The sequence below is a fragment of the Mus caroli genome, unplaced genomic scaffold, assembly GCF_978045245.1.
Source record: "Mus caroli unplaced genomic scaffold, Mus_caroli_1 scaffold_2, whole genome shotgun sequence".
Taxonomy (NCBI): Eukaryota; Metazoa; Chordata; class Mammalia; order Rodentia; family Muridae; genus Mus; species Mus caroli.
In genome coordinates this window covers 6129994-6244218 of record NW_028227257.1, presented here as the reverse complement: position 1 = coordinate 6244218, position 114225 = coordinate 6129994, and the positions used below count along the sequence as shown (strand labels likewise).

At 51.3% G+C, this 114225-nt stretch overlaps 1 protein-coding gene across 1 annotated transcript; it reads right to left on the bottom strand.

The window, feature by feature from the left end:
- Positions 1 to 564: 564 nt before the first annotated feature.
- On the bottom strand, positions 565 to 51975 carry Pmepa1 (prostate transmembrane protein, androgen induced 1). Its single transcript, XM_021154437.2, has 4 exons — positions 51566 to 51975; positions 10268 to 10422; positions 4712 to 4762; positions 565 to 4463 (listed from the first exon to the last, which is right to left on the bottom strand). The coding sequence occupies exons 1-4, from the start codon at positions 51660 to 51662 to the stop codon at positions 3942 to 3944; spliced, it is 825 nt and encodes a 274-aa protein (XP_021010096.1). The 5' UTR covers positions 51663 to 51975; the 3' UTR covers positions 565 to 3941.
- Between the last annotated feature and the right edge of the window lie 62250 nt (positions 51976 to 114225).

The window sequence follows — 114225 nt, the reverse complement described above, 5'->3', positions numbered from 1 at the left end:
TTATGTTGAAGCCTAGTGCCCAGGAGTAGGGCTCCTGTGTACCACTAGGGCTCCTCTCTGCTCCACCTTTGGGCACCGAGGACCAGGAGGGCTTGGTACATGGTACTCCTGGGTGTAACTTACCACAGAGACCTCACTGGTATTGATCTGAGGTTGGCCTTCACCTGCAAACAGCTTGCTTTCCCCCTCCTCTAGGGTCAGGGGGCAACATCAAACCTCCTGCACATAGCCCGTGTCTCGGGGTTGACTTCTGAAGGCCGCCTAAGCGTGTCTTTCTGAAGACCTTACCTGAACTTTGCTCAGGAAATGAGGGAAGTCAAGTGTTTGGGGAACTCCTTTAACCCCACCCTTCCTTTATTAGAGCCATTTGTGGGAGCAAGGGTTCCTTCTGACACCCACCCCCAGCACTAAGTGACCTCATAGAGATGTTGAACAAACTATCTAAGGGCCCCCAGTAGGTACTGTAGCCTCTGTCTTTACTCCATGTGTCCTGCGTTGTCGTGAAGGATGAGGGTAGGCAGGAAAGGAGAGCTACCCAGCTAAAAAAGGGAGAAAAATTCACTCTCCAAAGAACTGTAAAATTTATTGTGTATTGCGGCTTTTCAGAACGCCAACATTGGCACCAAAGATTATAGATACACAGAGAACAGCTCCTTCAGGCCTGGGTACAGTCTCCCACCGTGGGGTGCTCCAGGCACGGAGAAATCCCCAGTGCTGACCAGGAACAGAAGGTGGGGGGGGGACAGCTGCAAAGAAGGACACCCCAAAGCCGAGCAGCAGTGCAGCCGGACAGTGGGCTGAGGGAGGGGTGACAGATGACATAGGAGGTGTGGCATTTCGGGCTCTCAAGTCCAGAGCACAGATGAGAACACATCTCGCATCATTACAATATTCTGTGGTTCTGGAAGTTGAGGGACATGGGACATGGAAGTTGACCACGCGGGTCACAACAGTGACCAAGAACAGAGAGCGATTGAACAGAGAAGGTCTGGAATCTGCCTCACCCTGATTCCTGTTACATGTAGGGTACAGGGTCATGTTTTAACTTTTTGCTAAAACAACAGACTTCTTTCTCGCAGCAGGCAAAGTCATGCAGATCCCAGCTTTACAGAGCTGGCTCACAGTGTGGAGCTCTGCAGAGCCTTCCTGCCTTTACACAGCCTGGAGCTCTGCAGGGGCTGTGACCTCTCTGGAGCAAGCAGTGGAGATGGTAATGTGGGCAGAGAACTCTCCCTTTCTCAGAACCTAATGGAGCAATAGACTCCCCATCTCTGCCCCCCACTCCTCAAGCCTACCAGGTCGGTTCCTTTCCAACCAGCCACTTCCCAGGAGCAGCTTAATTTGCCATGGGAAGAGATAGTGTGGACCCAGCATGTAGAGTTTGGCCAGAGCTCAGGGTCCCACTACCAGCAGCTGCCTGCAGGGACTGACAGCCTGACATTCAGGACACGAGACACCCTGCCTTTAACAAGTCCTTCCCTTCAAGCTCCTACAACCCACATCCAAGGGACCCCAGTTTCTAGTCCAGGGTTGTTACCCAAAGGAGTAGGTGTGCCCTTAAGTCAAATGAGCCCAGCAAGCCCCTGCAACAACCCATTCAACAAAGCAAGGACAGCCATTTTGGCCCCAGAGGACAGTGGGCACATTCATTTGGCCTGGCTTTCAGCTGAAGCCACAGACACAAATAAGGTTTCCTTGTCTAGAGGAATGGGAGCCACATGCAGTATTCCATGAGGCTGCAGGGACAGCTGGGGGCCTCTGCAAGCAGGGTACATGCACGCTGAGGGAAGGGAAGGGAAAGGGTGTGCACAGTTGAACTTCAGCAGTAGCCCTTGATGGACTGGCCCCAAGAGTGAGACACTGTAGGGAGTGCCCCCACCCCGAGCCCAGAGGGAGAGCTCTTCCTCGGTAAGGCATCGGATATTATTCGCACAGGGAAACACGGGACATCTCAGTGACATCGTGATATTTTCAAGAATCCTCTTTGAGAGGTCAGGTCAACCACTCCTGGAGAAGTAGGTCTCCTGGGAATGTTCTGCCAAGATGGATCTGCAGGCCTCTAGGCTCAGGATCCAGCAGGGTAGCAGGGTAACCTATATTTTAAAAACTGTATGTGTATAAGCAGGCATGGTGGCCTGACCTCCAAAAGGTTTTCAAGTAATAAAAAGGTGCTGTGTACAGGTTACCATCTCTCATTTACATGATAACATTTTTGGCAGAAAATAGGAACACCCTGTGGATGGGGAGGGGTGGCGGGGTCACTCCAGGGACTCCAGCAGACTCACCTGAGGGATGCCTCTGCTCCTGCTGAACCCTAAGAGATCTCACTACACACTCACCCCCCTTTCACTTATATTCACAGAAGACACAACAGCAAGCCCTCTAGGGGTCCCAGCATCCTACATACTAATTACATGCTGGGAAATGACACCCCAGTCCCGCTAACATGTGATAATGATGATCAGATGACCACATCTAATACGACTCTTTCCGGGTCAGAGGGGAGAGTCTAGGAGGAGAAGGAAAGTTAACACTGGAGGTGGAGGGATGGGCTGTGGTACTGGCCGTCTTTCCTAACCCCTTTGGGCTTCCTGGGGGAACACTTGGGCTTGTCCCTTTCAATCTTGGGTTGACTCTTAATTGGCTTCTTGAAGTGAAAATCAATATTGAGGGAAACATATGGTCAGAGGTCAAGCAGCCATCACCCTGGGCCGTTCCTACATGTCAGCGTGGAACTGCGTAGATCCCAGCCTTGGGACACTGGAGTCTAACCCACTTCTGCACGAAGCCAGCTGCTGTATCCACCTGGCACCAAATTCGGGGACTGCTTTGGCTTTGGGGATGCACCTTGCCCCCAAACACTGAACCTTCATAGTTTTTGTGTTTTAAAGAGGAAGAAAAAAAAAAAAAAAACTAAGATTCCTTCGGTAACAGTTTATTTTCATATTGGGAAAGGCATCTGGAATTGGGTGCCTCTGTTGGGGAGGGGGTGGCGGGGGGAGACGGTCCTGACTCAGCTGTAACCCAGAGGGACGACACATCACGTCGTCACGGGTCCCCTTCGGCAGGGAATGTGTAACTGTTCACAGCCTGTCTGGACAGAAGCATCCATTGGCTTGCAGGCGGCATGCTGTGTGGCCCTGGGGGAGCCTGGCTTTCCTGCACAGTGGGGGCCCTCTGAGACCCAGGGGGCGGAGGAACACACCCCTGCTGCTCTGTTCAGACTGAAACTCAACATTTCTCCAAGTCTCAACACACTCTCTAGAAGTTTCCATCAAACAAGCACTGATATATTATATTAAAAAATAGTGCAAAATCGCAGCATTTATATAAATAGCTCTAAACCCCTGCTTTGTAGGATTTTTTTTTTTCTTTACAAGGTAATACACACTTTCGGAGTTGGCACTCAAAAAATTGCCATTTTTTTTTCTCTTCTAGTTCAGAAAACAACTTTTTTTTTTTTTGAATAGGCCTCTTCTCATACAAAAATACTCCTGCTCTCCCACATACAGAGTTCTCTTATTTTATATATATATTTATATATATAATATTGCAGATCTTAAACAAAGGTTTTGTGCAAATATGTCTTTAAAGTTAAGTAAAACCGTCATAAACAAAAGAAATTAAGCATTCACGCACAGAGCTCAACTAAGAACGATGAAGGAAAGACTGGTAGAGCATTTTCTCTTTTGCCTTCAAGACACGGCTCAACAAAGAAACATTTTCTTTTTTCTTTTTGCAAGCTTTTTGAGCTTTTGCATTCAGACCACACAGAACATGTAAATATTTATACACAGACAGGAGAACCAGCACACGGCCACTCGGCCTGTATGTCCCCTGACTTCCTCTCTCTTCTCTCTTAAGAAGTGCGGAGTGTTTTTTTTTTTTTCTCTTTTTTTTTTTTTTTGCGGTTTTGCCTACAGACGCCCCGGCCCCCACTCCTAGAGGGGGTGACCTTTCTGTTTCTCCTTCTCCTTGTTCTCCAGTGGGGCAATGTGCGAGTGATGGAGCCGGGTCCCCTCTAGCAGGGAGGATGGCCCGTTACTTTGCTGGTGCTGGAAGGAGGAGCCAGGGTAGTGGCCGATGACCTCGCTGTAGGTGGGGGGCGGCCCCTCCATGCGCCCACCGCTGCTGTAGCAGGTGGCGCTGATGCCCGAGTTACTGCTGGGGGGACAGGGGCCCCCCAGCATGGTGCTGTCTATAAGGTCACTGTCGAAGATGGTCCGGTTAGGGGGTGCGCGCACAGATTCCCGGTTCAGCTCCAGCTGTTGCTCAGGGTCCCGTAGCTGGAGGGTGCAGGGGCCCTGGTAGGGTGGGGGCTCCTCCCCATCAGACAGTGAGATGGTGGGTGGCAGGGCAATTTCGTGCTGCAGGTAGGGGTAGGTGGGCTGGAATCGGCTCCGCTGGACGAAGGGGGGCACAGCGAGGCGGTCAGTGGGCCGAGGCGGGGCATAGACCTGTGGCTGGAGGGAGGGGGGATAGAGCAGAGTTAGGGAGGGAGGCAGACTGAGGTTGGATTCCCCCAGATTCAGAGACTGAGTTGGGTGGGCTCAGGAAGGGTGGCCATAGGTGACTCCCCAGAAGCCCCTAGAAACAGGGCTGGCTGCAGATGTCACTACAGGGGGCCTCCTGGAGTCAGGGAGTTCCTGGACAAGGCCTGTCCAGTGAGTAGAGGGTGGGAGGGGGAGAGGGAGGCGCGACTTGGTCTTACCTCCGGCATTCCACCCGACACCGTACTCTCTGAGGGCCAGAGGCATCCTTCCTGTAGGATGGAAAAGGACACAGGGTCAGCAGTGAACAAAGCTGGTGACACAAGATGCCACCTATCCTAGATTTGAACTTGTCATCCTGGAGTGAAGTCTTGGGCGCATGCATTTCTCATCCTCCAACCTTATCACATCTGCATGGCCAGAGGCAAGGCCACACTGATGCTGTTGGCTCCTCCCTCAGCTCCTGTTGCTGTCTTGTCTGTAGGCTTTCCAAAGCACGTATCTGATCTGTGGGGCACCCCCCTCCCAAAGCCTGCAGACAGCTTACCTGGGCATTAGAGCTGAGTGTTACTTGGCTTTAAAGAAGCCCAGTATGGCCTGCCTACCTGCCTGCCTGCCTCCCGTCTCTACCATGACTGCTTGCCCCCGGCATGATCGTGCCCAAAATGCTGAACATTGACCTCACAGGTTCAGCATCTGAACATGTAGACACATATGTGTGGCTGGAGAAGTTAGTGAATTTAATGTTGAATGTCACAATCCAGATGACCCTCGGGGGGCATCAGAAAGTAACAGGTACCACATACCTCCCCCACCCCCGGCCACACACACGGAAGCCAGGTCTGACGTGCCTCAGCATGTTAAGCCTGTGTGCCTCAGGCCTTTGGACTGGTCACTCCTCGGTGGGACCGGTTCTTTGTTGATGTTCAGTGTGTGGGTCCCTACAGACTCTATAATTTAGAGTTTCTCACATCTTTATTATCAATAAACAGATATGGAATCATTTGTGTGATGGCTGTCACTCATGAGGCTCCCGTCCTCAGCAGTGGGAGTCCCAGGAAGGGCGCGAACTCTCCCATGAGAGAGAGTGTCCTTGCTAGGGTCAGTAGCTCTGAGCTGTCCTGAATGGTTCTAGTGTAACTGCTAGCCTGCAGAAAAGCTGCCTTAATTTTGGTTTTATTCCGTTGTACCTACAGAAATAAAATTCTCAAACACTTGGAGCCTAAAATGTGGTCAAGTAAACATCCCATCATCACAATCCAGATGAAAATACATCTTCCTACCACTCTAAACTACACCGGGCTCTGTGAGTTCAGACAAGTTCCTCCCTGAGCTGCAGAGGACTGCAGTTCACGCAGTGGCCACTAGGCGGTGCTGGGGCTTGCACCTGCAGGTGGAGATTCTTTGATACAGTGAATGGCCCTGGCTACCCTAAAAACATACAAGCCAGACACACAGGTGTCTCCTGGTGTCTGCATCCCACCAACTGGAGCCTCCCTCCCTCAGATCTCCCCCCATACACAGCCACTCAGTCTACCTTGCTTGGGCACCTCTGCCTGCTGTACGGTGAAGACCTAAGCTGCCCTTCACCCCTGCCTTGCAGACATGTCAGTCAAGTATACACTAAGGAAGGCATGGCTTCTGCAGGAGGAGCTGGTGGGGTCCACAAGGAGGCGCCAAGAGGCTTCATATGCTGCAACAGAGGGGCCTGCCTCTGCTCTGGCTTGCCCCTTACCACAGGGCCTACTCCTTCCTACCCACATCCTCTTCCAAATCTGCTTAGATTCTTTTGATGCTAGCTCCATCCACCCATTGCTAGCCCAGCAAACCTCACAGCTCTCATACTCCCTTCAGTGATGAACTGCGTGACCTGGAAGTGTAAGCTGAAATAACCCCTTCCTCAAACAAACTGCCTTTGGTCACCAGGTTTTAGCACAGCCACAGACGAGCAACGGAGAAGGCCAGCCCTTTTCCTTCCTACACACGGCCTCATTTCTGCTCATGATACCCTGTTTACATGGCTCACTCTGCCTGCGAAGCTGCAATATCCCCTGTGCCTATAGTCTAGTGTGGGTCACAGCATATGCTTAAGTTACAGCAATCGACTATCACATAACTGTCTCTTGATGTTCCCTAACCCTGGGACTTCAGGCAGCCGCTGAGGGGAGGTGAAAGGCAGGGTCCAGTTCCATAGCCAATGCTGCCAGCCCTAGTCAGCAGTGAGGACAGCCCCTCCCGTCCTTCTCCTAGAACTGTGTTGCTTGCCCTACGATGGCTTTGGGACTCCTTCTTGCTCCTTCCACACTGTCTGGGGTGCTGCTGGCTCCTGTTATGTGATCTCTTCTTAATTAGGATGCCTGAGTTCCACTTCTCCACGGCCTCTCCCTCTGGACCCCCCCCCCCCAAAGCAGGAGGAGTCTGCCAGCCATTTCTACAAAGGGTCAGAATAAAAGTTTTTGTATAACATGAACTATCAAAGAATAGCTAAAAACATTATACTGGGTGGGAGGAGTTTTTGTTAAATCCTAATAGCTCATAAACACTAACAGGCATGGTTGTGTGCCAATAAAACTTTATTTACAAACCCAGGCACACAGCCCTTGGGCCAGGTCACTCTGTTGAGGCCTGATGACTCCCTCCTGGCTGCAACTCTAGATTGAGAGCTACTACCTGCTTGGAAAGTCCCTTTGGTCAGCTTCCAGACATGGCTCTGACTGTCCCCTCAACTCCACAGTGACAATCATTCCCTTCCTGCGGACAAGTGGTCACCATCAAATTCTGTAAAGCAAACATCTGGCAGGTGGAGAGCTGAGGCCCTCCCTGCCCCAGGGTGAGAAAGGTCTGGACCCCTCTGAAGCTGCATATGGATGGATGCACGCCTGAGCTTCTGCTCTGGCTGACCCCTGCATCTGGTTTTACTGTAGTTTTTTGCCTTTAGCCTCAGAACGAGGACTCGCCGCAGGCAGTGCTTCCACGGGGAGCAGGAGACTTAGGCCAAGGGTTGATCAGAATATAAAACATGGATTCATCTCAGACCCTAGCTGAGCTCCTGGTCTGAGGTGACTCGTTGACAAACCACACTCCTCAGGGGCGATACAGGCTATGTGGAGGTAGGAACCGACTGTCTCAATGAACACTGGATTGGTGGATGCCAAGGAATGGGCTTGCGGGTCCTTCCCTGCACCTGACCCTCATGCCTATCACCCTTTTTACTGTTTATCATATGAAAAAAGCATCAGAGAGATGGAGAGATGGGGGCAGGGAGGAGGAGGACAGGACTTAGCCAGTGTGACACAGTAGGGCATGGTGAAGCTGAGACCTGGCTTCAACCAGACAGGTCCACCTGCTCCTCCTGTACTAGGTCTGAGGAGAGGTGATCTTCCAGTAAGGGAGGTGCATGGAGATGGATCTGTAGCCTACTCACATAAGTAGGAGGGGCCCCTCCTCCCCAATTGCCAGAGACAGCCAAGGGGCAAGGCGCCGGGTAGGCCGGCGAGCCTAGTGTGGCACACTGAGCCCAGGCAGACAACAGCTGTATCTAGGTCTCTCTGGGAGGACACAAGGCCTGGAGACACCTCAGATGCACTGTGTCGGAAAGAGAGGGGGTCCCAGGGGAACCGTCACCTTCTGTTCCAGGTCTCCCCTGGGTCTCCTGTTTATCCAGCCAGGTGGTACAGGAGAGACAGTGAAGGAGTGGCTCTCTTTGAGTGTCTGGGGAGTCGTCCTGGGTTCTGTCTGTTACAGCAGCAGCTAAGCTCAGGTGTACGTGTGGAATGAGCCGCACTCTCTGCCATCTGGACCCAGAGCCTCGGTTCTCACACCCCACGCTCTCGGCTAGCCACACCCCACAGTGGGCTACGGGATCTTCACTAGCACCGCCATGGCCTTGGGCGAGTGCCCCACCCACCTCTCTGAGCCCTAGTTACTCCTTTGTGAGGGAATGAGCCCCGGACGGACGTCACTCATGGCTGGTGCTGTGTGAAGAACACCGGCTAGGCAGCTGGCATTGCCTATTGCTAGGTAACGGAGATAACAAACGAGCCAGGTGAGCATAACAGGGCATAACAGGCAGGATTCCTATACAGCAGGTGTCGGCTTTGTCCTCAGGCTGTGTCCTGAGCCTCAGTCAGGAGTCCCAGTGTCTCTGTCACCGCTCCTGCCCTGATGAACTGGTGACGCACTGAAACTGGTCCTGACGCAAGCAGAGATGCCCCAACCTGCCAGGAACAGCCCTGCTTCTCAGGCCATAGCCAGTTCTGTCTTGGCTTAGTTTTTAGACTTAGGAGCCTCTGCCAGCCCGGGACACCCCTCCTCCCAAAACTGGGGCACTGCGCCCAGCATGGCTCTGCTCACCCCATCCTCCCTGCACCTGCTGAGCCATCCAGGAGACAGGGTTGTGTATGTGCTAGCTTCCTCCATCTCAGGCTAACGACTATGCCTCCCTTCACCCCACTGCTGCTGACTGTGAACACCTGAGGGCAGGACAGAGCTTCCCAAAGGGGCCTGATGTTGCAGTCAGGAGGGGCAAGTCCTACCCATAGGAGATGACTTCCCAGGCACTGACTCTGGAGTCCAGAGAGGACGCTGTTGGGTCCCAGGTAGTCCCTGATGCTCACAGCGCCAAAGCGTCCAAAACACACGCTTGTAATGTCAGCTAGGATGATCCCCTCTGGAGCAGTGATTGTCCCTCAGTGACAGAGGGTAGTTTTAGGATCCCCAGCTTGGCTTGGCATGTGTGTCCGTGAGTGTGCGTGTGCGTGTAAAACCCTTGCTTGTTTGCATAGAGACCAAGCAGTCCTCTGGGTACATTAAGTTACTCCAGGTGACTGAGTGTCCCTGGAAGGATGTAAGTAAACTGGGACTAGTTACACAGTCTCACTTAGGCTAACAAGAGGCCCAGCACACATGGGAATGCTTGCCTCTTGGGCTCTGAGGGTGGCTGAGCCCCAGGACGCTGAACTCTGATCCCAAGGCTGGCTATGTTTGGTCTTCCCTCTCTCTGAAGAGTGTCGGGGCTCTATAGAAAGCTAAAGGACGCTCTCCTGCACCTCTCATGCACAGCTTCCCCCAAAGCTGGGGAGTTTGGGCACACAGAGAGCACCCAGCAGAGAGCTGGTGGGGGAGGCGTCACACGGAGACAGCAAGCTCACTATGTCAAGCCTTCCCACCAGAGACTATGTCAAGCCTGGACTGCCCAGGAGGCGCCCTGTGCTGGCTCATCACACCTGAGGAGCCAGATGGTGGACACTCAGTTAAGCAGCAGCTGCCATCTCTTCACTCTGTCTCACTTGGCTTCTCAATGGCCTTAGGAGGCCTGACCTGTCGCCTAGCTGTCTCCCCTGAATTGTCTTCCACCTCCTTGCCCCCCCAAACCGGTACCCACTCAGCCCCTAGCTTTGGAGATTAGGCCAGCTCCCAGCTCCGCCTCACGTAGTGGGGTTCCTCTGGGGAGCCCACAGAATCATACCTGACACTTCCTGCTCCCTCTGGGAAGACAGCAGGAGCCACTTCTAGGGGCAGCTTTGCTAGGCCCTCAGGCTTGGGCACATCCTCATGTCTACCTCAAAGGTGCAAATTCCTAGCTTCCCTTCAGCCCAAATCTTCACGCACTCCTGGTCTCTCAAGAGTGTGAGTCTTATCCACCTCCAGTCCCTGCTTCACTGCCTAGAGGAAGCAGCAGCCTCTGAGCCCTCATCCCTGGTCCTGTGAGCACCCAGATGGAGGTAACGCGAGTGTTCCGTGCAGCAGTTGGGAACCTAGGCCGAGGCCCCACTCACCGAGGACAGTCCATCGTCTCTCCTCCTGGCCTGGCTGTGTCGGCTGATGAGGGAGCGGGCTGACAGCTTGTAGTGGCTTAGCAGACAGGTAATCATCACCACCATCACCATCATCACGACCACGATGACCACGATCTGCACGAACTCCAGCTCCGCTGTGGGCAGGGGGACACGTGAGACTTTAGGGTCAGCCTCCAAAGGCTCTCGTCTACGTAACGCTCAGGACTTGGGGGCACAGGGGAGAAGACAGCTCGGAGACCCCGTGCTCAGAACGTGGTCCAGTCCCAACCTTGAATACGGTCCATGAAGACTCGGTCCCACCCTCAGAGATGCCTGGCATGGCCTGGCTCTCAGAAAGGAACTTGTGTTTTGAATCCCGGTGGCTAGGGTCCTTTCACTTATGGGGCCGGGGAGAGGGACAGTGGGAAGAAGAGGGGCTCGTGTGGGCGCCGGTGAGGGATGTGGACAGAGGTAGAGGCAACACAGGGGCATGTGCATGTAAGACCGGCCCAGTGCAGGGCTCTCCAATATCCTAACACTCACATCCCAGCAATCAATGTTTCAACCTTCCCACCCTTAAAACAACAGCCCAGTGCTCTTACATACCCTGACCCTCCCCCACACCAGCCATACCCAACCCTCCCCTACACTAGCATCCCACCCTGACTGTATCTCCCCACAAAGAATATCCCACTACTCCTACACTGTCCAACTTCCCACCAGCACCCCAACCCTCCTACACACCCCCAAAACGGCCCAATAGTTCAGCACTCAACCCTTCACCTGCCAAATAGGCATGTTCCTATGTCAATACTCTCATAAACTAACTCCAAAAACTTCCTAAACACCCTAAAATAACAGTCCTGTACCCCAATGTTTTTCTTTACATTAACTTTCCAACCCTCTTACACGCTCCAAAACAACTGCTTAAGGTTTGTACATTCTCTACACCCCAACATGGCCAACACTCTTAAATCTCAGACACTCCAAAACCCTTCTACACTCCTCAAAAAACATCCCACCACCCCTACACACCTCAGCACCCTCACAGGCAGCCCCAAAACCATACCTCAGTATTCTTGACACCCATCCCAAAATATAGCCCAGTAAAAAAAAAAAAAAAAAAAAAATGGGCCAAACCTGTTACACACCTCAGAAAAACACAAGGCAGCGCGCACGCGCACACACACACACACACACACACACACACACACACACACACCCCTTAGCCACATAATAACATATAAGAACACATACCACACAGGCACACAGCGCAGTCATGGTCACAGGGCCCTCCTAGTGAAAGCCTCAGACTCATCCCAGATGCTGCCCTTGCTGGGATTCTCTTCTTTCAGAGGCCCCATCCCTGGGCCCCTTCCACACCCTCTTCTCCTGATTTCCAATTTAGTTGATTTCCCCTCTAGAAGGAGAAAAAGCCCCCGGTGCTGGGAAGGGAAAGGCTGTTTTGCTACTGCTTAAGCGGGTGGTTCTGCTGACTCCGAGGGGCCGAGGCTTAGCAGCTGGCTGCAGCTGGTGCCAGCAGAGCACCCCCAGCAACAGGCAGGATGCCAGGAGTCTTGCAGGACACTGGATTCAGTAGAAGGACAGACAGCAGGCATCCCAAAGGCCCTGCCAGAGGTGGAGGCACAGTGATGAGCCTCTTAGGGGAAGACCTGGGGGGTGGGGTGGGGGAGCACTCCTTGCTGTAAAAGAGGGAAGGGACGCCAAGGCCACAAGTTCACTTGCAAGGTGGTTGACTCTGTGCTTACCAGAGACAGGAACTGAGGAGGGGCTGAAAGCCACCATAGGCCCAAGCCTCAAACCTAAGCAGGGTTAACTCCCTCCTGCCACCACCATGGTTTCCTTGTTGCCTTGAGCAGGGTAACACACCCAGGATGGGCACCTTACTGTGTGTGAATGGGTTAGCAGCTCATAGAGCTGGCCCAGGCTATCCCTGTCCCAGACCATCCCTGTTCCAGGCTATGCCTGTCCCAGACCATCTCTGTCCCACGCTATCCTTGTCCCAGGCCATCCCTGTCCCAGGCTATCCCTGTCCCAAGCTATCCCTCAGCCCCAGCAGGAATATCATCTCCTCTTCCTGTTCCCCACAGGTCCATCACAGCACTGGACCACTGCGTGTGCTATGACCACATTTAGGCAGGGCCCACTATGCTACTGAGCATCTTAGCACCCAGAACACTCCTCCCACAACAGAATGACCCCTCTAAGTCCAGTGAAGCTTAGATGGTCCCTTCCCCTGATGTGAGTGCCTTCTCAAGCCTCACTGAAGAGCAGAACCTTCAGACACAGGACCGTGACGGAAGCATCTAAAGTCCAAGGGCCCACAAGTACTGACCTGGGCTACACGCAGAGCTTCTGAGCTGGCCCACCTCACCCTGGAGGAGCTACGTGGAGTAGGGTAGAGGTAGTGTGGAGGTGTTGAGCTACAAGAACTCTGCTGAGATTCACCCATGCCTCACATGGCTCCTTCTAGTGGACACTCCGGCACCCTTATGTACAGCCTGAGTGGGGCCACAGTGAGGTTCAAGACTGGGTCACTGCAGCTATGCTCCTGTCTCCCCAGAAGAGGCGGGACAAGGGCTGGATGGTTTGTTCTGAACGTACTGGGCTCTCAGGTCTGGCTGTCCTGACTGGGATAAAGCCATGCATTCAAGGGACACAGGGCCTGCTTTGTGCAACACCCCCACTCCTCCAAAGGGCCCGCAACTCCTCCCCCCAACTCTGTGAGTCCTCACCCTGGCCGAGACACCCCTCTGGCTTTCTCTGGGGCTTCTGCCCACATCAGGCCTGAAAGGAATGGGGAGATGCAGGCAGCCTTTGTTCCTGTCCTCTGGTGGCCTGAGGGACTGGACAGGCTGCTACACTCTTCCTAGGGTGGTCTGGAGCCATGGGAAGACTGGAGAGACAGGATCTGAGGCAGCAGGCCTGGCAGAAGCTGACAGGACATGGGGACAATGGGCACAGGCCCTGCAGGGTCTGGGGTTGACAAGTCTGGGTTCCTATGTCTAGAAAATAGATTGGCTCCCCAAAGTGAGGGGAGGACTCTGTACACACAAATCTGGTCACGGGGTTCCACCATTATCAACTTTGGCAAGACATAGAAAGTGCACAAGCCAGGAGGAGAAAATACAGATCCAAAATGAGCAACCAAGTCCATGGAAATGTCCAGCAAAGCTCGTGATGGAATGTGGCTGGCCATCGAGTAGGACAGGAAGTGCCCACAACATTGTTCCCACAGGGTCTGCAGAGTGCCCAGCAACCACTGAGGCAGAGTAGGGTGCTAGGTTAGGAACACACTACCAAAGAGTCCCTGTACCTCCAAAGCAGACACACAGACACACCTGGCGTAAGGACAGACAGCTTCCTCGGGATTTCACCCAGGTCAGGTACAGTTGGACCCATCTGTGGCAAGGCCGGGCAGACAGGCAGAGCCACGCCGTGTTGTCCAGACCATGTTGACTGCAGCGGAGCTGAGAACACACTCTCTGAATTAGGGCTCTTATGAGAAAATACTGGCTCTGAGGGAGGTGAAGCCGGGCTCATAGTTCATGTCTGCCTTACAAGTACCTGGGAGGGTGAGGCAGGAGGGCTGAGGCTGGGCCAAGAGCAGCCTGATCTACACAATGAGGCCAGTGTGCCCCATAGGGTGAGACCTTGCCAGTAAATAAGAAAAGGAAGCCAATGACATCCTAAAGCAGTCATCAAACATTTCGCCAGGAGTGGTGAGAAGGGAACCACCCTGTGTGGCAACAAGGGCCACAGCCACAGCCATGGCCATGGCTGGTCCTTAAGAGGGGATGGCTCTGGCTACATGAAAACCCATCTCAAAACAAACCGAGGCAGGCATAGTGTGGCACACACCTTAATCCCTGCAAGGGCCAGAACTTGACTCTGTGACAGGTGAGCCACAGGCACTTCAGTTCCAGCTGCTAAGGAGAAGGTGACATCCTTCTGTCCCCATCTTTGGCACCTGTTCTAGAAAAGGAACAGGGTTGGAATCCCAGTCTTCCGCTCCTTCCCAGTGCCGACTGGGACACAGGAGGAGCAGACAGGCTCCAACCACCTGGTATCAGGGTGGATGTACCGCCCTGCCCCCAGGCTTCCAGTTCCGAGGGCAGCACAGAGCGGGGCAGGAGAGCTGGGCAGATCCACCTGGCTCCCGCTAGCCTTGGTAGGGGTTTTCCACACCAGATGATCTCCCCAAGCCTGCCCCTGGGGCTGCCTCAGGGGAGGGCAGCCGCGTCCTTCCCCGTTAACAAGCAGCCTGCACCAGGCCCTGTCTGGCCTGCGGGCCGCACACGGAGGAATTAGGAATTGGCACTGTCTGAAATTTATGAAAATCTAATCTCGTTAGGTCTGCCTAGTGGAGACCCGGCGGGCGGCCTCATTGTCATTCTGAGGAGCCCTGGTCGCTGGGGTTCCGGCCACTCCATCAACAACCCTCCCCCACTGCCTCTTGTATTTGAATATGAACAGGCTCCCCCATGCCCTTGAATTCAAGTAAAATTAGACTAGATGTCAAAGGAATAACTTTTGTCATTTCTTGGGTGCAGTTGCAAACATCTCTGAGGTACATTTATTTCTTAATGGAAGAACTTTTTGTTTTTTTATTGCTTCCCCCACCCCTGCCCCCCAAGGACTGGAGAGCAGGCAGTAGCAGGTTCTGGTTTTCAGGACAGACTGCCAGGCTTTCAGAAAGCTGCCAGGTTCTGCTAGGATCAAGGTCACCTCTGGCCAGGTGACCTTGAGTGACCAGGTAACACTCCCCACACCCAGGCACCTCCAGTCACCACTGCCTTGAGAGCAAAGAAGAGTGGGTGTCAGGAAGTGTCCCCTGGGTGTCGTCAGGAAGGACCCTTCCATTCTTGGTAGCTTTGTTTGTTTGTTTGTTTTCCTTTCAAGACAGTCTCATTATGTAGCTCAGGCTGTCCTGGAACTCACTATATAAACCAGGCTAGCCTCCAAACTCAGAAATCCACCTGCCTCTGCTTCCCAAGTGCTGGATGGAGCAAAAGACCCATCACAACACCAAACCTGTTTTATTTTGAGACAGGTTTTTACGTAACCAAGGCTAGTCTTGATATATACTTGATATATACTCAAGGGTAGTTCTGAACTTCTGATAACCTGCCTCTCCCTCCCACGGAGATTACAGACACCAAGCCAGGCATAGGGAAGAGGCCCATACCCCAAGGCCAGCCATGACAGCCCACACCTACACTGTTCCCTGGGCTCATCAGCTGGCTAGCTTCTCATAGCCCCAAGGTCCCAGCCAGAAACCTCTGCCTCAAAAAACTCCTGAGAAACAATACCAGAGGCTGACCTCTATGTCTGAGTTTGCAAGCCAGTACACGCACACACACACAAGTATTGCATTAAAAATAAAGGTAGAACTTTTCTACACAAATCTCACTTTGAGGGGACACAGGAATCAGCAGGTCCATCTATCTCGCCCTCTTGTATATGACAGTTATGAACACATACAATTAAATTTATAGTACAGGACAGAGGTGGGCTCTAAGAAACAGGTCCATTTCTAAAGTAACAAGACACTCGGGTAGTCTCTCTGCTGAGATTGTCACCTCTGTGTGACAAGGATGGCAGGAGGAGCCGTGTCTGGGATTGAAGGTGGGAAGGGGGCACTGGGCATTCATTCCCCAGGCTCCACAGGGTGTGTGAGACAATGAGCTAATCATTAGGATTCCAGAGACAAAGGTGTTCTCTCTGGGCCTTCACATTCTGCGTAGCAATGGGGATGAGGAGGCTCTGAGACCATTCCTTCCCGATCATGTTTCATATGGGTGGTCAGGACCCAGATGGCCTCCTCATATCTCAGTACTGTTCTGTCTGTCCATCCATGCATCCATGCATCCATCCACTCTCATCCACCGAATTCCCCATTCATCCATGCTTACATCTGTCTGTCATTCGACCATCCATCTATCCAGGTTCTCATCCATTCTCCATCCATCTTTTTTTTTCCCTTGCTAGAATCATGACTGACACTTTGGGTCCTAAGAAGTTCTGTTCTCAGATCATGATACCTACACATCCTTGCACCTCCCACGAGGCCCAGTTCACGCCTCAAGTTCCCAGAACGACCCGGAAGCCCTGGACTAACCCTTCCCTGGGCAGGAATCTTAACACGGGGTCGGGCACAGATCAACTCTGGAGTCTCTTCAGCCAGGGCCTGTCCAGCAGGTCCAGCAGGGAGTGGACAGCAAAGGCTCCCTGGGGGTCTGGCCACTGAAGGAGGGACAAGCATGTAGGAGCCACAGAACAGAGGCCCGGTTTTACATGCTTCTCCTGGTTTGAGACCTTGAGCTGGCATGCAAAGGACTGTGAGGTAGAGATGGGCTGGCTTCTCCCTCAGGGGCAGAGGACCACAGACCTGTATCTCCACCTCCGAGCTTAGATGCTTTGTTGCAGGAGTGACCACACAGGAGGCCAGCACTGAGCATCTAGCACTGAGTGAGAACTCGTGTGCACGCTGAGCAGGCCCGGGTAACGAGCGGTCCCGGGAAGGAAGGTGGCAGGCAGGCCTGTCTAATCACTTGAGAGCTTCGTGATTAAATGCTGCTTCAGTGAGGGAGGGCAAAGACGCACCTTTTATCTTTCTTGCTATTACCCAAATGGAAAGAACTAATGGGCTTTTTTTTTCCTATTGTCACTGGCATCGAACATCTTTAAACACCCGCTGTCAGCACAGTGTCAATCCCGTTCGTGAGTTATTGGCAGGGCAGAGAGAATTCACAGTGAGAGAGCGCTTCCATCCACGTGACTGAGGCTGTACCCCCAAAGATTTCTAAAATAAGTCAGACAGACCCCGTTGATTGAGCAGAGGTAGTGGGAGGGTCCAGGACGGAAGCCCATCTGAGGGTGGCGGTGTGGATGGCCACTGCTGAGGAAGGCAGGGACCAAGCAGCGCGTAACCTTTCAACCCTGCAAAGCTAACCTGCAGCGTGGCATGTGACAGAATTAACACTACCATCCCCTGCTGATAGAATCCATGGGAACGAGGGGGGCCACACTGCATGAGGTATTTCTAGATGTCACCCAACAAACCCAGCAAACATTTTTATAGGATCCCATGTACTCGCCAAAAGATGATCTCTGTCTGAGGCCCTCTCTGCCTCAGGGTGAGAGTTGTCTGGGCTCCCAGAGTCCCCTCTGTTGGGGGCTGCTCTGTATATTTACAGCACTCCTGGGATTTGTCTCATCACCTCCTTGGTGACATCTACATGTGGGCAAAAGTCACTCCAGCTGAGAGCTGATGGCACACAGGTATGCCAAGGGGAGGAGACAGTCATGGTCGGACAGGAAAAAAGGGACACAGAACAGAGGCCCATTTTACAGAAAGAAAAAAAAAGGAATTAAGAATTTGACTTCTGGCCGGGCGTGGTGGCGCACGCCTTTAATAGCAGCACTCAGGAGGCAGAGGCAGGCGGATTTCTGAGTTCGAGGCCAGCCTGATCTACAAAGTGGGTTCCAGGACAGCCAGGGCTACACAGAGAAACCCTGTCTCGAAAAACAAAAACAACAACAAAAGAATGTTGACTTCTGAAAGAACAAGACTGCACTTTTATCTTTTGTATTACTCTGCTGTTTGCATTAGTGTGTGTGCATGCACAGGTGTGTTTGTACGTGTGTGTATGCACGCATGCATGCACATGCACACACGAGTGCAGGAAACCTTGGAATCTAGGTGCTGGGTTCCCCTGGAGCTGGAGTTGCAGGCACTTAGGAGAGAGCCACCTGACACAGGAGCTGGGGATCAACCTTGGGTCCTCAGAAAGACCAACACAGTACTTTAACTACTAAACTGTTTTCAAGCCTCATGCTCTGCTTTTTTCCTGTGGGCGACTGAACTCAGGCTCTCACGCTTGCCCACTGAACCATCCCTCAAGGCCCACTGTTTGCCCTTTTAAGAGAAGCATTCATAATTTGTTTATCTTTTGAGACAGGGTCTCGATATATAGATCAGGCTGGCCTCAAACTTACAGAGATCCGCTTGCCTCCCCAGTGCTGGGATTCAAGGCCACCATGCCGACTACAGTTACCATTTTAATTTACTACAGTCACCATTTTAATTTAAGGAATCTTAATGACATACTCAAAAGATCCCTTGTATGAGTCTGTTTATGGATATGAGTTTCTAAGTGTTGGCCAACAATGTAGCTCATGATGCCCTCCCACCCCAGGAGGTGCCTGTGTTCCCTGGAAACCAGCATGTATTTCCCTCAATTACTGATCTTCAAGGGCCTGGCATTCCCCCCACCCACCCCCGACATGAGTCGGGGGCTTCAGCACCCAGGAGAAGGGAAGTGAACCCAAGCTCTGTTTCCAAGGCTTTGGAACAAAAGGCTCAGCTCTAAAGCTGTGGCACAATGCAATGGGCATTGAGCCCCTTCTCAACCACTCTGTATTCAGTCCTAGGGGCCTCATTGACGCCTGCCGCGTGCTGAGGAGCCAAGGGTCAGCTGGGAGGAGTCTCAGTGATCACGGGGGGGGGGGGGGGGGGTGGCCCTGCCTTGGACAGAGGCGGGTGGTGAGAGGGGGTGATGAGGGGCAGCCTGTATCCCAACTCCAGATCTCTCCCAGCGGCCAAGTGCGTGGTGATACTGCACTGTGCGGACTCCTTTGCTGAGCCTCAGTTTCTGCTTGGGAAAAGCAGAGATTCCTGAACACCTTCTCCATAAGGCTGCAGAGCTGATAGAGTCAACAACCGTGGACAGTGCCATCTGGGGCTGAAGGACAGCTAGCTCCACCCTGACAGTTACAAATGCAGCTGCTCTTGCAGGGACCCGAGTTCCCTTCCGAGTTCCCACTTCAGGTGGCTCACAACTGCCTGTAATTCCAGCTTCAGGGGAACTTGACACCCTCTTTTGACCTCCTAGGATACGTATACACATATGCAGACACACACAGACACAGATACACACAGACACACACAGACACCCACACACACACAGACACCCACACATGCTCCCAGTGACAACCACTGGGAAGGCAGGCCTAACACACCTGCTCAGTGTCTGCCCCTCCCCCACACACACACACAATTTATCACCTGTGGCCTCCTGATGGCTTTGCCCCAGTCTTTGCAGCCTAGGCTACCCTCTCCCTCCTGACCTTTACTGCAGCTACCTCCAGCTTTCGTTCTCCTGGCAACTTTAAACTCTTCCACGAAGGGTTTACTTCTGCGAACACCACCTGTTCCATCTGCCAGGACTTCTAAGAAAACGGTTAAGTCAGGAGTGACAGGCACTTGGCCTGTCAGGTGGCCTCTGGTAGCGGTGCCAGTCTGTCAGCATGCAATCTAGTCCAGCAGGCACCCTTGACTGGCATGAGCCTGGCAAGCCAGAAACATGCTACCTAACTAACTGGACTTATCACCTCTCAAAGCCCAGCTTGAGAGCTGCCCATGAGCACTATGGTACAAAACCAGACCACTGTAAAGAGACTCTCAGGGTCCCCTGGGCAATCTCTCCTCAGTGTTGGGAGCTATAGCAGTGCTCAGACGGCGAGGAGAGCAGGAATCTATCCACACATGGCCAGTTAAGCAGCAAGGACCTGTCACTGGAGCATTGCAGGTGCTCTCAGGCTATGCCTAGCTCCTACCTCCATGATGTGTGGCCCCGAGTAACTGCCTTAGCTTCAAGAGCTTGTTTCCCCCAGTATAAACACTTTCTACCCTTGACCCCTTCTTAACAGGAAATTTTTTAAAATTTTATTTATTTAGTGGGCGTGGCACGGTGCACATGAGGTCAGAGGACAACTTGGGTTTTCTCCAGCACACGGATCTCAGGGATTGAATCTGGTTTGTGTCAGGCTGGGTAGCAAGTGCCTTTAACCTGCTGAGCCATCTCACTGAACCTGGCAATTTCCTTTGTACAAGAGAAGATATTAACCCCGGGGCATATAGGTATATAAAATAGTACACAAAATATTTATTGATAAGTCACAAAGAAATTTATTTAAAAGTAATTCTTTGGCATATGTATCATTTTGCTATTTATCAAGTCTGAGAGCAATCTGCATACTAATGAGGTAGGTGTGCCCATTTACTTCACAGAAAGAATTAAATCCTGGCTGCAGATGTGGTCCTGGAGGATGCCACGTCCTCCTCGATGCTTTCTAGAGTTGGCTGATATTCTGATGTTGTAATAGGGAACACGAGAAGGCACATTTGCCTGAATACTTAACTATAAAATGGTAGGCAGGCCATTTTTTTTAAATTATTAAAAATTCTCTGCTAATCCCAAACCAGAATTCATTTAGAGTGTTTTTTTTTTTTTACTCCCTTTTTAGAAAAGTTGGGGGCTGGAAAGTGGGAGCACTGCGGATCTTCCAGAGGACTTGGGCTCCGTTCCCAGCGTCCCTATCAGGTGACTCAAAAGGTCTATAACTCCAGTGCTAGGGATGTGACATGCTCTTCTGCTCTCCACACACACAGTGCATGCACACAGAGCAGTGTATACACACAGACAAAACACCCACACACGGAAAATAAAGATAAATGTTTTAAACTGTAACACGATCCAATCCAAAGATATACTAATTTGATATGTGCTGAGGAGTGGTAGTACGGGAAGATTACAAGCCTTTGTTTTCCATCATCGAGCTATCCTGTTTCAATCAGAGCAGAAGACGGCATGTTTAAGCATGGCGATCATAGTCTCAGATCTGAGCGGAGGCGTTCTCGGGCTGTGTCCGTCCACGGGTGGCGCAAGGCGTGACATCACGTCCAGTGCATAAGTGCACACGCTCTGCGTTCAGAGTTGAGGAAGCCGTGAGGCCGAGGGAGACCATGAGCAGCCCCCACGATCCGTAACAACTCGACTCCCAGTTTAAGTTTTGGTTTTGGCGCATTCAGAAACCTGTTCCTGCTGCCAGATTTTTTCGCAACCCCCAAATCCAGTTATGCGGCACCATATGGGGTGACGACCCACAGTTTACAAAGCTGGGGCTTCCCCACCTCCAGACCCCACGACCAAATGGTGCTACCCTTTTTCAGTAGGCGTGAGAATCCCAAAAAAACCGGATTGCATGCTGCCTGGCTCACAAGAAACCTACAAGACACAGCTTACGGTTGGCGAGACTGTGCATCACCATGAAACCCAGCGTCTCCTTAACATTTGTACACTGGTGTCCACCCCGGACCCCCCCCCCCCCTTGCAGTGAGCAACTGTATTTGGAGATTGGGCTACCAGTGGTCCTAAGATTGGGGCCTTGATCCAACAGGCCTAGTGCCTTCAGAAGATAGATGCCACAGAACGGCGAGGATGTGGCCACAGGACCAGCCAGAAAGCAGTTCTTGCCTAGACAGGACATGCCAGTGCCCTAGTTTTAAACAGCACTATTCCCAATACCTCAGGAAGATACTTGTCTGCTGCCTGAGTCACAAGTCCCCGGGGGGATGGCTTCAGTGGCCTGAGGTGACTGGTGAAGACATGCAGGAGCCTCTGCACTGGGTAGGCAGACTGACACAAGTGAGGGGTACCTCTTGGGAACAGGGGACATCAACAAGCCGCTTCAATCTGCATGCATGAATGCAGAGAACAATCTCACAGTGACAGGTCTGTCCTCAGGGCCCTGGCTGTGCCACACTCACCTGAGCACCACTGACCTGCCCAGGCCCCGGAACACAGGGACTCCAATTTCACACCCCAGCATCCCAGCTGGCCTTGCTTCGGTTAGACTCGTGTGGACATAGAGTCAGTGATCTAGAATCTTCCTACAGCTATTGACAACATTGAATGTAATGGGCGGGAGCGGGGGTCACTGTCGTTTCAGGATTGTCCCCGCAGCTCTCCAGGACAGGCCTTTCTTTGCCTTGTGAGAGTCTGAGACTTAGAGGGGCACTGTGATTTGTTCTGGGTCACACAGTTTAATGGTGAGGGATGAACGTTCCCTCCACAGGGGTCACAGGGGCCTGGCAATGCAGCCCTACATTCTACCAGTGGGTAAGGCAAGGCACATTGAGGATGGCAGGAAGCGGCCTCACTGGGGTCACTCTCAGGACAGCCTCTCCCGTCTTTCCCACCCTTGGTCTCTAGATGCAGCAGCGGGAAGGCAGTGGCCCCTGACTTACTGCACGGAAAGGCCAGGTCACGGTAACACATGTCCCCAGGATGACCTCACATGTCCTCAAGATGACCTGCTGACCCACATGGCACCTGTTCCATCCACTTACGTAGGACTCAGAACCTGAGGAAGAGCCTGGGGCACAGGCTAGCCCTTTCTGGCTGTTTGACAATTTGACAATTTGGTAATAAGGAGGGTACTCTGGGAGAAGTGTTGGCTATATATGGCTAACCATCAAGGGGACCTGGTGCCACCTACAGGTCGAGGTGTGGCTAGGCTGCTGGCCTCAGAGACTCACGAGGTAGAGCCACAAAGCACATGGGTGGGTTTCCGGAGTCTGTGGGTCCCTCCCTCCCAGAGGCTGCTCTGGTCTGTCTGCTTAGGTCCATTTGGGGCCTAAGCCCATGGGGCTCTCCCCACACCGCCAACTGTCTGTGTCTCTTCCTTTACATTCACCTTGCAAAGCCAGCCCCAGAAGCAAGTGCAGCCTCCCAGCTGCCAGCAACTAAGGCCTCCTTCACCTCTGGCCCCTGCTGCTGCTTCCCTTCCAGGGAACTCCCTAAGAGCGATTCTCCATCCCAGGTAGGGCAAGGCACTGATTAGGGTCTTCATGGAAAGGGTGGAGGCCACAGAGAAGTCTTTGTTCTGAGTTCTGAGATGAGGGTGGGGGGTTGGGCTGTGCGTGTGGTGATCAGGGCTGGCAGGTGGCCCTGCTCTAGGTTGGAATGCAGACACAGGTACCATCCACTCCAGGGACTGTGGGCAGCCATTCTGGTTGCAACCATTCTTGTGGTTGCTAGGACTCCTAGTGTGTCCCAACACCAGCTGATAAACAGTAGGTGCATAATAAATGGAGGCCAGCATTAGATAACAAAGCCAGCAGCTTCACTGACCCAGAGGGGACCTGTGTGACAACCACATGTTGTTAATGACCTGTGGTGGCTGGTACAGGACAGGCGAATTCAGCTTATAGAGCAGGGGCTGGCATGCAGAGTGAGGAAGAAATTGTGACAGAAAGCAAGAACACGGGACATCTCAGGACAGACCCACTGGGGCTCAGCAACGGCCACAGATGCTGAAGGGGCCCTTCATGAACTCAGGACTGAGCTGTGGTGCAATCACAAGGAGACTCCACGCCCCAGTTGTGGCTTAGGGACCTAGAGGGCAGAGGCAGGTGGTGGAGACCTGTTAAAATCAAAGGGTTTATCTACCCACCTTTGTCACCTCCTTTCTCTGTTGAGCCTCCCACCTCCTGTCCCTCCCCTACTGTTTTGACCCCAGCACAGCAAGGAGTTTTAATAACCATGGGACTGTAGATGGTTCCCCACAGCACATCAGACCTTGGGAGACTTCCCTCTCCCTCCTCTTCACTGCACTTCACAGACCCTGTATGGCTCACACCGGCTCACACCAGTAAACACAGGCTCAAGCCGGCTCGCACCTTCCAGTCCTGCTGGTCTGGTTATTAACCCCACCCTGGGACCTTTGTAAGTGGCTTTCCTGCTATGAGCACCTCATGGGCTCTCCCACCCCAGCTACACCCGTGTTAATCAGTGGGAGTCTGTTTTGCTTAGGAAGGACTTCACAAGGGCTATTCTGGAGTTTCTCTAGCTCTGACCTTCCTGCTTCCTGGTAGAGATAGCAGCTGCATCTCCTGTCTTGCAGGAGGCCTGCTAAATAGCCAGAGAGAGCAGCCAGTGCGATGGGAGCTTCAGGCAAAACAGCTCACCAGGAGACAGCCATGAGAACCACCATTATCCACTCTCCAGCCTGGTAGCTGGTGTTTGCATATTGCCAGTTGGGAAGCACTTGAGAGGGACCCTGTATACAGTGCCGGGCACTGAGGTCCCAAAGAGCATCACTTGACATTTGAATGGTTCCACCTCCAAGACCCAGAAGGGCAGGAATGGGTGAGGGCGCAGTGGGGGAGTTAATGAGAAGCTAAGGGTCTTGTAAAAGCTGAAACTCAGACTCCTGGGCATTGGTCCACCAAAGCAGTGGCTTCCATTCACCCCAAACCTTGGGCCCAGTATTCACAGAAGCTTTATCGGCAGCCAACACCCGGTCACAGGCTAAGTACCTTTCAACATGAAGGGTCAGATCAGATGAGCACCCTACAGTCACACCCTGGAATATTACTCAGCAATGAAAAGGAATTGGCTACAGCTCTGCCCGGTAACCTGGGCACATCTTCAGGGAATTACTTGGAGTGAGAGAAAAATAAAAAAGCAATCTCAGAAAGCTATACACCGTATGATCCCATTTATATAACATCCTTGAAATGACAAAATTATAGAGATGGAGAGCAGATTAGACGTTGTCAGGAGAGGAGGAGGCGTATGTGGCTATAAAGGGAAGGACGTGGAGTCTCTGGGATGGGACTGTTGTGGGGCTCTTTTGTGGCGGTTACACAAATCTACAGGAGATTAAAGGGCACAGCAGGGACAGCACAGCAGGAACCGGCACATGGGGAAGGTCAGCTGCTCAGTGGAGAGCTGGAATGGTGGTCCTCTGGCCTTAGTGTGATAGCCACAGAGGGTGCAGGAAGGTTAAAGCTATGGCTCTCAATTGCCATTTCCAATGAAGACTTTAGGGTTTTCCCCACTAAGTGAATGGTCTGGGAAGGCACTAGGACCACCCTGCAGAGGGTATCCCCAGCAATCATCCCTGAGGCACAACCCAGCCAACCTCCAGGATGGCAGGGAGCTACAGGGGAACAAATGGCTAACAGAAGCTCCACTCCCTCCACCCCAGCCTCTCCTCTCTGTCCCAGCCTCTCCCCATCTCCGGACTCTTCCTCCTCTGTACCCCAGCCTCCCCCTCTCTTTCCATCCCAGCCTCCCCCGCTCCCCTCCCAGCACCTGCCATCTGGCTGCTGTAGGCAACCACATGGAACCAGCCCTCAGCTGCCACCCTTCAACTTGAAGTCTGGCTCCCAGGGTTGAAGATTTAATTCTAAACACAACGTTTAAGATTCAGAAACGAGGAGAGGGAATTCCAAGTCACCTGAGGGTGGTGGCTCCTGTTGACTCTGCCATGAGAATAGAGTCTGGAACCTCATTCCTAAAGGCGAACAAGATGCTGGGAGAAGAGTGTGGGCTTCCCTAAGCCATGGTAGCCTGGCTGCAACCAAGCACTGGCCAAAGTTCAGCATCAATGTATCAGCGAGCACTGCCAAGGCTCAGCATCAATGTATCAGCATCAATGAATGTATCAGCCACGCAAAGGATTTCACATGTGTCCAGTGTCCAGGCCCTGTAAGCTGCAACAGTTATAGCACAGAAAAATGTGCAAAGTGGCTCTATAAACTGTTAGCATAACCCCTGCACAAGCAAAGCTGCCGAAGTGACTCAGAGCACACTTGTACTCCCCAGGGACAGATCCTCCACCAGTTTCCAAGGTATCGCCTCAGGGCAGGCTCCAATTGTGAGTGAGCACTGGGGAGAAAGACACCCGCACCAGGGGTAATCAGAGACAGCTCTGAGCTGGTGAAAAAGATGTGGGTGGATGGGGAAGAGAATAAACTCAAGACTGGAAGTGCAAATGTCCTGAGGCAGGAACAGTGGCCTCATGCACGGAAAAGAAAGCAGTTACTCCTGTCCCCAGGACAAGGAAACAGCTACTTAGGGGCTGGGCAGATAGAATTAGGGCTTGCTGGAAGGGAGGAGTGATCCTGTGTGCAGTTAAGGTACAGGCAGCACAGACAGTGGACCTGGAAAATGATTCAGGTAGGACCCTGCAAGGTGAGCTTGAGTCTAGCTTACAGATCAGCCCTGCCAGAAGTCCCATAGCCAAAGCCACTCCACTCAATTGCCTGCTGCAGCCTGGCTGGGCCCCACCAGGCTCCCCCTCCTACACCTCAAGTGTCAGAGGAAATGCTGTGACCAGCTGGCTTTAGGCAGCTCCAAAGTCCTTCAGTGACCCTGGGTAAAAACACACATCCTCTATGCCTGGGGTCTCTGGGGCCAGAGGCATCAAGAGAGGCCAGAGAAGGAGAGCCAGGAGCTCAGTGAACAGAGCTGGAGGCTGGCTAAGGGATGGCCTCGCTGGTACCCACGCTCAGGCTCGTCACAGAACCTTGCTCACGCCAGGGAACCCAGGAGGGCCTTCTGCTCATCTACATCACTACAAGACGCTGCATCTGGGGAGTATGTAGGCAGCTCCTCTTTACGACCTGTGCTGGGCAGACAGGGACCAGGTGGGCAGGTGTCAAACACTCCACCTGCACCTAGGGACTGCCCCAGACAAATGTGACGCTTGCGTGCTTTTTAAGATACTCCCTGAGCGTTTTATAAGGGAAGGACCTCTCTAGCCGACACCGGCTGTGTCTCGGAGACACATGGTCACAGCAAGAGTATTAAGAGACTCCCTTCCTTTTGGCTTCTCACTCTGTGGGAGACTCTCACTCCAGCTGCTACCCCCACACTGCCTCCTCACCCCTACCCACAACTACCTCATATGCCTTCCTTCTGCCTGTAGGTCTGGGCTTAGGGACAAGGCTCCTTCATCACTGGCCCAGCCCCAGCCCCTTCAGCAGCACAGAGCAGCTCATTTCTTTGACAGGCAAATGTGCAATGGCCCAGTCTCCCAACGCCACCCTCTTTCCTTCCCCTGGCTCTCGGACACGCATGGCCAGGCATGGCCAGGCTGAAGCAGGGGCTCCAGTGTTACACAGTGATTCTTGGCACGGAATCTGAATGGTCAGAGACAGGAGGCCAGCTCGGTCATCAGACCACCTTGGCACCTCAGGCAGGCCACCCTGGCTGTTCACACAGGAAGAAGTGCCAACCGGGTTCTGTTCCCAACCTCATCACAATGTCTCTGTGGCCTGGGGCAGTTCAGACCGGCATCCTTCTGGATGTTGGGGGCATGATGTTTGCCCCAAGGTCAGCTTCCAGTTGACACCACACATCCCAGAAAACTAAAGGACTGATAGTTGTGTCCCATGTTCTGAGGTGTTCCTGAAGCAGCTACCACACCCATCTAGAGTCCAGGACCCCACAACAGCAGAAAGCCACCCTTCTCAGAGGAAGGCAAGTTCAATGGAGCTATAAATACTTCTAAAGCTGCCAAGGAGTTGGTCTTTCTGCATGAGCAGGCTCCGCTGGAAAGGGAGGCGGCTCGCCAGATTTGTTCCGAATTATGAAAATAGATGTTGTCTCCCCGCCACATCTGTTTTGCCTGACACATGGGCAGCAATTCGCCTCCTAAATACAGCAGTGCCCAGAGCCAGCTCCTCAACTACAGAGAAGAAAACAGGGAGGGAAGGGGAGGGGGGGAAGCCCCGTCATCCCAGACTTTACCCAACTCCTCTCTATGGTGTCTGTGCTGTGTGTGGCCTTCAGCTCTCCTTGAGCAATGTGAGACTGAAGTTAGAGGGACAGGGGTCCCTTGCCACTTAAAAAGAGGTCACTAGACACGATTGCTATTAAAAAGTACATCACCACCACCACCATCACCATTACGACAGGTCCCTCCCAACTCCAACTGAAGGCACACTTTTTAAAAACATTTTATCATTTTATTGGGGGTGGGGTGTGGGGGAGTCGCCATGACAGGCATACAGGTGGAGGTCAAAGGACAACTGAAAACTAGTTCTATTCTTTCACCACGTGTGTCCTGAGACTCAAGCTTAGCGGTGGATGTCTCTACCTGCTGAACCATCTCACCTGCCTTAGGGTGAGTGTTTTTTTTTTTTTTTGACACGGTGAGCAAGGCCAATTTAGGGAGAGAACAGGCACGCTACCCCACGTTAGCTCAGTGACAGGTCACTGTCATTCACTCCACCAATCACTGCGGGGCAGACCTAATTATGGCACAGCTGTAGCTGTCAGTGGAGGACTCAGAACTCTGAGAGTGGCCCAGACTCTTAAGGCACATGCCCATGGGGGTCCTGAGGAGCAGGCAGGGAAGTTAGGGCAGGCAGTTGCTATCTGTCTGTCCTGCGTCACTCCTTAAGTCTCTTACCCTCAAATACCACCTTTTGGAATTTTTGCCTTAAGGAAAAGTTCAGTGACAACTCAGCTTTCATTATGGCAAAGCCATAACGAAGAGGAAGAGGAGGAGGAGGAAGGGCCTCAGCCTGGGAGCACTCTGGGGTGGCAAGAGGGCTGGAGCTGCTCACCCCAAGTCATGGTCACAGCTGCTTCCTCCTACCTGAGGTCCTGAGTGTTGGGGTGCATATATGTAGGGATCATACCCAGGGGAACCACCTCCTTTATGTGTCAGAAAGAAGACTCAGCCCAGGACCGCCTAGCCCCTGACTGTAAAAAACAGAGGGGAGACTCATGCTGAGAAGGGTGGGAGTTTATGTTTCCCTGCAGTGAGGACAGGTTGGGGAGGGGTGTGATAGTCTGGCTGGAGCTGGCCAGGACAAGGCAGGCCTCTATTCTCAGCCACTCTGAAAGAGGCCTGCAGGACCTGCTACAACCCCAGCTTTGCGACTAGACAGACAGACAGACAAACAGACAGACAGAAAGCTGGGCCTCAGTGACGGGAGGGGAAAGGTTGGCAGTTTTCCTCTTTACAAAGAGTTGGGGAAGATGAGGAGATGCCACTCTGGCTGTCGTGGCATCGAGGGACTTGACTGGTGCCTCAGTTCCTGTGGGAATAGGTGGCTGGGGCAGCCGGAGCCTCGCCAACAAAGCATTCACCCCCTTTCTATCCCTGGCAAAAATGACCCAGTGGCTACAGCAGTGAGGCTAATTAATGACTTTATTTGGCAAAACAAAGCCTCAGGCCTGTTTAAATAGTCCCAATATTTACTTCCTTAAGAAGGCACTTTCTGGTATCTATGCAAGGAGGAAAGGGGTGTGGAGGGCTGGGGGTTGGAGGGCCTGGGGGGTGGGGAGAACAGAAGGCAAAAAAAAAATGGCTTAACAAGTTACAGAAGGGAATGTGGGCCCTGCTCACCCTCAGAAAGGAGAACGCTGAGAATGTCCTAGCACGCACCCCCTCTCTGCCCCTGGTATAAAATTAGCACAGTCAAGTAAATGTGTTATAAACACAAAGACCCTGCCAGGAGGCAAAGTGCTTTAATTTAAGGGGGTAAGGAGAGAACATTCCGGGGAGGGGCAGGCGGTCCACCGGGAAGCGAAGCGAGGCGTCTGCAACCTTCCCACTTAGCACAGGCAGAGGGAAAAGCCATTTCCCCCGAGAACACGCATCTGCGGGACGTCTAGACAGTCATAAAGAGGACAATTACACAAGAAAGACGCTGTACAGCTCGGTCCCTTGGCCCTTCCCAGGGCCGTTGCACTCGTTGCTAACTGCCCATGCAGGCAGAAAAAAAAAAATCTGACAGAAACAAGAAAGGCTGGTGTGGGTTGGCGGAGACAGGGCCCACGATGCTTTATGAGCCCAGTGTTTTGAAATCCTACTTGAAATAAGCCGGTAAGTGAACCCAACCAGGTCTCTCTCCTCTCACACAGACCAAATATTCCGCTGGCGTGCAGTCTAGACACACAACAAAAGACTTTTTACAGCTTGCAGAGACGCGCTGACAAAGTAGCCATTTACAGACCCGGGTTGCTTTCTCTGGCTACAATTTGTCAGATGGACTTAAAAGAAAATGCTAAGTTATGGGTCTGGTTTGGGTCTGCTGGTGGGCAGGGAAGGGGGAGGGGACTGGAGAGAGATAGAGGGGGAAAAAATCACCTTACTGGGCTGCATTCGGGAGTGTCCTGGCAAGGCCCTGACTAATCCAGCTGTGCTGCTGGGCTCTCCCTCCTAGAACCCACAGCGCTGGAGGTGGTGATGTTCACGTAGAAATGGCTACTAGGCAAAGGGTTCCATTAGAATGCACAGGAGGGCGCTTATCTGACTGGAGGTGGGGTGGGGGTGTAGGGGTGAGAAGGAGCTTTGGTGTGCAGCTTCCACTTTGCAGATGGGGTCCTTGTTCTCTTGTCTACAGAGTCTCTAGAGAAAGAGTTGTCCTCAGTTCCCAAGAAAGGGGTGTCTCCTGTGGGTCCCCAGGGCAGACTTAGGGTGGCCTTACTCTCCTGCACTCTCTCATATTAGGTTCAGAAGGAGCTGAAAACATACCCTGGAGGAACTGGGCTCTAGCACGGGCCATGTACCACCACCTCCTGGGTACAAATCTGGCAGCCACCAGGGGCAGGGTCCCCAAATGGGGGCCTCTAATTTCTTCCCCTTGGGGCTATGGTACCCTGAGGAAGACTCATACCTAGAAGGTGCCTGAAGGGGGCCATTGCCTCCTGCTGCCTCTTCTACCTCCGTTGCCACGTGCCAGCCATGTGACAGTCTATAGGAAGTGGCCAATGGGCCTTGTCTGCCCTCCCTCTTCTCCTCCCTCACTCCTAGGCATTGGCATGCAGACATGGGAGCAGACACACAGATCAAAGCCCCATTCTGCCACTCACAGGCTGGGGTCCAAGTCCAGTCATCCCCAAGCCTCAGTTTCCCCAACTGTGAGACTCAGTTCCAACCATCACTAGACCTTAGTCACAACTATTGCCTTCCTATGGCGAGCCTCACAGAAAGCAACCTGTAAACCTCTTCTCAGAACCAGGCATACAGCCCCCGAACCTGGCTGGAGTCACGTGTAAGGTGACATGAAATACCAAGGGAGGGATATACAGGAACCAGGGCAACTCAGTGTGATGAGTATAATGCTGGTCATGGTGGTCAAAGTGTTGGGCATAGTGAATGTAGTGCTGGGCACAGTGAGTGTAGTGCTGGGCACAGTGAGTGTAGTGCTGGGCACAGTGAGTGTAGTGCTGAGCACAGTGAATGCTTCGAGATCTTCCCAGCCTCAGGTATAGGATTCCCCAGGAGAGGTTGAGTACACTAAGCCACTGGTGCAGGAGGCCATGCCAGTCTTGGGGAATCAGGAATCGCTTCTGTAGAGCCACAGCCTCGGTGTTCTAGGACTGAGCCTTGAGTGCTTTTCTAGGTTCTGTTTGGGTTTCTACACTATCATTTTTAATGGCATGTTCCTCAGCATGTTCCCCCTGCAATTACAACCTAGGCTCTGCACTCTGGTAAGGACTGGGTTTATCTAGACAGAAACGCAGCCCCCAGCGCATCTGCTGGGGAAGGGCACAGACCAGGCCCTGCCTGGAACAGGGTGTTCTTTTGTTCAGGGACTGAACGGGAGTGACTTCCTTCTTATCCAGGCTGGACTTGCCCCAGGCTCTCCAGGGATGGAGAAACCAGCTACCACAGCCTGTCTCTTAGCAGTTGGTCCCTAAAGCCAGAGCAAAAGAGACACCCCAGGCAGAAAGAGAAAGAACTCACTCACCTTTTGCACCTGGGAGTCCCCCATACATATACCCCGAATCACCCCATACGTTTGCCCCCCCCCCCCAGCCACAAGCGCAGACAAAACTAATCAATTACCACACCTTTCTCAAACAGCCCAGCCCTTGCCTCAGAAGCTTCCCCTCCCAATGCCCTGGAAAGCTCTTGGCCAATCAGGCAGACAAAACCTGTCTGGCAGGGTTGTCCTCCAACACAGGGTCTCTGGCCTGAGGGGGAATGATTAATTATTCAGGGAAAATAGACTTCCAAGGCAAATGAGGCAGTGGGTTCCAGGAGCCACCCACAATCCCAGCAGCACCCTTGTCAAGACGGGCCTTGTGTGAGCTCTCCCTCCACTTCGCTCTGTCTGGAGACCAACCTCTTACCTCATACCCACCCAGGCCCTGGGTCTCATCCATGAACCCTGGGTGGCTGGGTCTGGCTGCCTGTGGCCTCTACCTTCACCATCACCTCAACCTCTCCCTTCAACTAGCCCAGTCATCCATCACCAGTCTTGGAGCTGGCTGGATGATCCCTCTCTGCCTTCTGCTATCCAAACAGCAGCTGTTGAAGAGTGTGCCAACTGGCCTGCCACCCATCTTTGCTCTCAGCTCCACAAAACTCCCCAGTAACCAAGGCACCCCAAGGCCTCCTGAGATACTGCAGGGTCAGGCCCATCCTCAAAGTCTCACTCCTTCCAGTCCTCCATGGTCTTGAGAGCTCCGGAAGGCCAGGCAAATCCTATCCCAAGACTAGTGGCTCCCAAGACACTGGCTTGGTTGGTGACAAGCCCCTGTGACTCTCCAGCCCTGGGGACTTCTGAGCAAGGACAGGTGACCTGAGAAGACAGAGATGACTGGGGACATCACACAGCAGGTAGCCACAGCTCAGCTGAGCACCGCTAAGCTTCTCACGCGCCCTCCTTGTCCAGGTGGCCCCCTCACTTTGGGAGCTGCTGTGAGGGCAGCAGGCCACGGTGCTGTGGACCGTGCTGTGGGTGGCCTCAGATCCTACTTGAGGGTTGCTGGTCTTCCTCACGCAGGAGCTTCTTCACTTTCTAGTCCTGCTCAGACCAGTTTCCTGTCTCCCCTCTCTCTTAATTCCAACAGCATCACCACGCTGGGGATGAGGTCTCTGGGCTTGGGCTGCATTCAACCCCAATTCTTCAGATGACTGTCCTTAAGGAAAGAAAGACACTGTGTATGTATGTGGTGGCAGTGGCAGGGATGAGGTGTGGGTACGAGGGGATTATACTGTGCACTGCAGGCAATTCAGCCACACCCCAGGGTCTACCATCCAGTGCCGCTAACACCCTTCACACACTCCTACTTTTGACAATGAAGTCTGCAGGCATTGCCAAAGCGCCATGATCCCAGCAAGGTGACTGAGGCTCAAAGCAGTGGGGCCTCTGCTGCTGGAGGAGGAGAGCTGAGGGGGTGAGAGAGGGCGGGGGAGGGGGGCTGCCTCTCCCTGAGCAGCTGCTGCTCTCACATGGTACATGCCAGACCTTCTTGTCACCAATGGGCACAGTGACTCGGCACAGCTGAGGTTCCTGTCTCACTGGGGACTTTTTCCACTTGGTCCTCTCTTGCCAAGACTTCAGACATCCTGGCCTCCCCAGACTGGGCAGAGCAGGCACAGAGTGCCTGGAGTTCCTCTGGCACAGTCATGGCCCGACACTGCCTCTGGGCCTTTGTCTTCACTGGCAGCCTGCCCCAGACTTATTGGCACAGGCTGTAGGGTTTTATTTAGCCAGTGTCAGCTAAGCAGTGCTGGGCACGCAAACACTGTGGATGTCAGCTAGACTGGGCTACACGGGGGCATCTCTGTGGGGGGACAGCCTAGGTTTTAGTGGTGGTCTGGTCCCATGCTGGGCTACCTCCTTTGAAGCCACTACCCACCCCTTTCCTGTGTCAGCCTACTTGGGCTCTCCCCAAAATCCCTGACCCTTCAGAATTCAAGGGATTACTCCCCAGAGTGACATGTCTAGACTGGCAGTCTCAATGTGTGACTAAGCTTTGTGTGGTGGGGACAGGGCCTGGTCTCCCCAAGGAGAAATGTTGATTAGAGAACTTGGCATTATGGAAGACGACTGGACCACTTCTGGGATACCACACACAGTCTCTCCCTTCCTGGGGACAGACCTAACCCAGTACCAACCCAGCACAGGGATTTAGACCTGGGTCTCTGAACTTGGAAGCCTGGGACCTGCCTGCCACTGGTCAGTCCTCAGACCAGCACCCACACTCTCACAAATGGCTACTCTTATCCCTTCCAGACAAGTGCAGCCAGGCCAGGGGTCTTCCTGAACCTGACTAGAAAGAAGGCAAGAGTTAGGGAAGGGCCCACATGCTGTGATCTCTGGCCCCTACTGACCCTCCCTGGTCACTTAAACCCCAGGACAGCTCATTCATTCCCAGTGGCTATTCAAGGGGTAGCTCATTTCCCCACAGTCACCCATGTGACTGGTCACTCACTTCCCTGGCAGCTCATATGGAAGCCCATTTCCCTGTGGCTCAGGTGCTGCCTGCTCCCAATACCACCGACAGTCTGTTTCCCCATGGTCACCTACTCCTCTCCTGGCTATCCACTCCCAATGGCGACTCCAGGACAGTGCACGCCCTATGGTCGGTCCCTCACTCTCACAGCCACTCCCACAACTCCCAATGCCCACCTCCTGCCCTCCTCCAGCCCCTAGGCAGCCACATCTGAGAGTATCTCGCGCAGGATGGGCCCCAGGGACAGGGGCACTTTGCCTTTTGTCCTTATCGTTGGTCAAATTCTTTGAGTTTGGAGTTAAATAAGGAGCTCTCTGTTGTCTTTCCAGTCGTAAGAATCAGCCCATTGTCACTGCGGACCGAGAAACACACTAGCCAGCTCTGTCTGGAGTCTGTCCTTTGAACGGTCACTTGGACACACTGTGCTCATGACTACAGCACGATGCTTTGGGGTCTTTTTTTGGCCCCCACTAAGTGACTTACGACACACACGTCAGTAGAGAGAGGGGTTTGGGGTCGGTAGAGCACATGCTAACTAAGATCCAGGGTACCCAAGTTCTATTCCCCTGTACTCATGTAACCATGGTGAGTGCGGTGTGCAGCTCTGACCCACTATTCGGGGAAGGAGGGATGGATGATAAGGAGTCTACACTACACGGTCACCAACACAAATCTTCCAATCTTTCCCATCTGCACGGACGCCACAGGCCAACTGAGCACCAGGTTCCATGTGCACAGCTGGGGAGTCTCCGGCTCCGACCTACTGTGGGAGACCCGGGACGGGGGCAGCTCTGGCTTTGAGGCTCCTTAGTTGGTGAGACATCAGCGGACTCTGTGGAGTGGGCGTGAATCCCTGTGGCTCATTGTAGAACCTGTGACCTAAGAGCCGTTAAAGGTGAAGACATCAGAGTCCTTCCCGCTCATCTCACGGCCACATCTGAGCTAAGAGCCACTGTGCTCCCCAAACAGTGGCTCATCCCCAAGGTCTAGACTCCGGCTTACAACACTCTCGGGCAGCAGGGCGGGGCATCTACAGAGACACACTCCTAGAGCCCTGGCTTTCCCTGCAGGACTCTGAAGCTGAGGTACAAACTCACCAGTCTCTTGACTGTCAGTCACACTGTGTGTACTTATAGAACCTGAGGTCTGGCGCACAGTAGGTATTCAATAAGTAAAACACAATTCAAGCACAAAGTGGTACATACAGGAAGGGAGAGGACCTCTCCTCAGCAGGGGAGGAAGGGCTCCATCTCTTCAGACCTTCCTCAGCAAGTCCAGAGCGTTTCTTCCACAGCCGGGGCTGAGGTCCCAGGTGGGCTCCAGCAGCCAGGCCAGGGCCAAGGTCTGATGGGTCTCCTGTGCACCCCTCCCATGCTGATGCAAGCTCCTCCCTCTGGGGGATAGGGTAGGATTGGAGCTTTTACTCAAAGATGGTCTCTACCCTTTGTGAGAAACTGAACAGGTGTCTCCTGCTACTCTCCCCCCCCCTCCCCCCAGAGTGGAGAAAAAGACCTGCCCACCATCAGGTAGGCAGGGCTGGCCATGATACCTCCAGCTTTGCACTTGGTCCACTTGGAGCTTAATGCCATGGAGGCTCAGAAACACTCACCCCACAGCTTGTTGCCAGCATTGCCCCCAACCATAGCCGTCTTGCACAAATGGGAAGAAAGGATCCTTTGCAGCGCCTGCCTGCAAACTTACAGTGCCTGGACAACACCTTTGAGTCCCTTTTAGCATCTCCTTCAGGAGCCTAACTTTTCCCGCTTGAAGTCAGAGGCCCCTCAAACATTCTCCACTTGTCTTTCAGTCTAACCCACAGCTTACTAAAACAGACCTGTCCCTTGAGTTATAAGATGCCCACCCCAAGGCACACATTCTCACAGGACTCTGAGGAGAATCACCCCATTTTGAAGCGGGCTCTGAAGGCAGCTGTACCTGTGGACATTCTCTTTGGGTGGGGACAGAATCAGATCCTCTAGCTCCAACAGTGGGCCAATGGTACTTCTGTCCTGGGTCTCGATTCCACCCCAGGGGCTCAGCAGGAATGCCCTTGCCTGGCAAAGACTTTAGCCGGCATTGCCTGGCTGCTTAGAACAGCGGGTACGCTGGTGGAATACTGGAGCTGCAGAGCTTACTGGTGCCTGGAACCCCCATACCTGGCCTCACAGACAGCATGGGTGTTGCTTCAAAGGTACCAGACCACACAGGGCCTGTGGCAGGGGGATGGACTCTTGGAGGGAGTTCCCTCCTAAGAAGCAAAGAAAAGAAGTAGCCGTTCAGAACACTGGCTCAGCACCTCTGGCCTGCGGCAGGTTCTAGGAGGGAGTTGGTCTGGAACCTGTGTCTCTCTCTCCAGCCCTGCCACAGCACGCCTGTCCAGAGAGAAGTCACAAACCCTGTGTCTTCTCCGGGGTATCCTGAGTCACCATCTCCATCCAGACCAATACTGGCTGCTAAGGTCAATTCAACCAGGGACTGTGTACTGACCAAGCACGTAGCCCACTTCTGCAAAGATGAAGAGGGTGCTGGGGCTAACTGCGGGGACTCTGCCACCTACCAAGGCCTCACACAAGCACCTCCCAAGTATCACTGTCCACAGTGGTAGGAGGGAACCCCACATACACACAACACAGAGAACTATGAGAAATAGCTGGAGTCGGCACCCCTGAATATCTGGTGCTCTGCTGTGTCTCAAGAACTTGAGGGGTTGTGCTGGACTTCAAAGCTTATCACGGCTGGCTGTTCATCACAGCCCCCTAGATCGCTGTCTTCCTGGTAAGTGGTTAAGCCAAACTGAAATCAGAATTCGCCAGACAAAAATCAAAGCACAAAGAGGCGTCACAATCCCCAGACAAGCTCTGAGCCACACACCCAGGATGCCCCGACTGGGCTTGGGAGTAGGCCAGGGGCTCTTAGCCTCTACTCCGGCCCAGAGCCAGAATCTGCCTACCCAAAGTCGGCTCCATGCCTGCCAGATCCAGGCGTGCTGGCATTCCAGTCGGCCAGCCTCAGTGCCCCCGTGGGCTGCAATAAAAATTCCTAGACAGGTAGTCAGGTCGGAGGCCAGAGCAGGATGAGCAGGAAGGTGGGAAGGGCCGGAACTCCCTTCCAGACCCACCAGGGCTGGGGTGTCTGCTGCCTGCCTGGGTACTCATCTGGTTCTGGAATTTGGAGGCCTGGCTACGGAAAAGTCTACAGAACTTGAGTCTAGGCTGGTGGAAGCTGCCATGCTGTCCTCCCAGAGAAGGGAGATGGGGATCAAAGTAAGGGCCAGGAGTCCAGGGCCGCTCACTCCGCTCCGGAGGCTAGCCAGAAAGTCACACTTGCACACAATGAACAAAAGATTTGTTTTCTATACCAGAGGGAGGAATGCTCAGGACATTACAGCCAGCTTCTGGAGGCTGATACAGTGAGCCTACATGTTAGGGTGTGGTGAGAGTCTGCTGTGGCACCCTGAGATTAAAGTGACCCCAGCACCTATAGAAAGAGCCTACACACTGTCCCTCCGAGGAAAGCCCCACACCATCCACATCTGCACACCATCCACATCTGCACACCATCCACATCTGCACGGGTCTCCAGCCCCTTGTCTCAGGTAGGGCCTTGGCCACTTCCCTCCTCCCCTGCATCTAGACACAAACCACAACCGTCCCCCAGGGTCTGACCTGGTGACCTTGACACTAATGGCTGGGTGACCTCAGAAGGATAGTGAGGCCTCCTTTTTAAGAGGCTCTTCCCGGGAGCCATGGTTTTGCAAATGCAATGGTTTAAGACAGGGTTTATCTATGTAGCTCCAACTGGCCTTGAACCAGAGATGTGCCTGCCTCTGCTTCCCATGTGCTGAGCTTAATGTAGGGGAGGGGGTTAGCATCCTGGACATGGCTTCCAGATGTCACTCACAGCCTTCCCAACATTTCCTATTTCCAAATACTGTATGAAAGGGATTAAAATTGCTTAATATTTCCCAGCTGGATAAAACAATTCACAACTACTTGGTTGGTTGGCTGCTGCTGTTGTTTTGTTTTGAGACCTGGCCTCACATAGCCCAAGCTAGCCTCAAACTCCCTATGTAGTAGAGGATGACCCTCAACTCCCAATCAGTAGGGTATGAGGTGCACACCACTACACCACGCCCAGTTTATGCAGGGCCGGGGATGAAACCTGGGCCTTCGTATGTGCTAGCCGAGCGCTTGCTACTGAGCTACAGTCACTAACACAATTAGATCCGTTCTTTCAGTGCTGGGAACTGAACTCAGGACCGTACGTACACCGGGCAAGTGCTCTACCACTGTGCCTCACCTCCAGCTCTCCAACTCGCTTTTACCCTTTAGCCTTTCTTTCCTTAAACACCAAGCCTCGCAAAGTCAGTGCTGTGTGGGCCGTGTTTGACAAGCATCTCCCAGAGCACAGGTCTGTCAAACACTAGGCAATCCTCCTTGTACTGTGTAAAAGCTTTTCTAGGGACAGGGCTATCATGTCTCTGAAGGTCCCTGAGGGACTTTCTTGATAGGGTGGATACCTGAAAGCTTCTGGACCCAGTCCAGCCAATCAGTAGCCACCTGCCCTCCTCCCCGAGCCTCAGTCTCTCCATCTGTAAAATGGATTTAAGGGGCACTGTCGGGGTAGCATGTAACACTATGCCTTGCATACAGCAGGCACTGAGCACATCAAGGAAACAAGCAGCATCCTGTCTACACGGCCCTATGGATGTGGGGAGAGGGAGGAGGCAAATGGCCTATAATGTCCATTTCACAGATGGTGGGTTGAAGACTGAGGCCACGTGGACTCTGAGGCTACTGCTACTGTCATTTCTTCCTCAGAGAACAGTGGAGTAGAGAGGAGGAGGAGACTCACTCACTCCTGGGTCTTTGGACTCTCCACCTGGACAGCCATGCGGCAGCCCAACCCCCACAAGACAGGCAGCTCCAGCCTGTGGTCTAGGCTGTCTGGGAGCACAGCAGCTCTCTGAGTTCACCACCTCTGAGTAACCGCTTCCTCAAGACATGACTCACATCTGTCTGGGGTCACCCACACCCTCCTTCCCCGTGGAGGCAGGCAGGCCAGGTGAGGCGGGTACAGACAGAGGCGCCCTGGCCTGCCAGCAGTGGCTTTGGAGCCACAACACTCCCAGAAATGCCAAACCTACTGCGACTACAGGCCCTGTCCTGTGAGTCTCCCAGGCTGAGACCCAGCTGGAGGCCTTGGCCTGAGACATGAGGCTCAGATGCAGGTTGCAAAGTGCCTCTCATCTGGAATTCTACTGAGCCCATTCCCTGGGGGCCCAGCCTGGTCCAGGCAGCTCTTTTGCTGAACTGGCTGCTCCTTGGGTTACCCACATTCCAGTACTGCGGTCTCAAAGTCACCAGGCCGTGTCAAAGGGCTGACAAGCCAGGGGCTGTGTGTAGGACCACAGAACCCACAGCACATCGGCTTCTGGGGACAGGCGGGGGTTGAGGTGGGGGAGGGGGGAGGCTTGAGAGACACAAAATCTGGACAACTTAATGATTTAGGGCGGATGTCACAGCAGAGGCTCAGGCTGCAACCCTTGTTGTCCCTTACCTCACCCTGGAGGAGGTTAGTCTGCAAGAGAACCTTTCAAGTCCTCTGACAAAGAAGGAAACTAAGAAAAAGGGAGAGAAGAGGTGGCGGGGGGCAGCTAAAGCCTGGACTCGGGTCCTGCTTCTGCCACAGCTCCAGAATTTTTAGGATAGACTCTAGCACCTGTACCTGCCTGCCTGCTCCTTGGGGTGGTGATTCCCTCTTGGCTTTCTCCTAGCACCTGTGGGTCACAGTGACCCCTTTTCCTTCAGTTGCAACCCAACACCGGACAGTTTCTGTTCTCTCCTGCTCGGAGCCATGGGGATCACTGCCCGCTGGCCCGGTGACCCTTCTTGGAAGGGCGTGGCAGAGGGGAAGGCTTCCCAGCCGGCCAAAAAGGGACACACACACAGACCCAGCTGGAGAAGTCTGAGAGGGCAGAGGTGGAGAGAGGCCTCAAATCAGACACACCCCTGACACCATGACAGGTGGCTCTAAGGCTTGGCTCTGCCTGGGCAAGCTAAGCCCACACTCCAGGATCCCTCAGCCCAGGTTCAAATCTGCCTTGCAACTGTGTGCTGAGTGATCTTTGGCAAGTGCCTTGGCTCCGCCTCCTCGTGTGCACTGAGGTTGCCATGAGGATTAAGGAGGTGGGGCGTGCCAAGCGCGCTGTGAGCACCTGCCACTGCTAGGGTTTAAAAAGCCACCGCTTGCTGTGGGGGAGTGCCCAGAACAACCTCCAAGCAGACAGAGCTGTTAGGTGTCAGTCAGGACCAAGTCCCCCCTTTTTTGCTCTTATTTCTGAAGCATCTCTAAGTCTATTCCAGAGAAAAGCCCCCGTGTTTTCCTCTAGAGTATAAAGGTGCTGAGGCTACAACTCAAGACATCTGGGGAAGAAGCAGGCAAGATAAAACTGAAGCTTCTATCTGGACTGGGGTTCAGGATCCTGATTTTATAGAAAGACCAAGTGTCACTAGGGGACTGTTGCACTTTGTGTTTTAGTCCATGTCACCTTGGAACAGGTCTCTAATAAATATTGGCGGTCTGGAAGACCTGAGAACTGAGGGGAGGGCTGTGTCACCTGCAGCTTAGGGACTCGGCAAAGGACAGCCTGTGACCTGTTAAGCAGCCCAGGAGACTCTACATTGACAAGGAGAAGCCAGTCAGAGTGCCTGGTGCCTTCTAGTGGGAGCAACCCCTCTCCCTGTCAGTGCTCCGCAGCCTCTACAGCTCTACACCGCCCTGGAGTGCCACAAGTCAGTCAGTGCTCCAACCTACTCCGAGCACACCAGGAACACCACTTGAGTAAGGATCCGAGCCCAGCAAGAGGATGCTGCAATTGATTAGCAATGTCTGACATGAACAGCAAGTGGAGTACTTAATCGAATGGCGGGCATTATTAGACAGCCCCAATCTATAGTTTGAAAGTCACAAGGCAGGTCAATAAAGTCACCAGCAAGTCTTCAAGCGAACTTTCTTGTGCTCCAGGCCAGATACTGCCGACATGCTCCATGCCTGGCCTAGGAACTGGAGACTTGATAATATATACTGCAGAGTGGGCAACCCTACAGGGAGCTGTGCTGGAATCCTAAGAGGAGGTCAGCCAAGAGGGAAAAAAAAAAAAAAATCACACAGGTAGGGAAAAACTCAGGTAATTATCAACCCTTGGATCTGAACTCACTTTTGGAGCCTCGACTCAGGGCCACGGGAAGCTGGCTGTATATAATTACACCTCCGGGCCACGTGGCAAGCAGCTCTAATTGCTTCCAAGATGGCACCAAAGCGACCATTTTAATCTAGAGGCCCAAAGCAGCTAATAAAATTAGGCAGCAATAATACCGCATGCAAATTCATATGCCCAACAGCAGGGCAAGACCCCAGCGCAGGGTACGCCTGGTACTTATCGCCTGAGAGATGAGGCAGGCGCAGTAGGTTTCTTTCATAGAAGCCACACAGAGCTCCAGATTGACACTCTCGGGCATATTTAGTGGGTCTCCACCATCATAGCTAAGACGACTGCCATGTTCAAGGCCTGGTTGTGGTACACCCCTCTTCTTCTACTCCAATCCCATAAATAGATTAGAGAAATAGCTTCCTCCTATGGCTGTGACCCCGGGGCCACTGAGCTGGGACCCCGACATGAATCACTGGTGGCTCACGAGGACTGCATTCCCAAGTGACTGGACGATAAGGAGGCGGCGCAGACACCAATAAATGATTCACGCCTTCCGCAAGACCAAACCTTTGGCTTTTACAGACACCGCTTACAAAGTAAGAAAGGAAAGAACAAAGAAATTACTCAGGCTGTTTGCGCAAAGTTGATTCATACGTTCGCAGAATTATTACCAACTAAATTGTTTGTGGAAAGGCAATTAGAGCCATGACCAGATGAAGCTCACCAGCCAGGGAGCTGGGAACTTGCAAAACAGGGGTGCGTGTGCTCATTCCTGAGGGTTCCAGGTTTGGGGAGCCTCTTCCCCTTTCCCCTAAAATTCTGTAGGCGAGCAGGCAGCCACCTGGTGTGTAGAGGAAGTCAGAACTTCCATTCAGAGTCTTAGCAAGTCCAGACAGAGAGGCAGAACTCAGCCCTTCTTTGGTTGGAAGGCTAAGACACACCCACCAACCCCATCGGAGGCGGTTTAGATCAAAGCCTCATAGAAACGGGGTCTCCAACAAGTCACCCCACGGGATGAGGTTGGGAACTCATGAGAAAGCCTTTTTGCAGTCTGTTTACTGCAGCCCCTGAGTCGGGGGCAGCCCACCCTGGTAGGGAAGCCTGATTCAGGAGAATTGTGTCTTCCACCTGTCTCCTGCTCCCAGGCAGAGTCCCACTTAGCATCGACGCCCACACCCCCATGCCGTTCACCGAATGCTTGCTTCTCACTGAAGAGCTTCACGGATAGCTTCTCTAATAATCACTTCAGCACAGGAACTAGGAGGCTTTCAGAACAGCAAGAGCTACAGCAAGGCGGGCTGAGCTTATCAAAGATCCTGTGGTTTGAGTCTGCCAGAGCAAGATCCCTTAGGGACCTTTCTGTTTGGTGGGACACTGCTTGGTGGGACACTTTTTGGTGGGACACTGTTTGGTAGGACATGGTTTGGCGGTGCTCTGAGGGAGCTGAAACAAGTGGTACACAGTGCCTCTCTTGAAATCTAGTCTTGGTGGGTACTGGGTGATCAGTTAGCCATGACCACTGGGACTGGAAGACCTCTCAGGGGAAGGCCAGATGGTTTTACCCTTATTTTCTTAAAACTGAATTTGGCTTCCCACTGCCCTTGAGCCTAGAACAGCCTAGAAGCTGACTTCACCTGCCCAAATTTTAAGAAGCAGATGGAAGGGGTAGTGCCTGGTAGGAACCAAGCAAGGATTTCACAGACAGACATGGAGATATGTCATTATCACGTGGCTCAGCAGGTAAAGGCACTACTTGCCATCCAGCCTGAGTTCAATCCCCTAGGGCCAAGGGGAGGGATAAGGATAACAGACATCGAGCCGGGCGTGGTGGCGCACGCCTTTAATCCCAGCACTCGGGAGGCAGAGGCAGGCGGATTTCTGAGTTCGAGGCCAGCCTGGTCTACAAAGTGAGTGCCAGGACAGCCAGGGCAACACAGAGAAACCCTGTCTCGAAAAACCAAAAAAAAAAAAAAAAAAAAGGATAACAGACATCAAGTTGTGCTTGGCTTTTCACACAGGTACAGTGACGGGCACACTCATGCATACAAAAAACTTAAAATGCTTTAAGATGTGTATTTGTATAGCACTGAACCTGGGCACGCACACAAACTCATCTCTGGGTCCCACCACTTCTCCTGTACACGCTCAAAGCCATATCTCTCAGGGACAGACAGAACTCTTACAGCCTTGGCAAATGAAAAGCCATTGGTAGCAGGAAAGGTGACAGAGGTCACAGTCAGATAGACCCTAGATGGTCCCTTTGAGAACATTGCCCCCTGGCAGCCATGGATAAACCTGGTGACCAACACAAAACCACTCTCCCACCAGCTGCCTGTTACCCACATCTGTAATAGTACTGATCATGGGTCCTACCTGCTCAGCAGGGTTACATATCCTACTGTTACCCCAAAGATGTGTATTAACGACAGGCAATATATGGCAGTTTCTCTAAGCCTGAGCCATGTGACTCTCTAGATCTGGGCTGTGCCTGTCCATCCCTGGGGGAGCCCAGTGCTATCAGGAGGAAGATAATCTCCAGTGGACTAGAAAATTCTCTTGCCCTTGCCTCTGTGAGAAACAAGTTCCTACGAGAAAGCTGAACCCGACAGCACAGGACTACCCAGCTACTCAAAGGCTATGGCACAAAGACTGCAAGTTCCAAGCAAGCCTAGGCTAGGAGGCCACCCTAGACAACTCGGTGGGACCCTGTCTCGAAAACAAGAGGCTCAGTGGTAGTGTTCATGATCACCGCGTAGCTCCTTGAGGAAGTCACAGAGTCCCAAACTTTCTTCAAACTCATAGGGATCTATCTGCCTGCCTTTCCCTCCTGAGTGCTCAGATTAAAGGTATGAGCTGCCAGGCCCCAACTCCTCCCATTTTGCCTCAGTGGCTCTCCCAGTCCTTTCCTGGGGTCTCCATAATGCAATACTGTCTCCATACAGGAGACAGTATTGCATTTTTTGCTGTTCTGGCACCTTTGGTAGGACTGTGACAATGGCTGGTAAACCCCAAGTTAGGAGATATCTGGGCTGTGGTAAGAAAGAATGGGCACAGTGCAGATTTCAGCTCCTACACCTTGACTCAGCTTTGAAATCTCTGAGGCGGTGGGTAGGAGGACGGGGCACAGCTTCCTGCCCCCAAAGAGTTGGAACTTCTGAGCATTAGAAATAACTTGTACCAGGAAAGCTCGATCAGCTGCCTTCACAACCCCACAAGATGGGTGTCATGTCTCCCTCTTTCTTACAGAGGGGTAAGAAGCAGAGATGCAGGAAGGATTTCAGCTGGCCTCAAAACTGAAGGTCTTCAAAGCCTATACCCAGACCGCATCCTGATCTGCCTGGAATATTCAAACAGGCAGGAATGAACACCTCAGCTCCTAGAAACTTTGGGGGTCAACACAGCCTCTCTCATCCCTCATTAGTGGGATTTGGTGACAGACGACTGGCTGAGAGCAGTGGTGAAACCCCCAGCATCTGCCACTGTGCCTCACTCCTACCCTGCCTGCCTCCCTGGCTAACCAAGGTCTAGGAGGTGCCCACCAGGCTCGGGGGACATTACAACAAACACAGGCTCCAGACTCAGCCTCTCTGACACTGGTGACTAAAGGGAAAAAAGAACAGTCGCCAAGTGACGACTGCACAAAACATCTAGTGACCGTCAGGACAGGTGTGAAGGTTCAAGGACAGAGGACCGGAAGCCCAGTTGGGACTCTCCCATTGGAATGTTCAGCAGCTCTTAGAGTGTTCCCAGCTGTCAGTCACCTGAATGACACAAGGCGCTAGCGTGAGACAAATGCTAGAAGGCATTGTGATGTCCCCAATAATGTCTGGATTTGGTCCCTCTGGGGACGTCTGTCAGTGTCCCGTGTCAAACCCAGCTGTTGCACATGGTGTGCTGGTGTCCCCACAGAACCTAAGGGACAAACACATTTCCAGGGAATGTCCGGCCCTGGCTAAGTGGAATGGCCTGGCTCTGGGAGCTGACTGTTAGCCGCTGATGGGCTAAGCACACTTACCAACAAATCACACAACAGGAGCTTGCGATCTTAGTGCTACCAACCCCTGCCGTGGTAAATCTTGCAAAGAACGCTGGGTATGGTGCCCCTATGGAGGCAGAACGCACCTAAGCACGAGCGGGCATCAGATGCCGGCTGTGTGACCTCAGACAAGTGTCTTCCCCTCTCAGATCCCATTCTTCTATTTGAGGATCGGTAGTACCCCTTGCTTCTCTCACTGGGTTGGTTTTAAGACCGAGAGAAAAAAAAATGTACCAGGCACACAAAAACCTCTTCCAGATCCAACCAATAAAAGGGAAATAAGTCAACACCTCCCAGTCACCCTGGGAACAGAGGAGGAAAGCCATTCTGCAGCTCCCAGAAAGCTGACACCTCAAACTTTTGCAGGTTCCACAGTGCCAAAGCCATGCTATGAGCAAGCCACCCTGGGCTCTTCCCTGAGCCTGATGACGATGACAGTGGCTTCTGCCAGTGACTGACAAGGCCCTGGTGAGACCACCCCATCCCCACCCACGGTGTCAGGGTTTGGCTTTGTAGTGTCACTGGATGGGAACACGAGGCTTTGAGAAGGGTCACAGCCCACTTTGGGAACGAGGCCGGGCAGAACCAGAACAGGGGCCCTGTCTGTCGCATCCAGAGCTCCAGTGGCCTTTGTACTGGAAGCTAAGCAGGAACAGTGATTTCCCAAACCGTGGGTCTCTTATCTGCCCCTAGGGTGCCGGTCTTGTGAACTAGACCCAGTGGGGTATCTGGACATCACAGGGCGGTGTTGACTTCATGGCTCAAGTTAGTACCTCCTCACTGCCTCTGCCCCGGCATCTGTACCCCAAAGCTTCTGGGATTAAAAGACCCTGCTGGCAAGCCCTAAGACACTGTCTGGGCCTCCTGTGCCAGGGCAGGCATGCTGGGGTTTCCACCAGCTTGTCCGCGGTGGGCCTGGCAGAAGAGGATTATGACGCCAATATTCAATTACCTGCATTCAAGGTCAGCACCCCAGGTGAGCCTGTGGGCTCCAGCATTCCCAGCTGGTCTGCGCATGGGGAAACCTGCCTTTGGCAAAAGCTTTTTAAAGCAGCCAGGCTGTGACCGGCAGAGGACATGGCAAAATAGTTACATCTAAGCCCACTCCCATCCCCTATGCTGAGAAGAGACAATGACTGGGTGCTTTGACACCACCACGTTCAGACAGGTCACATGATAGGAGGTAAGGCAGCAACAACTTTGGGCTCCTACGTCCCTCTGAATTTTGGTCACTCTGCAGGATGGGTCACTCAATGGTGGATTGTGTCTGTGGGTGAGTTTTGTAGGTGTTCTTGGTGACAGAAAAAAAAGTAAAATAAAAGATGCTTGCATTTTGAACCCAGGAGCAACGGAGCCTGTGGTTTGGTGGTGGGGCCCTTGCCTGGCTCATAAGGCTGTGGGTTCCACCTTCAGCCCAGAAAATCAACTCATTAATCAATCTAGGGGCTTCACACCACTTCACCACCCAGGCACTCTGTAATTGAAAGGTCGGGTCCACGTGGACACGCACATGCGCTGCCGGTGGGCTGAGTGGAAGTGGGAAGCCTACCTGTTAATTAATTATGCACTTATTTTGTACTGCTAGAGATGGAACCCACAGCTTCACATAGCAGCCCAGTACTTAACCACTGAGCTATACTTCCAATCCATGGTGGCCTGAGGGACATGCTTCTCAGCTCCCTACCTGAGTACAACACAGGGTGACTGTGGTGACTGTGGTGGCTGTCAACTGTGCTACACTGGTGTCTGACAGCCCGTTTCCTGGGCAGGGGGTTGGGGGGGAACAAGGTACCTTCTTCGGGGTTCCCTAGGACGCACAGAAAGCAGACACTTAGCTCCACCTGTGTGTGGGTAGCGCCTGTGTTATGCTATAACTTCAGAAAGTGAGGGTCTCGGCCTCTCAAGCTCCACTGTAAGACTGCCAGGCCTGCCTGTGGGTGGTGTCACCGCAGAAGAGAAAGCCACACTGCGCAGCATTCTGCTTTATTCCCATCAGCAGCTGCCTACAGGACATTTCCTTACTTTTAAACAACTGGTGGCCTGGCCACCCACCCAAGCCAGGGCTCTGGGTTTGCCAGCCTCATCCCCTCCCTCCCCTGAAGCTCCTGCTTTCGACACCACCTTGCTTTCCTCTTTATAAGGACAGAAGGGAAAAAAAAATCCACCTTCCAGGCTGATGGGACCCTCCTCACTCTCTTCTTCAGAGGGAGGGCACGGTCGCTATGCTTGTGAGCTCACGCGCTCCCACGAGTGTGAGGTCATCCCCGAGTGTGCAAACAGTTCTTTTGTACCTTGACAAACACTAAACTGGCCTGTCTGGCCCAAGACCACAGTCACAACACACAACTAACTCCCTTGCTGCCTAATGACCTAAAACCCAGACAGCAGAAAACCTGTGGGTTAAAAGTCCCAGCGCAGAAGGAAGACAGGGATTGCTATCCAGTATGCGCCATTCACCCTGGACCTAGAAACACCCGTCTGCCCTGCAGCCAGAACCTTCACCAAACACACCCAGGCTGACACTATCTCCAGAAGACACCTCTTTCCTTCCCCTGTGGTACACAGCGGGCGCTCATTAAAGACTGAGCGGATGAGTGGTGGGTGCCAACTTCAAGGAAAAGCAGCTGGTTCGGACCGGTCGGACCCTCTAGCACCCAGGCGGCTCGGCTTAAGCAAGCAGTGGTTCCCAGCAGGGCACTTGCAGAAAGCCTGAGACAGTCTGCATGTCACAACTAGGAGAAAGGTACTGGCATCGGGTGGGTAGAGGCCACCTGCACGGGCCAGCTTTCCCCTCCCAACAACAGAGCTCCCTGGCCAGGTCTAGAGGCTAAGTCGCCCTGAATTCAAGCAGTATCAAACACAAATGGTGTGTGTCAAACAAACCAAGGGAGGTAAAACTGGATGTCCTCCAAGTGGCAAAGGGTTCAGAACAGTGTGTGGGTAGGGGGGTGAGCACATGTGGCTGAGCCTGTGAGCATACATGTAACTTTGGGGAGTTGGTTCTCCTTCCATCATGTGGGTCCCGAGGCTTGAACTCGGATCAACCGTCTTGGCAGCAATTGCCTTTACCTGCTGAGCCGTTTTGCAGACCCCTACTTTTTTTTTTTTTTTTTTTTTTTTTTTTTTTTTTTTTTTTTTTTTTTTTTTTGGAGACAGCTTATCTCTGTGGCCTGGACTATCAGGCTAGAATGGCTGGCCAGCAAACCCTCAGTCTCCACCTCCTCGGCGCGGCGCGAGGATTACAACTGCATGTCTGTCACCAACCTCAGGTGCGCTCTGGAAGCGCCTCACCCACTGAGCCCTGCAATAGTTTGAGTTAGGGCTGGGGAAGAAATTAGTGTGGCTCAAGGACCCTGGCAGACAGTGGTGTTAACAAACGGAGCTGCTTCTGCATCTCCTACCACCAAGGGCAACCCTCTAGGGCCCTGGTAAAGTGAAAACCAACTCGCCTCAGTCAGTCTGGAAGGTACTCTCAGCCACAGGTTACAGTGGGAATGGAGAGCCAGGGAGATGGAACAGATTGGGAAAGCGGTGGAAAGTACCAAGAAATGTGTTTATGAGGCAAGCTGTGGTTCCTCCACACAGCCATGCGAGACCCGGGCTGCGCACTCAGGTTCATCCCCAAAGAACTTTTTAGGTGCTAAGATCTGCCACCCCCAAGTTTCCAAACTCAGGGAACAGCACGTGCGGTCGGCCAAGCTTCCGACCTCCTTCTCCTTCATGTCTACCTGAAGCACAAGAGCTCCAAGCTCACTCAGCTCCTCCCGGCTCTAACACAAACACAGGACATCTGAGGAGTACACGGCAAGATGGAGCAGTGGGCCAGAGGGAAGCCACCAGCACTGCAGCCAAGGCTGGAGTACAGGGATGGAATCAGAAAGACCGCACTTAAGCCGAGGAAGGCTTTAAAGTCCCTTCTAGAAGAGTGCCCTGAGGAGAAGCTCCAGGGAGAGTGCCCCTGCGGGTACTAATATGAGTTCCTTTAGGTAAAACAGCCTGAGGTCTTTCTTCCCACCCCCCCTTCCTACATTTTGAAACAAAGAAATTCCAGGAAACACCAACCTAAGGCTTCCTCCACCCAGACTTTCAGGGAACTCTAGCAATAAACTGTTATATTATTAAAGAGAGCCCCTCCCTGTTTCACTCTCTCTTTTAGTAAGCAGACTGTGCATACACAATGTGGGGACAATCCTGGACTAACGGGTGGTGACAGGGTATTTCCAGGCACCAAGCCTGGGCAAGCCTCTTATTCCAATGTTGATGGGGGCAAATACCAGTTACCACCAAGAGCTTCAAGCCATCTTGGTTTCAACCAAGATATCATTAGGGCCAATTACCAGTCTGTTCTCTACTTCTCCGAGTGGGTTCCAGGGATGGAACTCAGGCTGTCAGGCTTGACAGCATCTTGCTGGTACTAGAGCTGATTCAAGGAAGGGACAAAAATTAAGATTGAAGTCTTTTGTTGTTTTTCAGAGAAAAGACAAGACCAGAATGTCCAACTGGTCTTTGTCATACGAAGTGAACCTCCATAGGAGGTTCCCTAGGGCATTTCCAGGAGAGAGACTGAGAGGAATCCACAGAGCAGGTCAGCCTCTCCCCAGACGCGTGCAGAAAACTAACATCCTCTAAATGGTAAATTCCCTGAACCTCTCTGATCGTCGCACAGGGGCTCCTGGGAAGCCTTAGGGTTTGGTGCCAAGGAAAGATCACAGACTGATGGCAGGTTTTCTTGACATTTCCTGTCTTGGGGCAGGCAGCAAGGCAGCTGGGGAGAAGTGGGATTCAGTGACACCAAGGCTTTCAATTTCAATTCCAGACTGGGAGACAGTGAGTCAAATTCGGCACAAGGGCCCCACCACCCAAACCTACTTCCCCTGCTTCCCCCTTCCCAGGTGGGGCTCGGTTGTGGGCTATTTTTACCCTTGATGCTTTACTGTACATGCGGGGTGCTGGGGCGGGGGTGCAAACTGTGGCAGCTGCCTGCGGAAAGCTGCTTATGAGTCACCTAGCGACTGCCCAGGTCTGTGGCAGTTGCCCCTGGGCTCCATAGAGGACCGCTGTCTGGGTTAGGGGGAGGCTGTGTATTACCCTTTTGCCCTAAGTGCTTTGGGGTAAGATAGAGAAACGAAACAGAAAGGCAAAAGGTACCCTCCTCCTCCCCCAAAAATGTGGGTTAGGGGAGGAGCGCAGATTAGAGGCAGATGGCAGGGAATGAGGTTTCAATTCTCCACCCAATCCAACAGCCACCTGGGTGGGCCACAGAAGGAAGTAGATGCTCGCTGATCTCAACTTCTGGAGGTGTAGGATGGGGTTCAAGCGGGGCACTCACCACCCTGAGTCTACCACCTCCAAGGAGGTCTCAACACAAACAGCCCCAAAACTTTGACTCATTTGTAACCACCGTCCCAGCCAGAGTGAGCCAAGCAGTCCAGACAGAGGCTATTTATAGGAGTCCGGGACAGACATTCACAATGACACACACAGGGGATCCGCGGTGGGCTAGACGCGCCAGCGCTGAGCCCTGGATTCAGACACCTGAACACAAACGGTCCAGATCATATCCCCAACCCCTGCCACGAGCACACAGCAAATCAGTCACACTGAGATGCAGGAACACTCGGACACACACTCGGCCGGCACAGACCGCGACTCTGATCCACAGACACCCAGAGACGCGCCGAGACTCAGACAGACATACTAGCGCACTCTACATACGCACGGAAACCCAGGACGCATCGCCATGGCCACTTCAGACACACGCCAGGAGCCCCAGACACCTCCTGGGCCAGACAGTGTCTCCCCCGCCCGCTCCCCCGCCCAAAGTTGATAAAGAGCCTAATTGCTCCATCGCCGCGGCCCCTAGGGAAAACGGAATGGAAACTTCCCCGACCCGGCTCGCCTGGCCCTCCCGAGAGGCGCGACGTCCCCGCCGAGCCCCGGGTCCGAGTCGGGCCGGGCGGGGCGCGCGCGGCGGGGACCGTGCCAGGCTCGCAGCGCCGCGGGACAAAGCCGGGCCGGCCGCCAGCTGCCGCGAGCCTCCGGGAGGGCGCGCCCCGGGCGCGGCGAGCGCAGCCTGGGAGCCTGGGCGAGGCAGGCGCGCGGCCCCCGAGTCCCCACGCGATCCCGATGTCCCGGGCCGGGGATCCCACGGGGCTGTCCCGGGGGGAACAGGGCACACTCACTGATCTCCATGCTGGGGAACAAAGAGCGCTGGCAGTTGCACGCGCAGGAGACATTGGGCTGCCCGGCGGCGGCGGCGGCGGTGCCGTTGACCCCCATCAAGCGGTCACGGGCGGCGCGGGGCGCGAGGCGCGGGGCGCGGGGGCGGCTCCGGCCGGCGCGCGGGGCTCGGGCCCCGCATACAGCGAGCGGCGCGGCGCGGGCTCGGGGCGCCGCCGAGGTCCCCGGGGCGAGCTGGGTCCCCCGGCCGCCGAGCGGGAGCCCCGGGGCGGCGGGCCGTGGCCGCGGGCGGCGTGCGGGGCACGGGCGGGCGGCCGGGGCACGGGGCCGCCGGGCTCAGCCTGCGCGCCGGCCGATCCGCAGCTGAGCGCCGCCGCCCGCTCCTCATTCAAGTCCAAGGAGATCGGGTTGCGCCGCGCGCCGGCGGTCGGAGGCAGGCAGACGGTCTGACGTCAGCGCTAGACGGGGCTGCCGGTTCCCACCGCGCGGGGGCCGCGGAGGGGGCGCGCGCTGCGCCAATCCCCGCCGACGGCCCCCGCACCCTCCTCGGCCCGGGGGGCGGGCCCGTCGCGCGCGGGGCGGGCTCTTAAAGGGCCCGAGCCTAGCGTCCATGTAGACCGGTCGCCAGCCCTGCGTAGACCCAGTGCCCTCGGGACTCCGCAGGCCGAGTCTGCCGGAGCCCCTGTGCCTGCGGCGGCCACAACACAGAACAAGAATCAAGAGGAAAAGTTAAGGTGTTCTCCTCTCCAACTCCTGCCCCTGGGGCCCTCCACCCAGGCTTTTGGGGGCACCCGAAGACTATAAGGTTTCTGGGGCGCCTTGGAAGAGTTTAATGCATGGAGGTCAGAGCATGGAGGGTCCAGAGTAAAGACCCATCCATGGCCGTATTTCTCAGGAGACTGAGAATTAGTCTGAGCCCCTCCGCACCCCCCAACCCCGCGCGGCTCTTTAACTGGGCCTTTTGGATAGACTGGGATTTCTGTAGGCACGCCCCGAGAAGTGCCCCCTGGTCCTTGCCTTGTAAATTAGTGCCCAGGACTGGGGATGAGAGTGTGTGTGTGTCACTATTATGGGACACCTAAGCAGTTACACACCCTCACCCTCTATCTGCCGCCCCAAGGGCCACCGACTGGGTTGTGTGGCTCAGAGTGTAAAAGGGGGTCAAGGGAGGGTGCTTTTTGTTCATTAAGTTTTAATTAATTACTGGAGAGCTATGGGAACCCGTGCTCTGGCTTCAAAGATATTAAACTGTTACATAAGAGGCCTCCCATCCCTAGCGCAAAGCCAGCCTCAAATATGAAGTACGCCTCCTTGACCCATTCCTAAACTTTCAGTCGCCTGGCGTGCCTACTGTGTGCCAGAAACACACCAATTAGTAATGTCTCCCATAGCAACTTGGGGAGACAAAATATTATTTGGCTTCATTTTACAGCCGGAGAAAGTGTTCAGCTAAGCACAGCGTTGAAGGCTCAGGAAGACGGAGCCTAAGTTCTGCACAGCCTGATGGAGTACCTGTCCCTGCCCACGAGGGATCCAAGGACTTTAAGGGGCTGTGTCCCTTGTCGTTAGAGAGGGGGAAAGCTTTCACAGGTTTTTGTTATTTATTTTTAATAGACTGGTGAATAGGTGAAGCTGAGAGAATAGTGTTCAGAGCAGCCCAGGAAGTGGGTTTCTCTTCCCAACCTTCGGTGACCTTCCTGGAGGAGCCACCGTGGAGCCCAGTGTCCTCCCAGAGGGAGGTTCCAAGGTGCTTAGTCCATTTGTTTGAAACAGCAGCTCAATCTTACTTTCTGTTTTTAATATTTATTTTTTTATATATGTATGAATGCTTTGCCTGTGCATGTCTATGCGACGTGTGTGTCCTTTATGCCAGAGGCCAGAAGGCCATTGCTCCATCCTCTGGGAATTGGAGTTACAGATGGTTGTGAGTCACCGTGAAGGTGCTGGAAACTGAACCCAGGTCTTCTGGAAGAACAGTTAAGTACTGTTAAGGGCTGAGCCATTGCTCCAGCTATAAGCTCAGTCTTAAAGCCAGGACAGGGCAGGGGATTCATTTGTTCTTGTTAACACAGGTGGCAACTGTGTCTCTCCCCCACCAGTGGGGGCCCCAGCCTCACAGTCTTTCAAGATTGGCTAGTTTTAAATGAATCTTGGCAAAGGAAAGGAAGCAGGTTCAGCTGCATCAGAACTGTTCAGTTCTGGGAAGGGGGTTGGCGGGATGCTTTGCAAAAACAAAAGGTGGGGGAGATTTACAAAAACATTTTGTAAGTTGGAGGAATTTAAAGGTTTGAATTCCTTTGCATAAAAGTTCCTACAAGGTGTGTGTGTGTGTGTGTGTGTGTGTGTGTGTGTGTGTGTGTGTGTGAAACTTGGGGCAAGAGTCTGAGCTACCTGCCTAATATTTCAAAGCATCCCCTGGTCCCTACCTGTTATAGGGTATGGCGGGCATACTCCTGCCCTCTACCCTGAACTCTCCAGCCCCTCCCCCGGAGGCTCTTCTCTATATAATGCATATACAGTTTAGTTACCCATCCTGTCCTCCTTTTGAACCTTTGACCTCCTGGCTGCTCTCCTTGGTTCCCCTCTCTCCCTTGCCCTCCTCCTCTCCCTAACAGTTCAAGGTCATGACCGTTCTAGACTCTCCCTAGTGTGTCTGCCTCCGGCTTGTGCTCTCCCACAAGTCTATAATAACTGGTCTCCTACCTAGGAACAGTCCTGTTCTTTCCTTTTTGTTTATTTTTCATCCAGGTCACATGTGCGTGCGTGCCAGTCAGAAAATGACTCGAAAGAGTTGATTCTCCTTCCAGCTGGGTCCCCAGCAATTGAACTGAGGTCCTCAGGCTTGGTGGACAGTCAGGTCCTTAACCTACTGAGCCATCTTGCTGGCCTTTTATGTGTAATGCTAAGTGTGTGTGGGGTACCTGGGGAGGCCAGTAGGGGGCATCAGATCTTCTGCAGCTGGAGTTGGAGGTGGATGTAATAAGCTGTGTGACGTGGGTGTTGGAAACCAAGCTTGGGTGTTCAGGAAGAGAAGTTCCTGCTCTGAACCACTGAGCCATCTCTCCAGCCCGAGAGGCAGCTTTTACACAGCAGAGGAGGTTAGATGGTAGCAGGTAGAACCAACCAATAAATTCAATGAGTTGGAAAACAACCAACCTTCCCATTGGCCTGACCTCCCACTGACCTGTCTGGGGTGACAGCTATGACCACCATTTACTGGGTGCTACAGTGTGACCTTACTCTGTTGACCCCATCACAGTAAAAATGAGATTGGATGGCTTCTGGGTGTCTGGGCCTACCTGCCGGGCATAGAGCTTAGTGAGCACGGCTGTGTGATCTCAGTTGAGTGTCTTCACCTCAGTTTGGTTTCCTCCTCTGCAAAATGGGACAGTGGATGAAGGCAAGGTCATAACGGGGCTTCAGGGAGGGAATTCAGGGCCTTGAGTGTGTGTGTGTGCGGGGAGGGGGAGGGGAATGGGAGGGGGCTGGCGGGTGGGGGGGAAACATAGCAATTCTTGCTCACTGAATCCTCAGGGCACCCCTGGGGAGGGAGGAGTCTGCGATCATTAATGTCCATTTTGCAGGCCAATAGACTGATGGCTTGCCTATGAAAAGGCCCTTGGCTAAAGCAGTCGGTAGGAGAGGGAAGAGTTCTGGAAAGATCATGGGCTACACAATTTTCACTCCCGGGGACTTACAGGTGTGGGGGCTGCTGAGAAAATCCGGGACACGTGATTAAATCTGAATTCCAGATACACCTTGTGCAGTACCAGTATCTACCTCACGGTATTTGGGTCACACCTATGCTAAAGTGTATGTCTGAGCTAAAGCTTTCAATGACCTGAATGAATGGCTGTTATTTGCTGGCCCAGGTACCTCTGATTGTGCTGAGAACTTGGCTGTGAGGCCAGAGCCCACTGTCGGGATGAGAGGGAGTGAAGCAGTGTCAAGATGGCGTTAATGAAGGTGGGGGACTCCTTCTGTCAGGAGTGGTGTGCTCCTTACCACCAGGCTAAGGGACACACGTCAGAGACAGAGTTCCCTCCCTCATTCCCTTTGTCAGGTACCCGGGGTTGACACCTGTCCTCACAATACCTGAGCCACATTCATAACCTTCCTTTTTAAAATAGGTCTATGTTGCCCTGGATGGCCTTGAGCTTGCAATCTTTCCGCCTCAGCCTCCCAAGAAATTGTGCCATCATGCCTGGCTAGGTTATTTGTTCATTAGACAACAAACTGTCCTCCTAGTCTAGGCTGGGCTCTGTGTGGCCCACTAGTGTAGGGGCTGAAAGCAAGACAAGCTGAGACCACAGACATGGCAGCTAAGCTAGAGTCAAGGCCCAAGGGGTACGTACATGGAGAGGTCCTCTCGCTCTGAAGGCCAGATGGGAGCCATCCTGTCCTGGTAGCGGCCCTCCTGGGGTGCATATTCTTGGAGGTGAGGCAGACCAGACTGTGCATGTATGAACACGAATCCGGTGATAACTCAGAGACAGATGCAATGGAAGATCAGACAGTAGACTGAGGCTAGGAAGCTGGGGCAGCCTTTCTGGGAAGACAGAGCCAGGTGAGAGTGACGCCACTGAGGCGGCAAATGCCAGGCAGGGTTAAAGCTGTGGGTGGTATTGGAGCTAAGGGCCCTCTTGGTCTCAGGAAGTCTGGAGTTGGGGAATCTATTTCCCAATCCAGCTATGGTCACAGAATTATGAAATGGTTTTGTGTCCCCAGGCAACTGGCGGGACAGGCCTTTCAGGGACTCCAGACAGCATGGCCCTGTGCCCTACCTCTGAGCTGGATCTGCTCCAGAGGAACATGCAGAGAGAAACGGGCTTGTCCTGGCCATGAGGGGGCTTTGCTTTCTTCGTGGCCAGTGTGAAGCCAGCTGCAGGGTAGGGCTCCTCCTCTGAGTCACACACTCACAGGACCCCAGGCTCACTCCAAAGGCCCGGGGCTCGGCTCCCTGATCCTCTGACCATGTTGTCACAAACTGAGTGATCATTAATACTTTTTGAGCAGAGGCCTTCAAAAGTCCTGTGGCCAGCCTTGTGCAGGTGCCAGATCCACACTGGCTGCCAGATGAGGGTGAGCAGGAGTCAGCATGGGGTTTGACTGGGCCTGATAGAGGCTGGCAATGTCTTTATGGTGCCCAGTGGCTGCCGGAGGCTGGGCACTCTGGAAAGTCATGGCTCAGTCAACAAAGGGCTAGCTGTGAGAGACCTCACTGGGGCCAGTCCTCCCTCCCCCACCCCCCAGCCCCCACCCCTTTCACAGGGACCGGGACCAAGCAGCCATTGGAGAAGCAGTCCCAGGCAGCCCTAGGTGGTTTCATGACTCACCATCCCAGATCTTCTCCTGGCTTATGACCTTTGAAAGTCCTTCCAGCTGAGGCATTTCCCCCAGGTCATTCCCAGCATGCCTTGAGCCAGGCTTAGTCTCTCTGGACTTTCTCCAGGCATGTTTTACTTAATGTTTATCGGGGCCTGCCTTCTTCCTTGTAATTCCATAAATCTGCCTGGGGTCCCACCGGGAATGAGTTCTTACGACACTGTACCACACAAATCCTGGAGTCCAAGCTATTATTGTTCTCATTTGACAACGGAGGGACACTGGGGTTTGAGGTAAGGGTGAGTTTAGGAAGAGATGCAGAAGCTGGATGCTTGGGTCTGAAACCACAGTGGGGCAGATGGCCCTCTGCATCCCTGCCCTGACCCCACCCTTCTGCCTCGGTGGTGCTAGACATCTCAGGCCCCTCCAGCCTTGTGAACTCCAAGATCTCCATTCACCTTTCTTCATTGTTCCACTTTTATACAAGCTTATCTAGGAGGCAGAATGGCTGTGTCTACAGCAAGGCCAGAGCAGCTGGTGAGGTGAGAGACAGACACTTCTGGATGCCTCCTGAGTGACCTGGCCCAGTGACCTCACCTCGCCGAACCAAGGTGGCGGTAGGACAGAATTTCACAATGAGGGTGAAAAATAGTAACTCCGCAGAAGCAGCCTATGCATGCTCATGAGGTCCTGATTGCTGGCACTTGCCTGGCCATGTCAGAAAGACAAGTCCGCATAGCTTCTTCCCTGTGGGTCCCCATGGCCTTTGAGCTCTGTGGCGCAGTAGAAGCTCCGTGGTTCTCTGAGGAGTAGGAGTCTAAGGATGGCCAGTCACATAAGCATGCAGCTCATACTGGAGGCAACTTCATTTCTTGATAACGGCTCTTTCTTCTCTGCCCACTGTGTACCAAGTACCTAGAAGCCTGTTCAGCACCTACCAAGAACAAGTACTTCCCTGGTTATAACAGAGAGCCATAGCGTGTCTATGTGCATGTGTGTGTATATGTGCATGTGTGATGAGCCTGTGGACACATGTTGCTCTCTTGTGCACGTGTGTGTACATGTGCATGTGTGGTGAGCTTGTGAATACATATTTTCATGTATATATGTGCACCTGCAGATTCATGCAGTGTGATCCCTGTGTGTCTAGCATAGCAAGTTTTTTTTGATTGTGTATTGCATGTTAAGTGTGAACACAGGAACTTAGCTGTAGGGCACACATGTCACCATGCTTTAAGGTCCCAACAGTAAGCCAAAGAGGCTTAGCTCAACAGCCATGACGTCCATGCCCAAGACAATGCCATCTGTCTGTCCCTGTCCTGCACATTGTCCCCACTCCAGAGGACAGCTGATTCCATGAAAGACAGGCTTTGGAACTGCAGCAGGAAGGCAGTAGGCAGGAAGGAGGGAGGGTGAGAAGGAAGGGATCCTTTCAGACAGTCCTGTCTGTTCATGAGTAAGCCGAGGCCTGGGCCAGACACCATAGCTTAGGTAAGGTATTTCTGAAAGCCAGAGCTGAGCCCAGGCTCCCTCCTGGCTCTAGACCGAAACCCTCAGGCTCCTTGTTGGTTTTCAGTAGCCTGGTGTCTACACCTTTATATGGCAGATTGAGCTTCAGACTGCCTGAAAGAGTCCGGATGTTCACCGTATGTCTAAACACTCTCCAAAGAACTATCTTTAAGTTGACTTAATGGGTCAGAAGTACTTGCAAAAACGTCTGCATCTGTTGTCAAGAATAATGCAGGTAACTGGTTAATACTGTAAAGTGGTTCTCACCTATGTGAACGGCTTCTTTCTCCCCTCTCTCCCTCCCCTCCCTCCCTCCCTTATTTGTTTGACGCAGGGTCTCCAGGATGGTTTCAAAGTCTTTTTTATTTTGTTTTGTTTTTTTGGTTTGGGGGTTTGTTTGTTTTGTTGTTGTTTTGTTTTGTTTTTGAGACAGGGTTTCTCTGTGTAGCCCTGGCTGTCCTGGAACTCGCTCTGTAGACCAGGCTGGCCTCGAACTCAGAAATCTGCCTGACTCTGCCTCTCAAGTGCTGCGTTTAAAGGTGTGTGCCACCACTGCCTGGCAGTTTCAAAGTCTTAATCCTGCCTCAGTCTCACCTATGCATTCAGGGTGCCAGGACCTGCCTGGCTGGGGCCTGGAATCTGTGGATGGGTGTTGAAGAAAGTTGGTATAAGAAAGGGCTCAAGTATGCAAAGGCAGCCAGCAACAAACCGTGAGGTGAGGCTCTGCACCAGGCTCAGGGGTCAGGGGACAGTATAGTGATTGTAGCTCTGTCTCTCAGGCTCTGCCTCTCCAGAGCTCACCCTTTGAGGGGCTCACACTTTCATGAGCTCCTTTCCCAGATGTAGATTCTGAGTTTCCAGGATTGTGAGGTTAGATAAGGATTTGTTACTACAACCAACAGTGTGGCCTTAATCGGAGATGTTGGGCCTCAGTTTCCTCTTTTCACACAAGCTCTAAAATGTGCCACTTATTGACAGGGCCGCTGTTAGGACCCAGTGGGGAGTGACACAGGATGGCCAGGCCTGGCTAGCAGATGCTTTGGAGAAGTCTCTCTGAGGCACATAGCCCCACAGAAGACACACGAAGCCCCAGGTCCCCTCTCGCCTTCATGGCATCTTTCCTGTGTTTGCTATGTGCTTTGCTCTGTGTCCTTAGCCCCAGCTGGCTGTCCCTGACTGTCCTTAGTATCTGTCACAGGAATAGCAGCTTAGATGTTCCCAAGGCCTCCGGAATACCAGAGGAATCAGGCACCACGGCGCCCCAACCGCCCCTTCTCCCTTCGAGGGTGGTGCCAGGTCAAGGGGCCAGGCACTGCAGCTGCAGCAGAGCTTCCCGCAAAGGGACGCTGCCCTCTGTCCCCACAGGGTTTGGGAGAGAATACCCAGGCTCTACTCTCTCAGAGAAACTGGTGCTGCTTTATAAAACAGAGGCATGTGGCTTCTGCTTTGCTCTCTGCTGCCCGTGTGGCTCCTCACAGTGCCTAGCACAAGGCAGGGCTCAGTAAAGAACAGCTTGATGAAGGAGGAGGGAAGCTCTGTGCTGTGGACAGGCCTGCCCTGACTCGCCAGCAATCCAAGCAGGAGGATTCTCGCAGGTCTGAGTTAAGCCTAGGTTGAGAGTTCTAGGCCAACTGGAGATACCAAGTGAATTCCTGTTTCAAACCGCCCCTCTCCTCCCGAAAAATGACGGAGACCCGGGTCCTCACTAAAGCTTCTTATCTTCCTCGAAGTCAAGAATGCTGATTCTATTCATTTGTAAAAGAAAAGAAAATGAAGATAAAGGGTGTGGGGTAGGCCTCAGTAGAATAGTTCAATAAACAAAGGCAAAGATAAAGCTGCTGGCTGGGTGTGGTGGTGCATGCCTGTCTTCAGGGGCTTGAGAGTGCAGAGGGAGGGTCAAGAGTTCAAGGTCAGCCTTTACTACACAGCAAGTTCCAGGCCAGCCAAGACCCTGTGTCAAGCAAAATAAAACAAAATTGGAAGAAATCATGTGACTAATGAGAAGTATTCCCTTAAATGTGTGTTTGTTCTGTTTTTTTATGACAAATGTTAACTTTAAAGGTGGTAAAGGGTAGGCAGGGTATGGTGGCCCCCATCTCTAATCCTAGTACTCTAGAGGCAGAGGCAGGAGGATCTCTGTGAGTTAGGCCAAGCTTAGTCTGAAAAATAAGTTCCAAGCCAGCCTGTTAAATAAATAAATAAGTAGGAGAGTGTTTGCTTACCATGTACAAAGGCCTGGGGTCTAGCTTGGTCTACATAGCAAGTTCCAGGCTAGGCAGGTATGGAGGAGAAATCATCATCACCATCATCATCAACAACTGTCTTTATAAATATTAATAAATAAACAAATGTGGTAGAGGGCTTGCAGCTCAGAGCCCTGGGTTGAATCCCCAGTCATGCATAAAATTGGCGTGGTAGTACATCCTGTAATTCTAATTCTGGGACGGTGGAGGGAGGATGACCAAGAATTCCAGGACACAGCAAAGAAAAACCTAAAGACAACTTAACTGTGCTAAAGCATAGCCTCTTCTCCCGGTGGCTCCTTTAACAAAGGTGAAGACACCTTAAGAAGAAGGCTGGGGTGCCAGACCCTGATGACATCACAGGGAAGGACCAATCCCAAGTTCGGATTCTGAGAGAGGCCAGTTCAATTGGATGTAATTGCTGGTCCTCTGTACCAATGGAGGAAACACACCAGGACTGATGGCAGGACAGCCCAAGGCACCTCCGGACTTTGCTCCTTCCTGTGGGTACCATCTCCCCCAGCATGGCTTAGGATCCCAGCCAGGTGACTCAGCATAGCTGAGCCTGTTTCTATCATCAAGGATTTCTGAGGACCCAGGAACGGCTTTTGGCCTTCACCAAGCCCTTCTTTTGAGTAGTTCCAGGAGCCTTGAACTTGTGATTCTCCAGAGTGCCAACATGACAAGCCTGTGCCCTTGATCTTAACCACGGTATTGCTTTACAATTTTAGAGCCTCAGGAAATGTCCTAATGATTCAGCTGGAGCTACGAAGACATGAGAAAGCAGCTGCTTGGAACTGCCAGGTTCTGCTGGGTGGTGATGGTCCGGGGGAATGTGAATCTGTCTGCCGCTGAGCCGCCTGCTCTCCCCAGATTCAGATCGTCCACAGGCCAGGCCTGTGCAGAGCTATTCTATGCTGGACACATGACCGGCACACAGCCTGTCCCTCCCGACCACGGGAGTGTCAGTTGGCAGTCACCAGCTGGTGGCTGGGGACAGTCTACACACATGCTTTGCATTTTGCCTGCATGGTTTTAGGAAAAAAAAAAAAAAAAAAAGGTTTTTCCATGCTGGGTATGGTAGTTGCATACCTTTAGTCCCAGAATTTAGGATGCAGAGGCAGGTGGATCTCCGTGAGTTTGAGGACAACCTGGTCTACATACTGAATTCCAGGCTAACCAGGGCTACTTTTTCCAATAAGCTACCACTGCCCAAACTTTCCTGTTATACCTATCCATCTCCACTCCTCCATCTTGAGTGCCTCTGGATAAGTTTGTCCCTTAGTGTACCTAAGAAAAAAGACTGCAGGTGGTACAGACATTTCTGCAGGGGCAGGCTGTGACTGTCTTCAGTTTGTCGCCTTGTCCTCTATCTGGACGGGGACTCTCAGAATGTCCACTGGGCCCTGGTGTCATATTGGTGGCAGCTGGAACATGTAAGAGCCGTAACTGGCTATAGAAACTGCATCCGTGCCTTGGGGCAACACCCTGTGGAACCCTGATTTTCCCTCTGCTAAGTAAAGTGTTTTGCTTTTGTCCTGGTTTATTGGGAGGAGAATGGGGGTGTGGCCCAGTGCCTGGCACACAGCAGACACTCCACAGTGGCTTCCTGTCTTTCTCCTGAAGGGTTTGAACAGAGCAGATGCTGAAAACCAACGTTTTTCTTACCTGGAGCGAGCTCAGCCTGTTTCGTAGCTTCTATAACTCTGAGCTCCTAGAGGCACAAGTGTGTCACTCTTCCCCAGAACAGTCTAGAAACTGGGGGTTCTCTGTACACTAAAAACAACCTGGGCTCTCTTCAGAAATCACAGGAAGAGTGCTCACCTAGCGTACACATGGTCACAGGTTCCATCCCCAGAACAATATAAACCGACATGGTGGCTCATACCACTAGTCCCAGTGCTCAGGAGCAGCAGGAGCACGAGGTCATTCTCCAATCCATAGTGAATTTGATGTCAGTCTGAGAGACATGAGACCCTGTCTGGAAAGGAAGGAAGCAAGGAAGGACTTTAAGTTGGTGACAGCAATGACCAAAGCCCTTCTGAGGACAGAGCCCTGTATGACAGAGTCCACACTGCCCCATGCATGGGCAACATCTTTAAGAAGATTAGCCAGGATGGGGCTCGGGCGAGGGCTGTCTCCCCGGGGCTCAGAGAGACCACCACAATGTTTGGTTACTGTGGCTGTAGGTTAGGTGGGAACTCTGATTCACAGGAGCACCCCCTAATGCCATCCCTGTCTGCTGTTGGTTCCCTGTGAACACCGTGAACAACTCTAGAGTGTGTGGTGCAATGCCACCTGAATCCAGTTCAAAGAACAGGACATGGGGGGCTGGAGAGGAGGTTAAGAGCACTGACTGCTCTTCCAAAGGTCCTGAGTTCAAATCCCAGCAACCACATGGTGGCTCACAACCATCCGTAATGACATCTGATGCCCTCTCCTGGTGTGTCTGAAGACAACTACAGTGTACTTACATATAATAAATAAATAAATAAATCCTAGAAAGAAAAAAAAAAGAGCAGGCTGTATTAAAAAAAAAAAGCCGGGCGTGGTGGCGCACGCCTTTAATCCCAGCACTCGGGAGGCAGAGGCAGGCGGATTTCTGAGTTCGAGGCCAGCCTGGTCTACAAAGTGAGTTCCAGGACAGCCAAGGCTACACAGAGAAACCCTGCCTCGAAAAACCAAAAAAAAAAAAAAAAAAAAAAAAAAAAAGAATAGGACATGTTCACTTGAACTTTCTAGAAAGTTCCAATGACTCCTGATGTTGAGGCGGTAGTGGTCAGGATTCTGAATTCTTCCCTGTGGGTATGTTCACAGGCAGGTAGGTCCCCGTAGGCATACATTTTTTGCAACCCACTTTTAATAAGTGTTCAACCTCTCCTTTAACCAACGCCCCAGCAGAGGCAGTGGAAGAGAAAAGCTGTTAGGATGGGAGAAGCGGACCTGTTGAGCATAACTCTTTGGGGGTGAGCTTGATCCTCCTCGGCAGCAGTTTGGTCCTGTAGCAAACACCAAATACCACCCAGCAGCTTCAGTCCAATCCTCTAGGCAGGCAGATGCCACACAGAACCAACAGCTTTAGTTCAATCCTGAAGAAACCACCAGGCTCACCAGCCTGCCTGAAGTGAGGAAGAGGAAGCAGCAAGCTGCTTCAGGAACCCCATGAGCAGTTCTTGAGTGAGTTTCTCTCAATGGCGGTGGTGTTACCACAAGAAGAGCTCAACAATGCTATGTAAGGCGAACCAAGACATGTGTGTCGTTAGTAAAGAATAGCGAGGTGGAGCAAACCAAACCAACGTTCAATGCTCGTCTCCCATGTCTATGGGATTGTATTTATACTCCTTCATCATGGATCCTTTCACGTGTTTGATTTTGCTATATCAAAACATGGTTTCAGCTGGGCGTGGTGGCACACGCCTTTAATCCCAGCACTTGGGAGGCAGAGGCAGGCGGATTTCTGAGTTTGAGGCCAGCCTGGTCTACAGAGTTAGTTCTAGGACAGCCAGGGCTACACAGAGAAATCCTGTCTCAAAAATAAAAAATAAAACCAAAAACAAAACAACAAAATAAACAAAACCAAACCATGGTTTCACCTGTATCTGCTTCAGGAAAACATTCTTTCGAGAGCACATGTATGCACACTGAGGAGTCCTTTCTGATTGGGGACACAAAGCCTCATAATTAGTTCATGGCTGTTTCTCTCCTAATCTGGGGATCCAGAGCCTGGATGTTGAACAACCAAAAATGTTCATTGAAGCAATCAGCCAAGAGCGTTAGCAGGAGATGGGAAGAACACAGGGGACTCCCCCCCCCCAACCCCGGCAGTGAAGAGGCCACACACACCATCATGCCGTACAACAACAAGACCCTCATGCGGGCCTTATAGGGGGTGAACCTGAGAGAACACACCAGGAACTAAAGTGGAAACTTCTAGATTCTTTGGAAAGTCAGTTATGTCACATGATATTTTGCTGGGGCAGACACACAAACACACACACACAAACGAGACACTCATATACATACACAAACACACATATGACCTTTGTCCTTCTGAGAACAGAACAGAAAACAGACAAAGTCAAAACTGCCTGCTCCTGACTCAATCAAAAACCCTGCCTCTCCTTCTTACCCCAAACATGACCAAGCAGCTAGCCACTCTGTACCTCTTGACTGTAAATGAGAAGGTCACCTTTCCCCTGCTGAGAAACAAATTAGGCTTGACTGACTTCTGGGAGACTGACCAGGCCTCCTTTCAGCAAAACACCTCCAGGCGACCCAGAGAGAGCCCCCAAGGTTTACATGATGTCCCCACCCCATGCCTGGGTCTCAGGGTGCCAGCCATCACCTGGACAATCTCCTCCTGTCTTCCCTCTTACATAAGGACAATCACTGCATGACGTTGAGTGTGGCCAGCTTCCTCCCAAGGCCTGGCTTCTGTTCTGGGGTGAGTGCCTGAAAAGTTCTCACTCAAGCAGCCTTTCAAGTGTGACTAGTTTAGGATCCCCTTGTCTTCCTTCTTCCTTGGAGTACAAGAAGAGCCTGTACTTGTTCACGAACCTGCTGTCTTCCCTCACCCGACTTAGCCCCTATGGAGACAAGAACCTGTCTGCTTCACTTGTCACCCCAACTTCCAGCCCAGCGCAGAGAAGGCTCAGTGGAGGTGCTGTGGGGGTCGCTCTGATGAGAGGGGCTGGCCTCTCCAGTAGCCAGTTCCATGTCTGGTCATCTCCCAGAGGGTAGGCCTTCACACCCCACGTTTACAGCACCATTTGCCTCTGCTCCTTTTGGTGAGGTCCCAGGTTCCAAAAGTGACCAGGGCAGCCTGTGTGGGGAAATGAGAGATAGCTGTCTGAGGTCAGCAGGGCTGCAAATGTCTCTGGTAGGAAACAGCCTCTTTCTTTAGAAGAGAGGACTTGAGTTTGGGCTGGTAGCACAGGCCTGTGGTTGCAGTTGCAATGGCAGAGAGGCAGGAGGATCAAAAGTTCAAGGTCCATGAGGGCCATTTAATGAGATCCTGCCTCAAATAAAAAGAGGGCTGGGGGTGTAGCTTGGTGTCTGAGCACTTGCCTCGGATGCGCACAGCCCTGGAAGTCACCAACATCAACGGGCAGTCAACAGCAGTGCTTTCTTGGTTCATTCTGGGGGGGGGGGGTGTTTTCTGAGCATTGCAGGGACGGATGGACAGATCTCCCTTTGTGGCATAAGGCATGCTGGGTTCTTTCTAGGAAGTTCTCTGTGTAGAAGAGCCATTGTGTCAGTACACACAGCCACACAACCTCTCCAAGTTCATGGCCAAGGACATCTGAGGCTCCTGACATCATTCAGTCCACACGCTTGCGAAGGAGACTGGAGAAAGCACAGTGGCTTCCACAGAGACTGACACTGGGCTGCACCACGTGTCTTTCTATGTCGGCAGCAACAATACAAAGCCAGTGGAGACCCAGCCTGTGTTCCTACTGTGCGTCATGTGCTGCCCTAATACCTTCCCCTGTACTTCCATCTAGACCTCCTCAGATCCCTGTGAAGTGGGTCTGACAACCCTAGGGGAATAAACTCAGGATTTGAACTCAAGCAGCTGATGTAACACATGGAAGGAGCCGGGGAGAGTGGCAGAGCTCTTGACTGACGTTTGTGGAGTCGTGGAGTAAGCACGGGAAGAATGACACACACACACACACCCACACACACCCACACCCACACACACATACACACACACACACACACACACACACACACACACACACACACGGAAACTTACATACAGTGGGTGTGGGCGCCCTGGTCTATTAGTAGAGAAGGTAGGTTTGGAACCAGAACACAGAATGCAATGACGGTAGCTGTGGTGGTTTGAATAGGCATGGCCGCTGTAGACTCCTATGTTTCAATGCTCAGCCATAGGGAGTGGCGCTGTTAGGAGGTGTGGCCTTGTTGGAGGAAGTGCATCACTGTAGGGGTGGGCTTTGAGATCTCATGCTCAGCTCTGTCCACCGTGACTCAGTCTCCTTCGGCTGGCTGAGGATCAAGATGTCGAACTATCAGCTCCTTCTCTGGTGCCATGAGCTGCCCCATCCTTCCAGGTCACAGTAGAAACCTTCACTACTCAAAGTCACCATGGACAGTATGTCAACAAATAGTCAGTGCCTGCAGCAGAAACTCACGTACAGAATGAGGCACAGCCGTCAAGAGTGGCCAATTGTTCCAGAATGTTCCTCACTGGACTCTTAGCTGATGGGCCCTACCAAGACAGGACAAACTAGATTTGTCCCTGAGCTGTGTTTTATGTCTCTACATTTAGAGTTTTCCCATCTCGACTAACCCATCTGGAAATTGTCTCATAAGTATGTCCTGGTTTTTGTCTCTGTAGTGTGCTGGCTAGTTTTTATGTCAAACTTGACACAAGCTAGAGTCATTTGAGAAGGGAAATCTCACTTGAGAAAATGCCCTCGTGAGACTGGTCTGTGGGGACGCCATGTCTGTGGGGAGCCTGTGTCTGTAGGGAGCCAGTGTCTGTCACTCCAACTTTAGCTTCTAGGTGCTGGAGGGGAACATTTTGATAAAGAAAGACACTTCAGCACACAGAATTTAAAATGATTTTATTCTCCGGCCTTTCAAAGAAAGCTTACCCCATTCCCAGGCTAGACCAATAAATAGGTCACATGTGGTTATCCACAGGAGTCACCACACATTGTGCCCGGGGGCTGATAACAGAAAGTCTTACTTGGTTGATTACGGGTGCAGCCTGCACCTGTCATGTAAAGAGCTTCCAGGAGACGCTAGTGGGCCTCTAGGGTGCGAGATGCTGCTTCGGAAGTTGCTGAAAGCTATGGCTCTTCTTTGCCATGGGTGCTGTAGAGTGCATGTAGGACACCAGTGTCACATTGAGCCCTGCACCAGGCTGACTGATGCCTGGGCTGTGGGGTTGCTGGAGGAACAGACACAGGTGTGTTGGGCAGGTGGGCAGGCACACAGGTGTGGTGGGCAGGCACACAGGTGTGGTGGGCAGGCACACAGGTGTGGTGGGCAGGCACACAGGTGTGGTGGGCAGGCACACAGGTGTGGTGGGCAGGCACACAGGTGTGGTGGGCAGGCACACAGGTGTGGTGGGCAGGTGGGAAGGCACACAGGTGTGGTGGGCAGGTGGGAAGGCACACAGGTGTGGTGGGCAGGCACACAGGTGTGGTGGGCAGGTGACAGGCACACAGGTGGGAAGGCACACAGGTGTGGTGGGCAGGTGGGCAGGCACACAGGTGGGAAGGCACACAGGTGTGGTGGGCAGGCACACAGGTGTGGTGGGCAGGCACAGGTTTTCTCAGACCTCACATCTCCTGAGCATGCTCAAAGCCACCATGAACATGGGCAGTTGACTTCATGAGGGCCTGCAGCTGCTATGTGTTGACCACCTAGGCCTGCAGCTTCTGTGCACTGATCAGGGGCCTACTTGCTGACCATGGTTAAAGTGGCTCCTGCGTCCTGGAAACTTGCTCTGTGCTCACCCCCAGTGTCCTTAGTCTGGGTGAGTTCCCCCTTTTACTAAGCACAGAAGGCCACTCTCTCAGACCTGAGGTGGCTCAGTGACTTGCTCCCTGCCACAGGGCCACCTCAGGCAGGGATCCCTGCCCAGGACTTTGGTAGCCCCAGGCTGGGTCATGCAGTCATGACTCTGTGCACCTAAGGGCTCCTGGTGCCTGCACTCGGTGCCCAGAGGAGAGACTAGACTGCTTTGCAGATGACAAATACTTCAGCAGTGGCCACAGCAACGTCCTGTGGCTTCTCTCACACAAATCTTTTATTTTTGGCCCAAGACAGCTAACGTGTGGCCAACATCTCCAAGGAAACCAGGACGCTCAGAGCAAGCTGTACCCAATCTCCATGCTAAACCCATCCCACAGCTAATTCTGGCCTTGCTGGTATTTATTTAATTGTTTTTAGACCCCGAGTGTCATTTTACACACTTTCCTGACAAATGCCACCACCAGACACACATGTACAGATCTGAAATCGTGTGCCTGTTTCTGCACATGTGGTGTGAGCTATGTATGTTTTATACGTATGTGAGTGTTATATGCTTTTGGATACAGACATGTAAGCTATGTATGTCCCTGATTGTCTGTGGTGTGTATGCTGTGTCTATCTCTGTGTGTTTTTATGTGGTTATGTGATATGTGGTGTGTTTTCATGTTGTATACTGTGTGTCTGTATATATTAGCATGCTTTTTGTAGGTTTATATGTCTTTGTATGTATACATGTTGTATGTGTATGTATTCTTGATATTGTGTATGTGTGGTACATATGGCATGTAATGGGAGTTCTGTATACACTGACTAGTGTGTCATATGTGTGGTATACAGGGTATTTATTGTATGTATGTGCTATGTATTGTTGGCATTGTGCATATATGTGTGTGTTATGTTGTGTGGTTTTGTATTGTGTGTTGTTCCATGTATGCTATCTGTTGTGTGTAATATATTGTGTGGGCTATGTTTGTGTGCTCTTTCTGTATATGTGTGTGTGTTATATGTGTATGTGTTACATGTCTGTATATTTATGTGCTATGTATGTTGTGCCTCTGAATGTGTCTGTTTTCATGTTTTATATGTGACATGCTTTGCACTGTGTGTATGGGCCAAGTGAATGTTTTGTGTATTGTGCCTGTATTTGTGTGTTTCTACATTGGGTGTATGTGAGCTTTTAGACTTTTATTACTTTTATGTATTGTGTGTGTGTGCTTGTCATTACATATGTGTGCAGGTCAAAGGACAACCTGTGGGAGCCATTTCTATTTCTATCATGTGGAGCCTGGGGATCCAGCTCCAGTTGTCAGGCTTGGAGGCACGTGTCCTTACTGTCTGAGCTAGCTGTGTGAGCTTTAGTGTGTTGTGTGTACTGTTGAATGGGCAGTGTGGCCAGTGCCCCACAGAAACACAAGTGGAGAGCTTGCATTTACTGTACAGAGTCCTAGTTCCTGGTCCTGTGCCCTGCACTGGGGGACAGTAGTGATTCGAAACACACCCAGGCCTTGACTCTGTGAGGTGATAGGTCTCCAGATAAACAGAGAAAGGAGAGCAGTAAATAAGTTCTGTGTTTAAAGACGTCCCTTGTGGTGGTTTAAATAAGAATGGCCCACATAGAGCCGGGCTTGGTGGTGCACACCTTTAATCCCAGCACTTGGGAGGCAGAGGCAGGCAGATTTCTGAGTTCAAGGCCAGCCTGGTCTACAAAGTGAGTTTCAGGACAGCCAGGGCTGTACAGAGAAACCCTGTCACAAACAAACAAACAACAACAAAACAAAACAAAACAAAACAAAGCATGGCCCCATAGGCTCATATATATGCTATGCTTAGTAATCATGGAGTGGTACCACTTGGGAAGGATTAGGAGGTGTGGCCCTGTTGGAGTAGGTGTGGCCTATTTGGAGGAAGTGTCTTTGCTGGGGACGGGATATGAGGTTTCAAGAGCTCAAGTCAGGCCCAGTGTCTCTCCCTTCCTGCTGCCTATGGATGCAGATATGGACCTCTGAGCTCTTTTTCTAGCACCATGTCTGCCCATGTGACACTCACCACCATGATGATGGGCTCTGAAATCAAGTCAGTCCCAATTAAGCACTTTCTTTTATGATAGTCTCCATGGTTATGTGTCTCTTCACAACATTCTGGCAGTGACTAAATCACCCCCTCTTCCTCTGTCCCTAAGTCCACAGATCTGGGATCCCCTTGGCACCTCCTTTCCCCTTGCTCCCACTCTGCCGCCTGTCTATATACCCTGGGTTCCACTTCTGTCTTAAACAGCGTTCCTGGGGCCCCATCCACCTCAACACTGTACAGTCTGGTAAGTTCTGATCTAGGCACACCACATGGACTCAACATTGCAAAATGACCCCACACACTGATGTAATAACCTCCAGAAGGTTCCTCACATCCTGATGGCCCTGCTCTCCTGTTACCTGACTCTCCCAGCAGCCACTGGTTTGCTCGTGTGACACTGTAGCTATAGCTGACATCGTGGGAACTGCACACATCCAGGATGGGAGATGAGCAGCCGCTTCCTGGAGAAAGCCATGGATACACTGATGCCCTCTTACTTGGGGGAGCACAGCAATGTGCTCAACGGCCCCATTCACATGGTTTTTAGACCTTGCTGGATCCCAAGGATCAGTAAAATGGCTATTACTGGACAATGTTCACTTAGAGAAGACAAAGTCTGGGCGCTGACCATCGTCATCGATTGGTGAGCCAGTGAGCGTGGATCCCAGAGGGCCAGAGCCTTTCAGCAAGACCCCAAAGTCACACAAGCACTGAAGACTCAAGCCCATAGGCTAGGCCTAGACACTTGCTGGGTGGGGGTGCTCCCAACGGTAACAAGGGGTCTTTGCTGCACCTATGCCCAACTTGCAGTTGCACAAGGTTTTAAGAACCAGAAAAATTCAGGGTGTGGTGTGCATGCCTTCAATCCCAACACTCTCAAGCAGGCAGATCTCTGTGAGTTTCCAGGCCAGCCAGGGCATCATGGGGCACTATGCGGAGGGAACAGAGACAGTGCTGATTGGGAGACACTGTGGGACTGTGGGCCAGGCAGGGTTGGGACTGTGAGTGTGAGGTGCAGATGTGAATTTGGGGTACAGAGAAGTTTAGGGGAGTCATCCATCCACAGACAAAGCCACTGGCACCACGTCTATTTTGCCTGTTTTTCTCAGGGGCTCCAACCACCACCATCAGTGCCCTCAGTCCCGGAGGTTGAGCTAGGTCTTGCCCACCATTCCAGCTTTGGGGATAGGGTGTGACTTACGCTTGGCCAATCAGAACACTCCCTTCCCACAGCTAGTGACTGGGTTAGTGACTGGGTCAGGAGTGGGTGTGTGAGTCAGTTCAGGCCAGTGCCTACCAGCCCTGACTCTGGGTCAGAAAATGGACAGGATATTTTCAGAGTCCCTCAGCCCACAAGGCACACACAGACCTTGTGCCCCGGGCTTCATTCCTGAGCAGTGGGGGTGGTTCCCGTGGGTGCTGGGCTATCCTTGCTCATGACACCTGTCTGTGGTAAGAAGCTGGCCTCGCCTTACAGGTGTTCATTCTGTGTCACCACAGTCTGTGTGTTCATGTCCTGCAGTCCAAGGACCATGGCCTCTCAGAACCATGGCCTTCTCAGTCTGTCATAGTTCACCCAGCTCATACTTGGTGAGAGTGTGAATGAGTGGTGAGGCTGGACTCTAACGTCAGAAGGTGGCAGCTGGGGTCCGCTCCTCCCCTGGGTTAAGTGACCTTGGGCGACCAAGCTGATGAGGTTGGTTTGCATCTGGACTGCAGAGCAATTCTAATACCGTGGGCAGTGTGCATGTGAAGTGACAGGTACCTTGGAACAGGGGTTGGGGACTGGAAGAGACAGAAGTATCACAGGGTGCTGGGCACATTTAAAATTATTTGGGTTCTGTTTTAAAATTATTTGTACTGTGTGTGTGTGTGTGTGTGTCTGTGTCTGTCCTCCTATGTACATATACTGCATTGTATGACAGTCAAGTCAGAGGACATCCATCTCGTAGGTCCTAGAGATCTAACTCAGGTCAGCAAGCTTAGCAGCGAGTACCTTTACTCACTTGACCTGTCCTGCTGGCCCAGTTATTTCTTTTGTAATTGTGTGTGTGTGTGTGTGTGTGTGTGTGTGTGTGTGTGTGCGTGTATGTGTGTGTTGCACGTGTGTATACCCATGGGGGCTGCACACCAATGCACGAGCATGCAGAGGCAGAGGATATCAAGCATCCTCTTTCCCTACTCTCCGTTCTCCTCCTTCTCTTTCTTTTCCTGTCATTCCTGCCTTCTGTTCTGTTCTTTCCTTCTCTCTATCCCTGTCCTTTACTGGGTCCTATGCCTGTCATGGGTAACTGTATCTTACTCACCCAGAGCTGGAGCTGCAGGCCTCTAGCAGCCATGTGGTCATGGCTGGCTTATTCCCAGAGCACAGAAGAGGGTTGGGTGGGCAGTGGCTTCAGTCCTCTGCTGGGAGTACTGGAGATCATCCTTGGAAGTACTTACAAGGCCACGTGGGCAGAAATAGCATATATTCAGCTTTCTAATCTGTTGGGCATCTTTATCAAGAGTCTAGTAAGGTAATTAAATACCAGACACTAAGTTACATTTGACTTTCAATTAAGCAATGAGTAATGCATTTGTATAAGTATGTGCCAAATATCATATGGGAAATGTTTACATTGAAAACAGTTCTCTGTTAACTGAAACCTATAACTAACTGGACATCACATGTTTGAATTGGCCAGCTCTGGTAGCCCTACCCAGCAGAGAGGAGTTGGGCAAATCTTTACGTTTTCATAAGCAATCTCCTGCTGTGTAACAAATTACCATGAACTTTGCAGCTTATAGAACATGATCTCGTGGTCTTTGAGCTCTTTAAGTGAAGGGTCAGGGTCAGGGGTCAAGATGATGAAGGTCCTTCTACCAGGTAGAGTAAGATGGTGCCTGGGTTGTGGGCTTCCCTGACATTGAACTGTAGGACAGGAAAGAATCGATCTCCAGCCTCCTGGGTTCTTGGTAAGATGTTGTCTCTGTGGCTGTTGGCTCATCCAAGGTCACTGAGGGAAGGGCTATAGTGGGAATGTGTGCAGCGGGCAGGATCTCACAGACACGCAGTGTATATTCACCTCTAGCATTGCTGTATTCAGCTGCTGAGTAGCAAGCCCCAGGTCACCTGACCACAGTGGAGAGGAGTCTGACCAGCAGGAGACAGGGCCTTAGTGTCTGTCCTGCCCAGAGCTGTACCCCATCTCCTCAGCTTTGTCACTTGGGACAGAAACATTGTTCTCCTTTTTCTCTAGGCAGAACCTGAAGCTCAGTTGCACACCCTGTACAGATGCTGAAAGAGTGAGGGCTTCTAAGTTGTGCTCCCTCTCTAACTCAGGAGACATCTCCGTCTGTCCCACCTGCTTGTCCACCCTTTCTCTGTCACCATTTCAGTGCCAGGAACTTCTGAGTCACAGGGTCTTGCTGGTGGTCACTTGCAGGAATAGTAGGCTTCAGGGGGCTATGCTGTCTTAGACCCTGCGACATCCGTGTTCACTGTCAACCTGACTGGATTTGGAGCTACCTAGGAGACACAGCTCTGGGGGTCTCTGTGAGAATGCTTCCAGAGATGCTTGATGGATGAGGTACGCCTCTCACCCTGGATGTGGGTAGCACTGTACAGGGGGCTGGGGTCCTGGGCTGAATACAAAGTGAGCAGAGCAGCAGCATTTCCTGCACTCCACTTTCCAGTCTGTCCAGATAGAGGAGTGCCAGCGTCATCTTCCTGAGGCTGTGAAGTCTGCCACGCCTTTCACACTTCGGAGGACTGTGCGCTCAAACCCATTAACCAAAATAAAACCCTTCCCTTAATCGGGTTTCTGTCAGATAAGAAAAGTAATTGATACAGAAACTTACTACCAGGAGTGGGGCTATGGCTGCGACTAACCTGACCGGCTGGTTTATGATAGGCAGAATGTGGAAAAGTTAGGAGATTCGACCAGAGACGCCATTAAATATCATCATGGCTGTTCTGGTGGGGGTCTGGAAGATGGGAATGCCAAGAGAAATGTGGGTAGAGGAGAAGGCACTTGGGAGGTTGTGTGTGTGTGTGTATGTGTGACAAGAACGCAGAATCTGGGATAAAGGCCACTCTCTTATGTCCTGGTGAAGAGTGTGGCTGCCTCCTTATATATCCTGAAAATCTGGTTGAGGCTGAGCTCAGAAGCAATGAGCTGGACTGTTTGAGAGAAGAAATGTAGGGACAGCATCTCATTCAGGCTGTGGCGTGGCTGCTGCTCATTGTGTTTATCGAGTCTACGGTGACAGTTCAAAGCAGGGAGATTCGAAGAATGTACCGTTTGGTAAGAAGTGGGCATGAGTGGTATTAAAACCTTTGACAGGGCAGACAGACTGGGTGCAGATTGCTACAAGTGTGGGGTTTGTTGTTGTTGTTGTTTTAAATAAAGCAGGCACCATTAAGGGCAAACCTTGTACTCTGCATGGAGATAAGCATACTTCTACTCATAGACGGTTTCCCGCTTATAAAAAAATGTAGATTCACTTGAAAAGAGAGAGCCCAAAATGAGAGTAATACCACAGAGAATCTCTGCTCCAGAATGGCACATATGCAAGTGTTTTCCTTGGTTGGGTGGCAAAGATATCCAGAGAGTGTTGCAGCTATGATCCCAGGGGACAAAACTTCATCTCAGACAGAAAGCAGAGTCTTGCGCCTGTCACGGGTCTTGGTTTCGCAGGCAAACAAAAATCCAAGGGTCATGAAAACTTGCACCAAGGTTCTGGAAAGTGTCTGAAGCCAGGACATCTATGTAGGGCTGGCATCCTCACAGGGGGTCCTAGGAGGTCACTGTACAGTGAGGCTGCGAAGGTGAAGTTCAGGTGACAGTGGGGACCCTAAGATGTTGGAGACACCAGGACAAGGTGATATCCATGGGGGTGGGGGTGGGGAGTCTACAATCATGGAGAAGAGGTGGCTCACGAGGGAGGTGTGCTACAGGTGACTGCACTGAGGTAGGGAGGGTCCTGTCCAAGCACACTGGTGCCCAGATGGTGCCTCTACAGTCCTCAGGACACTGGCGCAGAGCTGCAGGGTTTGGCGTTGCTCTGTTGGGTTTTATTTTGCTCTGCTCGTGCTCGTTTCTTGTTCTGCCCCCATTCCTCTCTCTTACGATGGAAATACTTATTTCACCGTGTACTGGAAGGATGTAACCTACTTTTTGATTTTACAAGGGCTCACAGTTAAAAGAAAAAAAAAAAAAAAAGACCGCCTTGGGTCTTTTAAGAGACTTTGAACTTTGGTGTAGTCTGCATAGAGCTGCAGCCTGTCTGGCAACAATGTCAGAAGTATCCCTGAGCTCTGGCCATCTAGTTACACCACCCAGACCACACAAGCCATGAGAACAATGGCCGCTAGTTGGAACGGCTTTCTAGGTGTGTAATATCTGCGTCCTAGAGTTTATCCTTGAAGACAATGGTTTTAGCGGAAGACAGTGGCTGGCCGCCTCAGCAGTCTTAGTCCAGCCTGCTGGACTTGTAGAGAGTGTGCGCTGCTGTGGATGGGCAAGAACCACCAGCCTGAGCCTCCTCCTCGGGCCTTACTTGGCACATTCGGCCCCACAGTCAGGCCTACGCCTCCCACCGGCCCATCTGCTCCCTCCCTGCCCACTCCTCGCCCCCAATCACCCTCTTTAGATGGGGAAGCATCTCACAGCTCCTCCCCTTCCCTCACAACCCTGGCGGTCAGTTGCGGAAGTGCAGAGCAGCCGAGGTCCAGGGGCCTTGCCTGCGCCCCGTGGCTCTAGAGAGCCACGATTTGTCCTAAGTACGGAAAGTGAATTGCACATTTCTGAAAGTGAAAATAGCTAAGTTGTTTTTTTTTTTTCGTTTTTTTTTTAAATCTCCACCCGCCCCCAAATATAAAAGCAGTACATGCGCGTGGCAAAAAATAGACAAAACAGAAAATTATAAGGAGAAAGAGAGTGGAAAGAATCCAGAATCTTACTGCCCAGCGATGCTACTTTTAACATTTTGCTGTCCCCCCCCCCCCCCTCAGGCTCATTTCTATGCAGCTTTGCACACACGGGTATCTCTCTGTGTTTAAATATATATTGAAGCAAAAATAGAACCATACTACGAATGCTGGTTAGTGGATTGCTTTTCTCCCCACTTAACTATCACAGCTTTTCTCGCCAGTGAACACAGGTAGAGAGTCATCGTTCAGGGCCGGAGCATGCGCATTTGGCAGCAGGGGCCATTAGGGCAGCCATCCCCAGCTTGTCTGAGTCAGGGCCTAACTCTCTCTGGATGGGATTGTTGGTTGGAAGGACATGCTCAGATCATGTGAACCGGCAGTTTAAGGATTCTAACTGGGGTTCTAGAGCTCAGGCAATGGAGTAGGTCTGGGCTGGTCTTAACAACCGTCTTGTCTGGGGCAGGTTTCTCCTGTGATCTCCGAGCTTCAGTTCTCATCTGTCCAACGCTTGGGCTGGGGAAGGGATAATGCTGGCCCTATGGTTAAAGCGTTTGCGATGCAAATGTGAGGACCGGAGGTCAGATCCTCAAAACCTATATCGATACAGGGTAAGTGTGGTGTCCCACTTGTAATTTCAGCCTTGGAAGGTGAGGATAGGGGATCCCCTAGGCAGGCTGACCAGTGAGATTAGCCACGTCAGCAAGCTCTGGGAGAGACCCTGAGTCAGTGAATAAGGCAGAAAATTGATTAAGCAAAACTCCCAACATCAAACTCGGGTTTCCACATGCTCTCGCCATGCCAGCCCCCCATACCCACCCCCTGCCTCCCATGGGGAGGTTATCACAGAGCAGGGCTTCCAATGTAGGCCTTAGTGGTTATCTGTGCCCTTCACGAGGATGTGAGCTGCGCTTCTCAGCCTTCTGGATATGTTAAAGAAGACAGAATCCTGATTTATATGTGAAATGTCCTGATATTTCAATTTTGGCAACCAGTTTAAAGTAAGTTAAAATAAATCAAGTGTGGAGAGCCAGCTCTGCGGGCCAGATGCAGCCCTGGTCTATGATTTGGGGAGTTCAGTAGGGCCTCTCTGTTCTTCCACCCCTGTGGGAACGCACCCAGATGGTTGTAGTTAATCAAGGCAGGGTACAGAAGACAGTTTGGACCCCTCCTTACCCCTCCATGAAGCATGGACCCTGTGTTAGTTATTTTGCTATTGCTGTGACAAAACACACTGACAAAAACATCCCAAGGAAACACAGGTTTATTCTGGCTCACAGTTCAGAGTGTAGCCCGTCATGGTGGGGAAGCTGAGGCAGTTGGAGCTTGAAGCCACAACACATTCAGAGTCAGAAAGCAGTGGACATGTGCCACTACCCAATTCCCTTTTTCTATTTAGTAGCTTAGGATCCCAGCTAGGGAATGGCACCACCAACAGTGGGCAGGACTTCCCAGCTCAATTAAACACAATAATCTCCCACAGGCATAAGCAGAGGCCTGTCTCCCAAGTGATTCTAGGTTCTGTGAAGTTAACAGTTAACACTAACTCTATAGCCTGTTTCCTTACTACACACCATGTCTTGAGGGAACCTTGAGAAGACCATATCCCTGGAATGGCTTCTGCTCTGGTCTAAGCAGACAGGATCTCTTCCTGTCCCTCTCATCTTCTGTGTTGTGCATCTACCCCCACGCCACCATCTGCAACCCATGATGACATCACTGCCCTACCATCACCCAGCATGCAAATGGGAGAACCACATCTACCTGGCACAAGTCCAGACACCCAGGCCAGTGTTCTGGAAACCCACCTGAAAAGTCAGGCTTGGGAATGTGAAACAGCAGTGTGAGGGGATCGAGGACACTAGAATCTGTCTGTAAGAGCTGACTCTGTAGCTGTGACTCTCAGCTCTGTAGTCTATGAGTTTTCTCAACGTACTGATCTTTCACAGTGCAAAATCTCGGGCTGGCTGCTAATGCAACTCTAATGGCGGTAAGGTGATTAGGCGCGACAGGCGACAGTGTGCTCATGGAAGGTGTTAAGAACCTCTAAGTGCCTTAATAATATTCCCACCCATTGCAGACTCTTCCTAATTAGATGGCTTTGCCCAAGGCAAGAATGCAGAATCTACTAGAAAGTGGATGGAGTGTTCTAGAACATACAAAGAGCAGTTCAGGTAGATCGAAAGGCAAGGAAAAGTACAAACGTCCCCAGCAGAGAGTCCCCTTTTCAGAGACAGGACCCCAGGCCAGAGGCTGCAGGTGGAGTGGGGTCGGGGGAGGGGTGGGACTGTGAGAAAGGGGCGGGGCTGTGGGAAAGGGGTGGGGCCTGAACTCCAGCTGTGCAGGCTCCACCAGGGAGGCAAGGTTCCAATGCACCCCACCACGCCCAGCAATTGGAAGCTCTCCGCACAGGCCTAGGAACTGTGCAAAGTGTAACTGTGGTGACCCCTGGAGCTGCCTCCTGTCCTGATCCAGTCTCTGTGCCCTCAGTGTCCTCGTCTATAAAATGGCCCTAAATACATTTTCATTCAAACATTTCCAGTGGCCATGTTTAAAAATGTAATGCAGGTGGAATTCATTTTAATAGTGCTTTTTAAAATTATGCTTTAATAGATAAAAACACACAACAGACAAAGACAGTACTAAGCATAAGTAACTCACTTCCCAGTTGTTGGCCAGGGTAGCCCAAGAGACCACCCAAATCGTCTAGGCTACTTCTGTTGCCCCTGGTGGTCTACCTGAGGCAGATGGTACGTCCCTGTTGCTGAAGACGCCATGCATTCCAGATCCTAGACGCCAAGAAAGAGACAAGCTGGATGTGGCCTGAAAGACTCCTTCCTGAGGACTAACTTTTATTCTGCCAGCGGTGCTACACAAGCTTTCAGGGAAGAGGAGCTCACAGTCCTGCCCAGCTATGACAGCCAGTCCTACGCAGTCATGCCCAGCTAGCGAAGATATCCTTAAAGGTGAGGTAGTGGTTCTGGTATCATGGTAGTAACTCATCTAACAGGAGGGAAACCACGCCTCAGGCAGCTGTCTGTGGGCTCGTGAGGCCATGGATCTTAGAGAGCCTACTACGGACACATTACTAAACCAGCATACTTTCTAACCACTTTCTAAAACTTACACATATGTGTAACTCTCACCCCTGATCAAGGAAACTTCCCTTTGAAACAGAGACCATTACAGAGATCTACGACTGGTCAAAATGCATAGATCAGTTGACTGTTATGTGACCAGCCCCAATGGATCCATCTACAGCACAACGCCTGTACTTAAGGCTCAGGGACAGAGATATTGAAAGAGCCAGGGGACCAGGAAGTCTGCTGTGAGATCATGTCTCACAGAAGAGGATCTCCACAAGTAATAAATTTAAAAAGAAGAAGAAGAAGAAGAAGAAGAAGAAGAAGAAGAAGAAGAAGAAGAAGAAGAAGAAGAAGAAGAAGAAGAAGAAGAAGAAGAAGAAGAAGAAATAAAAGTTCTGCTCTGGAGCTGGGTGTGATGGCGCACATCTGCAATCCCAGGACTAGGGAAACAAAGGCAGGAAGTTAGCAATTCTGAGGCCAGCCTGGCTTATTTACTGGGACCTAGTCTCTATTAAAACAGTACAAACAAAACCAAGATACCCGTAAGGGTTATAGTTAACTTAATATATCTAAATTTCAACATGTGGTCAATATTTTGCAGGGACTGGGAGATGGTTCAGCGGCTAAGAGTTTGAACAGGCAGCACGCATGTAAGAAGCTGGGTGTGGCTGAGGGTGCACACGACTCCAGTGCTGCTGGAAGACCAGCCAGGCAAATCCCTCAGTGAGGTTCTCTGAGTGAGGTCACCCTCCTGGGTGCTAGATTCTCGGTGGACAAGGAGGACCGAGTCCTCCCTCACAGAAAGCCCAGCAGGCTTGCCTGTGAAGGATGTCGGCTCTAGGCCTGCTTTTCCTCATGTGTTTGGAATTTGAGGTAGGAAGCATGTGGGCCGGACTGCTCTTTGAAATCGCTGAAAGAAGACAAGGGCGTGTGCTTTCTTTCCTGCCCTACCCTAGAAGTCCCACAGGGATCACAGCAGACAGACCAGGGTCCCACGCTGTGCTGAGGAGAAACAGGCAGGATCCTGACCTGATTCCTCTGCTAGCCTAGGTCATGCCCCAACCTGTCAGCTGCATTTTACACACGATGTCACAGCCACTATCCCCTGACAAACCTTTGCGTTATGACAATCTAAAAACATTTTTGTGTTGCACTAGAAGTAGTTTTGGGAGTGCTAGGGTTCAAACCAGTCATAGAGTGCTTGCCTAGCAGATATATGAAAGGGACTGGGTTCCACCCGCAGCACCCCCAGGGTAACTGCAAAACATATAAAGTATGGAGAATGGGACACACCTGTGTGGATTGTGATGATGTTGTGCAGAAGGGAGATCTCTGCTTATTGTATGAATATATTAACTCTTCAAGGTTTGACATCACTTCCCCTGCACCTTGTTCACCCAGCATTCCTGATTATTCCAAAGCAAATCGTGGATGAGGCATGGCTATACCCACCGGTATTTGCAAAATTCTAACTCTTTATCATTTCATTACAAGGAAAGCTGCCATTGGGAAAATGAGACTCAGAACAATGTGGGGTGGTGCTGCCCACGCAGGCCAGGCTTGGACTCAGGACTCCTGGAGGATTCTGGGAGTGATGATAATGGAGCTGACACCCAGAGCTGCTCTCTGGGCAGTAGGAAAGAGTAAGAGGAGGAACTTTTTGTCTATGTGGCATGCAGTGGCTTGGTGCCACACCTGAGTGTCCCAAGGGGCTCACACCAGCCTGTCTGTTATCCAGTGTGCAGGCAATGGCGCCAAGGAGTGAGGGTTGAACTGATAAAAGAGAATTTATTGAGTAAGATACGGGCCGTGTGTATCCAACATGGCTGTCTCTCAACAGAAACACTGAGAATCCTGTAGTTATTTGGTCCACAAGGTTAGGTCTCAGCTGTTCCAGCCTGGTTGAGGAGTCGGGAGAATTATTGAAGAGTTGCTTGACTTCGGTTGGAATCCTGGAGAAACTGGATTTAGTGTTGGCTGCAGCAACAGGATTGATCGATGGTCTTGCTAGCAAAGAGTGGGGGGCAAGCCGGACAAAAAAGCAAACCTTCTGCCTTCCGTGTCCTTTTCTGTGCGCAGCCACCAGAAGGTGTGACCCCGATTGGAATAGGTCTTCCTGCTTCAAATAATCTGATTTTAAAAGCGCCCCCACGGGCATGCTTAACATCTTGGGGTTCAGTTAATTCCAGATGTGGTCAAGTTGACAACCAAGATGAGCCATCACAGGCTTTGAAGCCAGTGCACCAGTGGTCCAGACCCTGGTGTACCGCAGCCCGAGTGTGAACTAGAGCCTGCCACAACCCTAGGGCTCAGTTTCCTCACAGTAGGGCAAGAACACAAGATAGACACACTGGGAGACTGAGACAAAAATATTCAAAAGAAGTGCCAAGCACAGGGTGAACTTGCAGAAAACAGCCTCAAGATTAATTAGTATTGCTTTTGAAATGTTGTATGTGTGTGTATACACATGTACATATGTGTATGTATATGTTTGGTTGAAGAGGACTTCTTGTAGCCAATACTGGCCTCAAAGTTGATATATAGCAGGGGGTTACCTTAAAATTCTGATCCTCCTGCCTCCACCTCCAGAGGGCTAGGGTTACAGGCATGTGACCTTGGGCCTTTAATCCTCTTGCCTCCACCTCCCACCTCTGGGGTTACTTACAGGCCTGCTCTTGTGAGGTGCTGAGGAGAAAACCAGGTCTTCCTGAGACTGGACAAGCACTTCATAGCCTCAGTGCTGAAATGCTATCAGCAGCTAAGAGTGCCATCAATTGCTCCTAGTGTCCTTGAACAGGGCCGTCCCATTCTTCTCCCTCTACAGATCGTAGTGGGGTGGAATCTCCTGGTGTCCGAGCCTCAACCCATTTTTAGAAGACACATTCAGGCTTGTGAGTCCTTGGAACTTTGAGCTCCATCTGAGGCTGTCAGGCACCCCTGAGCCCAGCCCACAACCCCATGACTCACCTCTGTTGTCTGGGGAAACCAATCAGCCCAGAAGACAGTCCCGACTCCCCCGGGATCCCCAGCTGCTGCTCCTGGCATGAACAGTGCCACCCGCCACCCCATGCCTGCCAGACACTTGGGCAGGGTGCCAGACCTGACTGCCAGTCCCGCCTGGATGGCAGCAGACAGCACCCCCCCCCCGCCCCTGTGTGTGTGTGTGTGTGTGTGTGTGTGAGTGTGTGTGTGTGTGTGTGTGTGTGTGTGTGTGTGTGTGTGTGTGTGTGTGTACGCTTTTGCATGCAGCTTATTCTCCCTTCTCCAGGCTGGGTTGTTTTGCTCTGGGCTTCAAATTCATTTTTAGATTCCAGCCTCCTTCCTCCCCTCCATCTCCCGATTCTATTCTTAGAAAGGGAACGGGGCTATGCTTGGGCGTCGCAGTGAAGTAGACAGAAGTTTGCCCACGTGCTCCGGCCGCCTGAGATAGACTTAATTAAAAAAGAGACTTTGAGCGGCAGGTTCACTGGCCGGAAACGCAGCTGGCTGCGGAGGCTGCCACTGCCTGGGGTGCCCATGGCTAGAGACAGCTCAGCGGTGGATGCTCTGGCTGCCCCGCCCCTCCCCCCCCTCCCCAGGGCCCAGGCGGGATGCTCCTGGAGTCGGCAGCCCGCCTGATGGGTTATTGGTTAAATATGAACTCTCCAAGCGTGTTGGCTGCTGAAAGATTTTTTTCTTTTAATTAGATAAATAAATTTTAAAGGCTATGGGAGCAGGGCTTCCTCCAGAAACCAGAGCCAGCGAAATAAGCTTTGTCTGCTCAAAGGAGGCTGACCTTCCTCAAGACCAGTCTAGGGTCTCTCCAGAGGAAAGGCAGGGAGAGGAGAGAAGAAGGGAGGAGGGGGCAGAGAGCAAGAGGAAGGAAAGGGGGGGGGGGATGAGAGCCTTGGGGTCCCAGAGTGAGTGATTATCTGGAAAGAAAGGCAGCTAGTAAGAGGACCAGAACCTGAAGGAGGAACCAGACCAGTAGGTTAAAATCCTAACTCCATGCATCCCAGCTGTGTGACCTCAGGCAAGAGGCTTAACTTCTCTGAGCTTCTTTTGTGTTATGTACAAAACGATACGTTTTGTTTTTTAAGCTCCCACTTTAGCAGCTCCTGGACAAGACAGGAAATATTAATTAATCTAAGTTCATCGTGATAATAAAGGCCCCACTATAGAGAAAAGAGGAAACGGAAGGCAAGAGCTTTAGTATGTGGAAGAACGAGCCTGGCAGAGCGAGGCTGGCCAGCTGCACTGTGGGCTTTAAGTGGCCAAAGAGGTTCTGCCTGGACACTTGGGCACTCTGGGGTCACTGTGCCAAAAGAAACAGGAGCTGGAGTTATTCCTGGGCAGGTGTTTGGGCACCCAGACTCAGCTGGGCCCCGTCCATGTGACCCAGCCCAGGAGCTAGGTATGTGATTGAATGACTTTCCAGAAGATTCTTGCTCTGTGTCGGGTTTCTGATCCGTAGAACTGTTATGGAATGAAATCGCTGTTGGATGTTAGTACCCAGCAATAAATCGTAGAAGAAACAGGTGTGTTGGACAGTGTTATGTTGCTGTGACGAAACACCTGAGGCGAACACTTTAAAAGCAGGAAAGGTTTGTGCAGTTGGTAGTTTTCATGGAGCCCAGTCTCAGCTGCTCAGCTGCATTGGTTTGCCTTTGGGATGTTGTGGCACACTCAGAGTGTGAACCAATGTCCCCAAGGCCAGCCCCCTGAGTGGACTCACTTCCTGTTAGGCCCACTGTCCCCATCCCAGCAGCCCCACAGGCTGGAGGCCATGCTGTAGAGATAGATGATCTTAGGCAGGTTGGCATCCTCACCCAGGTGATAGCCTCCCTTTGATTTCCCAGGATAGTGATCCAGTCTTACTGATTATTAGAAACCACAGTAGTATAATGTGAACAATCACTTTTAAGTTCACCATTCAGTAACTTTCCGTGGCTCCACGCGTTTACACCCATGGTTACTCTCCATGGAACCATCGCATCCCGCGGCTACACTTCCAGGACCCACCAACTGCTTCCAAGATGGGTGGACTGTTTTATGTGCTTACCTTGTGGAACCAAGTGCGGAACCAGTGTGAACCAAGGTCTTCGTGGTCTCGCCAGTCTTTACCGTCCAATTTAAAAAGAATTCTAAGTGGTGGCGCTTGCCTATAATCCCAGAACTTGGGAGGCAGAGGCAGGTGGATTTCTGAGTTCGAGGCCAGCCTGATCTACAGAGTGAGTTCCAGGATGGCACAGAGAAACCCTGTATCAATAAATAAATAAATAATAAAAAGAATTTTAGGCTGGGTCTTCCGGTACACACCTGTAAGCCCGGCACTCAGGAGCCGGGGCAAGAGGATCCTGAGGTCTTGCTGGGTAGCTAGTCCACCCTTCTTGGCAAGCTGCAGGCCAGTGAGAGGCCTGTCTCAAAAGACAAGGTGACCTTTATTGTATCCTAGTCGCATAGCTCTCATCCCTCATCAAGAAAAACTTCTCTTTGCAACACACAGACACCATTCCAGAAGCCCACAAGCAATCAAAATGCAGAGCTGTGGAGCCCCATCCCAGCGGCTACACCTACAACAGAACTCCCGCTCGCAAGCCTCCGGGATACTTGCAGAAAAGAGGGTGAAAAGATGGCGAGAGCCCGAGTAACAGGGAGTTTGCCAGCACTAACAGGACAGTGTATCTCCTGGGAATGCCAGATGCTGAAGGGAAAGCCGAGGGTTCCTCAGCCCCACACAAGGACTAGAAGCAACTAAGGAAGCTGAGAGGAGGAGAACTAGTCTTTCCTCAGAGAAGGCACGCCAACGGTGTCTCCGGTACCAAATAGTCAGCTCTGAAAACATACATACAAGTCACTGTATATGGACTGAGCAGGTTGCAATTATGCATTTATAAAACACACATACACGCACACACATTATCATCCACGCATGCATACACACACACACACACACACTCAAACGTATCCACGCATACTAACACACACTAAGACACACATATACACATACTTACACACATGCACACAAACACATACACACTCAAATGGACACACATATATACAATATACACACTCAAATACACACATGCACACTCAAACACACACACATACTGACACACATATACACATATACACTCATACTCACACACATACACAAACACACACATGCATATACTAACACACATATACACACACAAACACACACATGCACACTTAGACACATGCACGCATACATGCGCACACACATGTGTACCAACATTTACAGATAAAAATGCCTTGAATTTGACAGAGAATGAGAACAAAGGGAGGATCTATAGGAGGAATTGGAGGGTGGAAAGGGACAGGGGGAATGATATAATTATATTATAATCTCAAAAAATTATTTAAAAAAAAGCCACCCAAGGTGAACAATGCCTGAAAATTTCCTTCAGCCCAACACACACACACACACATACACACACGCACACTTCTGGCCTGTCTGGGGGTTCTGATCACATGGCTGAGTATCTTCTCACAGGCTTGCTGTCTGTCTATATTGATCCTGGTGTGTGTGTGTGTGGTCATGCTGGCTTGGCTCTGAAGTGTCCCCCAAAGGCTCGTGTATTTGAACACTTGGTCTCCAGCTAGTGGCTGGTTTGGGAGGTTGAGAAATCTCTGGGTCTGCGGCCTAGCGGAAGGAAGAGCGATGCACCAGGGGCAGACCTTGAAGGCAACATTGCTTGCTGGTTCCCGCTCCAGTTCTCTGGGGTTCAGATACATTGCCATGGCTGCTCCCCAAGCCCCCAGAGCCTCACATGGAGCTTCTCCAGGGTCTTCCCTACCACACAAACATCGCCCCACTTAAGCCGCGTCTTGTAGGTGTTTTGTCAGGGGGACAGAAAAAGCGACTGAGACCGAATACAACCACGATAGAACGTTGAGTAGAAACAGCGCCTGGAGAAAAGTGCAAAGCTGCAGCTCCAGGGACCTCTTCCCTGCACCAAGGCTCCAGCAGTGCCCAGCAATGCTGTCAGATTACAGATCCACCAGCAAATCTAGCCACAGGTGAACTAGAATCCTTCTGGCCCAATCAGATCCTCAAGCCCTGGCCGCTGGCCACCAATTAGCATCTGGGGGCATCTTAGATTGAGACCCTAGGAGAACCTCTCGATTTTGCACCCGGGACTTCTGCAGGGTCTGATATGGTTCACCTAGCCCTCCATCTTCTGGAAAGGCTCTTCACTTGTGTCTGCCTCCTGGGCTGGGTTAACCTGAGGAGGCCTGCACAGGAGCCCCAAGCAATTCCAGTCTCCTCATGGCACAGCCACCTCTGCATTACACGGCTCAGCTGCGGGGAGAACAGAGGTTGGCCAGGCCTTCCCTGGCACTTCTTCGGGATAAGGGTCTGAGTGATGAGCACAGGACAGGGCTAAGCTAGAGGCAGTGTCTACTGTGGAGGGAGAAGAGGGGCCTTGGAGGAAGGCAGCCGTCAGTGACTGATGCTACCTACTTTTGCCAGAGGCTCCTTGGGAGTAGAGGAACCTCAGGTGCCTGGGCAGTAGTGTTGACTCTCTGGTGTGCTCTGACCTAGGTCTTGCAGAGTGAGAGCAAAATCAACAACTATATTGCTGCATTCCAGTGAGTGTGTGTGTGTGTACATGTTTGTGTGTGTGTTTGTATGTGTATGTATGTTTATGTTTGTGTGTGTGTTTGTATGTGTGTGTGTGAGTGTTTGTGTGTGTGTTTGTATGAGTATGTATGTTTATGTTTGTGTCTGTGCATGTTTGTGTATATATGTTTGTTTTGTATGTGTATATATGTTTATGTTTGTGTGTGTGTGTGCATGTTTGTGTGTGTGTATGTTTGTATGTGTATGTGTGTTTATGCTTGTGTGTGTGTTTGTATGTGTGTGTGTGCATTTATGTGCATGTGTGTGTGTATTTATGCATACCTGGGTAACCATCTTGAAGACTTGGTCTGTACCCTCCTAGGCAGTGCAATGCCCACTCAGGAGATGGAGTTCCACTGCCATCTTGGCCAGGGAAGCTTCTGCTCCAATCTCCTGCTGGCAGTGCATCTAGGTTCTTAGCCCCTATAGCTCAGAGTAGTGATTTGAGATCCTTCCCTCCCTCCTTCCCTCCCTCCCCCCCCTTTTGTCCTCCTTCCTGACTCCTCTGTCTCTTTTCTCTTCTTCCTCCTCTCTCTCTTTTTGACTCACAGCCCTGGCTCTCCACTGGGGTGATTCTGGCCCTGGAGACAGTGTCTCTTCTGTGACTGTGGCAGTGCGCTGGCTCCAGGGTCAGAGCAGGGCGCTGGCCGTACTCCATGACCAGAATGCTCTTCCAAGAGCATCGCCCATCTGCACCAGCAGAGCTGAGTGGGGAGCTGTTTTGGTGGCTGTCCTTGGTTTTGTTTGCTGTTGTTCTTTATCACCTGTTGCTTGCTGTCCTCCTTATGGCCTGTGGTGTCTCCAGAAGTCACGTGTCTTGGGACAGGAGCCTCGGAAAGCACATTCTGCTTATCACTTCTCCAGCGCGAACACAAATCTCACCTCTACCATGTGACGGACCCCATCCCCTCCACATCATCATTGATGCGTGGCATTCTCGTGGTACAGCATGCATGTCTTCCTCCAGGGCCAGGGGTGCAAAGAGGACTTCCAGAAGGGGCTAGTTGCCTGTAACTCCCTGTCTCTTCCACTCATTCTATTTGTTAAAAGCAAACCAGGAGTCCAGGGAGGACTGGCTCCTGGGAGTGGAGGATTCAGGCTGGACTCAGAGGACAGGCTCCACAGCCAGGGAAGAGGACCAGGGACTTGTTGAAATGACTGCAGGCTGTACACCTGCCTAAGCAGAGAACAAACCTTCCACCGGTATGGGGTACCCACCTTCCATCCTTACAAAATCCTGGAGCTTCCTGTGGACTGAGAATCTCTGAGCCAAAAGTCACCCGTGCTGATGAACCTCACCATCCTGACCTCTCGGGGACCAGAAGGCGACATCTGGGAAGTTCTCCAGTCTCTGTATAGGCATGGGTGTTTGCAGATGATTCCTCCCTGACCTGCACAGCCTGACCTGCAGCCCTAGGGGGTCAGTGGTATTGGCACCTGTGAAACCACTGAAGACATTGGGAAGCACAGACAAGGTGGCTGTGATCGCCCCACAGTCAGTGTAATGTCACATTCTTTCCCCAATACCAACTCCTCCACAGGGAAGGGTTCCATTTAAGGGAACATCTCCAAGACTTGAACTTCTGGAGTCAGGGTAGTTTTGCTGTGTTCTAGATTTCTGTCATCTCCCTTGGGGTTGGGAGGGGCTTAAATACACATAGCCCCTTCCCTGTGGAGACAGAGCTGAGCACAGTGGACATTTGACAATAGGTGCTTTCTTATTGCCTTAACCAAACATCTAACAAGAAGCAATTGAGGGAGGGGTTTCTTTTAACCCATGCTTTGTGGTATAGTTTGCCACGGCAAGGAAGGTGTGGTGGAGGTCATGGCTGTAAAACTCTATGTAGCTGGGACCTCTCAGATCCTGGCAGACCAGAAATCAAAGAGAGCTAGACCAGTAGTGTGTGTGTGTGTGTGTGTGTGTTCTAAGCTCCTACCTCTGCCACAGCTTCCTCTGGGAAGATCTTTCTTCCTTCCCAAAGATTCCATAAGCTCCAAAAACAGCGCCACCGGTTGGGGACCAACTGTCAACACTCAGGAGCCTATGGGGAGCATCTCACATTCAAATCACGGCACTGCCCGTCACTGTGGCCCTGCCTCACCCACAGCCAGAATTGTAGCCTGGGTTGATGGATGGAGAGGGTGGGGTTCCTGTGCTGGGTGGCCAAGGATCATAGTCAGTCGGTCAGTGGCTCATGGGGGAGAGGGGAGGAGAGAGAGAGAGAGAGAGAGAGAGAGAGAGAGAGAGAGAGAGAGAGAGAGAGAGAGAGAGAGAGAGCCTGTTCTCCTCACCTCACGTTGGACTGTAGAAACAGTAGGGCTAGCACGCAGCAAGGGATCATGCATGCAGCCTCCTTGTCTGCACTGGAGCTCTGGAGTTCCCAAGCTTTCTGGACTCTTAGAACCAAAGGATGCATGACAGGAAATGGGCCGGGTGCTGCAGGCCTGTGATCCCTAGGTCTTTGGGAGGCTGAGGCAGGATGTGATATAACCAATCTGACCCTAATCTCCTTTTCTAACTGCTGGCCTGGCTACCTCCCCAGCAGTGTACCCCGGATGCTTGCTGTTTCTCCTGGTCATGTGCCCACAGTCCACCTCCCCTTGTGGCAGCTCCCAGCCCCCCTCTTCTCTTTCTCCTCCTTCTTTTGTCTCCACCAACCAGGTCACCCCTAACCCACCTACCTCTAATCCCTCCAGTAATTGACTGCAGCCAATTTTACTTAACCAATAGCATTAAATCAAGGAACAAGGTTTGCACAAAACCTTGTAAACCTGAGAAGTCACTCGTAAGTCTAAACCTTCAGGTGTAGAATTTAGCATTACAATACACAGCAGCAGACCAAACCTTAACAGCAGGAGGATTCTTCGAGTGAGTTCAAGGCCAGCCTGAGTGCCTTAGGAAGATTCAGACTTGGAATAAAAACCTCAAATAAAAGAAGGCTGGTAGCTCTGTGACAGAGAGAGCATTCGTGAGCTTGGAGGTTCAGTCCCTAGTATTGCAAAAAAAAAAAAGATGGGAGGAGAAATGAGGTGACCCAGGAGGTCAGAGTGCTTGCTGCCAAACCTGATGACCCAAATTCAATCCCTGTAACAGGGAAGAACCTGTAAGTTATCCTCTGACTTCTTAGGTGTGCTATATTCACTGGTACATCCCGCTCCCCTACAGAATAAGTGGGAGAAATAGAGAAAAAGAGGCAGGCAGGAGAGAGGGAAGAACACCTGGCTCTTTGAATCTCTGTTCCTCGGTAGCACCTACAGATCCCTCCAGATTCAGCTGCTGCTTCTGATCCAATACTGCAAGGAGACTCAAGGTGAGAGCTGAGAACAGTGCCGAGGTCTCCTTTCCAGGTGTGGGTGGCGTTCCATCTTTTCTTGGAGGGAGGGAAGGAGAGGCAATTTTGCTTGCAGGCAGAGCCAGTGAAGAAGTAAGGTTCTGGGGGTGGAGAGATGGCACACTGTTTGAGAGTTCCCGCTACCATTGCAGAGGACTGGAGTTTGGTATCCAGCCTCCATGCCAGGTAACTCACGGCTGCCTTGAACTCCAGCTGCATGGGATCTGATGCCCTTTTCTGACAAGGGAATCCTAAGCCTTCTGAATTCCTAGGGCACCCGCACGCATGCACACATGCACACACATACACAAGTTAAAATATTTAAAAAGAATTAAAGTGCTGGCATCATTTTGCACTTACGGCCTGATTAGCCAAGTCTCTTCCCCTCTGTGGCAAGTTTTCTCACCCGTGAAGTGGAGTAACAATTTAGCACTGATTTCCTGGGCTAGCTAGGAGGATGGAGGCTCTGGGCTGAGTTGGCGCAGGAAACAAGAGCTTGTCTGCTTCCTGCCACCAATTGTCACCTTGCAGTATTGGATCAAAAGCAGCAGCTGAATCTGGAGGGATCTGTAGGTGCTACCGAGGAACAGAGATTCAAAGAGCCAGGTGTTCTTCCTTCTCTCCTGCCTGCCTCTTTTTCTCTATTTCTCCCACTTATTCTGTAGGGGAGCGGGATGTACCAGTGAATATAGCACACCTAAGAAGTGAGAGGATAACTTACGGGTTCTTCCCTGTAAGCACTGTCCCTAGAAGGCGGCTTCACTCTTGCTGAAAAGCCTTCTCTGGTCAGAAGCCTTCAGTTGAAGTTTGGTTTCCTCCTCAGGAGGTCTCCGTGGGGAAGGTTTTTGTTTTGTTCTTAACTGAAAATAACTTTCATACAATATATTCTGATTACCATTTCCACTCCTTCTTCTCCCTCCCAAGTCCTTCCAATCCTCTTCCCAAAGAGAGAGAGAACAAACAGGCAAATAAAAAAGACAGATTAAACAAAGATAAAAACAAAATGGATGAACTAAACAAACTGAAAGAAAGAAAGAAAGAAAGAAAGAAAGAAAGAAAGAAAGAGAGAGAGAGAGAAAGAGAAACACACAGACACACACTCACATGCACATGTAAACCCCCCAAAAACACAATTTGAAAAGCATGGCATACAAGCAAACGACAAGTAAGGCAAAAATAAACAAACAAACAAACAAATAAATATAAAAATAAAAAGCCTAAAGCCCAAACAAAGGAATAAGAGGAAAAAACAAATGAACAACTCCAAAAGGGGAAAAATAAATAAATTTGTTTCGTGTTGGCCATCTACAGCTGAGCATGTATAGTAAGACTTCCTTGAAGAAACTAAATTTTCCTTTTGAGAAGTTCCTGATTGGAGAGAGCTTCTTGCTTGGGGAGGGAGGTTTGTGTCTACGTCCTCAGCTCAGGGCTGTGACCTCTGTGGGAGGGAAGGTTTGGTAATGAGCCTGTCCCCTTCATAGATGTGCGCTGTTCTGTTCAGACTTTCTTCCAGTGTCAGTTTCGGTGAGATGCATTGTAAGAGGAATTTGTCTATTTCGTGTCTGTTGGTAAATCTATGGATCTGGAAGCATCCTCTGTGGGTTGTGGACAGGTGAGCAGACCCTGTTTTCATTTTATTATTATTAATTATTAATTTTTTTTGGTTTCTCAAGACAGGGTTTCTCTGTATAGCCCTGGTTGTCCTGGAACTCACTTTGTAGACCAGGCTGGCCTCGAATTCAGAAATCCACCTGCCTCTGCCTCCCAAGTGCTGGGACCAAAGGTGTGTGCTATCACGCCCGGCTCCTGTTTTCATTTTTATTAATCTTTTCAAAACCCTAGCTTTTGACTTCATTAGTTTTCTTTTTTCCTTTTTATACTCAATGTAAATTTAATTTGATTTCTTCTTCCTTCCTTCTTTCTTTCCATCTTTCTTTCTGTTTTTCTTTCTACCTTCTTCCTTCTTTCATCCCTCCCTCCCTCTCTCCCTTCTTTCATCTTTCTGTGTTTTCCTTCCTTCCTTCCTTCCTTCCTTCCTTCCTTCCTTCCTTCCTTCCTTCTTTCTGTTTTTCTTTCTTCTTTCTTTTAACAGGGTGCCACTATGCATCACTGGCTAGCCTAGAACCTGTCATGTAGCCCACACTGACCTAGAACTTGGAGTCTTGCCTATTTCTACCTCTTACATGTTGGCTTACATGTGTGCATGACCAAACTTGGTGTTTTTACTCTGGTTCTGGGAATCAAACTCAGCTCTTTATGCTCACTTAAGGAGGACTTTACTCAGTGAGCCATCACCCCAGCTCCTCTTCTCATGCCATCTTCTAAGATAAGAACTTGTATGAGGGATACAGTCTAAACCTACCTCCTTCATGACCTCCCAGCCGGGCACCACGTGTTCAAACCCATGAACTTATGTGTGACATTCCACATCCAGCCCATAATAGTATCTCATGCCTCAGGTGTCCCTGCAGCCTCCAGATCAACTTGCCAGCAGCACTCAGCTCTAGGCCTGAGGTTCAAAGCTGACTGCCCCCTGCGTGTGTCTTGCTCTGGGTCACCAGCACTGCTTTCTAGTCACCTCATTACAGGTCACGGATGACATCTCAGTCACAACATCACGGTTGCCTCAAGTACCTCACGTGTTTTTTCAGAGGAACACTGCACCAAACGCCATTGGTAACCAGAAGGGGATTTGCTGCTTGAGTTTTGCAGTCCTTTGAGTGCCCTTTGCCTCTTGACATGCTTGGAGAGAAAATGGTGTCAACCTGGTTCTGTCATTTCTAGTCACATGGCCTTGGGTAGCTGAGTCCAGGCTACCCCATTTCTTTAGCTGTGGGACTGATGTCAAGGTTATGGTCTTCATGGTGTTGGAAACACGGTGTTTGTAAGATGCTGGATCCAGGGCCCCAATGCCAGGACTGCTCAACTGTCTTGAGATGTGAGCTCTCCGAATGGATAACTCTAAGAGAGAAACTCTTTCTCCTGTTAGGAAAAATGGAACCATAAAAACCGATGTTCTCACAAATGGGGTCCTCTGTTACCCCTTTATGGCTCAAAACATCCCAGAAGGGGCAGGAATAGCAAGAGCTGCAGCAGGGAAGTGGGGGAAGACTGTGCACTGCTCTTTCGGAGGACCCATGTTTAGTCTCTGTCACCCTCACAGGGGCGAGTCACAAGCACCTGAAACGTCAGCTCTAAGGTTCTGTATTTTCTTCTGTCCTCTGCAGGTGCCCACATGAATGCTTGTGCATATGTGTATACAAACCACGAGAGGAAGGCTAGTCAGGAGGAGGAAGGGGACTGGCAAGCATCTGGGGGGACCAGAGAGAGTGAAATATATCCAGGTGTGAAAGTGTTACAATGAGCCCCATGTGTATAATTAACAGTTCCTTTAAAAAGGGAGGGGGTGGATAAAAGTATATCTTTCAAAGCAAAGCATTATTATTTACTCAGAATTTTCACACATTATTTCCCTAGACCAGAGTTGCAAAGTGGGCTCTTCCCCAGGCCACGACCAAGGAGAAGGTTCTAGATGTTCCTGTGCAAGTGGTAGCATGGAATAGAGTTTGGAGACAGACCCCAACTGTCTCCACTGTCCTGAACCTGGAACATCTGCCAAGATGGCACTTGTAGCTGAGGTTGGCAGTGTGTAGGGACCAGCAACACAGCAGCAAGCAGAACAGACTGGGTCCTGCTCTAAAGAGCAGACGTGTATATGAGAAGCAGGGGCCCATGTCTGTGTTAAAGCAGAATAGACTGGGTCCTGCTCTAAAGAGTGGACGTGTATATGAGAAGCAGGGGCCCGTGTCTGTGTTATTCCTGCACACAGAGGGCAGGCACAGAGATCAGAGGTTCAAGATCAATCTCAGCTACAGCTGTAGAGAGTTCAAGGCCAACTTGGGGTATTGAGACTCCATCACAACAGCAAACAGTCAGTAGACACGAGGTGCAGTCCTGCTGGTGTCCTCCTGTGACCCCAACACTTGGGAGGTTGTAGCTGAAACAATTTAAACGTATCCCTATTTAGCTTACAAATGAACGCGACTCAGACTGTGGTTATTGTATTTAGCTTTGACAATTACTGGGGTGTGTGGGGATGGTAACCCTTAATCTATTTCTCCAACTGTGGGCCTGGCTACTTCCCCAGTGGTGTACCCCAGATACTGGCTGTTTCCCTCCTGACCATGTGCTCAGGGTCCATCTCCTGTCATGGTGGCTTCCTCCTCCTCCTCTCTCTGTCCTTTCTTCCCTCCCCTCCTCTGCAACCCCAAACAGGTAACTCGTACCCCTCCCCCCAACCTCGAATCCCTCCAGTAACTGGCTGTAACCATTTTTATCTAACCATTAGTTTTCAATTAAGGAACAAGATTTGCACAACAAAAGCTGGCAAACGTGAGAATTCACTTGTAAGCCTAGCTCTTTGGGGTACAGAATTTAGCATACAATCCATAGCAACGGACCAAACCTCAGCAGGAAGAGGCAGGTGGATCAGCAACACGAGATTACTCTAGGCTACATGAGACCTTGTCTCAAAACACAAGAAAAGGAAAACTGGATGTGAGCCGGATCACCTTGTTCGTATGTGCATATATATACATATATATGTGTATGCTTGTATATGTGTGTATGTTTGTGTATGTATATATATGTATGTGTGTGTGTGTGTGCATGTTTGTGTGTGTAGTGTGTGTGTATGTTTGTGTGTGTATACATGTGTGAATGTTTGTGTGTATGTATATGTCTGTGTGTATGTATACATGTGTGTATGTTTATGTGTGCATGGATGTATATGTGTGTGTACATGTGTATGTATGTGTATGTTTGTGTATATATGTGTATGTATGTGTGTGTTTGTATGTGCATGGATGTATATGTATGTTTGTGTGTGTGCATGTGTGTGTGAGTATATGTGTGTATGTGTGTATGTGTGTGTGTTTAAAACAGGAGTGTGATGTGCCGGGGAGGTGAGGGATGATGGTGAGACCTGGATGAGTGGCCATGAAGGCACTAGAGGAGGTCCAGGAGCCGGTGCTCAGCTCTGCAGTAGAAGGAGGACGGTACATTCTAGAAGGTAAGGAAGTCACCGGGGCTGGAGCACAGTTGGGAGGGAGAGCTGAGGAGGGTAAAGTGCAAGGTGGCCACTGGTTCAAAGCCATATCCAGGCTTCCAGGGAGACCTGACATCCGGGTAAGCTCCAGACACCCCTTTGGATTCTTCTTGTCAGTTTTGCCCGGGACACTCTGAACATGGGAACACTGAAAGACAACTGGTTGTTTACTGAGATTCTGATTTCCCCAGGTGGCTTGATTGGAACTGGTAAAACATGACGCCTCACCGGCCTGGCTTTAAGTGCGGTGGAGAGAGCCATGTTCATCCTGAGATTGGGTAGCGCTTCACCAGGAGGCAGCCAGCTCCAGGGAGTCAAGGTGTGCAGAGCTGCTGAGGTTGGGTTAGGGTGGGTCCCCACCTCAGAGCCACAGATGTCTGTGGCCAAGCCCTTTGATTTAGGTCCCTTGGACATGCCTCTCCTCACCCTCGCGTGAGAGCTGCCCAACCAGACAGGCTTCTGACCCTGGGTTTGTTCTTGTGGTTCAAAAGTGAGTCATGTCTGGGCCAAGAGTTTCCTGGATGGGAGTGGTGGCTCCTTCTCAGGCTTCAGGGTTCAAAGGTCATCTGTCTGCAGAATTAAAGGCTCTGGGACCAGAGGGCTCTGTGTGAGAGTCCTGCCTGGCTCCCTCAGGGAAACCATTTCTCCTTTAGGACACAATTTCCTTGTCAGTAAAATGGAACTACAGACAACACATCCAGAGGGGGCTGTGTCAGGGTTGAGGGGGAGTGTGGTGTGCCTGAGAAGTAATGGAGACAGGTATTACAATGACCTGGGAGGCAGCAGGGGCTTAATTGCTGTCACGTGTTCCTTCCCTCTCTCACATGTCTCCAGAAGGCTCAAAAGGCAGGAAGGACAAGATGAACCACACGCACCCTGCAGGAGCGCAGAGAGGTTTGTGTAGTGCGCTTCGTGTGTGGACAGCCTGGGTCCCAGTCACAGCTCTACTACGACAGAGCCTGACAGCAAGCATAGACTGTGGTACCAAGCCAGTGTGGCAGTGAGCCACAGAACTTGATGTCTAGACCGTGAAATCCGCGCTCCAAATGATTTCCACACAGCTGGATGTCAAAGGTCACTAGAGTTGCTCCCAGCCATTCAAGTCTCAGGGTATGGGCTGATGGCAGGCAGGTGCCAGGCGGGTGGCAGGTAGCTGTGGTTCAATCCCGCTTGCTCTCCATGAAGACCCATCCTTGCTGCTTGCTGCCACACTGGCCCCTCTTGCACGCACTTCTGCCCCATCTGTCTTTCCTGGCTTCAACAGCTCCACACAGGGCTTTGGGAGCTTGGCCTGTCTTCTTTCCTCTGACTCCCAGAAAGGAGTGAACACTTGTCCAGTTGCTTTTGCTGGGTTCATAACCACCTAAGACTGGAGATGAGGGTCCAGGCTTTGCCCACTGGAGTGCTCTTGATGTCTTTTCTGTAATGGATGTCACACAAGTGGGACCCTGACTCTGAAACCTGTCCTCAGGCATCAAACCAGCCTTACCACGAATGTATGGGACAGCCTAGGGCCTTTTGGGATGAACTGAAATATGGCGGAGCAAGGTGTGTGTGTGTGTGTGTGTGTGTGTGTGTGGAGAGAGAGAGAGAGAGAGAGAGAGAGAGAGAGAGAGAGAGAGAGAGAGAGAGAGAGAGAGAGTTGTGTTAAATGATCAGGGACTGTTGGAGGCTCCTTGTTCTCCACATTGGTTTTGTGGAGAAGAGGGACAACTTCCAGCTATCTGGGGATAATGGCAGTCCACACTGCTGTCCCTCCTGGTCTGTGACCCCATCTCAGGTCATCCCCCACCATACACAACCTTCTGACACATGTCCTTTTTCCTTCTCTCAAGCATGCCCTGCATGCTCCGACCCTAGGGCTTAAACGTGCTGTTTGGTCTTCCTGGGAGACCCTTTCTTCTCAGAGAGGGCTTGGGCCTGGCTGGGTACAAGGCAATGGATAGGTTATAAGATAATGCACTTGGAATTTGCCCAGAGGCCTCTACACTATTCCCACATGTCTGCACACATTCATGTTTCACCAAGCACATGTGAGGGCCTTCCTTGATTCCCATTCCTATCAACACGCTTATCATCTGTTCTTTTGATAATGGCCATTGTGGTGGTTTGAACATGCTTGGCCCAGGGAGTGGCACTATTAGGACGTGTGGCCTTATTGGAGTAGGTGTGGCCTTGTTGGAGGAAGTGTGTCACTGTGGGTGTTGTGTTTATAAAAAGGAAGCCAGGGGTATGTTTGGTGGAGGTACAGTATGGTGTGGGAGAAGGGGGTGCCTCTGGGGGCCTATGCTGAGGCACCCCTTACCCCTGAAGGACCAGCTACAGGATGGTATAGTATAGAATAGAATTTGTTTAGGGCATGGGGAGGAGAGTTGAGGGAGTAGTAGAGAAAGAAAGAGAGAGGGAGAGAGAGAGAGGAAGAAGGAGAAGGAGAAAGAGAAAAAGAAGAAGGAGGAAGAGAAGAAGGAGGAGGAGAAGAAGACGAGGAGGAGGAGGAAGAAGAGGAGGAGGAGGAGGAGGAGAAGAGGCTGGCCATGAGCTTATGAAGAGAGAGAGGGAGGGGAATGAAGAGAGAGGGGGCAGAGAGGAAAGAGGGGAAGAGAAAAAGAACAAGAGCAAGAGAGTGAGAAGCAGGCAAGCAGCCCCTTTAATAGTGAGTCAGGCACACCTGGCTGTTGCCAGGTAACTGTGGGGAGGAGCCTAGATGAATGCCAATATTGGGGGTTGGCAATGAGACCCTCCTCCTTACCACAGGGGAGCCAGTCTTCTAGCAGCCTTCAGATAAAGATATAGAACTCTCAGCTCCTCCTGCACCATGCCTGCCATGATGATAATGGACTGAACCTCTGAACCTGTAAGCCAGGGCCAATTGAGCGTTGTCCTTATAGGAGTTGCCTTGGTCATGGAGTTTCTTCACAGCACTGAAACCCTAACTAGGACAGCCATCTGGACAGGTGGGAGGCCGGCTAGCACGGTCGGTGGCTCTGACCTGTATTTCCCTGGGGACTAGAGATGCTCTGAGTATTCCATCCTGGTTGCTGCTCATGCTTGCCTCTCCCTGGACCCAGAAGAGGACTCACACCCGTCACCTTCCAGGCTGAGTCCAAGAGAAAGGACAGTTCCTTCAGTAAACGATATTGGGGGAAAAAATGGATATCTACACACCGAAGAGTGAAAGTTACCAACTCAAAATGGATCAAAAACCTGACACAAAGAAACTACAAGAAGAAAACACACAGGGCTGGTGAGATGGCTCAGTGGGTAAGAGCACCCGACTGCTCTTCCGAAGATCCAGAGTTCAAATCCCAGCAACCACATGGTGGCTCACAACCATCCGTAACGGGATCTGGCGCCCTCTTCTGGAGTGTCTGAAGACGGCTACAGTGTACTTACATATAATGAATAAATAAATCTTAAAAAAAAAAAAAAAGAAAGAAAACACACAGCCTAGACCAAGTAGCCCAGGCTGGCTCCAACTTGCTGTCCTTCTACCTCAGCCTCCCAACTGCTGTGACTACACGTCTGCACCACCATGATGACCCTGCACCTGCCTGTTCTCTTTGTTTCCTCTTTCCTGGTTCTGGCTGCGTCAGGAGCCAACGGCTATCTGTCCTTCTGTGGAGATGCCAAGGCATCGACAGACATCGACATCGTCTCTGGAGTTGGAGTTCCTGGGGATTTTGCATCACAGCACCATCCATTTTCTTCTGTGTTAGAAGACTGCTAGACCTAATTAAACAATCCTTGGAGCACCTCCTCCTCCTCCCATTTGAATACAAATGAACCCCCCCCATCACCCCCACCACTGACATTAGCATTCAGGTCAGTGGCTCTGAAGGAAAGCAAAGGCCACAATGATTTCAAAGTCAGTCAATCCAGAGCTGCTCACCTGCAGGGAAGGCTCTGGCTGACACTTTCCTTTTTTCTTTTTTTTTGGAGTGGTTTTGGTATTTCTTTTCTTTTTTTATTATTAAATATTTTCTTCATTTACTTTTCAAATGCTATCCTGAAGTCCCCTATACCCCCCCAACCCCCCCCCCCCCCGCCCTGCTCCCCAACCCACCCATTTGTGCTTCCTGGCCCTGGCATTCCCCTGTACTGGAGCATATGATCTTCGCAAGACCAAGGGCCTCTCCTCCCGTTGATGGCCGACTAGGCCATCCTCTGCTACATAAGCAACTAGAGACACAGCTCTGGGGTTTCTGGTTAGTTCATATTGTTGTCCCTCCTATAGGGTTGCAGACTCCTTTAGCTCCTTGGGTACTTTCTCTAGTTCCTCCATTGGGGGCCCTGTGTTCCATCCAATAGATGACTGTGAGCATCCACTTCTGTATTTGCCAGGCACTGGCATAGCCTCACAAGAGACAGCTATATCAGGGACCTGTCAGCAAAATCTTGCTGGCATATGCAATAGTGTCTGGCTTGTTCATAGCAGCCTTATTTATAATAGCCAGAAATATAGAAAGCTGGAAAGAATCCAGATGTCCCTCAACAGAGGAATGGATACAGAAATCGTGGTACATTTACACAATGGAGTACTACTCAGCAATAAAAAACAATGAATTTATGAAATTCCTAGGCAAATGGATGTACCTGGAGGATATCATCCTGAGTGAGGTAATCCAATCACAAAAGAAGTCACTCGATATGCACTCACTGATAAGTGGATATTAACCCAGAAACTTAGAATACCCAAGATACAATTTGCAAAACACATGAAACTCAAGAAGAAGGAAGACCAAAGTGTGGATACTTCGTTCCTCCTTAGAATGGGGAACAAAATACCCATGGAAGGAGTTACAGAGACAAAGTTCAGAGCTGAGACAGAAGAAAGGACCATTCAGAGACTGCCCCACCCGGGAATCCATTCCATAAGCAACCACCAAACCCAGACACTATGACTGACACTTTCAATGAGTCCCCTCAGAGCAGCTCCAGGGTTTTGCACAGGCCTGGCGGGACACTGGCAGCTACTAGAACTGCTTCAGAGGGTGCATGGTGAGCAATGAACATTTGTAAGTCAAGAAGTGTGAACAAAAGAGTATACTGTGTGACACAATGACACACACACACTACAGCCTCTTATTATCATCATCATCATCACCACCATCATCACCATCATTACATCTTTATTTTCTCTTGTTGGGGAGGTTGCAAGGGCAGAAGGCAGATAGGAAGGAAGGAGAAAAATGAGTGGGACTGGGGTGCATGATGTGAAAGTCACAAAAAGAATCAGTCAAAATGTAAAACAACAAATATATGGCCCTACTGGGGCCACTCCTAGTCACCCCACCACTATCACTGAGTGAACAGGGTGTGTGGGTGAGCTGGTGAGGGATCAGGTGGGCTGCTGCACCTCAGGGTGTTCTATGCCTTAATCAGCTCTGTCTTCTCACTCATTTCTGGGGTGCTACCCGAGGGCCACGGCTCATCAGAGCTTTCTCTGCTCTCTAAGGGATCCTTTTCAGAACCCAACTCCTTTCTGTGGCATAGGAGGAAGGAGCACGGGATGGGACAGCCCTGGTGAGTACAGCAGCTCCGTGAAGAACACTTCAGTTCTCCAGGGCCTGCCTCAAGGCCGGGCTCACGATGTTGCACGGTCACCCCTCTCCCAGGGCCTGCCTCAAGGCCGGCCTCACAATGTTGCACGGTCACCCCTCCCTTTGGGTTTTAGGAAGATGGTATTAACTTGTAAAGATGCCAGGTCAGAATGGCGGGTGGGTCCATCCTGGCTTGCAGAAGTAGAGGTGGCACCCCGCTGCCCCGGGGAGTTGGTTTAGACAGTCTAGCAGAACATAAATACTTTCAAAACTACTGTAGAATCAGCCCAGATAACAGATTCCTACGAGGGATACTAGCTACTACCCAAAGTCGGCAGAGATTTGGATGCCTGGACCCCTGATGCTGAGCACATGGTCCCACTCTGATTGGTGGTGTCCTGTGAGACCAGGATCACACAAGGGTGGAAGACTCTCGTGTGTATAGGATGGCATTGGGGTGCTTGTAGAAACACAGGAGGCCTGGCTCCCCAGCGCTCCCCGCCCTCCCCGAGGAGCTTGACTTCTCCAAGGACCGCCAGACAGGCTGTTGCTGCTTCAGATACCTAGGGTTGGAGGAACAAAGAGGAAATTCCCAAGATCGGCAGGTGGGCGGGGCCCTGGGCTGGTGGGCGGGGCCCTGGGCTGGTGGGCCTAAGAGACATGGGGTGACTGTGTTGGTGCCTGTCTTCTGTGGTCCGCAGAAGCTGGGAGACAGAAGGGGCCTCTTGGGTCCGTATCACCCAGAGGAAGAAAGGGGGCCAGAGGTAGGATAGTGTGAGAAATGTAGGGGGTGCTTAGACTTTGGATAGACAGACCTGAGTCATCTTCACTTATGACCCACCAGATCTGTGACCTTGGGTGAGCTTTCTAGTGGATGGCTGTTGGGTACCGGGTTTCAGTTCGACAGGAAACTTAAGTCCTGATGTATGTAGGTGTGATAGCTGATGCCGATCATTAACTGGACAGATCACCTAGAGTCGAGCCTTTGCGGGAGGCCTGTGAGGGAGTCTGTAGATCGGATTAACTGACCTGGAGGGTTCACACTGAATGTGGATGGGATCCTCTTATGGGCTTGAACAAAAAAGGCTGATGTGAGGTGGGTACCCACACTCATCTTCCCGACTGTGGGTGCCTTGTGACCAGATGCCTCAGGCTCCTGCCGCCAAACCATTACGGACTACATCCCTCAAACCACGAGCCAAATAAGTCCTTACTCCCGAAGGTTGATTTTGTCCCAGGGTACTGGATGAGATGAAAAATGAACTAACCCAGTTCTCAGGCGGCAGAGGCAGGGGGATTCCTGTGAGTTGGAGACTAGCCTGGTCTACATAGTGAGTTCCAGGACAGCCAGGGCAACACAGTGAGACCCTAAAAATAACTAGCCCAACAAGTAACAATCATTAATTGAATATTTTGAAATCATAAGCAAAGGAATTTTAGGTTTTCAACCCAGGCGTATGATAAATGCTGAGGGGGCCCTGAGCTGATTTCAAAGCAAAGGAAGCAGATAAATTAAACAAACAAACAAACAAAACAGTGCCTTATGAATTAAACACCTGTTTTAGAAATCTAATCTTTACTTGGTTGTGGTGTGAAGTTATGTGTTCTTCGCTTCCCTCACCCATAGGTAACAGTCTCCGTGCTTCTGGGCTCATGAGAGTTTCACTCCATCACAGCCTAGGAATGGGGACACTGCAGCTCTTGGTCTTCTGATGACATTTCCCCTTAGCCCAAGTCCTGAAGCCGAGCTGCCAGACAGACACCCAAGGGAAAGCGCTGGGATCCGAGAGCTCAGCTTTCCTTCCCCTCTTTAGTGCGAGGAAGTAGCGGGCTAAACCAGCAAATCGACTTTCTCCAGGCTACTCCTGGGTCAAGGGCAGGCTGGGATGCTGACCCTACTTAAAAAATTAATTATGTTGGCCATAGTGGCACGTGCCTTTAATCCCACCACTCAGTAGGCAGAAGCCTACTCTGTGAGTTCGAGACCAGCCTGGTCTACATAGTGAGTTCTAGGCCACCCTGAGCCACATAAAGAGATCTTGCCTTAAAAAAATTATATATTTGTCATTATTTTTTTCTGCATATGATGTGTGGAGAGTGGGTCACAGGAATGCTGCTGCGTGCATATGAGAACAGAGCACAGCTTTTGGGGGTCGGTTCTTCCTCTCTAGTGTGGACTCCAGGGCGTAGATTCAGGCTATCAGGTTTGCTCAGCCTGTATTTTTACCCACTGAGCCATCTCTCCAGCCCCTACCCCTGCTTCTAGCTGTAAAAAGTTTCAGGGGTCCGAATGGTTGGTGGGTTGTACAGAGCACACTCTGCCTAAGTGCCAGCGGCTGATGTCCAGATGCTCACTTCAAGTGCCCTGCTGTCCAGGAGGATGCCCCTTCCTCTGTTTACTCCTACACGTGTCACTAGAAAACAGGCAGCTACTCCTGTGCTCCTTTTAAATTTTTTATCTATCTATCTATCTATCTATCTATCTATCTATCTATCTATCTATCTATGTATCTATCTATGTATCTATCTATGTATCTATCTATGTATCTATCTATCTATCTATCTATCTATCTATCTATCTATCTATGTATCTATCTATGTATCTATCTATGTATCTATGTATCTATGTATCTATCTATCTATCTATGTATCTATCTATGTATCTATCTATGTATCTATCTATGTATCTATCTATGTATCTATGTATCTATGTATCTATGTATCTATGTATCTATGTATCTATGTATCTATGTATCTATCTATCTATCTATCTATCTATCTATCTATCTATCTATCTACGGGCAGGGTCTTGTATCCAGGCTGCCCTGAATTTGCTATGTGGCTAGTGTTGACTTTGAACTTATGATCTTCCTGCCTCCACATCCCTAGCGCTAGCATTATAGCTCTGCACCCTCACGCCTGGTCTATGCAGCACTGGGTACAATCAAAGGTCTCATGCAATCGAGGCAAGCAGTTCACCAACCGAACCATGCCCCTGACCTATTTCTTTTATTCCTGAGCCTAGCATCAGCTTTTGTACACTTAACTCTCATATCTCTGAACGTCTTGAAATCTGGAATGTCCCTTCCTACCTAGGACATTGACTTTGTGTAAGGTGTTGAGACAAGGTGTTACATGATAACCAGTCTGTCCTCAAACTTGACAACCTCCTGCCTCAGCCTCTCGGGTGCTGGGATCACAGGCCCGTGCCACCATGCCCAGCTGACTTTTTTGAAACAACCCAAAGCATTTGTACCATCACAGCCACAGACCCTGCACTCGGGGCCGTCTTGTCCTCTGTTCTGACGCCTGGGGTCAGCTCCTGTCTTAGGAAATACCCCTTGTAGGGCCCAGGCAATGTTATCCTTCTTACTGGGTGCCCCCCTCCCACCACACATGTTGTGTGTTCTTCTATGGGATATGGAAAAATCTTCGAAAGCTGTCTTCTGAAAAGTTTCTGGGAACCTCCCCATCATCTCCCCAACAAGAAAACTGTTGGATTTTTCTGCAGCTCCTCTCAGGACAAGCAATTGGCTCGTGTACTTTTGAACAGGCATGACTCCATTAACGACTGCAAGAGTCATGGCTGCATCTCAGCTTCTCTCAGCACCCCTGTGGCTCTCTGTCAGCCTCAGTTTTCTCTCTCCTGGTGGTAGACAAGTAGCTGCCAGAATATTCCTGTTTCCTGTTGCTGGCCTCTTGGTGTAAGTGAAAAGGAAGATGCCTCTCAGACTGGGAAATGGCGCAGTGGATGAAGCACCTGTGCAAGCCTGAGGACAGCATTTGAATAGCCAGCATCCACATAAAGCCACAGGGACATGGTGAGCCATCAGAAGACAGAGATGGGACACTCGGGGTGAGACTAGCTGAGTCTGTAAGCTCCTGCTTCAGGGAGTTTCTGGCTTGGTAAATAAAGAATATAACAATTGAACAAGTCATGTGGCATCAACTTCAGGTTTGTATATGTGTACACATGTATCTTGCTCCCACATGCATATATACATACATATACATACAAAGAAGAAGATGAGGAAGGAGGGAAAGGAGGAGGAGGGAAGAGAGGAGGAGGGGAAAGAGGAGGAGGGAGAGGAGGGAGAGGAGGAGGAAGAGGAGGAGGGAAAAGAGGAGGAGGGAGAGGAGGGAGAGGAGGAGGAAGAGGAGGAGGAAGAGGAGGAGGAAGAGGAGGGAGAGGAGAGGAGGAGGAGGAAGAGGAGGAGGGAGGAAGAGGAGGAAGGAAAAGAGGAGGAGGAGGGGGAAGAGGAGGAGGAGGTCATGGAGAGCATTGACATTGTTCTTACTCCAGCTGAAATTTCTGAGACTCTCACTGTTCCATTTGGAGTGATAGGTACATTTCTGAACCAGTCATCATTGCTGGACAGATTCAGTGTTCTAATTTGCTATAGCAAGGTCAAGGTCAGATATTGGTTCAGCTCCTGGAAAGAGATCTGGGATACTGTTCCCAGAGGGCAGAAGAGGGATGCTGGCCAGACAGGGAGTACTGGGCCTGCAAGGGATACTGCATGGGATGAGGGACACCCATGTGCCTGACCAGCAAGACAGAACGTAGGGTCCCAGGTGACTCTTGGTGAGACCCATTAGCTCATATGCGACTTTCAGCAGAAAACCTGACTTAATTTAGCACTGGGCTCCAGGACTGTTCAATATGTATGTGCTAGACAGTGCACAAGAGGAGAAAGCAGGCCTGATGTGCCAACGAGGCCTCAATTAGAAAGAAACTAGAGATGAAAGCTGTCCAAGCTCTATTCTGTGTCTGATCTGCCTGCAGTCTATGGCTCTGGCAATTCACAGCAGGCATCCAGCTACTCTTGACCACTCTGCATCGCTGAGGTCGGGGAGGAGTGGGTGTCTTTCTCTGCCTGGCCTCACAGTCTTCTCTTGGTTCCTTGGGGGTGCATCTAAAGGTGCTGACATGTGCCTGTCCGTGGCTGGGGTGCTGTCTTAGCCAGGGCAGCCAGAGCCTGTTGCAGGATTGCTAACAGCCCCATGGGTGTTATACTAGATCCCAGGGCACAGACTCTGTTAGACCTCTGGGCCTCAGCTTCATTCTCCCCATTAGGCCTGACGTCTCTCAGAGACACCGGTCAGGTGTCAGGCTAGGCCACTCCTGGGTCTGATAGTGTCTAGCTCCAGGCACTTCTCAAAAGCCAGTTAGACTGTCAGCCTCAGAGCTGGAAGAGGCATGGAGCCAGAGGTGCCCTCCCCACGCTGTGTTCCTGCCTAAAATACTTCAGAGATGTCATGGGACCCAGGGCAGGGCCACCAGACTCCCCACCCCAGACTATCCCTCCCCGCTGCCCCAGACTATGACCCCTACCCTCCTTTTCCTTATTGTGCTTACCCCTAGGGGTAAAACATTTCCTGGCTATGGCTGAACTTACCCATTACTAAGTTTGGGTCTAGAACAATGCAACCTGAGGTCTTCATGAATTGGTGGCTTCCTGTGACTTGTCATGACACTCGCTAGTATATAGAGCAATCTCATGTGTATGTGTGTGTGTGTGTTGTGTTAAAGCATCTCTCAGCATGGGCTGGGTGTCCCGTGAAAGCATCTGCGTCTGTCCCTTGGTGACCCTCCACCCCCTGCCCCCAAGTAACACCACAGAAAGGGAGAGAGACACACACAGAGATAGAGACAGACACAGAGAGATAGTGACAGAGATACAGAGACAGACATAGAGACAGAGACACAGACTAGTCTGCACCCAGCTGCCTCAGTTCTCCCAGCAGAGCTTATGAATAAAGAAGCTTGCTCAATTGCAATTCTAGAATACATTAATAAATGACGAAAGATCATTCAAAGACTGACTTCAGAAATCTTTATGCTATTCTGAAAACTTTTCTATTTTATACAGTTTCATTTTGCATGCGTATGTTTTAGCACAGGCAAGCCCTCCCTGCCTGTGTTCAATCTCCAGACTAAAAACAATAAACAAGAACCAGAACTGTGTGAACTGTGAGCCATTTGCACTGTGTTCCCAACTCAGTGTGAACTGTGAGTCATTTGCACTCTGTTCCCCCAGCTCAGTGTGAACTGTGAACCCTTTGTGCTGTGTCCCTTCAAATCAGTGGGAACTCTGAGCCCTTCATCCTGTGTCTCCCCCTACCCCCAACTCAGTGTGAGCTGTGAGATCTTCTCCCTATGTCCCCTCAAGTGGGTGTGAACTGTGAGTCCTTTGCCTTGTGTCCCCCCAACATGGTGTGAACTGTGAGTCCTTTTCTTTGTGTCCCCCCCAACATGGTGTGAACTGTGAGTCCTTTGCCTTGTGTCCTCCCAACATGGTGTGAACTGTGAGCCCTTTGCCTTGTGTCCCCCCCAACATGGTGTGAACTGTGAGTCCTTTGCCTTGTGTCCCCCCCACATGGTGTGAACTGTGAGCCCTTTGCCTTGTGTCCCCCCAACATGGTGTGAACTGTGAGCCCTTTGCCTTGTGTCCCCCCCAACATGGTGTGAACTGTGAGCCCTCTGCTTTGTGTCTCCAGTGGAAGCTTTCCACACAGCTGCACTCCATGTGACACATAAGACAGCGCATCAACAGCACCTTTGTATATTCTTTGGCTTCCTTAGGAATCCTTGTATTCGTTTTGGTTGTGGATTCTAGTCACATGACTGCCTGTGCAGGCTCCTTTCTCTATTACCCCAGCCAAGACACTGAGGAGTTGGGACACCACTGGGAGCCAAGTCACCTACAGGTGGTAAAGCTATATAATTTCTCCTAACAGAATCTGTAACAGCCAGGGGGACTATCTTAGTTAGATTTCTATCACTGTGATAAATATACCACCAAAAGCGACTAGGGGAGGAAACGTTTAGTTCTGCTTCCAGCTCTCAGGTCATTCCTGAGGGAAGTCATGCAGGAACTCAAGGCAGGGACCGGGAGCAGAGACCTTTGAGGAATGATGCTCACTGGCTTGCTCCTCATGGTGTGCTTAGCCCCCTTCCTTATATAACCCAGGACCGCCAGCCTCAGGGTAGCATCGCCCATAATGGACTGGACTCTCCCACATCAATCACTGATTAAGAAAATGTCTCATACAAAGAGTGAAGCGAAGACTGAAGGAAAGGTCATCCATAGACTGCCCCATCTAGGGATCCATCCCATATGCAGACACCAAACCCAGACACTATTGCTGATGCTAAGAAGCACTTGCTGACAGAAGTCTGGTATAGCTGTCCCTTGAGAGGCTCTACCAGAGCCTGACCAATACAGATGTGGATGACGTACACAGCCAACCATGGGACTAAGAGTGGGAACCCCAATGGAGGAGTTAGAGAAAGAACTTAAGGAGCTAAAGGGGTTGCAACCCTATAGGAAGAACAACCATATCAACCAACCAGATCCCCCAGAGCTCCCAGGGACTAAACCACCAATCAAAGAGTACACATGGAGGGACCCATGCCTCCAATTGCATATGTAGCAGAGGATGGCCTTATTTGGCATCAATGGGAGGGGAGACCCTTGGTCCTGTGAAGGTTTGATGCCCGAGTGTAGGGGGATGCTAGAGTGGTGAGGTAGGAATGGGTGGGTGGGTGGAGGAGCACTCTTATAGAAGCAGGGGGTAGGGAGGATGGGATGGGGGGTTGCAGAGGGGAAACCAGGAAGTGGGATAACATTTGAAATGTAAATTAATAAAATAACCAGTAAAGAGAGAGAGAGAGAGAGAGAGAGAGAGAGAGAGAGAGAGAGAGAGAGAGAGAGAGAGAGAGAGAGAAATGTCCCATAGGCTAGCCTACAGGCCAGTTTTATGGAGGTATTTTCTTAATACTGGTTGCATCTTCTCAGATAATCTCACTTATGCTGAGCTATAAAGATACTATCCAGCACACTGACCCACGGACCATGTGCATGGCCAGTCTCTGTCACCAGATTCTACTGTCCATTGCCTGCCTGGACTTGGCATAGAGCTGGAGTCCCAGGCCACTGGAATTCAGACTCCTCTGTGGAGATAGCTAGAGGTGCAAATGGCTCAGTATCCTGCCAGAGAGGCCCAGCCCAGCCCAGCCCAGCCCAGCCTCACAGGTTTGTGCTGCTTGTCTGAGACCCACCCACTAAGTAAGAAATAAGCAAGACACAAGTCAGGGTCCTAGTTTGGCCTGACCCTGTGCTGGTAGCTACAGCAGGCCATTGCTATGGGGCAAGCATTTGCCTCACAGCCAGATTCTATTCTGTCCCATCCTATTTCAGCTTATCCTTTACCCCTGCACAGAGGCTCTGGGAGACTGGTAGCCCCACCCTGTGTCTCTAACTCAGACTTGTACATCCTCTGTCTCAGTGCAAGGATTTTCCAATTGCTTCTGGTCTCCCAGACCCTAGAAAGAACAGCACACAGACACCTCCCCTGTGACAGCAGAACAACAGGGGTCTTCCCAGAGATGTTTGCCCTTGGTCTTGGATACTTGTTGATGCGACTGGGGTACAGAGAAAGGAGACCTGCTTCCCTGTACGCAGTTAAAAGGTGACAATTTCGTGATTAATCCACAGGGTCTGTCGCCTGCCTATTCCCTTTGGTCTCGACTTCAGAAGCCAGCCAGGCCTCCTCTTCAAAACCATGACTGTTGTATGTGCATTTGACCCTCACCGGGACAGGGCCATTTTCTCCCACACCCCCCATTCCCTTCAGGGGTGCCTGCCTCATTTGGTATCCAGGGCTCCCATGACTTCTGTGGATCCACAATGTTTCCAAAACATCCCCTTCTTTTCCTACCCCTGGGGAGAAGCCTGGAATTTGGGATATTCATCTTGCCTGGTGAGCAAAAGCTTAAATGAAATCCGCTTTATCTGCAGGAAGCTGTCAGCTGATAAAAAGGGCAGGGAATTAACACACGGGTAAGCCTGGAGCTCCAGACAGCAGCGCCTAGCTTTCCACTCAGTTCCTGCAGAAGCCGCCGCCGGGGGGACTTCAGTGTCTGACCCCCAAAACCTGTCTAGACGTTTCAGACATTTGGTAAACAAATGAATTGCTGCATAGGCAGCTGGAGCAGAGCAGGGGGTGTCTGCCACCTCGGGGCGACTGCAGGAAGATTCACACCCGGCTGGAAATGCTCTCCCGGAGGATAACAAACACAGCAGCTTCCCTGCTTTCCAGAAAGTTCTTTTCTGGGCCAGAACCCCATGAAGGAGCCTCCATTTCTCCTGGGAAGTGTACTTTTGATTTCTAAAGATGCTTTCCCATTTCCACAGCCATATGGGAAATGCGGGTTCCCCAGAGTGTGTCTGTCAGACCTACAGTAAGAGGAACAGCTGGCGGCTGTCTTTTTAGGCCATGCCCTGTCCTTCATGTTCCAGTGAACTTCTCAGAACCCTGGTCCAGGGAGGCGGAGGCTGGAGATCAAGGCAGAGGCAGGTGCAGATGCTACCGTGTGTTAGCTTTTGGGCTCCACAATCTCATATCCAGAGATGCCACTTTGCTATGTGTGGGAGGGAGGTGCTGAGAAAAAGCCTCCTGCTTTTTAGGCATGGGAAAGGAAAAGGGCCAGTAAAGAGAGGCCTCCTGGACCAGGTGACACTGGGCAAGGGACGCAGGAAGGGGCATGGTGATGTGTCCCTAGCCTGCTTCTCACAGCATTTGCCTTTTCAGAAGGCTGGCAGCCAGGTCACCGCTGCACCCAAGGGCACTGGGACAGTGGGGTGTTGTGGAGCCACCGGAGGGGCTGGAGGTGTTCTGACCAGGTGAGAGGGTAGCTGCAAGCTGTCACTCACAAAAGCATTTTCCAGAAGCTCTCCAGAGCACCTTAGACACCAGTCCTCAGAACACTGGGTTTGCTGGTCTCTGCCTTCTTACCCTGCCTGTCCATGGTAGCGGGGGAAGTGGGAAGAGAGAAAGGAGCTGAGTACAGCTGGCTGCCCTGTTTGTCTCTTTCTCCGGGCCAGAGAACAGTCCCGTGAGTGGAGTGACCGGGGTCCAGACCTCTCTGCCAGCTGGCAGGAAGACAAGCAGGCTGTCTGGCTGCAGAGCCTCCGGTGTGGTGAAGGAGGTAGGAGCTGAGCGACAGAGGAAGGAAACCGGAGGCTGAGTGAAATCCTCAGGCCTGAGATTCAGGAACAATTTTTTATTGTTCCGTCCTGCAGACAGCTTGGGAAAGTGCCCCCGTCTCTGCACAAGTGGGTCTCCAGTCTCAATTCATTGCTAAATAACACTTTCCAAGATTCTGACTCTGGAAGGATGTGACAATCTCCATCACAGCCAGGGTGCAGGGTGTGTGTGTGTGTGTGTGCAGGCTGTGTGTATGTGTATGGAGGCTATGTGTGTGTATGCACGTGTGTGCAGGCTGTGTGTGTATGCGCAGGCTGTGTGTATGTGTGTGTAGGGTGTGTGTGGGCTGTGTGTGTGTGCAGGCTGTGTGAGTGTGTGAAGGCTGTGTGAGTGTGTATGTGTGTGTGCAGGGTATGTGCATGTGTATGCTGTGTGTGTATGCAGGCTCTGTGTGTGTGTGTGTGTGCAGGCTGTGTGTGTGTGCAGGCTATATGTATGTATGCAGGCTGTCTGTGTGTGTACAGGCTATGTGTATGTATGCAGGCTGTGTGTGTATGTGTGCAGGCTGTGTATGTGTGTGTGTAGGCTGTATGTATGTGGTGTGTGTGTGTGTGGAGGCTATGTGTGTATGAGCATGTGTGCAGGCTGTGTGTGTATGCAGGGTGTGTGTGCATGCTGTGTGTGTGTGTGTGCAGGCTGTGTGTATGTGTATGCTGTGTGTGTGTGCAGGCTGTGTGTATGTGTGTGCATGCTGTGTATGTGTGCATACTGTGTGTGTGTGCACATGCTGTCTGTGTGTGTGTACATCCTATCTGTGTGTGTACAGGCTGTGTGTGTGCAGGCTGTGTGTGTGTGTGTGTGTATGTATGTACACAGAAGTGGTTTTGGCACAGCCAGACGGGACAGGAACAGGGCTTCAGGCTAAGCAGGGACCATAGGGGCTCCACCCACCCCATGCACCAACACTCCTCACTCCAAAGTTCCCAATCTATTGTCCCTTAACCCCAGAGTCTGGGAAATTTAGTAACTACATATGTAGCTCAGGCCAAGGAACAATTGAAGAAGCCGAACAAACCAGAAACTATACACTTCAGAAACTTCCAGAAACTATGCACTTCATTATCCTTCAAAATATACCGTGTGACCCAAGCTGTTCTCAAACTCTGGCCAGTCCTCCTGTCTCAGCCTCCTAAGTGTTCAGATTACAGATTTACACCACTAGACCTGGATTAAATCATGACTCTTGACAGCCAGAGTTCTTCCTCTTAGGGCCAAACATGGCTGCTGAACCTCATGATATGCCTGTGGGTGTAGCTGGCAGATGTTTGTAGTGGGAACAAGGCCTGAATGTGACGTCTTGGGAGCACTCCACGTTGCTCTGAGAACACTGATACCATGAAAAGTCCCCACCGAAACAGCTGGAGAGACGGCTCAGCAGTTAAGGGCACTTGCTGCTCTTTCAGAGAACCCAGGTTTGGTTCTCAGCACCCACACAGTGACTCACAACCATTCGTCCCTTCAGTTGCAGGGGATCAGACTCCCTCTGTTGACCTCTGGGCAGCAGGCATGCACATAGTACATAGACACGAATGCAGGCAAAACACGCACACACATCTGTATTGGTTACTTTCTATCGCTGCAATAAAGCCCTGTGACCGAGGTCACTGTTAATCCCGCTGGTCGAGAATAAGTCCACTACTATGATTTTTGAGCCAATTTTGAAGTAATTTTATTAAAAACTGGCCAGAATGATGGACATTGGCCAGGCCCAAACCCAGGATTCCCCCCAAATAGCTGTGAATTCTGTTAGTCCTGTGTTTTTAAAGGCAACACCCTTAAGACTACATACTTCCTGCCTTCGTCCAGTCTGCCGCAAGCATACATCCTGGTGCACTTCCTGCCTACATAACTCCCACTTCCGTGTGATCAAGTGCATCCTGTGCCGTCGGGGCAACCAACCTTGTTTAGAGAAGTGAAAACGCACGGCTTGTTAGTGTACATGAGCAAAAGCATTCCAGAACCTTAGGAAGTCATTTGGCTTTGGGTAAGTGGGACTTATAGGCTAGAGGCATTTTTGTTTTATAGATCTCTTAAGCATAGTAATCTTAACTTGAAACATAACTTTAGTTGGGCTTGTGGTTCCAGAGGGTTAGGGTCCATGATAGTAAAGCAAAGACATCTGAAAGCTCATATATCTAAATGCAAGCCAGAGAGAAAGAGAGAGAGAGAGAGAGAGAGAGAGAGAGAGAGAGAGAAAGAGAGAGAGAGAGAAAGAAGAAGAAGAAGAAGAAGAAGAGGAGGAAGAGGAGGAGGAGGAGGAAGAAGAAGAAGAAGAAGAAGAAGAAGAAGAAGAAGAAGAAGAGGAGGAGGAGGAGGAGGAGGAAGAAGAAAATGAAGAAGAAGAAGAGAAGAAGAAGAAGAAGAAGAAGAAGAAGAAGAAGAAGAAGAAGAAGAAGTCATCAAAATGGTGCAGGTCTTTTTGAAACCTCAAAGCCCTGTGACATACCTCCTCCAACAAGGCCACACCTCCATATCTTCCTCAAATAGCCACCAACTGGGGACCAAGTAGATCACTCTCATTTAAACCACCATATACACACAAATAAAATACATCTCAAACAAACAAACTCCCAATGTGCCCCTATGTATTTCTGTTATTTTGAATCTCACTGTTGTTGTTCTGAGACACGGTCTCATGTAGCCCAGGCTGGCTTCAAACTTGCTATGTAGCTGAGGATGGCCTTGAACTCATGCCCCCCTCCCTCTCCCTCCCTAGTGCTAGGATTACAGATGTGTGGCACCGCTTGCTTGCTCGCTCGGCTTGTGTGATTTACATGGACAATGGATGATTCCTGTACAATGTAAGAGGCCTGGGCAGAGTTCTCTGTGTGTTGGCCCAGGGATGCTACATCAAAACTAGAGGACTCTGTCACAGCTCTCCAGAGCATCAAGGTTTCCCAAGGTGTCCCTGTGGTGTTTCCTACCCTAGGAATGGATTTTTATTCATGCAACAGGCTCTGTCAGGCTGCTCAGAAAGAGCTGTTTTCTTCCTTTGTGCCTGGAGGCCAGTTCAGACCTGAGACCCAGCCAAAAGCGTGACATCAGAGAAGCAAATGACCCCAGAGAACCCTGGAAGGCTGTTGCTGTGGTCGGATTTATGAACACATCACTGAAAGACAAGCCTCCCCTCTAGCCAACTTGTAGCTGAGGCCAGAGAGGCCCTTATGCTCTCTGCCCTGGGGTTGAACTCCCCAGGAATTCCTGACAGCAGAATTTGCCCCCCACCTCAGGCTCAAACCTCCTGCCCAGTCATCCCTGGGGCCCGGGCTGTGGCTGATGTGCAGGTGATGGTGAGGGCTTGCCTGGGAGAAACAGTATTGCAACAGACAAGGAAGCCAGAGTGGACT

What these genes read in the sequence shown, in the direction of transcription:
- Pmepa1 (XM_021154437.2), bottom strand. Translation starts at nt 51,662, where the DNA reads ATGGGGGTCAACGGCACCGCCGCCGCCGCCGCCGGGCAGCCCAATGTC. An exon ending in GAGACGATGGACTGTCCTCG is followed by an intron (nt 4,763 to 10,267) that starts GTGAGTGGGGCC and finishes TCCATCCTACAG; the next exon opens with GAAGGATGCCTCTGGCCCTC. An exon ending in TGTCGGGTGGAATGCCGGAG is followed by an intron (nt 4,464 to 4,711) that starts GTAAGACCAAGT and finishes CCCTCCCTCCAG; the next exon opens with CCACAGGTCTATGCCCCGCC.